At 46.3% G+C, this 143616-nt stretch overlaps 3 protein-coding genes, 1 long non-coding RNA gene and 1 pseudogene across 5 annotated transcripts; 4 read left to right on the forward strand and 1 right to left on the reverse strand.

Annotated features, from left to right (window-relative positions):
• Window positions 1-10864: 10864 nt before the first annotated feature.
• On the forward strand, window positions 10865-34634 carry PRCC (proline rich mitotic checkpoint control factor). The gene is made up of 7 exons (XM_060758226.2): window positions 10865-11272; window positions 16884-16931; window positions 18144-18722; window positions 20914-21048; window positions 25198-25341; window positions 28417-28482; window positions 33396-34634. Exons 1-7 carry the CDS (start codon window positions 11018-11020, stop codon window positions 33480-33482), a joined length of 1314 nt encoding a protein of 437 aa, XP_060614209.2. The 5' UTR covers window positions 10865-11017; the 3' UTR covers window positions 33483-34634.
• LOC137097717 (transmembrane protein 14C pseudogene) lies at window positions 31916-32646 on the forward strand (annotated as a pseudogene).
• Window positions 34635-43108: 8474 nt separating the features above from the next.
• LOC132764295 (death-associated protein kinase 2-like) lies at window positions 43109-72668 on the forward strand. Of its 2 annotated transcripts, XM_067472433.1 has the most exons (14): window positions 43109-43231; window positions 51080-51113; window positions 56820-56891; window positions 57031-57185; window positions 58737-58958; window positions 60130-60268; window positions 60544-60673; window positions 62591-62639; window positions 62865-62891; window positions 66583-66735; window positions 66879-66924; window positions 68391-68480; window positions 69165-69251; window positions 72166-72668. In XM_067472433.1, the coding sequence occupies exons 3-14, from the start codon at window positions 56823-56825 to the stop codon at window positions 72244-72246; spliced, it is 1248 nt and encodes a 415-aa protein (XP_067328534.1). In that variant the 5' UTR covers window positions 43109-43231; window positions 51080-51113; window positions 56820-56822; the 3' UTR covers window positions 72247-72668. The 2 variants fall into 2 exon arrangements, with proteins under 2 accessions (XP_067328534.1, XP_060614211.2); XM_060758228.2 differs by lacking the exon at window positions 51080-51113.
• Window positions 72669-84455: 11787 nt separating this feature from the next.
• LOC137097735 (uncharacterized) lies at window positions 84456-86508 on the reverse strand. The gene is made up of 3 exons (XR_010910410.1): window positions 86255-86508; window positions 84757-84780; window positions 84456-84592 (listed from the first exon to the last, which is right to left on the reverse strand). It is a non-coding gene; the product is annotated as an uncharacterized lncRNA (long non-coding RNA).
• Window positions 86509-94748: 8240 nt separating this feature from the next.
• On the forward strand, window positions 94749-133025 carry ETV3 (ETS variant transcription factor 3). The gene is made up of 5 exons (XM_060758232.2): window positions 94749-94951; window positions 113391-113449; window positions 116217-116454; window positions 118830-118945; window positions 129868-133025. The coding sequence occupies exons 2-5, from the start codon at window positions 113404-113406 to the stop codon at window positions 131076-131078; spliced, it is 1611 nt and encodes a 536-aa protein (XP_060614215.2). The 5' UTR covers window positions 94749-94951; window positions 113391-113403; the 3' UTR covers window positions 131079-133025.
• The last annotated feature ends 10591 nt before the right edge of the window (window positions 133026-143616 follow it).

Below are 143616 nucleotides of genomic sequence, written 5' to 3' on the forward strand. Positions count from 1 at the left end.
TTCCTTTCTTTCTCCTCTTTCCTTCCCCTTCTCTCCCTTTTCTCTTTCTCCCTTGCTCTTCCACTCCCCTTCTCCCCCTCTTTTTCTATCCCTTTCTCTCTCTCTTCCTTCCTTTCTCCTCTCCTCTTTCCTTCCCCTTCTCTCCCTTTTCTCTTTCTCTGTTGCTCTTCCTCTCCTTTTCTCACCCTTTTTCTATCCCTTTTCTTTCTCCCTTCCTCCCCCCCCTTTTCTCTTCTTTTCTTTCTCCCCTTTCCTTCTCTTTCTCTCTTGCTCCTTTTCTCTTCCCTTTCCTTCACTCTCTTGTTATTTCTCTCTTCCTCCCCCTCTTTTTCTATCCCTTTCTTTTCTTTCTCTCTTCCTCCCCTCCTTTTCTCTTCCTTCCTTTCTCCTCTTTCCTTCTTTCTTTCTCTCCCCTTCTTTTTCTATCCTCCTCTTTCTCCCCCCTCCTTTTCTCTTCTTTTCTCCTTTCCTTCTCTTTGTCTCGTTTCTTTCTCTCTTGCTGTTTCTCTCCCTTTCTCCCTTTTTCTCTCCCTTTTCTTTTTCTCTTCTCTTCTTTTCTCTCCCTTCCTTTCCCCTCTTTCCTTCTCTCTTTTCTTTCTCTCTTGCTATTTCTCTCCCTTTTTCTATCCCTTTTTCTTTCTCTTCCTCCCCTCCTTTTCTCTTCCTTCCTTTCTCCTCTTTCCTTCTCTTTCTCTCCTTTTTCTCTTTCTCTCTTGCTTCTTTTCTCTTCCCTTTCCTTCGCTCTCTTGTTATTTTTCTCTCTTTCTCCCCCCTTTTTCTATCCCATTCTTTTCTTTCTCTCTTCCCTCCTTTTCTCTTCCTTTCTCCTCGTGCCTTCCCCTTCTCTCCATTTTCTTTCTCTCTTGCTCTTTCTCTGCCTTTCTCCCCCTCTTTTTCTATCCTTTTCTCTTCCTTCCCTCCTTTTCTCTTCCTTTCTCCTCTTACCTTCCCCTTCTCTCCATTTTACCTTTCTCTGTTGCTCTTCCTCTCCTTTTCTCCCCGTCTTTTTCTATCCCTTTTCTTTCTCTCTTCCCTCCTTTTCTCTTCCTTCCTTTCTCCCTTCCTTCTTTTTCTCTTGCCCCTTTTCTCTTCCCTTTCTTTCGCTCTCTTGTTATTTCTCTCCCTTTCTCCTTTTTTCTATCCCCCTCTTCCCTTCTTTCTCCCCTCTCTTTCTTTCTTCCTCTCCCCCTTTTTCTATCCCTTTTCTTTCTCTCTTCCTCCCATCCTTTTCTCTTCCTTTCTTTCTCCTCTTTCCTTCTTTCTTTCTCTCGCTTTTCTCTTTCTCTCTTGCTCTTCCTCTTCCTTTCTCCCCTTCTTTTTCTATCCTTCTCTCTTCCCTCTCCTTTTCCTTTCTCCTCTTTCTCTTTTCTTTCTCTCTTGCTCTTTCTCTCCCTTTCTCCCTCTTTTTCTCTTCCTCCCACTCCTTTTCTCTCCCCTCCTTTCTCCCCATTTCCTTCTTTCTCTCTTGTTTTTCTCTTTCTCCTCCTTTTTCTCTCCCTCTCTTCCCTTTCTCATCTTTTCTTCTTTTTATCCCTCTTCCCCTTTTTCTTTTCCTTCTCTCTTTTCCTTCCCCTTTTTTCTTCCCTTCTTTCTTTCCCTTCTCTCTCTAGCTCTTTCTCTACCTTTCTTCCCCTCTTTTACTATCTCTTTTCTTTCTCTCTTCCTCCCTTCCTTTTCTTCCTTCTTTTCTCCTCTTTCCTTCTCTTTCTCTTTCTCTCTTTCTCCCCGTTTTTCTATCCCTTTCTTTTCTTTCTCTCCTCACCCTGCCCCTTTCCCTTTTTCTCCCTTTCCTTCTCTTTCTCTTGTTCTCTCCCTCTCTTCCCTTCTTTCTCCCCTCTTCTTTCTTTCTCTCCCTCTCCCCCTTTTTCTGTCTTTTCCTTGTCTCTTTTCCTTCCCCTCCTTTTTTCTTCCCTTCTTTCTCTCCCTTTTCTCCCTCTAGCTTTTCCTCTACCTTTCTTGGCCTCTTTTTCTATCTTTCTTTCTACCTCCCCCTCCTTTTCTCTTCCTTCCTTTCTCCTCTTTCCTTCTCTTTCCCGCCCTTTCTCTTTCTCCCCATTTTTCTATCCCTTTCTTTTCTCTCTCTCCCTTGCTCCTTTTTTCTTCCCTTTCTTCCCCTTTCCTTCTCTCTCTCTCTGTTCTTTCTCTCCCTTTTTCTATCCCTCTTCCCTTCTTTCTCCCCTCCTTCTTTCATCCTCTCCCTTCCTCTCCCTCTTTTTCTATCCCTTTCTTTACCTTCTCTCTTTTCCTCCCCTCCTTTTCTATTCTCTACTTTCTCCACCCTTTCCTTCTCTTTCTCTCCCTTTTATTTCTCTCTTGCTTTCTCCCTTTTCTATCCCTCTCTTCCATTCTTTCTCCCTCTCCTTTCGTTCTCTCTTCCACTTTTTCTATACTTTTCTCTCTTCCTCCTCTCCTTTTTTTTCTTCCCCTTTCACCCTTCTCTTTCTCTCCCACTTTTCTCTTTCTCCTTTTTTATCCTTCTTTTCCTTCTCTCTCCCTTCCTCCCCTCCATCCCTCTTCCCTTCTTTCTCCACCCTTTCCTTATCTTTCCTTCTTGCTCTTTCTCTTCCTTTCTCATCCTTTTCTGTCTTCCTCCCCATCCTTCCTTCTTTTCCCTTTCTCCCCCTTTCTCTCCCCCTTCCTTTTTCTTGCCTCCCTTTCTAACCCCTTTTCTTTCTTTTTCCTCCCTTCCTTCCTTCTCTTCCTTTATTTCTACATTCGCTCCCTTTCGCCTGCTTTTTCTCCTTCTATCTCCCTCCCTTTCCCCCTTATCAGTCCCCTTTTATGTTATCCTCTCTTTCTCCCTCCTTCTCTTTCTTTCCCCTTTTTCTGTCCCTTTTTTTCTCTTGTGCCTTCTTTTCTCCCTTCCCTCCGTCTTTCCTTCTTTCGTCTCATTGCCTTCCTTTTCTATCTTATGTCCCTCTTTCTCTTTACCTCCCTTCTCTTTTTATCTTCTTCCTTCCTCTCCTTCTCGTTTTTTCTTTCCTTCACTTTCTTCCTGTCCTTCTTTTTCTCTTGTGTCCCTTTCTTTCTTCCCTCTTTCTCTCCTTCTTTCTTCCTCTTCCTAGCTCTTTCTCCATTGTGCGTCACTCCTTTCTTCCCTCTCCTTCTCTTTTCATTTCTTTTTTCTTTCCTTCTTTCTTCATCTTCTTTCTCCTGTGACCCTCGGCCTTCCTTCTTTTTCTCCCTCTCTCCCTCCCTTCCCCTCTTGCATTCTTTTTCTCTTTCCCCCCCTTTCTCCTCCCCCCCTTTTCCTCCCCTATCTTTCTTTCTCATGGTGATAACACAACCTGGCCAAGAATCATAGAATCATAGAGTTGGAAGAGACCTCATGGGCCATCCAGTCCAACCCCCTGCCAAGAAGCAGGAATATTGCATTCAAATCACCCCTGACAGATGGCCATCCAGCCTCTGTTTAAAAGCTTCCAAAGAAGGAGCCTCTAACACACTCCGGGGCAGAGAGTTCCACTGCTGAACGGCTCTCACAGTCAGGAAGTTCTTCCTCATGTTCAGATGGAATCTCGTCTCTTGTAGTTTGAAGCCATTGTTCCGCGTCCTAGTCTCCAAGGAAGCAGAAAACAAGCTTGCTCCCTCCTCCCTGTGGCTTCCTCTCACATATTTATACATGGCTATCATATCTCCTCTCAGCCTTCTCTTCTTCAGGCTAAACATGCCCAGTTCCCTAAGCCGCTCCTCATAGGGCTTGTTCTCCAGACCCTTGATCATTTGAGTCGCCCTCCTCTGGACACATTCCAGCTTGTCAATATCTCTCTTGAATTGTGGTGCCCAGAATTGGACACAATATTCCAGGTGTGGTCTAACCAAAGCAGAATGGAGCATGGGGAGCATGACTTCCCTAGATCTAGACACTATGCTCCTCTTGATGCAGGCCAAAATCCCATTGGCTTTTTTTGCCGCCACATGACATTGTTGGCTCATGTTTAACTTGTTGTCCACGAGGACTCCAAGATCTTTTTCACACATACTGCTCTCGAGCCTGATAACTTTGGCTAAGATTTCCAAAAGCCAGGTTTGTTTTGAAGTCACATCAGAGCAGCCGGTCTGACTTGCGGCCTCCCTTTAAAGGAGAGTCCACCTCATCCACATCCTTGTTTAGGGCTTTGTGAACTCATCCCTCCTCTTAAGCATATAAGGTTGTCCCAAAGTTACAAACAAGATCAGTTCTGTAGGCTTGTTTTTAAATTGATCTTGTATGTGAGTTGGAACAGGTACATTTCTGTACTCCAACCAGAGACAGATAGCTTTAGACAGCATAAGAACGGGTTCACATACCCTGAGATGTTTATGTTGCTGTCTGTGTCCCTGTTCATAAAATCATAGAATCAAAGAGTTGGAAGAGACCTCATGGGCCATCCAGTCCAACCCCCTGCCAAGAAGCAGGAACATTGCATTCAAATCACCCCTGACAGATGGCCATCCAGCCTCTGTTTAAAAGCTTCCTGGTTCACCGGGGAGCTGGCTGTGATGAAGCATACGAGAAGGGGGCTAGAGCGCAAATGGAGGAAATCTCGGGACGTATCTGATCAAGCACGGGCTAAAGCCTCTCTTCGGGCATATTCCGTGGCTATACGGGTGGCCAGGAAATCTTTCACGACCACCCGTATAGCGTCTGCAGCAAATAGATCATCGGAGCTGTTCCGGGTTGTGGGAGAGCTTCTTCATCCACCTGTGGTGGAGGAGATCTCTGACGACCCAGCAGCTCGGTGTCGCGATTTTGCACACCATTTTGCAGGCAAAGTTGCTCAGATACGCCTTGAGCTTGACTCCAATTTCATCACAGTGCCAGAGGAGGTGACAGAGGCATCTGCTTGTCCAATTTTGTGGGATTCTTTTAGGCTTGTTCTTCCTGAAACCGTAGAAGAGGTCCTTGGGGCTGTGAGGGCGACCACCTCGTCTCTAGACCCGTGCCCATCTTGGCTCATTAAATCGGCCAAGTAGGGGCTGGTTGATTGGTTTGTGTTGATCATTAATGCATCGTTGGAACAAGGGACTTTTCCATCTAATCTGAAGCAGGCTGTGGTTCGGCCACTCCTTAAGAAGGCTTCCCTTGACTCCACGGTGCTGAGCAATTACAGGCCAATCTCCAACCTCCCTTTCTTGGGTAAGGTGCTGGAGCGGGTGGTCGCCTCGCAACTCCAGGGCTTTTTGGATGATATCGACTACCTAGATCAGTCACAGTCTGGTTTCAGGCCTGGTCACGGCACCGAGACAGCCTTGGTCGCCTTGGTGGATGACCTCCGTAGAGAGCTGGACAGGGGGAGTGTGACTCTCTTGGTCCTCTTGGACATCTCAGCGGCTTTCGATACCATCGATCATGGTATCCTTCTGGGTCGTCTCTCTGGGATGGGCCTTGGGGGCACGGTTCTGTCATGGCTTCAGTCCTTCCTGGAGGGACGAACCCAGATGGTGAAGCTGGGAGACACCTGCTCGGACCCCTGGCCTTTGACCTGTGGGGACCCGCAAAGTTCTATTTTGTCTCCCATGCTCTTTAACATCTACATGAAACCGCTGGGAGAGGTCATCCAGAGTTTTGGAGTTGGGTGCCATCTCTACGCAGATGACGCACAACTCTACTACTCCTTTCCATCTAATTCCAAGGAGGCCTCTCAGGTGTTAGACGAGTGCCTGGCCGCTGTGTCCATCTGGATGAGGAGGAACAAGCTGAAAATCAATCCTGACAAGACAGAGGTCCTCCTGGTTGATCGCAAACCGGATCGGGGTATAGGGTGGCTACCTGTGTTGGACGGGGTTACACTCCCCCTGAAGCCACAGGTCCGCAGCTTGGGAGTCCTCTTGGATTCTTCGCTCACGCTTGAGGCTCAGGTGTCGGCGGTGTCCGGGAGGGCTTTTGCACAACTGAGACTTGTGCGCCAGCTGCGACCGTACCTCGCGAAGGCTGATCTGGCCAGGGTGGTCCATGCCTTGGTCACCTCCAGATTGGATTACTGCAATGCGCTCTACGTGGGGCTGCCCTTGAAAACGGCTCGGAAACTCCAACTGCTTCAGCGGACTGCAGCCAGGATGCTGACTGGGGCTCATTACAGAGAGAGGTCGACCCCTCTGTTTAAGGAGCTCCACTGGCTGCCATTTATTTTCCGAGCCCAATTTAAGGTGCAGGTGCTCACCTACAAAGCCCTGAACGGTTTGGGACCACCCTACCTGCGTGACCGCATCACCATCTATGAACCCACACGCTCTCTTCGGTCATCTGGAGAGGCCCTGCTCGTGATCCCACCCGCGTCGCAAGCGCGGCTGGTGGTGGCCCCCCGTCTTTGGAACGCCCTCCCAAAAGATCTTAGACAGGCCCCTACATTGGCTGTCTTCAGAAAGAATTTAAAAACCTGGCTATTCCGATGTGCCTTCTCAGAGTAGGAATCCCCATCACCAAGTCCCAGAAGCACTTTAGTTGTATTAAGATCGCTGCACACCGCATTTTATAATCCTACATTCCTCCTGCCACTTCAGCACTTTTTAATTCTGTACCCACTGCTCTGGCCAGCCCAGTTTTAAAATGTCCTGATATTGTTATTGTTGTTTATTTTGCTTACTGTTTTTGATTTGCTTGGTATTGCTGCTGTATTATGTTTTATTGTATTGTGTTTTGTGGCTTCGGCCTATGTGAGCCGCATCGAGTCCTACGGGAGATGCTAGCGGGGTACAAATAAAGTTAACAAATAAATAATAAATAAATAATAATAATAAGAGCCTCACCACACTCCGGGGCAGAGAGTTCCATTCCTGAACGGCAACAGCAACTGCATTGTCTGTAGCCTCCAACAATTCCTCCTCTGCACATGAGGCAGGGCACAGTGGACAAGCATACAGATGCAGAGTTGTCTGTTCTGCTCCACAGTCACACAAGGTGGGGGATTCTTTTAGCTAGTGCCATTTTGCCAGATTGTCTTTTGATCTGCCCACTCCGCTTCTGAGTTTGTTCAGGGACTTCCAGGTTGCCCATTCTTGGTTTGTCCCTGGAGGAAGACCCTCTCTTGTGAGGGGCCATCCAGTTGGGGTTTCCTGGTTCAGCTGCCCAGAGGGATACCCTTGCTGTTGCTGGGGGGACACCAAGAGGAGTGGTATTTCCCATAAAGCTTTTCCTTAGGTTCTTGTGGGTTTTTTCGGGCTATAGAGCCATGTTCTAGAGGCATTTCTCCTGACGTTTCGCCTGCATCTATGGCAAGCATCCTCAGTGCATCCTCACTACCTCTGAGGATGCTTGCCATAGATGCAAGCGAAACGTCAGGAGAAATGCCTCTAGAACATGGCTCTATAGCCCGAAAAAACCCACAAGAACCTAGTGATTCCAGCCATGAAAACCTTCGACAATACAAGCTTTTCCTTGATTTGAGAGGCTGGTAGCCATGCAGTGGATGGCTTTCAGTGTTCAACCTTATTTCTCTCACATTTAGCAGCAACTTCCCGTCGCACATCCGGGGGGGGGGGGGGGGGGGCAATGCCAGCTAGCTTGTAGAGTTTATCAACAGGTGTTGGTTTAAGACATCCTGTGATTATTCTGCATGTTTCATTCAATGCTATGTTCACCTGCTTTACATGGGCAGACCTATGCCAAACACGGCAGGCATACTTGGCAGTTAAGGCCAGGGCTGATGTTCTTATTAATTTTGGGTCTGCACCCCATGTGCTGCCAGTAAGTTTTTGCAGGATATTATCACAAGGGATAAAGAAATCTCTATAATGGATTTATTTATCAGGGCGGCCTAACAAAAGCATCATTCAATGGTAGCATCATTTTTTTAAAAAACCCCACAGTACAATCAAATCTTAAACTTCATGATGGCTCATGCCAGGGGACACATCCAGAACCGTTTAAAGGTTAAAATCACCACTTTGAATTGTGCTCGGAAGCTGATCGGTAGCCAGTGGAGTTGGCGTAACAAAGGAGTTGTATGTTCCCTGTACGTCACTCCAGTGAGCAACCTGGCTGCAGATCGTTGGGAGTAGTTGAAGCTTCCGTGCAGTCTTCAAAGGCAGCCCCACGTACAGTGTGTTGCAGTAGTCTATTCGGGATGTAACAAGAGTATGGACCACTGTGGCCAAGGCAGACTTCTCAAGGAACGAGCGCAGCTAGCGCACAAATTTTAATTGTGCAAAAGTTCTCCCGGTTCCCGCCGAGACTTTGGGTTCCAGGCTCAGCAATGAGTCCAGGATCACACCCAAACTGATTTGGTTCTGGCTACGGACTAAATGTAGTTTGGCTATTGGATCCCAATTGGTTGGTTGGTTCCAATTTTGACCACGCACTTTACTACTGTTGTATCCAAAACTAGAAAGGATCCTTCATATATTGCTCTTATACTTAACGTTACTATACAACTCTGTGCACAACGAAGGATTCCCCCAGGCAGGAAGCAACCAGGCTTTGAAGCTTCTTAAATAATATGCTGTATCTGGGTTGGTTCCTCTGGCGCCTTGATAACACCTCCAAACAAAGGCTTCCCCAGGCTGGAAGCAGCCAGGCTTTGAAGCTGCTAGGCTTCTCAAATAATATGCTGTATCTGGGTTGGTACCTCTGGTGCTTTGTTGGGAGGCAACAAAGGCTTCCCCCAGGCAGGAAGCAGACACACTTTTAACTGCTAGGCATCTCAAATAATATGCTGTGTCTGGGTTGGTTCATCAAGTGCTCAGCTATGGCTGGCTTCTCTGGTGCAGCTGTGGACAAGTCTGCATATGGTTAAATGGACAAACCCTGAGGGTGATTCTCCCCAATGCTTCCTCTCCATCCTGGAAAGAAGTGACGAGCGGAGTGCCATCAGCAGGGTTCCGTCCTGGGCCCGGTCCTGCTCAGGATCTCTATTAATGACTTAGATGAAGGGCTAGAAGGCATGATCATCAAGTTTGCAGACAAATTAAATTGGGAGGGAGAGCCAATACCCCAGAGGACAGGAGCAGGATTCAAACTGATCTTGACAGATTAGAGAGATGGGCCAAAACTAACAAAATGAAGTTCAACAGTGACAAATGCAAGATACTCCACTTTGGCAGAAAAAAAACAAAATGCAAAGATATAGAATGGGGGACGAGGCCTGGCTTGAGAGCAGGACGTGTGAAAAAGATCTTGGAATCCTCGTGGACAAAAAGTTAAACATGAACCAGGAATGTGATGCAGCGGCAAAAAAAGCCAATGGGATTTTGGCCTGCATCAATAGGAGCATAGTGTCTAGATCTAAGGAAGTAATGCTACCCCTCTATTCTGCTTTGGTTAGACCACACCTGGAATATTGTGTCCAATTCTGGGCACCACAATTCAAGAGAGATATTGACAAGCTGGAATGTGTCCAGAGGAGGGCGACTCAAATGATCAAGGGTCTGGAGAACAAGCCCTATGAGGAGTGGCATAAAGAGCTGGGCATGTTTAGGCTGAAGAAGAGAAGGCTGAGAGGAGACATGATAGCCATGTAAAAATATGTGAGAGGAAGCCACAGGGAGGAGGGAGCAAGCTTGTTTTCTGCTTCCTTGGAGACTAGGACGTGAAACAATGGCTTCAAACTACAAGAGAGGAGATTCCATCTGAACATGAGGAAGAACTTCCTGACTGTGAGAGCCGTTCAGGAGTGGAACTCTCTGCCCCGGAATGTGGTGGAGGCTCCTTCTTTGGAAGCTTTTAAGCAGAGGCTGGATGGCCATTTGTCAGGGGTGATTTGAATGCAATATTCCTGCTTCTTGGCAGAATGGGGTTGGACTGGATGGCCCATGAGGTCTCTTCCAACTCTTTGATTCTATGATACAGACTAAATGTAGTTTGGCTATTGGATCCCAATTGGTTGGTTGGTTCCAATTTTGACCACGCACTTTACTACTGTTGTATCCAAAACTAGAAAGGATCCTTCTTATATTGCTCTTATACTTAACGTTACTATACAACTCTGTGCACAACAAAGGATTCCCCCAGGCAGGAAGCAACCAGGCTTTGAAGCTTCTTAAATAATATGCTGTATCTGGGTTGGTTCCTCTGGCGCCTTGATAACACCTCCAAACAAAGGCTTCCCCGGGCTGGAAGCAGCCAGGCTTTGAAGCTGCTAGGCTTCTCATTTGTCAGGGGTGATTTGAATGCAATATTCCTGCTTCTTGGCAGAAAGGGTTGGACTGGATGGCCCATGAGGTCTCTTCCAACTCTATGATTCTATATGCTGTGTCCAGGTTCCTCTGGTGCTTTGATAAAACCTCCCAACAAAGGATTCCCCGAGGCAGGAAGCAGCCAGGCTTTGAAGCTGCTAGGCATCTCAAATCATATGCTGTGTCTGGGTTGGTTCCTCTGGTGCTTTGATAAAACCTCCCAACAAAGGATTCCCCCAGGCTGGAAGCAGCCAGGCTTTGAAGCTGCTAGGCATCTCAAATCATATGCTGTGTCTGGGTTGGTTCCTCTGGTGCTTTGATAAAACCTCCCAACAAAGGATTCCCCCAGGCAGGAAGCAGCCAGGCTTTGAAGCTGCTAGGCGTCTCAAATCATGCTGTGTCTGGGTTGGTTCCTCTGGTGCTTTGATAAAACCTCCCAACAAAGGATTCCCCCAGGCAGGAAGCAGCCAGGCTTTGAGGCTGCTAGGCATCTCAAATAATATGCTGTGTCCAGGTTGGTTCATCAAGTGCTCAGCTATGGCTGGCTTCTCTGGTGCAGCTGTGGACAAGTCTGCATATGGGTCTGCTACGACTAGCCAGGCTTAGTAGCCGAGAGTGAGCTAGGCCTTGAAGCCGCCCCGCCCACAACAGTCTCGCCGCCATTTTGCGAGGCTGGGCCTTTCTCATTCCTGCCCGCCAAAGCGCGCGCAAGGGCCGACGGGAGCGCTGACGTTCTGAGGTGAAAGGCGGAAGGAGGGCCACTTCCGGCGCGGTGCCTCCTGGGGGATCTGGTTGAGGGGGAGAGAGAGAGGGAGAGAGAGACGGCGGCCATTACCCGCGTCCGAGGGAGCCCGGCGGTGGGCCTCCCTCGCGTTGCCATGGCGACGGGTGCGGCCTAGTGCTGCAGCCCCGCGGCCGGAGGGAGATGTCTCTGGTGGCCTACGCCAGCAGCGAGGAGGACGAGGCCGAGGACAGCGAGGAGGAGGAGGAGGCAGACGAGGAAGAGGAGCCCGAGGGAGGCCCGAGCAAAGGCCTCTTCTCGGCCCTGCCGCCGCCCAAGGGCTCCCGGCCTCTCCCGCCCTCGCCCCCGCCTCCTTCCTCGGAGCCGGGCCTCCCCTCCAGACCCAGGAAGAGGACGCAGCCCGTCCGCATCGCCGCGCCTCAGCTGGGCTCCGGTGACGTGAGTGGCGCTTTGGGGAAAAAATGGCATTCATTCCCTTTTTGGACATCATAACGGTTTAGAATACGAATAATCCTTCTGGGTCGCCTCTCTGGGATGGGTCTCGGGGGCTCGGTTTTGTCGTGGCTCCGGTCCTTCCTGGAGGGTCGATCCCAGATGGTGAAGCTGGGAGACGCCTGCTCGGACCCCTGGCCTGTGGGGTCCCGCAAGGTTCCATTCTGTCTCCCATGCTCATTAACATCTACATGAAACCGCTGGGAGAGGTCATCCGGAGTTTTGGAGTTGGGTGCCATCTCTACGCAGATGACGCACAACTCTACTACTCTTTTCCACCCAATTCCAAGAAGGCCTCTCCAGTGCTAGACGAGTGCCCGGCCGCTGTGTCCATCTGGATGAGGAGGAACAAGCTGAAGATCAATCCCGACAAGACAGAGGTCCTCCTGGTCGATCGCAAACCAGATCGGGGTATAGGGTGGGAGCCTGTGTTGGACGGGGTTACACTCCCCCTGAAGCCACAGGTCTGCAGTCTGGGAGTCCTCTTGGATTCATCGCTTACGCTTGAGGCTCAGGCGTTGGCGGTGTCCAGGAGGGCTTTTGCACAACTGAGACTTGTGCGCCAGCTGCGTCCGTACCTCGCGAAGGCTGATCTGGCCAGGGTGGTCCATGCCTTGGTCAACTCTAGACTGGATTACTGCAACACACTCTACGTGGGGCTGCCCTTGAAAACGGCTCGGAAATTCCAGCTGGTCCAACGGGCAGCAGCCAGGATGTTAACCGGGGCTCATTACAGAGAGAGGTCAACCCTCCTGTTTAAGGAGCTCCACTGGCTGCCGTTTATTTTCCGAGCCCCAATTTAAGGTGCAGGTGCTTACCTACAAAGCCCTGAATGGTTTGGGACCACCCTACCTGCGTGACCGTATCGCTGTCTATGAACCCACACGCTCACTCCGGTCATCTAGAGAGGCCCTGCTCGTGATCCCGCCCGCGTCGCAAGCGCGCTTGCTGGGGACACGAGACAGGGCCTTTTCTGTGGTGCCCCCCCCCCCCCCCCCCGACTCTGGAACGCCCTCCCGAAAGATCTCAGACAAGCCCCTACATTGGCAGTCTTCAGGAAGGAATTGAAAACCTGGCTGTTCCGATGTGCCTTTTCAGATTAGGAACCTCCAGCACCAAATCCTAGAAGCACCTTAGTAGAACCAAGAGTATATTTAATCCCACATCCCTCCTGCCACATCAGCACTTTTAACCCTGTACCCCTACTCCGGCCGGCCCAGTTTTAATAGTGTCTTGTTGTATTGTTACTGTTATTGTTTTCCTGCTTAACTGTTTTAATTTGCTTGGGTATTGTATTGTTGTATTGTGTTTTTGGGGCTTTGGCCTGTGTAAGCCGCATCGAATCCCTTGGGAGATGCTAGCGGGGTACAAATAAAGTTATAATAATAATAATAATACTTTGTTTGTATACCGCCCTGTCTCCCCATGAAGTCTCAGGGCGGCTTCCAACATAAACAAAGCAGGTAGGCAGGTAGGGTTTAGAAAAGGCAGAGGAACAAGAGACCAAATGGCCAATAGCTGGATGCTAGAGAATTGAGAGAGGCAGGGAGTTTCAGAAAAACATCTATTTCTGTTCTATTGACTATTTTAAAGCCTTTGACTGTGTGGATCATAATAAATGGTGGCTAGTTCTTGGTGGTGTGGGCATACCAAATCACCTTGTCTCTCTCCTGTGGAATAATAATAATAATATTTATTTATTGTCGAAGGCTTTCATGGCCGGAATCACTGGGTTGTTGTAGGTTTTTCCAGGCTATATGGCCATGTTCTGGAGGCAATTTTTCTCCTGACGTTTCGCCTGCATCTATGGCAAGCATCCTCAGAGGTAGTGAGATGCTTGCCATAGATGGAGGCGAAACGTCAGGAGAAAAATTGCCTCCAGAACATGGCCATATAGCCCGTAAAAACCTACAACAATTATTTATTTATTTATTTATTTCACAGTTTTCTATACCGAGCTTCTCAACCTCATTGAGGGACTCAGCCCGGTTTCCAGCCATAAAAACATATACACTCATTAAAATATCATATATCACAATTACAAAAACAACTTTAAAAACACTATATAAAACTACAGTGGTCAGTCGTCCTATTAAGATGGATCTACATCAACTTCCATCCATGGTCCTATGGTGTTATCTCATTCATCGAAGGCCTGACTCCACAGCCACGTCTTCACCCGTTTCCTAAATGTTAGGATGGATGGGGCGGTTCTGGCCTCCAGAGGGAGAGAGTTCCAGAGTCGCGGGGCCACCACCGAGAAGGCCCTGTCCCTCGTCCCCTCCAGGCGCGCTTGCGAGGCCAGTGGGACCGAGAGCAGGGCCTCTCCAGATGATCTTAATAATCTTGATGGTTCGTAGGGGAGAATACGTTCGGAGAGGTAAACGGCCGGAGTCGTTTAGGGCTTTATGGGTCAACACCAGCACTTTGAATTGTGCTCGGAAGCTAATTGGCAACCAGTGGAGCTGGTGTAACAGCGGAGTGGTGTGCTCCCTGTACCCAGCCCCCGTTAGTAATCTGGCTGCCGCGCATTGGACTTGCTGCAGCTTCCGGGCAGTCTTCAAAGGCAACCCCACGTAGAGAGCGTTGCAGTAGTCTAAGCGGGATGTAACCAAAGCGTGTACTACCGTGGCCAAGTCAGCCCTCCCAAGGTACGGACGCAGCTGGCGCACAAGTTTTAATTACAACAACCCAATATTTATTTATTTATTTGTTATTCGAACTTATATGCCGCCACTCCCCTGGGGCTCGGAGCGGCTTACAAGAATGTCTAAAATACTTCGCACTTTAACAACACAACCGTTCAATGCGAACGCTTCCTGCCAAAATGGAACTGTAGAGGAGAATCTACTGAACAAGCCAGTACCTGCCACATACCAGTACTGCCATTTGTTGAGTTATGAAGGTGGAGGCATTCCTTTTCATTCAATCCTCATATATCATATATCTGTGGAATTATTTATTTATTTATTATTCAAACTTATATGCTGCCACTCCCCTGGGGCTCGGACCGGCTTACAAGAATGGCCAAAATCTAACACAGTTTAAAAACAATTTAAAAACAGCAATATCAGAAATCAAAGGCCTGTCGAAACAGGTGTGTCTTACATGCCCTGCAGAAAGCTGATAAGTCCCGCAAGGCATGGACTTCAGGTAGCAGAGTATTCCAGAGCGATGGTGCCACTACTGTAAAGGCTCTGCGTCTGTTTGCTGTTAGACGCAAGGTCTTGACACTGGGAATTTCCAATAGATCTTGGTCCTCAGAACGGAGGGATCTCTGGGGTTGGTAGGGGGTGAGGCGGTCCCTCAGGTAAATTGGCCCCAGACCATGCAAGGCCTTAAAGGTGAATACCATCACTTTGAAAGTGATCCGGCGCTCAATTGGTAACCAATGCAGCTGTAGTAAGATTGGGGTAAAAACAGTTAACAAACTATAATGAGATAAAATAGGAGCAGGACGTTTATAAGGAACTCATAAAACAGAGTTGTGAGGCTGAACATCCAATTTGGAGGGCACGAACTCCATTAGCAGAAAGCGTTGAGGGGGTGTAAAATATTCTGTGCACATACTCACCAAAGGCGCAGCGGAAAAGCCGGGTTTTGAGGTTTTTTTTAAATGTTTCTAGTGAAGGGAATCTATATAAGGACCAAGTAGCAACGGTCAGAACTGGTCATGGAACAACAGACTAGTTCAAGACTGGGAAAGGCGTACGGCAGGCTTGTATACTCACCCCCAACCTATTCAACTTGTATGCAGAACACATCATGTGATGTGCGGGGCTTGAGGAATGCAAGGCTGGGGTGAAAATTGCTGGAAGAAACATTAACAACCTTAGATATGCAGATGACACCACTTTGATGGCCGAAAGCGAGGAGGAGCTTTCTAATCAAGGTGAAAGAAGAAAGCACAAAAGCTGGGTTGCAGTTAAACATTAAAAAAACCAAGATTATGGCAACAAGAATGATTGACAACTGGGAAATAGAGGGAGAAAATGTGGAGGCAGTGACACTTTGTATTTCTAGGTGCAAAGATTACTGCAGATGTGGACTGCAACCAGGAAATCAGGAGACGCTTACTTCTTGGGAGGAGAGCAATGACTAATCTTGATAAAATAGTGAAGAGTAGAGACATCACACTGACAACCAAGATCCGCATAGTCAAAGCAATGGTATTCCCCATAGTCACCTACGGATGTGAGAGCTGGACCTTAGGGAAGGCTGAGCGAAGGAAGAGAGATGCTTTTGAGCTGTGGTGTTGGAGGAAAGTGCTGAGAGTGCCTTGGACAGCGAGAAGATCCAACCAGTCCATACTTCAAGAAATAAAGCCTGACTGCTCATTGGAGGGAAGAATAGTAGAGGCCAAGATGAAGTACTTTGGCCACATCATGAGAAGAAAGGAAAGCTTAGAGAAGACAACGATGCTGGGGAAAATGGAAGGAAAAAGGAAGAGGGGCCGACCAAGGGCAAGATGGATGGGTGGTATCCTTGAAGTGACTGGATTGACCTTGAAGGAGCTGGGGGTGGTGACGACCGACAGGGAGCTCTGGCGTGGACTCGTCCATGAAGGACTCAGGGCAGCTCACAAAAGCACTCCGGAGTGCCGCACATAAAGTAAACAATGCATAAACAATTAAACAGTGACATCATAAGTTTACAACAACGAACGCACATAAAACATTACATAATAAAATTTTAAAATCCATAAAATGCAATAATGCCTGCGGATAAAACTGGCTGTCTTCACTTAACAATCCAAAGTGCCGGAGTGAAACAATCACTAAGTAAGATGAACACTGCGAAAGGATGCTAACATCACAATCTCAGAGGTTTGTGTCTCCTGTGCCCCTCTCTAAGAGTTTTCTGTGGAAACTACCCAGCTGCATTGGGGCTTTGTGCAACTTGGACCTTTGCTGTTCCTTTGGAAATGCAACCTAAGGCGCTTTGGCTTCCTGCTCTGGCAAGCAAGTTTTGTATCTTGTGGCCTCTTCCCTAAACCCGTAGTGCTTCAAGGAGTTATGGGGAGAGAATGGGTGGACTGGGCAGAGCAGGAAGTGGTTGAGGGGACAATGAGCCCCAGTTGGTGGTGGAGCTTGTGGGCTTCTCTATGCGCCTGACAGTTGTGCCGTTATGACTGTTATACTTATCATTGAGTTGCAGTGGGAGGAAGCAGAAGGGGCAATGAGGAAGTCTTGGAATGGAGGTGCCATATGGAGGCTAGCTAGGATTAGGGACCAGGGAGAGGATGGTTCAGCATCAAGTACTGAATTGGCCTTCTCTTCCAGCTTCTCTGAGCCTCCAAGTGGTTTGACTTCTTCAACCCACCTGGTTTGCCCATTGCTTCAGGTACCTTTCTTGCAGGGAGGTACCTGAAGTCTGTCTCAAATGTGTGTCTATGACTATGTATTTGGGTATGAGTTTTGCCTGACTGAAGTCACCAATTGAACCTATAGATAACCCCAGCTGTTGTTTGGAAAAGGCTTCTGCAGAAAACTCTTGAACAATTCAACCCTCTTCTGGCATTGCATTCAGCACTTTCTCTCTTTCTCCTTTTTTTCAGTCAGATTCAGAGGAAGATGAACCGGCTAAAAAGCAGCCCACCTCCCAGGTGAGGACTTGTTTGCATGGCCCTCACCCCATAAGAGATGAAGGCTGTCCTATGTCTGTGTGTGTTTCTGTATTGAGGAAATGGTTGAATGATCTGAGTTCATGTGGTGGAGATTCCAAGTCCCCAAAATGTTTTTTCTGCTTTTGTCAATTCACCTCATTAAACCAATGGATGACAATTCCCTTCACTATCCCGGAAGTAACTATTGTTCATGATTTTTTCTGCGTGTCTCCCTGGTCTTCCTTACTTCCCTCTTTTGGTTTATTGTTTATTGCTATCTATGGTCTATTGCTATATTACTTTCTGTATATATTGATTGTTGTAAGCCTCCCGAGTCCCTTTGAGGAGAGGGGCGGGGTATAAATAAAACTTATCGTTGTTGTTTTAAATTTATTTATTTAGAACTTTTATATCCCGTTCTTCTCTACCTCCGTGGAGGGACTCAGAATGGCTAACAGCAAAAAATCAATGCAAGACAATAAATAACAGTTTAAAAACACATACAAATACAATAAGTTAAAATACATATAAGTTAAAAATACGTATAAACCAATTCGCCAAGTTTAAACATCATCCAACTCAGTCCGCACATTGTGGTTCAATAGCTCTTAGTCTGTACCAATACCAGCCATCACTCTGTGAATGCCTGATTCCAAAGCCAATATTTCACTTGCTTCCTAAAGGTCAGGAGGGAGGGGGCAGATCTAACTTTATTTGGGGTAGAGTTCCAAAGCCGGGGGGCCACCACAGATAAGGCCCTGTCTCCCATCTCACCAAATGCGAAGGTGAAGGTGGTGGCCCCCCGGCTGTGAAGGTGGTGGGACTGAGAGCAGGGCCTCTCCAAAAGATCTTAAATCTCTTGATGGTTTATAGGGGAAAATACATTCAGAGAGGTAAACTGGGCCGGAACTGTGAAGGGTTTTGTAAGTTAAAACCAGCACTTTGAATTATTATTGGTTAGCAGCATTCACTCTTCCAGGCTGCTGTGTTCGGTCCCTTTTGCAAGTCTTACCTCTCTTCTAGGATCTTTCCTTTCACTGGTAGTTTGCTTTGGGCAGAAGACGCCCATTTCATCCCTGCAGTCTTGGCTGGATGGTGGAACTGCTTATCTCCTGCCTGTGATACAAGACAATTCTCATCCAACTTTGAGAGCATCTGAAGCAGCCAAGGAGTCACACGTCCTCACCTTTGTGCCTCATATCTTTCCTGTAGGGCCGTGGTGAGGGCTCCGGCTTGTCTGCTCTGCTTCCACAGCCCAAAAACCTGACAGTCAAGGAGACCAACCGGCCACTCTTGCCCTATGTCTTCTCTAGAAAAGCGGCTGAGAAATCCTCGGAAGAAGCCAAGGGCTCGGCCTCAACAGTGGCCCCCTCCAAGCCCAAGGCCAAACCCTCACTCCAGACGGCCGCCTCAGCCATCACCACTACGCCCTCCCCTTCGGCCATCAAGGCGGCCGCCAAAAGCGCCACCCTCCAGGTGACCAAGCAGATCACCCAGGAGGAGAATGAGAGTGATGAAGAGGTGGCCCCTGAGAACTACTTTTCCTTGCCTGAGCGGAGGGAGCCACCTGCCCCCCTGGGCCCCGAACCCTTCCTTTTCACGGCTACAGTAGTCCCAGATGACCTTCCTCCCGGAACGGAACCTGAGGACCAGGATGTCTCGACAGCTGCCAATGCTCCTTTGGAGTTCAAGACGGCGTCAGGTTCAAGCGCTGCTTCCCATGGCTGGGCACCCAAGCCGGGCGAAGAGTACGGCGGTCAGCCTTACTCACCTTACCCCGGCTACAGTGAGGTAAGGACTACCAATATTTACTATTGGGTAGGAGAGCCACCTGTTGGGCAAGTGGACTTAGTAATAAAAGACCCTCCTCAAATGCACAGCAGCGTAACTGTATCAGTAGCAGTAGACCCAGCACCAGTAGCCCAAAGTGAGAAAAGGAACAAAAACACGCAAACCAATGTTATTTCTTCCATAGGAGGCTTTTCTTTATAGCAAAATAATATGGTTACACTATTTACAAGAACAAGGTTTCCATGACACAAATCAAATTCTTTATACTTCCTTCTTTGCTTCCATTCTGGGCTTCTTTCTCATGCAATTAACAGAGTCTTGTCTCACACCAAACTTACACAGGAGCTTCACACAGTAGCTTTTTACACACAGCGGCCTTCACACTCTGAAGCTTCATGCATGTAGCTTTACATACAAGGCCTTCAACCTGGGGCTTCCTCACACCGAAGCTTCTCACATCAGGCCTTCTCAAACTGAGGCCTAGTAACACACTGAGGCTTACCTCACACTGAGACCTTTCTCCCACTGAGGGTTCTCTCAGACTGAGGCCTTTCTCCCATTGAGATAAACTAACACAGAGGCCTTCTCATGCTGAGGCCTACTAACACACTTAGGCCCTTCTACCACAGAGACCTACGACAGACTGAGGCTCACTTGCTTACATAGGAGCCCCCGGTGACGCAGTGGATTAAACCCCTGTGCCGGCAGGACTGAAGACCGACAGGTCGCAGGTTCGAATCCGGGGAGAGGCGGATGAGCTCCCTCTCTCCGCTCCAGCTCTTCATGCGGGGACATGAGAGAAGCCTCCCACAAGGATGATAAAAAACATCAAATCATCCAGGCGTCCCCTGGGCAACGTCCTTGCAGACGGCCAATTCTCTCACACCAGAAGCGACTTGCTCCTGACACGACAAAAAAAACAACCATGCTTACATAGAACTACAGTTTTTGTGGAGTCATTGCACCCATTTAACGCTTTCAGTGCTTGGCTCACATTTTTGTAATTGAAAATACGTACTGTATATACCCGGGTACTAGATGACTTTTTAGGCATGTAAAACCTTATAAAAAGTTGGGGGTCGTCTAGTACGCCAGGTATAGCATTATAATAATAATAAAATTAAAAACTATGGCTCCCAGAATGCCCCAGCAAGCCCATCCCAGGCATGCCACAGCCGTTGGGGGTCTCTCTCTCCTCCTCCTCACCGGTAGAGCCTCTTGGTGTGGAGGGCCTTGGCTTCAGACTCCCATCCTCCTCCACCTCCTCCTTCTCTTTTGCTGCCTTGGCTCATGGCGGCCTCTTGGGTGGGCTCTCCATCCTTCCTTCCTGGCTGCCTCCCTTGCTCAGGCCCAGGCCTCTCCCTTGTTGGTGCCTGGTCCCCTGGGCTGCTTCCCGCGCTGCCTCCGGAGGGGCCTCCCGCGCTACTCAAGCCGCTCTCCTTCCTGGCCCCACTCCACCACCATCGCGCCTCTGCCTCCGTGCTCTGCCAAGCCTCGCGAGAAGCACCTCTTCTCCCGCGAGACGTCGTCTCGCGGGAGAAGAGGCGCTTCTCGCAAGGCCTGGCCAGGAAAAGAAACCGCCATTGCTCAGGCCGCTCTCCTTCTTCCTGGCCAGGCCTCATGAGAAGCGTGGTGGGGTGCTTCTCACGAGGCTTGGCGGGGCTGGGAGACAGAGGCGCGATGGCGTTGGAGTGGAGCCAGGAAGAAGGAGAGCAGCCTGAGCACCGCGGGAGGCCCTTCCGGAGGAGGGGCAGAAAGCAGCCCAGAGGCCCAGGGGCAACCACACACCAGGTGTAGAGGAGAGGGGAAAAAAACCACCTGGCTGGAATGGGGAGTCGTCTTAAACGGCGAGTATATCCCTAACTCTCTATTTTGTGTTAAAAACTTGGGGGGGAGGTCGTCTTATAGCCCTAGTCGTCTAGTACCCCGGAATATACGGTAATTAAGTTTTTAATATTTCTGACACCACCTTCCCTGGCTCCATGAGTCATTGGGGGCAGGGAAACCTGAGGAGATGACAGGCCAGGCTTCTGCCATAGGGAGGGTAAAATGTGGGTTTGTCTGGGTGTTTATAAGTGAAGAGAAGGGGTGTGAGAGGAACCACCAACCCTGTCAGGCAGAGAGATTTGCCCCATCTGTGTGGATTCTCTCCTACTGAGGAAGTCCTTTCCTCCTTTTCTCTTTGCATCAGGGTTTCTATGGGAGTGGCTACTACCAGGAGACCGACCCTGCGCCAGGACCGCAGCAGGAGGCTGGCAGCGACACTGCTTCTGCTACCACTGCTACTTCCTCTTCCTCCTCCTCCTCCTTCATGGATGACGAAGCGGTGAGCAGCTGCCTTGGGTTCCAGCATGCAAGGGACAGTGCAATGGTGGGCCGGAGCCAATGGGATTCTATACTTACATGCCTGCAGCCAGAAAGGATTCTGATTTAGCTGCTGGGAGGGGGATTTCTGGGTTGAGGTGTGAGACTTTTGCAAAGAGGGATGGTGTGTTGGCTTCTGGGCTGGGGCAATTGGCAGCGAAGGGCCCAGGGGAGCCCCTCTGATGGCCTTTGCTTTCTTTTGAGCCACTCACACACCATGCCCTGGGACCCTTCTAGAAAAACACAGAAAGAACTTTGACTTTGGAGGCGTGCTGGAAGATCTGTATGTTCTCATTCAAGGTATAGTTGTAGGGCTTCTAGATCTTTATGCTGCAGCCTGACCCAATGAAAGTGAGATTATTTATTTATCTTTTATTTATTTACAGCTTTTATATTCCACTCTTCTCGCCCCACAGGGGACTCAGGGCGGATTACAGTGTACACATATATGGCAAACATTCAATGCCAATTTTTGACATAAAAACATATACAGACATAGACAGAGGCTATTTAACTTTTTCTGGCCGCCAGGGGAGCTGTTGCTTTCATCGTCCATCTGCTACACTGATGAAGTACTTCCGCATTCCCCGCATGCTTCCCCGCTGAAATGCCTTGCTGGAGTCTTTTTTATGGCCTCATGAATTAGTTAATTTAGCTTCCCCACACTTTAAGGTGGTACCTAATTTTCCTACTTGACAGATGCAACTGTCTTTCGGGTTGCAAAGGTCGACAACAGGCTACACACAATTGGTTGGAAACCCACTCCAACCCAGGCCGGCTTCGAACTCATGACCTTTTGGTCAGAGTGATCTTTAATGCAGCTGACACTCAGCCAGCTGTGCCACAATCCCTGGCATTAGGAAGATCCTGGCATCCTCGCACTAGCCTTTCCTGTTTTCTGCTCCATTGTAGGATGGATTCTTTGCAGAAGACAGGAATTTATTTATTTATTTATTTTTACCCCGCCAAGGTAAAATCATGTTCAACTCAGTCCGCATATGTGGTCACTCACTTTGGTCTGTAACCAGTCTCAGCCATTATTCTGGGAATGCTTCATTCCATAACCCGGATTTCACTAGCCTCCTGAAGGACAAGAGGGAAGGGGCAGATGTAATCTCTCTCAGGAGAGAGTTCCATAGCCGAGGGGCCACCACAGAGAAGGCCCTGTCTCTCGTTCTCACCAAACGCGCTTGCAAAGGTGGTGGGACCGAGAGCAGGATCTCTCCAGAAGAGAGATCCTGCTCATAGGGGATGGTTCATAGGGGAGAATACGTTCGGACAGGTAAACTGGGGGTCTTTCCAGAGTGGTGAAAAGGGCTGCACTTAGATAGCAATTCTGCGCAGGGCCAATCCTCTTTGGGTTGCCAGTGTTGGTCTTCCTTACACAGAGAGAGCCTTCCATGATTGTGTAAAAAAGTTTTGGGGGGCCTCATGGGGAACGAGTCCAACATGAGCTAGCAATGTTATGCAGCAGCTCAAAAAACCAATGGGATTTTGGCCTGCATCAAGAGGAGTCTAGTGTCTAGATCCAGGGAAGTCATGCTCCTGCTCTATTCTGCCTCGGTGAGACCAAACCTGGAATCACACTGTGTTCAATTCTGGGCACAACAATTGAGGGGAGATGTTGGATCTAAGCTGGAATGTGTCCAGATGAGGGCAACTCAAATTGTCAAGGGTCAGGAGAACAAACCCTGTGAGAAGTGGCTGAAAGAGCTTGGCAGGTTTAGCCTGAAGAAGAGAAGGCTGAGAGGAGACATGATGAGGGCCATGTATAAATATGTAAGGGGAAGTCATAGGGAGGAGGGAGCAAGCTTGTTTTCTGCTGCTCTGGAGACTAGAGCACATTGGGACAATTATTTCAATTATTATTTCAATTACTTCTACCCCGCCCTTCTCACCCCGAGGGGGGACTCAGGGCGGCTTACAGACAAAGGCACAATTCGATGCCTAAATCAATTAACAAACAATACAGAAAAGCAATTCAAACACTTAACAAGTTAAAATCATCAAAACATAATGAAATAGCAAAACAATCTCATGCTCAGTGTTCAGAGTTCCGTATATCCATTCCATTCCATCTGTCCTTGTTTATCGTCAGATCTTTTCTTTAGCTGCCAGAATGTCCAAAAGCTTGGTCCCATATCCAGGTGAGGGGCCACCTCTGAGAAGGCCCTGCTCCTCGTCCCCGCCAACCTCACTTGTGATAGTGTCGGGGTCGAGAGCAGGGCCTCCCCAGATGATCTTAAACTTCGAGATGGGATGTAGAGGGAGATCCGTTCGGACAAATACACTGGGCCAGAACCGTATAGGGTTTTGTAGGTCAAAACCAGCACTTTGAATTGTGCTCGGAATTGGATTTTGGAACATTTTGTAAACAGATAAACTCAGTGTTTTGAACAAATATGGAATGGCTTAATGATGCAAATGGACGTGGATTTAAACCAGGAAGTCATTGATTTTTATAGGTTTAAATTGTTTTTTTATATGAATTTTATTATGTGATTTATAATATTATAATGTAATACTATATAATACTAGTAATAATGCGGTATTATAATTATATATTTACATTACATGTAATATTACTAATAATATTACAATATAATGGTATAGTGCAATATAGTAATATATAATACTGATACTGTACTATGCTAATAATATAATATATTGTATGAAAATATAGTAAGTCACTCTGAGTCCCCTTCGGGCTGTGAAGGACGGCATATAAATACCGTAAATAAATAAATAAACCTGAACGATGGGTAACAACGGAAAAATTTGTTTCTAAACTCGTTTCGTTTTTAGGGGGTCCATTGCGTTTCGTTTTTTTAAAGAATTCCGAATTTTTTTCTTTAAAAATTTTTGAAATTTATGAAATTTCATAAATTTCGAATTGATTCGTTAATGGCGGACGCGATTGCGCAATATGCTTAAAAAAACCTCCAAATGGGACAGGGGGAACTCCTGAGCTTCCCTCTCCCTCTGTTGTTGACTGTTGGTGTGATAAAACAAACAACAACTATATTATATTATATTATATTATATTATATTATATTATATCATATTATTATATATTATATTATATTATATCATATTATTATATATTATATTATATATATTATATTATATATATTATATTATATATTATTATTATATTATAATATTATTATATTATATTATTGTATATTACATTATTATAATATATTATATTCTATATATTATATTATATATTATTATATTATATTATTATAATATATTGTATTATATATTATATATTATTATATTATATTACGAAAATAATTACAAAATAATTACGAAAATTGGAAAAATTGTTTCGATTCTTAATTACTCCTCACACTATTCCTGCATGGCTCAATATCGGATCGTAAGCTAATATAAATACGAATTAATAACGAATTACGAAATTAACGAACGAAACCGCCCAAGCCTAGTATTTATGTGTGTTTGGCATCTAGTTGTTGCCAGTCTGTACCCCGCCCTGAGTCGCCTTCGGGCTGAAAAGGGTGGGATAAAAGTGAGGTAAATAAAATAAACTACAGAAGAGGAGATTCCACCTGAACATGAGGAAGAACTTCCTAACTGTGACAGAGAACTGTTCAGTAGTGGAACTCTCTGCCCCAGAGTATGGTGGAGGCTCCTTCTTTGGAGGCTTTTAAACAGAGTCTGGATGGCCATTTGTCAGGGGTGCTTTGAATGTTATTTTCCCGCTTCTTGGCTGGGGATTGGACTAGATGGCCCATGAGGTCTCTACCAGCTGTATGATTCTATGAGGTAGCAATTCAGCGCAGGACCAAGCCTGTTCGGGTTGCCAGTGTTGGCCTTCCTTGTGCAAAGAGAGCCATCCATGATCTTTCTCTGAAACTGAAAACAACCAGGACTCGAGGTAGAAATGCAGAGTTCTGGAAACTTGTAGGGAAACTACAGATGTAGGAGCAACAAGGAGACATCAAGCATCTTCATTTTTCCCATGTTTGACTTCTGAAACATCGCAAGGACTCCTACTAGAACTTCCTTACAGTCAAAGGGGTGCTCCAGACTGAAGAGTCAGGGACAAGTCCCCTGATGTCACCCCTTTTGTCCCCTTGTGCAGTTCAAGCGCCTGCAAGGCAAACGCAACCGTGGGCGGGAGGAGATCAACTTTGTGGAGATCAAGGGAGACGACCAGCTGAGCGGCGCCCAGCAATGGCTGACCAAGTCCCTGACGGAGGAGCAAAACATGAAATCCTTCAGCAAGGTGAGGGCAGGCGGAGGTGGGCAGGGTGGCCTCTGGTGATTCTGAGGGAGCTGTAACTTCACTTAGCTTATCTATATAAATAAAAATGTAATGTTCGTTTGTGGGATTAACAGAACTCAAAAACCACTGGACGAATTGACACCAAATTAGGACACAAGACACCTAACAACCCAACGTGTGTCCTTCACTAAAAAAATGATTTTGTCATTTGGGAGTTGTAGTTGCTGGGATTTATAGTTCACCTACAATCAAAGAGCATTCTGAACCCCACCAACGATGGAATTGAACCAAACTTGGCACACAGTTCTCCCATGACCAACAGAAAATACTGGAAGGGTTTGGTGGACAGTGTCCTTTGGTTTTGGAGTTGTAGTTCACCTACATCCAGAGATCACTGTGGACTCAAACAATGATGGATCTGGACCAAACTCTACACGAATACTCAATATGCCCAAACATGAACACTGGTGGAGTTTCAGGAAAATAGAATCTTGACATTTGGGAGTTGTAGTTGCTGGGATTTATAGTTCACCTATAATCACAGAGCATTCTGAACCCCACCAACGATACTATTGGGCCAAACCTTCCACACAACCCCCATGTGGGCCACAGCAATGCGTGGCAGGGGACGGCTAGTCTACATAAATAAAAATGCAATGTTCGCTTGTGGGATTAACATAACTCAAAAATCAGTGGACGAATTGACACCAAATTTGGACACAATACACCTATCAGGCCAACGAGTGACCATCACTCATTAAAACATTGAAAAACAAAAAACCCATTACAACACATGCGCAAAACCACACATATATACAAACACACATATGCATATATAAACACACAAAACACATATACAAAGAAAGGGGGAAGGAAGGAGGGATAGAAAGGGAAAGAAGGAAGGAAGGAAAGAAAGGTAGTGAAGGAAGGAAGGAGAGAAGAAAATTAAAAAGTGAAAAAAGAAAAGAGAGGGAAGGAAGGCAAGAAGGAATAAAAGAGAGGGAAGGAAGGAAAGAGAGAAGGAAGGATAGAACCAAAGAGCAAAGGAAGGGAGGTAAGAAACAGGTAGAGAAGGAAGGAAGAAAAAGGGAAAGAAGAAGGTAAATAAAAAGAGGGAAGGAAGGAAAGAGGGAGGGAAGGTTTGGCCACAGTCACTCATAAAAACACAGCGGAAGAGACTTAAAAAGCAAAAAAAAATACATTACAATGCATGCGCATAGCCACATAAATACACATATACGCAAATATATAAATATACACATATACACACACAAAACACATATATACAGACTGGGCCACAGCAACGCGTGGCAGGGGACAGCTAGTTCTTTCATAAAGAGCTTCAAATGCTTCTGGCCAGATTATTTTTGTCACAGCGGGACTTCCTTTGCAGGAATTTATTTTGCACAATCCCAGTGTGTTTGGGGCCTGTGAAAAGATTGCAGAAATAAGTTCTAAATCTCAGGAGTGCTGTAGTGAGTGCGCTTGCTTTGTAACCTTACAGGGAAATGCTGCCCCTCTATTTATTTATTTATTTATTAGTCGTCCCTTGCTACGCATTGCTGTGGCCCAGTCTGTGTATATGTGTTTTGTGTGTGCCTTTGATCTCTGATATTGCTGTTTTTAAATTGTTTTAAATTGGTTTTAAATTGTGTTTGATTTTAGCCTGTTCTTGTAAGCCGCTCCGAGCCCCAGAGGAGTGGTGGCATATAAGTTCGAATAATTAATAAACAAACAAACAAATAAATAAGTGTGTGTGTGTGTGTGTATTTGTGTATATATGTGGTTATGCGCATCTGTGGCAATGTATTTTCTCTTTTCTTTTTTTTTTTTTTTTTTTTTGGTTTTTTACGTCTCTTCCGCTGTGTTTTCCAGTGTTTTTATGAGTGATGGTCACTTGTTGGCCTGATAGGTGTATTGTGTCCATATTTGGTGTCAATTCGTCCAGTAGTTTTTGAGTTATGTTAATCCCATAAATGAACATTGCATTTTTATTTAAATAGACTAGCTGTCCTCTGCCACACATTGTTGTGTCCCAGTCTGTGTAAATGTGTTTTGTGTGTGTGTATATATGTCTATATATATGTGTATATATTTGATTTTGTGCATGTATTGTAATTTTTTTTTTGGCTTTTTAAGTCTCTTCCACCGTGTTTTCCAGTGTTTTTATGAGTGATGGTCACTTGTTGGCCTGATAGGTGTATTGTATCGAAATTTGGTGTCAATTCGTCCACTGATTTTTGAGTTATGTTAATCCCACAAACAAACATTGCATTTTTATTTATACAGACTAGCCGTCCCCTGCCACGCATTGCTGTGGCTCACATGGGGGTTCTGTGTGGAAGGTTTGGCCCAATTCTATCGTTGGTGGGGTTCGGGATGCTCTGTGATTGTAGGTGAACTATAAATCCCAGCAACTACAACTCACAAATGTCAAGATTCTATTTCCCCCAAACTCCACCAGTGTTCACATTTGGGCATATTGAGTATTCGCGTAGAGTTTGGTCCAGATCCATCATTGTTTGAGTCCACAGTGATATCTGGATGTAGGTGAACTACAACTCCCAAACTCAAGGTCAATGCCCACCAAACCCTTCTAGTGTTTTCTGTTGGCCATGCGCCTCGTTTGTGCGCCTCGTTTGATTAAATTCCACCATTTATATTCCACCTTTCTCACACAAACAATCAATGCTGTTAGACAGGACAGACAACAAATAGAAGTATTCTGTCAGTATTTTTTCTCAACCGGTGTTTTGGAGGTTGTGCTCAATTCTGGCCACAGGGGGGCGATGTCGCTGCATCTTCTATAATGAAGAGCCCTTGAACACAGACCTCCTCATTCTTTGATTGCCAGCATTTTTCTGGTGGTTCCTTTATGGTGCCATAAAATACCTCCCTGTTTTCAAACTGCTTAGGTGGACAGTGAGCTGGACTGAAGGTCGGGTGCTCACCCCGACCTGGGCTTTGAACTGGCACCCTTTCAATTGGTGAGATCTATTGCTGCTGGTGTTTAACCAGCTGTGCTAAAGCCCGACCTTTCTGCCTTTCAAATGAATGTCTTTTGTTTCACTCCAGAAAAAAGGAGAGCAGCCCACAGGACAGCAGCGGCGGAAGCACCAGATCACATACCTGATTCACCAGGTGAGAAGCGCTCACGTTTTCTGTGTCTACATGGCACTTTTCTCCAATTCTTCCTGTTTCAGGCCTGCTTTTAGCTTCTTTCCTGCGGAATTCCCCTGCCTTGGTTCCCATTCCTTTCCCTTTGCCCTTGGCTCTTGCAAGTCCATGCTCTGCCTCATCCCTTCTTTAATCTGAGGGGAAGGGGATATTGTTGGGCGGTGAGCTTACAAACAAAAGACCCTCCCCATAAACGTACAGCAGAGTAACTTATTAGCAGCAGCGTGACTCAGTACCAGTAGCCCAAAGTGATAAAAAGAACGAAAACACACAGTCCAATGTTATTCCTAGAGCCTCACTTAAGGCCTATACCGTGGCTATTCGGGTAGCCAGGGAGACCTTCCCAGAATAAGGAAACTCCCAGCAATATGTCCCTAAATGCACTTTATTAGTGATCTAGGATTGTCTGCATGCCCCATCCCTCTCCGAAAATTCTATCCTAGTTATATTTCACCTTTCAGGCTCAGCATTATTTTTAAATTTTTAATTATTATATCTGGCCCAGCCATAGGTTTTTAAACGTTGTTGTGTTATTGTTAATGTTTATTGCTTATTTTCTGCTTATGAGTTTTATTTATTGTTTTGTATTACTATTGTTATTGTTTATATTGTTGTATTGTGGGCTCGGCCTCATGTAAGCCGCACCGAGTCCCTTGGGGAGATGGTAGCGGGGTACAAATAAAGTTTTTTATTTTTATTATTATTATTATTATTATTATTATTATTATGGAGGCTGGCGATCCTGTCGATGCCCTGGTTGATCTAGTGATCAACCAGGGCGTCGACAGGATCGCCAGCCTCAATAATAATAATAATAATAATAATAATAATAATAATAAAACTTTATTTGTTCCCCGCTACCATCTCCCCAAGGGACTCGGTGCGGCTTACAGCGAGATGGCCAGGGTGATAGACACGATCTCTCCTGAACGTCCCCTCTCACTGCGCAGAGTCACGCCATCTCCTTGGTTCTCTGAGGAGTTGGCGGAGATGAAGCAGGTGAGAAGGAGACTGGAGTGCATCTGGAGGAAATCTCGGGGTGTCTCCGACCAAGCGCGGGCTGGAGCCTCAATTAGGGCCTATACCGTGGCTATACGGGCAGCCAAGGAGACCTTCTTGACCAGGGGTCCACAACCTTTTTAAACAGAGGGCCAGGTCACAGTCCCTCAAACTGTTGGAGGGCTGAATTATAATTTGAAAAAAACATGAATGAATTCCTATGCACACTGCACATCTTATTTGTAGTGCAAAAACCACTTTAAAACAATACAATAATTAAAATGAGGAGCAATCTTAACAAATATAAACTTATTAGTATTTCAATGGGAAGTGTGGGCCTGCTTTTGGCTGATGAGATAGGATTGTTGTTGTTGTGTGCTTTCAAGTCATTACAGACTTAGGTTGACCCTAAGCAAGGGCCGGGGTAACTGACCTTGGAGGGCCGCATTCGGCCCCGGGCCTTTGAGGACCCCTGTTCTTGACTGTCCGCATAGCGTCTGTTCAATAGACCTTCTGAGCTGTTTTGGCTCGTTGGGGAGCTCCTCCATCCTCCTGACAGTCTGACAGTCCGGTGCTACGATTTTGCACACCATTTTATTTATTTATTTATTTATCAAGGCTCGGAGCAGTTTACAATATACATATGCGATACATTACATTTAAAATCAAAGAAAATTTTCAATCAGCAAGATTCAAATTTTGCGGATAAAGTTGCTCGGATAAGCCTCGAGTTAGACACCAGCTTAAATACAGTACCAGAGGAAGTGACTGAGGCATCTGCCTGTCTGGTTTTGTAGGATTATTTCCGGCTTGTTCATCCTGAAGACATGGAAGAGGTCCTTGGGGCTGTGAGGGTGGCCACGGCGCCTCTGGACCCCTGCCCGTCTTGGCTAATTAAATCGGCCAAAGGTGGTTTGATTGATTGGTTTATGTTGATCATTAATGTATCATTGGAGCAAGGGATTTTTCCATCTGGACTAAAACAGGCCGTGGTCAGACCACTCCTGAAAAAGACCTCCCTTGACTTTGAACAATTATAGACCAATCGCCAACCTCCATTTCTTGGGCAAGGTGTTGGAGCAAGTGGTCACCTCTCAGCTCCTGGGTTTCCTGGATGACATCAACTATCTGGATCAGCCACAGTCTGGTTTCGGGCCTGGCCACGGCACCAAGACGGCTTTGGTCGCCTTGGTGGATGACCTCCACAGGGACCTGGACAGGGGAGTGTGACCCTGTTGGTTCTCTTGGACATCTCAGCGGCTTTCGATACCATCGATCATGGTATCCTTCTGGGACGTCTCTCTGGGATGGGCCTTGGAGGCATGGCTCTGTCATGGCTCCGGTCCTTACTGGAGGGTCGTTCCCAGATGGTCTTAGTTTTATTTATTTGTTTGTTTGTTTGTTTGTTTCAAACATTTGTACCCTGCTCAGGGCGGCTTACATCCGGCACAATTCAATGCCATTACATATAAATAATACATACAGTAATTACATATAAAAACACAGTAAATTAATTTTAAAATTAGTTATAAAATAAAAAGTGTATTAATAAAAAGTGCAATAATACTGGCTGTCTAGCCTTATGTAGAAACGAATTCAGCGAGTACAACACAATTGGAAGCCTGTCCATTGTCCATTTTCCATAACATTATCGTCATTAACATTGTCAATTATCTGCCAGCTACCCAAAGGCCTGGTCCCATAACCACATTTTCAATTTCCTCCTGAAGGTGAGGAAGGATGTTGTATTTATTTATTTATTTATTTATTTATTTATTTATTATTCGAACTTATATGCCACCACTCCACTGGGGCTCAGAGCGGCTTACAAGAATGACTAAAATCTAACACAATTTTAAAACAATTTAAAACAGCAATATCAACAATCAAAGACCTGTCGAAACAGGTGTGTCTTACATGCCCTGCGGAAAGCTGATAAGTCCCTGTTGACCTGATTTTGCTGGGGAGCAAGTTCCACAGGGTGGGGGGCCACCACCGAGAAGGCCCTGTCCCTCGTCCCCTCCAAGCATGTTTGCGCCAGAGACTGGGCCAAGAGCAGGGCCTCCTCAGAAGATCTTAATTGATTTATTTATTGAAAGCCTTTATATTCCACCCTTCTCACCCCAAAGGGGACTCAGGGTGGAGCACAACATATAAACGGCAAACATTCAATGCTGAAACATATTAGACAAGGGGTCCTCAAACTTTTTAAACAGAGGGCCAGGTCACAGTCCCTCAAACTGTTGGAGGGCCATATTATAATTTGAAAAAAATAGGAATGAATTCCTGTGCACACTACACATATCTAATTTGTAGTGCAAAAAACACTTAAGAACAATACAATTAAAATGAACAATTTTAACAAATATAAACTTATTAGTATTTCAGTGGGGGATCACCTTTGGTAGCAATTGGGGGCGGGAGCCTTGGCAGCTGAGGCTGCAACTTTGCGGAAAGGATGAGTATGGACTGGCTTGGCTACGGTTACGCAGCACTGGTTGCGTCAGGTGGAATAGTTGGCTATGCAAAAGCAGGTAGTGTTCCTTCTCTAGCTGCTGGTCTCCTCTTTGGTGGTTTAGCAGGACTGGGTGCATATCAGCAGTCCCAAGATCCAAAGAATGTTTGGCTTTCTCTGATTGCTTCTGGAACTCTGACTGGTGTGATGGGAACGAGATTCTATAACTCCAGGAAATTCATGCCTGCAGGACTAATTGCTGGTGCCATCTTACTAATGGTGGGGAAACTGGGACTACAGATGAAGGAGAAGCCCCTTCAGCCATAATTGTGCAGCGGATAAGAAGCAGATGATTTTCTGAAGAGACAGCTTTCGAAATGCTTACTTGAACTGAGCAGTGAAAACAATCACAATTCTTGACTCCCTCCCCCCTCCCCCTCAATAGTACAATACAGAAATGGGCAGAGGCTAGTGAGGGCGCAAATGAGTCCCAGGCATTATCTTAGAAAGCAGGCCCTCAGCATACACGCATTTTGAGTCAATTCCTTTCCTCATTGGTCCCAGCCTGTGGAAACTTTTTATAAATTTTACAGACTTTTCTCATTTATGGCATGGCATGACCAAGGATATTAAACTACAAGAGTATTTCAGTGGGAAGTGCGGGCCTGTTTTGGCTGATAAGATAGGGTTGTTGTGGTTGTTGTTGTTGTTGTGTGCTTTCAAGTCGGGCTGTATCCGGCCCCTGGGCCTTAGTTTGAGGACCCCTGTATTAGACCATACACATAGCATTAAAAGCATTAAACTTAATGGTGGGACATAGAGGGAGATACGTTCGGACAGGTAAGCTGGGCCGGAGCCGTATAGGGCATGGATCTGAAAGCGAATGCCCCTGTCTGACCGCCTCTCGGCCTATGAGCCCACGAGGACTTTGAGATATTCCGGGGAGGCCCTGCTCTCGATCCCGCCTGTGTCACAGGCATGGCTGGTGGGGACGAGAGATAGGGCCTTCTCGGTGGTGGCTCCTCGGCTGTGGAACACCCTTCCCGTGGACATCAGGTTAGCCCCCTCCCTGTTGATATTCTGCAGGAAGTTAAAGACCTGGCTGTTTCAGAAGGCATTTGATCAAGAAGTGCAATAACTGGTAATTTGACCATAGGAATGGAACAACGGACATGATATCGGATTGTGGGTTGACGATGAGACGATTCGGAATGGCTTTTGTAGTAATGTTGATGTTTTGATAAGATGTTTTTCTGATAATGATGAATTGTGGATTATTTTACACTATGTTTTGTAATTTGCTCTTGTTTTTCCATGTTGTACACCGCAATGAGTCGCCCTCGGGCTGAGTATTGCGGTATATAAGCGCAGTAAATAAATAAATAAATAAATTTAACTCCCCCCTCTTCCTTGGCTCTTCCAGGCAAAAGAACGGGAGCTGGAGCTGAAGAACACATGGGCGGAAAACAAGCTGAGCAGGCGGCAGACGCAGGCCAAGTATGGCTTTTAGAACCTCTCCTCCTGGCTTGTGCCGGCCGGCCAGGGAGCCAGGCCGCAGCCTCTGACACTCCTGCGCAGCGGGTGACCAGAGAGGATGATCGCAGAGGCACTCAGGGGCCGGCAACCAGCTTGCTTACATCCTGAAGGCGCAGCTCAGCTCTGGTATCTTGGCAGAGTTCCTCGAGAGCAGGAGGATAGGTGGATCCTCCCTAAGGTCTGGAACCTTCAGCCACAGGACCCACAGGATGGATGGCTTTCCCTTCTGACCTCTCTCTCTTTCCTTTCCGGTTGCCATCGGGATATGGAGACTGGCCTGTTGGCCTCCTTTCCTGGGGGAGTGTGCCAGTTGAGAGGAGCGAGGTGGTTGCTTCCTGGGCCTCTTGCTTGTGGGTGGGTGGTGGGGGGAGGGCGGAATGGGTCTGAGAACCCTTTGTGTGGCCTGGCTGAGAACTCGCCCTCTTCCTGGGGCGTGTTGGTGTGGATTTGCGTTCCAGGCCCCAGCTTCCCATCTCCGCTTTGTGGATTAGGGACAGCAGCTCTATCCCCGTTCCTGCTTGAGAACCGTTCCCAAAGCAGCCCTGCCCTCTGTTCCTAAGCGAGAGTGGTTCCGAGTGCCACGGGAGGTGGCTGCGTGTCCCATCCCCGTCCACGAGCCATAAAGACACAGCACTTTGCTACCCTTATTTGCCTGCGGGGCTGGGGGAGTCGTGGCACCCTCAGACTTCAGCCCAGCGTCCCACCCCTCCGAGCAAAAGCCAGCTCCACTAATGGGAAGGGCTGTGTGGTGACCTCTCCAACCCCAGATTGGAGCCCCTCTGGAAAATATGCATTCTTTGCCCCCATCCCAGATTTCCTATCTGAAAACGAGTGGGACGAGTGAGTTCCTATCCCCACTCTTCATCACAGCCCCCCGGCTCTCTTGCGTGCTCTCCCTCTTGGGTTGCCTCGTTCTTTGTTCTCGTTGTCACCACCATCGTCCAGATTGCAGCCCGCCTCCATTTCCGAAGAGGCGCCGTCTTCGCTGCAAGAGTCGTTGAACAAATTGTATTTTTACTCAAGGAAAATCTAGTTTATTTCCCTGGACTCTTTAGTACTTAGGAAAACTCTTTTTTTCCCCCCTCTCCTTTTGAATATTCCAGAATAAAAACTTCTCGTTCAGAAATTTTACTTTGCATGTCATGTCTGGAAAGAGGTCTGATGAAAGGTTTAGAGCCATGATGGCGAACCTATGACACGTGTGTCAGCACTGACACGCGTAGCCATTTTCAATGACACATAGCCGCATGCGGCCGCATACAGAGAATATGGGGCCACATCCCAAGAAGGACATTTCATCCTCGGCTTTTACACCAGTATTTTTCTACAATGCCGAGATATATGGCATTATGACCTTGAAAAAGCAGGTAAGTTAAATAATTAGTATTTGGTTTATTAAATACAGTTATAAGGCATGGCCCGACTTACCGGGCCAAAGAAGTTGCGGTGCAGGGCTTCCCCACCGCCATTCTTGCCTTAGGGGGGGCTTCTTCCTCCAATATTTCAGTAATATATTTTTGTCATAAAACTATAAATATCATGAAATTACGGTTTTTTTCTCAAAGTGACACCCCACCCGAGTTATGCTCGGTTTTTCGGCGAGTATTGACACACCAAACTCAAAAGGTTGCCCATCACTGGTTTAGAGGCATCTCTCGCCTCCAAACCTAGGACGCCCCAGTTCAACCCCGAAATTCTTTGTTAGGCCTCGTTGTTTCCCTCCTTACTATTATTTATTCATTTATTAATTTTATATACCGCCACTCCCCAAAGGCTCGGAGCAGTTTACAATATACATATGTGAATCATCTATATATATAAAAATGCTCTGTGCATAATGAGTACCTTAGAAACAAAAGAACCAATGAACGAAATCACACCAAATTTGGTAACAAAACATCTCACAACACAAAGGAGTGACCATCACCTCAAAAATTATGATTTTGTCGTTTGAGAGTTGTAGTTGCTGGTATTTATAGTTCACCTACAATCAAAGAGCATTCTGAACTCCATCAACGATGGAATTGAACCAAACTTGGCACACAGAACTCCCATGACCAATGGAAAATACTGGAAGGGTTTGGTGGCCATTGACCTTGAGTTTGGGAGTTGTTGTTCACCTACATTCAGAGAGCACTGTGGACTCAAACAATGATGGATCAGGACCAAACTTGGCACAAGCTCTCAATACGGCCAAATATGAACACAGATGGAGTTTGGGGGAAATAGACCTTGACATTTGGGAGTTGTAGTCACTGGGATTCACAGTTCACCTACAATCAAAGAGCATTATGAACCCCACAAATGACAGAATTGGGGCAAACTTCCCACACAGAACTCCCATGACCAACAGAAAATACTTAAGGCCATCCAATCAAACTCCCTTCATCAGGGCAAGAAAACGTAATCAAAGCCCTCCTGACAAAGAGCCATCCAGCCATAGATAGAGATAGATAGATAGATAGATAGATAGATAGATAGATAGATAGATAGATAGATATGATTCACACACAGAGAGATATAGAATCATAGATTTAAAAGGGACCCCTAAAGAAGGATAACTATATGTTGCCTGTTCCAAGAGTGGGCAAACCAGACAATCAACACTTGACAAAGAAACACCAAGAAATGCTGTTTACCCACCAGCATAAAGACATTACATATATTAGAAACCAACACTTTAACATTATTTTCCAGATCAACAGACTGGGCCACAGCAACGTGTGGCAGGGGACAGCTAGTTACATTTAAAATCAAAGAAAAAATTCAATCAGCAAGATTCAAATGCCAGCCTAAATAAATAAGTTTTACAAGCTCTACGAAAAGATAGTAAGTCTCTGAGAGCTCGTGTTTCCGCTGGCAAGGCATTCCACAGGTAAGGAGTCACCACCGTGAATGCTCTACGCCTAGTAGGCATCAGGTGAAAGGTCCTAAAATTGGGAACTTCAAGGAGATTCTGATCGTCTGAATGGAGTGATCTTGGGGGGTTGGTAGGGGGTGAGGTGGTCCCTCAGGTACTCCGGCCCCAGCCCATATAAGGCCTTAAAGGTAAGAATCAGCACTTTGAAGGTAATCTGGTGCTTGATCGGCAACCAGTGCTGTTGCTGCAAGATTGGAGTGATATGACACCTCGCTGGGACCCCTACGAGAAGCCAGGTGGCAGCATTTTGCACTAGTTTTAAGTTTCCGGATCACTGATAAAGGCAGGCCTATGTAGGGGGCGTTACAGTAGTCCAACCTTGAGATGACCGTAGCCTGGATCACCGTGGCCAGGTTGTCCCTGGACAGATAGGGAGCCAGACGCCTAACCTGACGCAGATGGAAAAACGCGACTCTGCTTGCGGCGGAGGCCTGGGCCTCCATCGTCAGCAGAGGGTCTAAAAGGACTCCAAGACTCTTTACCAAAGATGACGGGCATAATGTCACGCCATCCAGGGTAGGCAACCAGATCACTCCTCCGTCCGGGCGACCCAACCGAAGGATCTCCGTCTTTGCTGGATTCACCCTCAACCTGCTGGCACGCAACCATCCAGTAACGGCCTCAAGGCGTTACAGTAGTCCAACCTTGAGATCACCGTAGCCTGGATCACCATGGCCAGGTTGTCCCTGGACAGATAGGGAGCCAGACACCTAACCTGACGCAGATGGAAAAATGCGACTCTGCTTGCGACGGAGGCCTGGGCCTCGGTCTCCATCGTCAGCAGAGGGTCTAAAAGGACTCCCAAACTCTTTACCAAAGATGACGGGCATAATGTCACGCCATCCAGGGTAGGCAACCGGATCACTCCTCCGTCCGGGCGACCCAACCAAAGGATCTCCGTCTTCGCTGGATTCACCCTCAACCTGCTGGCACGCAACCATCCAGTAACGGCCTCAAGGAAATTATCGGGTATGGAGTCAGGTCGGCCTTCTATCCTCAGAATATGGGCATGCATACTCTGCTGCTGAGTATGCATGCCCAATGTGAAACACATCTCACCACACTAAAACAGTAGATGTGGCTCTTAATGAGACATGCCGCATTATCACAGGGTGTCTGCGCCCCACACCACTGGAGAAATTACACTGCTTAGCCAGTATTGCACCACCTGACATCCGCCGGGAAGTAGCAGCCAATAGTGAAAGGACCAAGGCAGAGACATCTCCAGCTCATCCCCTGTTTGGGTATCAGCCAGCACGTCAACGACTTAAATCAAGACATAGTTTTCTTAGATCTACAGAGACACTTGCTGGAACACCTCAGCAAGCAAGAGTCCAAAAGTGGCAGGCCCAAACCCAGCACCTCAATCCATGGGTGATACCAGATGAGAGACTCCCCCCTGGGCACACAGAGGACTGGGCGACTTGGAAGGTGCTGAACAGACTGCGCTGTGGCACCACAAGATGCAGAGCCAATCTTAAGAAATGGGGCTACAGGGTGGAATCCACGGCATGCGAGTGCGGAGAAGAGCAAACCACTGACCACCTGCTGCAATGCAACCTGAGCCCTGCCACATGCACGATGGAGGACCTTCTTGCGGCAACACCAGAGGCACTCCCAAGTGGCCAGATACTGGTCAAAGGACATTTAACCAGCTACCAAATTTGCAAAATCTGTGTGTGTTTTTTTCTTTTCTTTTTCTTTTTAATCTGTGTGTTTGTTTTGCTCTGTTAGAATTGTAATATAATGGTATGGTTGCTGATGACACGATAATTAAATAAATAGTTGAGTGTCATCAGCATACTGATAGCACTCAAGCCCAAAGCCTCGCACAAGCTGGGCAAGTGGTCGCATATAGATGTTAAACAACAGGGGGGGGGGGAATGATAGCCCCCTGAGGGACCCCACATTCAAGAGGGGCCCTCTTAGAGAACAACCCTTCCCTCTCCACATGTTGGCCCCGCTTTTGAAGGAAAGAGGACAGCCATTTAAGGGCCATCCCCCTAATTCCAGCCATGGCTAAGTGGTGAATCAAAAGATTGTGGTCGACCATGAGGTCCAATGACACGAGTCCACAGTGCTCATCCTCCTTGATTCATCTGGCAGCGGAGCTGATCTGTAATGGAGACCAACATAGTCTCCGTCCCATGCCCCTTACAGAAGACACTAGGCATGTGCAGTCCATTTTAAAAAATGGTTCTAAATTGTGTTCAAAAGTAGGGGGCGCTTGCGCTTCATTTCTGAAATTCTTTCCGAATTTCTGGAGTAAAAAATTCGGAACTTTAATGAAACTTACGAATTTTCGTAAGTACTTCATTAACAGCAATCGCGATTGCGCGATACTGAAAACCTCACTGGCAGTCGGGGAAAATTCAGGGGCTCCTTTCTCCCTCACGTACTGGCTCGAGAGCAGTACGTGTGAAAAAGATCTTGGAGTCCTCGTGGACAACAAGTTAAACATGAGCCAGGAATGTGATGTGGCGGCAAAAAAAGCCAATGGGATTTTGGCCTGCATCAATAGGAGCATAGTGTCTAGATCTAGGGAAGTCATGCTACCCCTCTATTCTGCTTTGGTTAGACCACACCTGGAATATTGTGTCCAATTCTGGGCACCACAATTCAAGAGAGATATTGACAAGCTGGAATGTGTCCAGAGGAGGGCGACTAAAATGATCAAGGGTCTGGAGAACAAGCCCTATGAGGAGCGGCTTAGGGAACTGGGCATGTTTAGCCTGAAGAAGAGAAGGCTGAGAGGAGATATGATAGCCATGTATAAATATGTGAGAGGAAGCCACAGGGAGGAGGGAGCAAGCTTGTTTTCTGCTTCCTTGGAGACTAGGACGCGGAACAATGGCTTCAAACTACAAGAGAGGAGATTCCATCTGAACATTAGGAAGAACTTCCTGACTGTGAGAGCCGTTCAGCAGTGGAACTCTCTGCCCCGGAGTGTGGTGGAGGCTCCTTCTTTGGAAGCTTTTAAGCAGAGGCTGGATGGCCATCTGTCAGGGGTGATTTGAATGCAATATTCCTGCTTCTTGGCAGGGGGTTGGACTGGATGGCCTATGAGGTCTCTTCCAACTCTTTGATTCTATGATTCTATGATTCTATCCTGATGAAACTTGCTACAAGGGTAGAACACATTTACCACTGTTAGCCTGCAAAATTTCAAAATGTTTCACTTACCCACTGATTTTTGGGGGATTTTCAAAGTATTTATAAACATTTTTAAAAAGCAAAACTACAAGATTCTTGTGGGTTTTTTCGGGCTATAGGGCCATGTTCTAGAGGCATTTCTCCTGACGTTTCGCCTGCATCTATGGCAAGCATCCTCAGAGGTTGTGAGGTCTACAAGAGCTATCTCATTGAATTTTCAAGATAACCAGGGAGTACTGCCATCTGTTGAGGAGTTACGAAGGTGGAGGCATTACTTTTATTTAACCCTCATACTTCGCACTTTAACAACACAACTGTTCAATGCTAAGGCTTCCCGCCAAAATGGAACTGTAGAGGAGAGTCTACTGAACAAGCCAGTACCTGCTTACCAGTACTGCCATTTGTTGAGTTATGAAGGTGGAAACATTACTTTTCATTCAACCCTCATATATCTGTGGAATAATGCCCAGGGTGGGAGAAAAAACTCTTGTCTTTTGGGGGTATTTATTTATTTATTTACAGTTTTTATATTCCGCCCTTCTCACCCCGCAGGGGACTCACGGCGGATTACAGTGTACACATATATGGCAAACATTCAATGCCAATTTTTGACATACAAACATATACAGACATACACAGAGGCTATTTAACTTTTTCTGGCCGCCAGGGGAGCTGTCACTTTCATCATCCATCTGCGACACTGATGAAGCACTTCCGCATTCCCCGCATGCTTCCCCGCTGGAATGCTTTGCTGGAGTCTTCTTTATAGCCTCATAAATCAGTTAATTTAGCCTCCCCACACTTAGAATGATAGAATCAAAGAGTTGGAAGAGACCTCATGGGCCATCCAGTCCAACCCCCTGCCAAGAAGCAGGAATATTGCATTCAAATCACCCCTGACAGATGGCCATCCAGCCTCTGCTTAAAAGCTTCCAAAGAAGGAACCTCCACCACACTCCGGGGCAGAGAGTTCCACTGCTGAACGGCTCTCACAGTCAGGAAGTTCTTCCTCATGTTCAGATGGAATCTCCTCTCTTGTAGTTTGAAGCCATTGTTCCGAGTCCTAGTCTCCAAGGAAGCAGAAAACAAGCTTGCTCCCTCCTCCCTGTGGCTTCCTCTCACATATTTATACATGGCTATCATATCTCCTCTCAGCCTTCTCTTCTTCAGGCTAAACATGCCCAGTTCCCTAAGCCGCTCCTCATAGGGCTTGTTCTCCAGACCCTTGATCATTCTAGTCACCCTCCTCTGGACACATTCCAGCTTGTCAATATCTCTCTTGAACTGTGGTGCCCAGAATTGGACACAATATTCCAGATGTGATCTAACCAAAGCAGAATAGAGGGGTAGCATTACTTCCCTGGACCTAGACACTATGCTCCTCTTGATTTAGGCCAAAATCCCATTGGCTTTTTTTGCCGCCACATCACATTGTTGGCTCATGTTTAACTTGTTGTCCACGAGGACTCCAAGATCTTTTTCACACGTACTGCTCTCGAGCCAGGCATTGTCCCCCATTCTGTATCTTTGCATTTCATTTTTTCTGCCTAAGTGGAGTATCTTGCATTTGTCACTGTTGAACTTCATTTTGTTCTTGTGGGTTTTTTCGGGCTATAGAGCCATGTTCTAGAGGCATTTCTCCTGACGTTTCGCCTGCATCTATGGCAAGCATCCTCAGAGGTAGCTGAGGATGCTACCTCTGAGGATGCTTGTCATAGATGCAGGCGAAACGTCAGGAGAAATGCCTCTAGAACATGGCTCTATAGCCCGAAACAACCCACAAGAACCTAGTGATTCCAGCCATGAAAGCCTTCAACAATACATTGAACTTCATTTTGTTAGTTTTGGCCATTCATCTCTCTTTTTTTAAAGGTGGTACCTAATTTTCCTACTTGACAGATGCAACTGTCTTTCGGGTTGCAAAGGTCGACAACAGGCTACACACAATTGGTTGGAAACCCACTCCAACCTGGGCTGGCTTCAAACTCATGACCTTTTGGTCAGAGTGATCTTAATGCAGCTGACACTCACAATCCTGGTAGATGTGAATGTTTTAATTTGCCACCTTGATTAGCCTTTAATGGGCTAGCAGTTTCAAGTTGTGGCTTCTTACTGCCTGGGGGAATCCTTTGTTGAGAGGTGACTAGCTGTCCTTGATTGTTTCTTGTCTGGAGTTCCCCTGTTTTGGCTAGGGTTATGTTATGGGTGGAGGTCACCACAACATGAGGAACACTACAAAGGTTGAGGAACACTGGTTCCCCCCTGGGCCCGGTCCTGTTCAACATCTTTATTAATGACTTAGATGAAGGGCTAGAAGGCAGGATCATCAAGTTTGCAGACGACACCAAATTGGGAGGGATAGCCAATAGTCCAGAGGACAGGAGCAGAATTCAAAACGATCTTGACAGATTAGAGAGATGATTGGCCAAAACTAACAAAATGAAGTTCAACAGTGACAAATGCAAGATACTCCACTTTGGCAGAAAAAATGAAATGCAAAGATACAGAATGGGGGACAATGCCTGGCTCGAGAGCAGTACGTGTGAAAAAGATCTTGGAGTCCTCGTGGACAACAAGTTAAACATGAGCCAACAATGTGATGTGGCGGCAAAAAAAGCCAATGGGATTTTGGCCTGCATCAAGAGGAGCCTAGTGTCTAGATCTAAGGAAGTAATGCTACCCCTCTATTCTGCTTTGGTTAGACCACATCTGGAATACTGTGTCCAATTCTGGGCACCACAATTCAAGAGAGATATTGACAAGCTGGAATGTGTCCAGAGGAGGGCGACTAAAATGATCAAGGGTCTGGAGAACAAGCCCTATGAGGAGCGGCTTAGGGAACTGGGCATGTTTAGCCTGAAGAAGAGAAGGCTGAGAGGAGATATGATAGCCATGTATAAATATGTGAGAGGAAGCCACAGGGAGGAGGGAGCAAGCTTGTTTTCTGCTTCCTTGGAGACTAGGACGCAGTGGAACAATGGCTTCAAACTACAAGAGAGGAGATTCCATCTGAACATGAGGAAGAACTTCCTGACTGTGGGAGCCGTTCAGCAGTGGAACTCTCTGCCCCGGAGTGTGGTGGAGGCTCCTTCTTTGGAAGCTTTTAAGCAGAGGCTGGATGGCCATCTGTCAGGGGTGATTTGAATGCAATATTCCTGCTTCTTGGCAGAATGGGGTTGGACTGGATGGCCCAGGAGGTCTCTTCCAACTCTTTGATTCTATGATTCTATGCTCTAAAGTTGTGAGCCTTTGGGCCACCTCATGGGAGTGAAGAGAGGGATGTGGAAGCTCTGGCTTGGCGAGAAGATCCAAGCTCCCTTTTGAATGTCTCCCTTCTGGCCAATCTTCAGGGATTGCTTGGACCCTTTGGAGAGATCAGCAGCGAGACAAGCCTCAAGGGCATGGGATGGGGTGAGGGTTGGTTTCCAAGCGGCAGGGAGTTCCGCAGATCCGGCTTTCCACTCTCGGGAGGGGTGGGGACAAAGGGGAGGCTCCTAAGACAACCCATCCTCTTTTGGGCAGTGGCTTAGGAAGGAGGGAGGCGCCCAGCCAGAGCAAAACCGAGGCAGACGACACTCAGCAGGAGCCTTTCCTTCCTCCTTCCCTTTCCTCTGGACCAGCCAGATCTTCCCTCCCGCCTTCCCTGCAAGGTAGGCTCACTCTTTGACTCGACTCATTGTACACAGAGCCTGATTAGCCATCTGTTTACAACGAGGGCTTGAATTGGATCCCCCTCCTTGGCAGAATGGATGGCCTTTGGGGGTCCCTTCCCTTTCCAGGATTCAGAGACTGGGTGGCTATCTGTCAGGAGGGCTTTGATGGTGCAGTATTTCCCTTCCTAGCAGGACAGGGTGAGACTGGATGGCCCTTGGGGGTCCCTTCCCATTCCAGGATTCAGAGACTAGATGGCTATCTGTCGGGAGGGCTTTGGTGGTGAAGTATTTCCCTCCCTGGCAGGACAGGGTGAGACTGGATGACCCTGGGGGGGGGGGGGGTCCATTCCCATTCCAGGACTCAGAGACTGATTGGCTGTCTGTCGGGAGGGCTTTGATGGTGAAGTATTTCCCTTTCTGGCAGGACAGGGTGAGCCAGGATGGCCCTTGGGAATCCCTTCCCATTCCAGGATTCAGATACTAGATGGCTATCTGTCGGGAGGGCTTTGATGGCAAAGTATTTCCCTTCCTATTAGGACAGGGTGAGACAGGATGGCCTTTGGGGATCCCTTCCAATTCCAGGATTCAGATACTAGATGGCTATCTTTCGGGAGGGGTTTGGTGGCGAAGTATTTCCCTTCCTGGCAGGACAGGGTGAGACAGGATGGCCCTTGGGGGGGTCCCTTCCCATTCCAGGACTCAGAGACTGGGTGGCTATCTGTCGGGAGGGCTTTGGTGGCGAAGTATTTCCCTTCCTATCAGGACAGGGTGAGACTGCATGGGCTTTAGGGGTCCCTTCCCATTCCAGGGCTCAGATACTAGATGGCTGTCCGGAGGGCTTTGACTGTGAAGTATTTCCCTTTCTGACGGGACAGGGTGAGACAGGATGGATGTTGGGGGTCCCTTCCCATTCCAGGACTCAGAGACTGGACGGCCTTCTGTCGGGAGGACTTTGATGGTGCAGTATTTCCTTCCTGGCAGCACAGGGTGCGACTGGATGGGCTTTAGGGGTCCCTTCCCATTCCAGGACTCAGAGACTGGACGGCCTTCTGTCGGGAGGACTTTGATGGTGCAGTATTTCCTTCCTGGCAGGACAGGGTGCGACTGGATGGGCTTTAGGGGTCCCTTCCCATTCCAGGACTCAGAGACTGGACGGCCTTCTGTCGGGAGGGCTTTGATGGTGCAGTATTTCCTTTACTGGCAGGACAGGGGTGCGACAGGATGGCCCTTGGGGATCCCTTCCCATTCCAGGACTCAGAGACTGGGTGGCTATCTATCGGGAGGGCTTTGATGGTGCAGTATTTCCCTTCCTGGATGGGCTTTAGGGGTCCTTTCCTATTCCAGGGCTCAGCGAGACTGGACGGCCTTCTGTCGGGAGGGCTTTGATGGTGCAGTATTTCCTTTACTGGCAGGACGGGGGTGTGATAGGATGGCCCTTGGGGATCCTTTCCCATTCCAGGATTCAGAAACTGGGTGGCTATCTGTCGGGAGGGCTTTGATGGTGCAATATTTCCCTTCCTATCAGGACAGGGTGAGACTGGATGGGCTTTAGGGGTCCCTTCCCAATCTAGGATCCTAGGACAAGGCTTCCTGGGTCTCTCCATGTGTTTTGTCCCAAGCTGCAGAGCTTCTCCTTTCTATGGGGGCCAAAGGGGACCCTTTTTTCTCGCCCTCCCTTCTTCCCAATCTATGGTTGGGAGCCTCTTTGGCGTGAAATGCCAGAAAAACATGACTCAGGCATACAAAAATGCGTTGCGTCCCCCCCCCTTTCCCAGTCCCCTCCCATCTATGTGGGACGAGCTGGAAGGCAGTCAAGATGCTCCCAGGCGTGGGACCCCTTGTTTACGCCAGAAGCAAACCTTTCCAGAAAGGCTCTTCTTCTCATCCCAACGAAGCCAACCAACCCTGGAGTCCTTCCTGGGCTTCTTGGGATTCCGTATTGGGTGCCAAGGTCCTCAGCCCCCCTCCCTTCACCCTCCTCGTTTTGGCTGGAAGGAGGCAAGTCAGACATCAGGAATCCATCAAGTCTTCTTGCAACAGCCTCCCTTGGGGAGCATCTGGGGTCAGCTCTCCTCCTTTTGTCAGGAATGTCAGGCTCTTTCTCTGCCTTTAGCCAGTGGTTCCCAACCTTTTTTTGACCAGGGACCATTTGACTAGGGACCAATTTGACCAGGGACCAATTTGATCAGGGACTACTTTGACCAGGGACTACCTTCACCATGGACCCCTTCACCAGGGACTTCTTTGACCAGGGACAACTTCACCAGGGACGACTTGACCAGGGACCTATTTGACCAGGGACTATTTTAACCAGGGTCTAACTTGACCAGGGACCACTTTGACCAGGGACCACTTTGACCAGGGACCACTTGACCAGGGACCACTTGATCAGGGACACTTGACTAGGAACCACCAGACCAGGGACCACTTGACCAGGGACTACTTGATCAGGGACCACTTAACCAGGGACCACCAGACCAGGGACCACTTGACCAGGGACCACTTTGACCAGGGACCACTTTGACCAGGGACTACTTTGACCAGGGACCACTTTGACCAGAGACCACTTTGACCAGGGACCATTGACCAGGAACCACTCGACCAGGGACTACTTTGACTAGGGACTACCTTGACCAGGGACTACTTTGACCAGGGACTTCTTTGAACAGGGACAACTTGATCAGGGACCACTTGACCAGGGACCAATTTGACCAGGGACTACTTGACCTGGGACCACTTTGACCGGGGACCACTTTGACCAGAGACCAATGTGACCAGGGACCACTTTGACCAGGGACCACTTGACCAGGGACTACTTTGATCAGGGACCAATTTGACCAGGGACCACTTTGACCAGGGACCACTTTGACCAGGGACCACTTTGACCAGGGACCACTTGACCAGGGACCATTGACCAGGGACTACTTTGACCAGGGACTACTTTGACCAGGGACTACTTTGACTAGGGACTACCTTGACCAGGGACTTCCTTGACCAGGGACAACGTGACCAGGGATCACTTGACCAGGGACGACTTTGACCAGGGGCTACTTTGACCAGGGACCACTTTGACCAGGGACTACTTTGATCAGGGACCACTTTGACCAGGGACCAATGTGACCAGGGACAAATTTGACCAGGGACCACTTTGACCAGGGACCACTTGACCAGGGACCACTTTGATCAGGGACCAATTTGACCAGGGACCACTTTGACCAGGGACCACTTTGACCAGGGACCACTTGACCAGGGACCATTGACCAGGGACTACTTTGACCAGGGACTACTTTGACCAGGGACTACTTTGACTAGGGACTACCTTGACCAGGGACTTCCTTGACCAGGGACAACGTGACCAGGGATCACTTGACCAGGGACGACTTTGACCAGGGGCTACTTTGACCAGGGACCACTTTGACCAGGGACTACTTTGATCAGGGACCACTTTGACCAGGGACCAATGTGACCAGGGACAAATTTGACCAGGGACCACTTTGACCAGGGACCACTTGACCAGGGACCACTTTGACCAGGGGCTACTTTGACCAGGGACCACTTTGACCAGGGACTACTTTGACAACGGACCACTTTGACCAGGGACCATTGACCAGGGGCTACTTTGACTAGGGACCACTTTGACCAGGGACCACTTGATCAGGGCCCACTTGACCAGGGACCACTTGATCAGGGACCATTTTGACTAGGGACCACTTTGACCAGGGACTTCTTTGACCAGGGACTACTTTGACCAGGGACTACTTTGACAACAGACCACTTTGACCAGGGACCACTTTGACCAGGGACTGCTTTGACCAAGGACCACTTTGACCAGGGACCACTTTGACCAGGGACCACTTTGACCAGGGACCACTTTGACCAGGGACCACTTTGACCAGGGACCACTTTGACCAGGGACCACTTTGACCAGGGACCACTTTGACCAGGGACCATTGACCAGGGGCTACTTTGACCAGGGACCACTTTGACCAGGGACCACTTGACCAGGGACCACTTGACCAGGGACCACTTTGACCAGGGACCATTGACCAGGGACCACTTTGACCAGGGACCACTTGACCAGGGACCACTTTGACCAGGGACCACTTGATCAGGGCCAACTTGACCAGGGACCACTTGATCGGGGACCATTTTGACCAGGGACCACTTTGACCAGGGACCACTTTGACCAGGGACCACTTTGACCAGGGACCACTTTGACCAGGGACCACTTTGACCAGGGACCACTTGATCAGGCACTACTTTAACCAGGGACCACTTGGCCAGGGACCACTTTGACCAGGGACCTCTTGACCAGGGACCACTTGATCAGGGCCCACTTGACCAGGGACCACTTGATCAGGGACCATTTTGACTAGGGACCACTTTGACCAGGGACTTCTTTGACCAGGGACTACTTTGACCAGGGACTACTTTGACAACAGACCACTTTGACCAGGGACCACTTTGACCAGGGACTGCTTTGACCAAGGACCACTTTGACCAGGGACCACTTTGACCAGGGACCACTTTGACCAGGGACCACTTTGACCAGGGACTACTTTGACAACGGGCCACTTTGACCAGGGACCACTTTGACCAGGGACCACTTTGACCAGGAACCACTTGACCAGGGACCATTGACCAGGGGCTACTTTGACCAGGGACCACTTTGACCAGGGACCACTTTGACCAGGGACCACTTTGACCAGGGACCACTTTGACCAGGGACCACTTTGACCAGGGACTACTTTGACAACGGGCCACTTTGACCAGGGACCACTTTGACCAGGGACCACTTTGACCAGGAACCACTTGACCAGGGACCATTGACCAGGGGCTACTTTGACCAGGGACCACTTTGACCAGGGACCACTTTGACCAGGGACCACTTTGACCAGGGACCACTTTGACCAGGGACCACTTTGACCAGGAACCACTTGACCAGGGACCATTGACCAGGGGCTACTTTGACCAGGGACCACTTTGACCAGGGACCACTTTGACCAGGGACCACTTTGACCAGGGACCACTTTGACCAGGGACTACTTTGACAACGGGCCACTTTGACCAGGGACCACTTTGACCAGGGACCACTTTGACCAGGAACCACTTGACCAGGGACCATTGACCAGGGGCTACTTTGACCAGGGACCACTTTGACCAGGGACCACTTTGACCAGGGACCACTTTGACCAGGAACCACTTTGACCAGGAACCACTTGACCAGGGACCATTGACCAGGGGCTACTTTGACCAGGGACCACTTTGACCAGGGACCACTTTGATCAGGGACCACTTGACCAGTGACTACTTGACTAGAGACCACTTTGACCAGGGACCACTCTCCAAAATCAAATCAACTTTAGATTGATATTATTATTATTATTATTATTATTATTATTATTATTATTATGAGAAACACAACAAACTAGTACACAGCAAACAAGGTCACCATGCTGGCTGTTGTACTGTATCACACTCTGGACACTTTCCAAGTGTCTAGGACTATGTGATGTATCGGCAAATAATGTGTGCAGATCCGACTGGCAACTGGCAGATGGTGATTTTGTCAGCGCCGATTGTGTTTAAGTGCAGGCCACCACTGCGACCCCCTTGACTGGCTTGTGCCAGAGTCTTTGCAGTTCAATCCTTGTATTGTTTTAGCTTTTCCATTTGTTTCTCTTCAATTCTGCTGTCGCCTGGGATTGCAACATCGACAATCCATGCTTTGGGTTGTTGTAGGTTTTTTTCAGAATATATGGCCATGTTCTAGAGGCTTTTTCTCCTGATGTTTCACCTGCATCTATGGCAAGTATCCTCAGAGATTTTGAGGATGCTTGCCATAGATGCAGGCGAAATGTTAGGAGAAAATACCTCTAGAACATGGCCATATATCCCGAAAAAAACCTACAACAACCCAGTGATTCCAGCCATGAAATCCTTCAGCAATAAATTGTGAGGTCAGGAGTCTTGTGCTCCAAAGTTTGGTTCAATTCCATCGTTGGTGAAGTTCAGAATCTTCTTTGATTGTAGGTGAACTATAAATCCCAGCAACTACAACTCCCAAATGACAAAATCAATATCCCCCCAACCCCACCAGTATTTAAATTTGGGTGCATCAGGTATTTGTGCCAAATTTGGTCCAGTGAATGAAAATACATCCTGAATATCAGATATTTTACATAGAATCATAGAATCAAAGAGTTGGAAGAGACCTCATGGGCCATCCAGTCCAACCCCCTGCCAAGAAGCAGGAATATTGCATTCAAAGCACCCCTGACAGATGGCCATCCAGCCTCTGCTTAAAAGCTTCCAAAGAAGGAGCCTCCACCACACTCCGGGGCAGAGAGTTCCACTGCTGAACGGCTCTCACAGTCAGGAAGTTCTTCCTCATGTTCAGATGGAATCTCCTCTCTTGTAGTTTGAAGCCATTGTTCCGCGTCCTAGTCTCCAAGGAAGCAGAAAACAAGCTTGCTCCCTCCTCCCTGTGGCTTCCTCTCACATATTTATACATAGCTATCATATCTCCTCTCAGCCTTCTCTTCTTCAGGCTAAACATGCCCAGTTCCCTAAGCCGCTCCTCATAGGGCTTGTTCTCCAGACCCTTGATCATTTTAGTCGCCCTCCTCTGGACACATTCCAGCTTGTCAATATCTCTCTTGAATTGTGGTGCCCAGAATTGGACACAATATTCCAGATGTGGTCTAACCAAAGCAGAATAGAGGGGTAGCATTACTTCCTTAGATCTAGACACTATGCTCCTATTGATGCAGGCCAAAATCCCATTGGCTTTTTTTGCCGTCACATCACATTGTTGGCTCATATTTAACTTGTTGTCCACGAGGACTCCAAGATCTTTTTCACACGTCCTGCTCTCGAGCCAGGCGTCCCCCATTCTGTATCTTTGCATTTCATTTTTTCTGCCAAAGTGGAGTATCTTGCATTTGTCCCTGTTGAACTTCATTTTGTTAGTTTTGGCCCATCATCTCTCTAATCTGTCAAGATCATTTTGAATCCTGCTCCTGTCCTCTGGACTATTGGCTATCCCTCCCAATTTGGTGTCGTCTGCAAACTTGATGATCCTGCCTTCTAGCCCTTCATCTAAGTCATTAATAAAGATGTTGAACAGGACCGGGCCCAGGACGGAACCCTGCGGCACTCCACTCGTCACTTCTTTCCAAGATGAAGAGGAAGCATTAGTGAGCACTCTCTGTGTTCGTCCACTTAACCAATTCCAGATATGATAACATGATAACAGTAGCAAAATTACAGTTATGAAGTAGCAACAAAAAATAATTTTATGGTTGGGGGTCACCACACCATGAAGAACTGTATTAAGGGGTCTCGGCATTAGGAAGGTTGAGAAACACTGCGCTAAAGGGACTCAGGGCGGCTCACAAAAGCACTCCGGAGTGCCACACTTAAAATAAACAATGCATGACTGGACTTACCTTTACCTTTACCTTTTACCCCTATAGAAGTGACATTGCAAAAGGACATGCTCTCTCCATTTCACATGGACTTCCTTACAACTCTTCCTTCCCGAAAACGGCATCACCCTTTTCCACCTTCCCTTTTTGCCTAGGCTTTGAGGATGCTTTGTGTGTTTTGGGGGGGGGGGGGGGGGGCAACAGAGTAGGAATGTTGTCCAACCTGCTCTCCTATTGCCAGCTCTTCTTTCCCTCTCCACCTTTTCAGGTGTGCCAATATTCCTCCTCTGTGTGTACATGTGTTTGTAAGGGGAGGTGCCTTCCTTTGGGTCTCCTGGGGAGGAGGAAGTGACCGGAGAGGCAGAGGGAACTTCTGACACCGCCCTCTCCATATTTACCTTCTCCTCCCCTTTAGGTGCCCCTTAGGGAAGCAGGGCTCCGGTGGACAGGTAAGCCGGCCTTGGGCGATCGATAGGAGACCCCTTATTCCTCCCCTGGAAACACACCACCCCCTAAGTCCACACTCAATGGAGGGCTGCAAAGGGAGTGGGAGGAAATGTCGTGGTGTTTTTGCAGTGGAGCCCCACTTCCTGGAAAAGGGGTGGTTGTAAGATTGGCTGGCTCCCCGCATTCTTATGGAGAGTAGTTGGCCCGAGGGCCTCCCCAAAAGAGGAAGTGGCTTCCTTCGCACTGGTGGAACAGCTAGAACTGGTTCGAGCCTAAGCCGGAGTTTTATTTATTTATTTGTCATGTCCGAAGCGAATTGAGACTACTGTTATAATGGACAGAAAATCCACAAACAAAGTTAAAAACTTGGCATTGTACTAAATGTCCTTTGACCAGAAGCTGGCCACTTGGAGTGCCTTTGGTGTCGCTGTGAGAAGGTCCACCACTGTGCATGTGGCAGGGCTCAGGCTGCATTGTAGTAAGTGGTCTCTGAGTTGGTCTTCTCCACACTCGCATGTCGTAGACTCTACTTTATAGCCTCATTTCTTAAGATTAGCTTTGAATCTAGTGGTACCAGTTTGTTCATAGAATCATAGAATCAAAGAGTTGGAAGAGACCTCATGGACCATCCAGTCCAACCCCATTCTGCCAAGAAGCAGGAATATTGCATTCAAATCACCCCTGACAGATGGCCATCCAGCCTCTGTTTAAAAGCTTCCAAAGTAGGAGCCTCCACCACACTCCAGGGCAGAGAGTTCCACTGCTGAACGGCTCTCACAGTCAGGAAGTTCTTCCTCATGTTCAGATGGAATCTCCTCTCTTGTAGTTTGAAGCCATTGTTCCACGTCCTAGTCTCCAAGGAAGCAGAAAACAAGCTTGCTCCCTCCTCCCTGTGGCTTCCTCTCACATATTTATACATGGCTATCATATCTCCTCTCAGCCTTCTCTTCTTCAGGCTAAACATGCCCAGTTCCCTAAGCCGCTCCTCATAGGGCTTGTTCTCCAGACCCTTGATCATTTTAGTCGCCCTCCTCTGGACACATTCCAGCTTGTCAATATCTCTCTTGAATTGTGGTGCCCAGAATTGGACACAATATTCCAGATTGTTCAGCACCTTCCAAGTCACCTGGTCTTCTGTGTGCCCAGGAGGGAGTTTCTTACCCGGTAGAATCATAGAATCCTAGAGTTGGAAGAGACCTCATGCGCCATCCAGTCCAATCCCCTGTCAATTTATTTATTTGTCGTATCAGGGCAACCAGTCAATTATATTACAATAGCTGTCCCCTGCCACGCGTTGCTGTGGCCCAGTTGATCTGGAAAATAAAGTAATGAGAAAGTGTTGGTTTCTAATATATGTGATTTCTTTCTGCTTGTGGGTAAACAGTATTCCTTGCCGTTTCTTTGTCAGTGTTGCTGTGGAGAGTGTCTGGTTTGCCCACCCTGGAACATGCAAGATATCCTTGTTCTTCTTTAAGGGTCCCTTTCCAATCTATGATCTGTGTGTGTGTGAATCATATCTATCTATCTATCTATCTATCTATCTATCTATCAATCTATCTGGATGGCTCTTTGTCAGGAGGACTTTGATTACATTTTCTTGCTCTGTTGAAGGGAGTTGGACTGGATGGCCTTAAGTATTTTCTTTTGGTCATGGGGGTTCTGTGTGGGAAGTTTGCCCCAATTCTGTCGTTCGTGGGGTTCAGAATGCTCTTTGATTGTAGGTGAACTGTGAATCCCAGTGACTACAACTCCCAAATGTCAAGGTCTGTTTTCCCCAAACTCCATCTATGTTCATATTTGGGCATATTGAGAGCTTGTGCCAAGTTTGGTCCAGATCCATCATTGTTTGAGTTCACAGTGCTCTCTGGATGTAGGTGAACTACAACTCCCAAACTCAAGGTCAATGCCTATCAAACCCTTCCAGTATTTTCTGTTGGTCACGGGAGTCCTGTGTGCCAAGTTTGGTTCAATTCCATCATTGGTGAAGTTCAGAATACTCTTTGATTGTAGGTAAACTATAAATCCCAGCAACTGCAACTCCCAAATGACAAAATCATAATTTTTGAGTTATGGTCACTCCTTGCGTTGTGAGACATTTTGTTGCCAAATTTGGTGTGATTTCGTTCATTGGTTCTTTTGTTTTTAAGGTACTCATTATGCTCAGAGCATTTTATATATATATAGATTTCTAACAGAACAAAGCAAACAAACAGACAAAATACAAAATGTGTGAGTTTAGTAGTTGATTAAATGTCCTTTGACCAGTAGCTGGCCACTTGGAGTGCCTCTGGTGTTGCTGCAAAAAGGTCCTCCATTGTGCATGTGGCAGGGCTCAGGGTGTATTGCAGCAGGTGGTCAGTGGTTTGTTCCTCTCCCCTGCCAAGAAGCAGGAATATAGCATTCAAATCACCCCTGACAGATGGCCATCCAGGCTCTGTTTAAAAGCTTCCAAAGAAGGAGCCTCCACCACACTCCGGGGCAGAGAGTTCCACTGCTGAACAGCTCTCACAGTCAGGAAGTTCTTCCTCATGTTCAGATGGAATCTCCTCTCTTGTAGTTTGAAGCCATTGTTCCATTGCGTCCTAGTCTCCAGGGAGGCAGAAAACAAGCTTGCTCCCTCCTCCCTGTGACTTCCTCTCACATATTTATACGTGGCTCCTCTCAGCCTTCTCTTCTTCAGGCTAAACATGCCCACTCTTTAAGCCACTCTTCATAGGGCTCGTTCTCCAGACCCTTGATCATTTCAGTCGCCCTTCTCTGGACACATTCCAGCTTGTCAATTATCAGTTGTGGTGCCCAGAATTGGACACAATATTCCAGATGTGGTGTAACCAACGCGGAATAGAGCATGGGGAGCAGGACTTCCCTAGATCTAGACACTAGGCTCCTCTTGATGCAGGCCAAAATCCCATTGGCTTTTTTTGCCGGTGCATCACATTGTTGGCTCATGTTTAACTTGTTGTCCACAAGGACCCCACGATCTTTTCCACACGTACTGCTCTCGAGCCAGGCATTGTCCCCCATTCTGTATCTTTGCATTTCGTTTTTTCTGCCTAATTGGAGTATCTTGCATTTGTCACTGTTGAACTTTGTTTTGTTAGTTTTGGCCCATCATCTCTCTAATCGTTTTGAATTCTGCTCCTGACTTCTGCAATCTTGTCTATCCCTCCCAATTTGGTGTCGTCTGCAAACTAGATGATCCTGCCTTCAAAAAAAGAGATCAGATGAGTCTGGCATGACTTGTTTTTGATAAATCCATGTTGACTATTAGCGATGACTGCATTTGTTTCTAAGTGTTTGCAGACTGCTTCCTTAACAATCTTTTCCAGAATCTTGCCCGGTATCGACGTGAGGCTGACCGGACAGTAATTGTTTGGGTCATTTGTTTGGGTCATCCTTTTTTCCCTTCTTGACGATTGGGACCACATTGGCCCTCCTCCAATCTGCTGGAACTTCTCCCGTTCTCCGAGAACTCTCAAAGATGATTGCCAATGGTTCCAAGATGACTTCTGCTAGTTCCTTCAGTACTCTTGGGTGTAGTTGATCTGGCCCTGAAAGGGGGACTTGAACTCATTTAGAGCAGCCAGGTATTCCTGGACGACTTGTTTCCCAATTTGGGGTGGGATGTCCTCTAATCCCTCACCCACTCCATCTTGCTGAGATTGAAGATGACTTTTTTTTTTTAGAAGACTGAGGCAAAGAAGGCATTATGTAGTTCTGCCTTTTCTCTATCCCCTGTCAGCATTGAATCATAGAATCATAGAATCAAAGAGTTGGAAGAGACCTCATGGGCCATCCAGTCCAACCCCATTCTGCCAAGAAGCAGGAATATTGCATTCAAATCACCCCTGACAAATGGCCATCCAGCCTCTGCTTAAAAGCTTCCAAAGAAGGAGCCTCCACCACACTCCGGGGCAGAGAGTTCCACTGCTGAACGGCTCTCACAATCAGGAAGTTCTTCCTCATGTTCAGATGGAATCTCCTCTCTTGCATTCCCACATCTTCTCCTCGGCCCTATCGCCTCCTTGTTCTTCCTTTTTCTACTGACATAAGAAAAGAAGCCCTTTTAATTGTTTTTAATATCCCTGGCAAGCCTGAGGTCATTTTGTGCTTTAGCTTTGCAGACCTTTTTCCTACAGGTGTTGGCTATTTGTTTGAATTCTTCTTTGGTGATTTCTCCCTTTTTCCACTTCTTGTGCATGTCTCTTTTGAGTCTTAGCACAGTTAGAAGTTCTTTGGACATCCATTCTGGCTTCTTTGCACTTGTCCTATTTTTTCTCTTTATTGGTACTGTTTGCAGTTGCAATTGGTATCAGTCACTGATTGAGGTTCTGGGTTTTAGCCTGTCACTTTTGGACTCTAGCTTGCTGAGGTGTTCCTGCAAGCATCTCTGTAGATATTAGGAAGCTATTTCTTAATTTAAGACTTGTTGGTTGATATCCCAAACAGAGGATGGGCCGGAGATGTCACTCCCTTGGTCCTTTCATTACTGGCTGCTACTTCCCAACGGATGTCAGGTGGTGCAGTACCAGCTAAACAGAATAATTTATCCAGCAGTGTAGGGCGTAGACATATTGTGATAGTGCAGCATGTCTCATTAAGAGCTGCATACACTGTTTTAATGTAGTGAGATGTGTTCCACACTGGGCATGCGTATTCAGCAGCAGAGTAGCAAAGCACAAGGGCAGATGCCTTCACTGTGTCTGGTAGTGATCCCCAGGTTGTGCCAATTGGTTTTCCTATGGTATTATTTCTAACACCCACTTTTTGCTTGATATTCAAGCAGTGCTTCTTATAAGTCAGAGCACAGTCCAGAGTGACTCCCAGATATTTGGGTTTGCTGCAATGCTCCAGTGGGATTCCTTCCCAGGCCTTCCTCAGCGCTCGAGATGCTTGTCTGTTCTTAAGATGGAAAGCACACATTTGCATTTTAGATGGATTAGGAATCAGCTGGTTTCCCCTGTAATAGGCAGTAAGATCACCTAAAGCTTCAGAGAGCTTCTGTTCAACCATTTCAAAGCTTCCTGTTTGAGTGGTGATGGCATGATCGTCAGCACAGATGAGACTCTTTGTCCCTTCTGGTTTTCCCTATAATAGGCAGTAAGAGCACCTAAAGCTTTGGAGAGCCCCCGTTCAACCATTTCAAAGCTCCCTGCTTGAGCAGTGATGGCACAATCGTCAGCATAAATGAAACTCTCTGTGCCTTCTGGTTTTCCCTGTAATAGGCAGTAAGAGCACCTGAAGCTTTGGAGAGCTTCTGTTCAACCATTTCAAAGCTCCCTGCTTGAGCGGTGATGGCACAATCGTCAGTATAGAGGAAAATGTCTGTCCTTTTCAGCAGTGGCTGATCATTTGTGTAAATGTTAAACATTGATGGAACATGCATGTTCCAACATAAGCCATAATTAGCCATGAAAGAACCCCCTCCCACCGTATCAAATAGTGCATGATTTGAATTGTGTTGGTAGTTGCGGGGTAGTTGCGGGGTAGTTGCGGGGCTACAAGGAGAAGAGGATGTGCCCTGTCCAAACGGGGCAAACAGCTCTTCCTACCCACCACAATAGGGTCCCTCCTGTTGCTTCATGGACTTAGATTGACTTGGAAAAATTCACAGAAAGGAATCCTTTTTAGCCCCCTTATTTTGGGTGTGGAGACAGGGAGATAACTCACCATGGAACTGAAGGGTCCTGTGGACTTGTTTTTGGCAGCTGATGGCCAAGGATGGCGAGGTGGAGGTTCTCACCTGCAGCGAGACCGGGAGCCCAAACAGAGGAAGCAAGGTGAGATGGGCTTTGGGAAGGGGAAGCTTCCATGATGATGGACTACAGGGAGGGGGAAAGTTCTTGCCAAGGTGAGCGTGACTCACCAGACAGAGGTGCCACCATCCTCACTCCGTCCCCTCTTCCTTCTCTTCCTAAGGAGACCCCTCCTACCCTGCAGGGCGATAAGGAGGATGGAGGCGATGACGACGAAGTCTTTGAGACCACAGATGGCCCAACGCCCAGCTCCAGCCCCAGTATCTTCCGGCATGGCAGTGTGGAGGAGTTGTACGAGCTGCTGGAAAAGTTGGGCAGGTGAGGAACTAGAGGGCCAGCTGGTTGGGTGGTTGGCTTCCCAATGGAACCCATAGCAGGTGGGATGTGTGGGGAATCCACACTCCTCTTGGTCAGGATGAAAGAAAGAGCACCTCCCATTCCAGGATTAGAAGGACCCTCTCAAAGTCTCTCCAACCAGAAAAGGAGCTCTTTCCCCATCATATCTCAGGAGCTGTCCTTTCATGATTGACGCCAAGCAGTGGTTTTTAGTTCCACACCATCAGCTTCTCTTGCCTTGTGTAGAGGAAGCCTTCCATTCTTTGGTTTCCTTGGAGAGCTCTTGGGGCCAGGATGAAAGAGAACACCTCCCATTCCAAGACTAGAAGGACCCTTTCAAAGCCTCTCCAACCAGATCCCACCCTATCCAGTAGCTGTCCTTCCATGATTGGCTCCAAGCAGTGGTTCTCCATTCCACATCATCACCTTCTCTTGCCTTGTGTAGAGAAAGCCTTCCATCCTTTGGTTTCTTTGGAGAGCTCTTGGGGCAAGGATGAAAGAGAGCAACCCCCATTCCATGACTAGAAGGACCTTCTAAAGCTTTTCCAACCAGACCCTACCCTATCCAGTAGCTGTCATTCTATGGTTGGCTCCAAGCAATGGTTCTCCGTTCCAAACAATCAGTTTCTCTTGCCTTGTGTAGAGAAAGCTTTCCATCCTTTGGTTTCCTTGGAGAGCTCTTGGGGCCAGGATGAAAGAGAACACCTCCCATTCCAAGACTAGAAGGACCCTCTCAAAGCCTCTCCAACCAGATCCCACCCTATCCAGTAGCTGTCCTTCTATGATTGGCACCTAGCAGTGGTTCTCTGTTCCACATCATCACCTTCTCTTGCCTTGTGTAGAGAAACTCTTCCATCCTTTGGTTACTTTGGAGAGATCTTGGAGCCGGGATGAAAGAGAGCACTTCCCATTCCATGACTAGAAGGACCCTCTAAAGCTTCTCCAACCAGATCCCACCCTATCCAGTAGCTGTCCTTCCATGATTGGCTCCAAGCAGTGGTTCTCCGTTCCACATCATCACCTTCTCTTGCCTTGTGTAAAGAAAGCCTTCCATCCTTTGGTTTCTTTGGAGAGCTCTTGGGGCAAGGATGAAAGAGAGCACCTCCCATTCTATGACTAGAAGGACCTTCTAAAGCTTCTCCAACCAGACCCTACCCTATCCAGTAGCTGTCCTTCTATGGTTGGCTCCAAGCAGTGGTTCTCCGTTCCACATCATCACCTTCTCTTGCCTTTTGTAGAGAAAGCCTTCCATCCTTTGGTTTCTTTGGAGAGCTCTTGGGGCCAGGATGAAAGAGAACACCTCCCATGACTAGAAGGACCCTCTAAAGCTTCTCCAACCAGATCCCACCCTATCCAGTAGCTGTCCTTCCATGATTGGTTCCAGCAGTGGTTCTCTGTTCCATCAACTTCTCTTGCCTTTTGTAGAGAAAGCCTTCCATCCTTTGGTTTTCTTAGAGAGATGTTGGGGCACCAACGGGGTGGGAAGTCCCTCGTCATGCACTTTCTTCCCTTGTGATTCTGGTTTTCCTCCAGCGGTCACTTCGGGGTGGTGAGGCGCTGCCGGGAGCGGGAGACGGACGCCTTCTTTGCAGCCAAGTCGGTCAAGATCCGGAAGCGGAAGGGGAGCCGGCTGGGCCTGGACCGCGAGCAGGTGTCGCGGGAGGTGAACATCCTGCGCCAGCTGCAGCACCCTAACATCATGCGCCTCCATGACGTCTTTGCCAGCAAAGCTGAGATGGTCCTGATCCTGGAGCTGTAAGTCTGATCGGTGATTGGGTATTCGGACAACATGACATTCAGTCCAGTGGAGTCGATAGCGTAAGAGCATCACTTCAATGCTAGTGATCTTTGCTTCTTCCAGCAAGCTGATATTTGTCTGTCTTCCCAAGAGATTTGCAGGATTTTTCAAGGGAAAGCCAATGGAGTTGACTGTGACATCTGTAGACAGTCCACGTTTCACAAGCATAGAACAGGGTTGGGAGGACAATGACTTTATAAACAATCTCCTTGGTCTCCCTATGGATGTCCCGGTCCTCAAACACTCTCAGCTTCATTTGGAAGAATGCTACACTCGCAGAACTCAGGCAGTGTTGCATTTCAGTGTCAATGTTGATGTCTGTAGACAGTCCATGTTTCACAGGCATATAACAGGGTTGGGAGAACAATAGCTTTATAAACAAGCACCTTGGTCTCCCTATGGATTTCCTGGTCTCAAACACTCTCTGCTTCAATCAGAAAAATGCCGCACTCGCAAAGCTCAGGTGGTGTTGTATTTCAGTGTCAATGTTGACATCTGTAGACAGTCCACATTTCACAGGCATATAACAGGGTTGGAAGGACAATGACTTTATAAACAATCTCCTTGGTCTCCCTATGGATGTCCCGGTCCTCAAACACTCTCAGCTTCATTTGGAAGAATGCTGCACTTGCAGAACTCAGGCAGTGTTGCATTTCAGTGTCAATGTTGATGTCTGTAGACAGTCCATGTTTCACAGGCATATAACAGGGTTGGGAGAACAATAGCTTTATAAACAAGCACCTTGACCTCCCTACACATTTCCTGGTCTCAAACACTCTCTGCTTCATTTGGAAGAATGCTGCACTTGTAGAGCTCAGACAGTGTTGTATTTCAGTGTCAGTGTTGACTTCTGTGGAAAGGTGGCTGCCAAGGGAGTGGATATAGTCAACATTTTCACCATTAAGCTGTATTCCTGGCATTGCGGAGGGATTGGCTGGAAGAGTACTTTGGCTTTCTCAATGTTCGATGAAAGGTCGATCTTGTCTGCTTCTTCAACGGCTTTTAGAGTGGCTTGTAGGTTTTCTTTTGAATGTGCATAGATTACACTATCATCCGCATATTGGAGTTGTCCTTGGAAGTCCATGCAGGACCAACTACCTCCATCTTTCTTTCCCTCTCTCCTCTCAGCATCCATGGGGGAGAGCTTTTTGACTTCATTGCTGAGAAGGAGATGCTGACGGAGGAGGCGGCCATTGAGTTCATGGAGCAGATCCTCCGTGGAGTGGCCTACATGCATTCATGCCACATCGCCCACTTTGACCTCAAGGTACCCATCCCGTGAGGGCCATCTTGGCTTGTTCTGGAGGCAGCCGTTTAGCAAGCATCCGTGGACCTTGGTGGCTCCCTGGTTTGGATGGTGGTGCATCATTCCTTTGTTGTGGTCCCTTTGAGATGGCTGTCCACAAACTGGGCATCAAAGGGAGGGAGGGGTGTCTGTAGGGAAACCGTCTCTGTCTCTTTTGCCCTGCTGAGGATGGGCCATTTGGGCATCCTCTCCACTGGCCCTCGCATCCCATGTGGGCTCCTTGGTCCCTCCTGCAGCCGGAGAACATCATGCTCTTCCAGAAGGACGTCCCCAACCCCGCCATCAAGATCATCGACTTTGGTTTGGCCCAAAAGCTGGAGGAAGGTGTGCCCTTCAAAAGTCTTTGTGGGACCCCCCAGTACATCGGTGAGTGGGGAGCCAAAGGAGGGTCTTGTCCTCAAAGAGGGGCCAGTCTAACAACGCTGGTTTAGGTATTGCTCCTCCAGAGTTGCTGTGCGGCTGGGAAGGGAGCGGGCCCCCTTTTCTAAGGTTGTGCTTGCCCTAGACCAGGCATGGGCAAACTTTCTAGCTTGGGGGCCACATACGAGCATTCCCTGCAAGGAGGATATGATGGTAGGAAGAGAAGGAGGAAGGAAAGAGAGAAGGGAGGAAGGGCAAAAGGGAAGGAAGGAAGGATGAGATGGTGGAAGGGAAAGGAGGGAGGGAGGGGAGGACAAAGAGAAGGAAAGAAGGACAAAAGGGAGGAAGGGAATGATCAAGGGTCTGGAGAACAAGCCCTATGAGGAGCGGCTTAGGGAACTGGGCATGTTTAGCCTGAAGAAGAGAAGGCTGAGAGGAGATATGATAGCCATGTATAAATATGTGAGAGGAAGCCACAGGGAGGAGGGAGCAAGCTTGTTTTCTGCTTCCTTGGAGACTAGGACGCAATGGAACAATGGCTTCAAACTACAAGAGAGGAGATTCCATCTGAACATGAGGAAGAACTTCCTGACTGTGAGAGCCGTTCAGCAGTGGAACTCTCTGCCCCGGAGTGTGGTGGAGGCTCCTTCTTTGGAAGCTTTTAAGCAGAGGCTGGATGGCCATTTGTCAGGGGTGATTTGAATGCAATATTCCTGCTTCTTGGCAGAATGGGGTTGGACTGGATGGCCCATGAGGTCTCTTCCAACTCTTTGATTCTATGATTCTATGATGAAAGGAGAAAGAGGGTGAGAGGGAAGGAGGGAGGAAAGAGAGAGGGAAGAAAAGATAAAAGAGAAGGAAAGATGGAAGGAAAGAAGGGAAGGAGGAAGGACAAAGAGAAGGAAGGAAGGATGAAAAGGAGGATGGAAGGAGAAAGGGAGAGAGGGGAGGAAAGAGGGAAGGAAGGAAAGACAAAAGGGAAGGAAGGGATGAAAGGGTGGAAGGGAATGATGGATGGATAGAAGGAGGGGAGGGAAGGAAGGAAGGAAGGGCAAAAGGGATGAAGGGATGGATGGATGGAAGGAGAAAGAGGGAGAGAGGGAAGGAGGGAGGAAAGAAGGAAGGAAAGACAAAAGGGAATGAAGGAAGGAAGGACAGATTAAAGGGTGGATGGAAAGATGGAAGGAAGGGAAGGAGAAAGGATTAAAGTGTGGAAGGGAAGGAGGGAAGGAGAAAGAGGGAGAGAGGGAAGGAGGGAGAAAAGAGGGATGGGAGAAAAGACAAGAAGGAAGGAAGGAAGGAAGGAAGGAAGGAAGGAAGGAAGGAAGGAAGGAAGAAGAAAGAGGGAGAGAAGGAGGAAAGAGGGAAGGAAAGGAGGAAGGATAAAGGAAGAAAGGGAGGAAAAGAATCAAGGAAGGGAAGGATAAAGGAAAGAGAAAAAAGGAAAGACAAAAGGGAAGGAAGGAGAAAGAGGAAGGGAAGGAGGAAAGAGGGAAGGAAGGATGAAAAGGGTGGAAGGAAAGGCTGGGAGGAGAAAGAGGGAGGGGGGAGGAAAGGAGGAAGGAAAGACAAAAGGGAGGGAAGGGTGGAAGGGAAGGAACGATGGATGGAAGGATGAAAGGAAGGAGGAAGGGAAGAGAGAAGGAAGGAAAGACAAAAGGGACGAAGGGAAGGAGAAATGAGAAAGGGAAGGAAGGAAGGACAAAAGGGTGGAAGGGAAGGAAGGAGGGATGGAGAAAGAGGGAGGTAAGGAAGGAAGGAAGGAAGGATAGAACGGTGAGAGAGAGGAGGCCCAGAGGAAAGAGCCCAAGGAGCCACACCTGGTTTCCCCATACCTGCCCTAGACCCTTCTCCTGAGTAGCCACTTTGCCCCAGAGGCAGCTCAAGCCTTTCCTTCTCCTCTCTTCCTCTTCTCTTCCTCAGCTCCTGAAGTGATCAACTATGAGGCTTTGAGCACAGCCACAGACATGTGGTAAGTCTCCCTTTCCCTTTTTCACTGACTCCTGGGCAGGAAGGGAGCCAAGGCCCCCAGGAAGTGGTTGCAAACCAGACATGCACAGATGCACTCTTCCTCTGTCTTCCTCTTCCTTTGATCCCTCTGTCCCTCTTTGCCACCCGCAAAGCAGATCTGGCAAACGTCTTCTTGGCATTTCTTCAGCCTCCACTTCACTCTTCCTCTCCCTCTTTTTTTTTGCAGGAGCATCGGCGTCATCACATACATCTTGTAAGTCACTCAAAGTCTCTTTATGTTTACCTGTGGGGATTTCGGAGTTTATGACACTTGGCCTCCCAGTGACATTAGGAATCACTGGTTTGCTATGAGTTTTCCAACCTGCCTGGCCATATTCCAGAAGCACTCTCTCCTGACGTTTCGCCCACATCTACGGCAGGCATCCTCAGAGGTTGTGAGATCTGTTGGAAACTTGGCAAGTGGGATTTATATATTTATTTCTTATTTATTTATTTGCGGCATTTATATGCCGCTCTTCTCACCCCAAAGGGGACTCAGAGCGGCTTACAATATATATTTTCATACAATATATTATATTATTAGCATAGTCCAATATCAGTATATATTACTATATTGCACTATACCATTATATTGTAATATTATTAGTAATATATTAGTAATATATCTGGGGAATAATGTCCAGAATGGGAGAAAGAACTCTTGTCTGCTGGGGGCAGGTGGGAATGTTGCAATTGGCCAGCTTGATTAGCATTGAATAACCTTGCAGCTTCAAAGCCTGGCTGCTTCCTGCCTGGGGAACTCCTTTGTCGGAAGGTGTTCGCAGGCCCTGATTGTTTCATGTCTGGATTTCCCCCCCTTTTTTAGTGTTACTCTTTATTTACTATCCTGATTTTAGAGTTTTTTTAATACTGGTAGCCAGATATTGTTCATTTTCATGGTCTCCTCCTTTCTGTTGAAATTGCCCAAATGCTTGTGGATTTCTATGGCTTCTCTGTGTAGCCTGACATGGTGGTTGTCGGAGTAGTCCAGCATTTCTGTGTTCTCAAATAATTTGCTGTGTCCAGGTTGGTTCATCAAGCGCTCTGCTATGACTGACTTCGCTGAATGGCCTTGCAGCTTCAAAGCCTGGCTGCTTCCTGCGTAGGGGAATCCTTTGTTGGGAGGTGTTTGCTGGCCCTGGTTGTTTCATGTCAGGAATTCCCCTGTTTTGTTAGTGTTCCTCTTTAAAATCAGGACTGTAAATTAAGAGCAACACTCAAAAAAGAGAAGACTTCTAGACAGGGCCAGCTTATTTATTTATTTTATGACATTTACTGTATATACTCGAGTATAAGCCGACCTGAATATAAGCCGAAGCGTCTAATTTTACCACAATAAACTGGGGAAATGTATTGACTCGAGTATAAGCCAAGGGTGAGAAATGCAAAATAAAAATAGATACCAATAAAATTACATTAATTGAGGCTTCAGTAGGTTAAATGCTTTTGGATATTTATATAAAACTGTAAAACTGTAATTTAAGATAAAACTCCGATTAAACCATGATTCTCACATTCTTCCATGTAAATGTGCTCACCTATCTTTCCCATAATAATGAAGAGAGTAAAATAATATATGTAATAATAATAATAATAATAATAATAAATAGAGAAAAATAATAAATGCAACAATAATAAATAGAGTAAAATATTAAAGGTAATAAAATAATACCAATAACAGAATAAAATAATAAATAATCTTGAGTATAAACCGAGGGGAGCTTTTTCAGCCGAAAAAGGGGGCTGAAAAATTAGGCTTATACTCGAGTATAAACAGTATATGCCGCCCTTCACACCCTTAAAGGGACTCAGAGTGGCTTACAAGATATATATACATACAATATATTATATTATTAGCATAGTACAATATCAGTATTCTATATTACTATATTGTACTATATCATTATATTGTAATATTATTAGTAATATTATGTGTAAAATAAAATATATAATTATAATAGTATTATTATGATATATTACATTATAATATTATAAATATTATATGTATATACAATATACTATATGTATATTATATATTATATTATATTATATTATATTATATTATTAGCATAGCACAGGAGACAAGGTGGAACTGTCCCCTGGCCCCCACTCTCTTCACTCTGGCCCAGAGCCACAGTTGGTGCTGGTTGGAGGGGTCCCCAACTGACGACATATGCAAGAGACAAGATGGAACTGTCCCCTGGCCCCCTCTCTCTTCACTCTGGCCCAGAGCAGCAGTTGGTGGTGGGGAGAGGGGTCCCCAACTGATTACATATGTAGGAGACAAGATGGAACTGTCCCCTGGCCCCCACTCTCTTCACTCTGGCCCAGAGCCACAGTTGGTGGCGGGGAGAGGGGTCCCCAACTGATTACATATGTAGGAGACAAGATGGAACTGTCCCCTGGCCCCCTCTCTCTTCACTCTGGCCCAGAGCAGCAGTTGGTGGTGGGGAGAGGGGTCCCCAACTGATTACATATGTAGGAGACAAGATGGAACTGTCCCCTGGCCCCCACTCTCTTCACTCTGGCCCAGAGCCACAGTTGGTGGCGGGGAGAGGGGTCCCCAACTGATTACATATGTAGGAGACAAGATGGAACTGTCCCCTGGCCCCCACTCTCTTCACTCTGGCCCAGAGCCACAGTTGGTGGCGGGGAGAGGGGTCCCCAACTGATTACATATGTAGGAGACAAGATGGAACTGTCCCCTGGCCCCCTCTCTCTTCACTCTGGCCCAGAGCAGCAGTTGGTGGTGGGGAGAGGGGTCCCCAACTGATTACATATGTAGGAGACAAGATGGAACTGTCCCCTGGCCCCCACTCTCTTCACTCTGGCCCAGAGCCACAGTTGGTGGCGGGGAGAGGGGTCCCCAACTGATTACATATGTAGGAGACAAGATGGAACTGTCCCCTGGCCCCCACTCTCTTCACTCTGGCCCAGAGCCACAGTTGGTGGCGGGGAGAGGGGTCCCCAACTGATTACATATGTAGGAGACAAGATGGAACTGTCCCCTGGCCCCCTCTCTCTTCACTCTGGCCCAGAGCAGCAGTTGGTGGTGGGGAGAGGGGTCCCCAACTGATTACATATGTAGGAGACAAGATGGAACTGTCCCCTGGCCCCCTCTCTCTTCACTCTGGCCCAGAGCAGCAGTTGGTGGCGGGGAGAGGGGTCCCCAACTGATTACATATGTAGGAGACAAGATGGAACTGTCCCCTGGCCCCCTCTCTCTTCACTCTGGCCCAGAGCCGCAGTTGGTGGCGGGGAGAGGGGTCCCCAACTGATGACATGCAGGGGACAAGGTGGAACTGTCCCTGGACTCCTCTCTCTTCACTCTGGCCCAGAGTAGCAGTTGGTGGCGGGGAGAGGGTTCCCCAACTGATGACATATGCAGGAGACAAGATGGAACTGTCCCCTGGACCCCTCCCCCTTCACTCTGGCCCGGAGCCGCAGTTGGTGCTGGTTGGAGGGGTCCCCAACTGACGACATATGCAAGAGACAAGATGGAACTGTCCCCTGGCCCCCTCTCTTTTCACTCTGGCCCAGAGAAGCAGTTGGTGCTGGGGAGAGGGGTCCCCAACTGATGACATATGCAGGAGACAAGGTGGAACTGTCCCCTGGACCCCTCTCTCTTCACTCTGGCCCAGAGCAGCAGTTGGTGGTGGAGAGAGGGGTTCCCAACTGATGACAAATGCAGGAGACAAGGTGAAACTGTCCCTTGGACCCCTCTCTCTTCACTCTGGCCCAAAGTCGCAGTTTGTGCTGTGTGGAGGGTTTCCCAACTGATGACATATGCAGGAGACAAGATGGAACTGTCCCCTGGCCCCCCTCTCTCCTCCAGGCGAGTCACCATTGAAAGCAGTCTTACCTGCTGAACTTCCTCCAAGCCCGTTGTCCCCTTCCTCTCCCAGGCTGAGCGGCATGTCCCCGTTCCAGGGCGAGACGGACCCAGAAACCCTCTCCAACGTGGTCGCCGGCAACTATGAGTTTGAGGAGAAGTACTTCAGCCAGACCTCGGAGATGGCCAAGGACTTCATCCAGCAGCTTCTGGTCAAGGAGCCTGGGTAATGCCCCACAGGGGAATCCCTGTCCTTCCTAGGAGCCAGCAAGTTCCTTATAGTTGGGGTGGAGGGAAGGCAAGAGACCTGTCTGCAGAGAGGAGAGGTTGGAATACACGAATGTGGGAAGCTTTCCTTGTGTCTTTCAGAAACCGGATGACGGCCAGCGAGTGCCTCAGGCACCCATGGATTAAGGTGAGAAAGCTGGACATGGGAGGCAAATAGTACATGTCTAAGGAGTAGATGATCCTGGGCAATTGGTTCTTTGTAGGATGAGACCCATGAGACCCAAGTGTAGGGTCAGTAGAAGCGGGGAGGCAAGCCTAGTTCATGGTCCTACTACCTGTTGGGAGAGGAGTGTGTTGGGCAATTGGGCTTATTAAAAAATGACTCTCCCCATAAATGTGCAGCAGAGTCAATTATTAGTAGCACCAGTAATCCAAAATGATAAAGGAACAAAAACACAGAGACCAATGTTATCTCTTCCTTGGGAAGCTTTTCTCTATAGCAAAATAATATGGTTGCAGTATTTACAAGAACAAGGTTTCCATAACACAAATACTTCCTTCTTTGCTTCCATGTTGGGCTTCTTTCTTATCCAGATAAACAGCTTCGCTCTCACAGAGCCTCTTCTCACACCGAACTTACACAGGAGATTTACACACAGAAGCCTTCGCACTCAAGCTTCACGTACAAGGCATTCTCATTCTGAGGCCTGCCTCACACACTGAGGCATTCTCTCACACTGTCATCTTCTGATACTGAGGCCTGTCTCACACACTGAGGCGTTCTCTCACACTGATGCCTTCTCATACTGAGGCCCACCTCACTATGGCATTCTCTCACACTGACACATTCTCATACTGAAGCCTACCTCACACACTGAAGCATCCTCTCATACTGAGGCCTATTTCACACACTGAAGCATTTTCTCACACTGATGCCTTCTCATACTGAGGCCTATCTCACACACTGAGGCATTCACTCACACTGACACCTTCTCATACTGAGGCCTACCTCACACACTGAGGCATTCTCTCACATTGACGCCTTCTCATACTGAGGCCTATCTCACACACTGAAGCATTTTCTCACACTGACACCTTCTCATACTGAGGCCTACCTTACACACTGAGGCATTCTCTCACACTGACATCTTCTGATACTGAGGCCTAGCCCACACACTGAGGCGTTTTGTCACACTGACACCTTCTCATACTGAGGCCTACCTCACACACTGAGGCATTCTCTCACACTGACACTTTCTCATACTGAGGCCTACCTCACACTGAGGCCCTTGTCCCACTAAAGTCTCTTTCAGACTGAGGCCTCTCTCACACTGAGGAGAACTAACACTGAGGCCAACTAAGCTACAGGCACATATAACTACAGCTTTTGTTGAGTCATTGCATCGATTTAACCCTTTCGCTTGACTCACATTTTTGTAATTAAAAATACCTATTATTTTTACTAGGTATGTGTGTCCCTCCAGATGCTGGACTGCAGCATCATCCCTGTTGGCCAGGCCAGAACTGTTGGCTTGGCCAACAGTGAGGAATGATGGGAGCTGCTGGATCGTCTCTTCGCTCCCTCTTTCCAAAAGTGCAGGGAGCAAGAACCCTGGAATCATGAATGCTTACTTCTCCCCTTTCCAATTCCAGCCCTTAAACCGGAAGCAAGCCATGAACCGGAGCCGGTCCTCCATCAACATGAAGAACTTCCGCAAATTCAATGCTCGTCGGAAGTGGAAGGTAAACAGAGAGGCTGGGCCTTGGAGTCACCAGAGCTGGTACCACAAACACACTTTGGGCCTGTTTGTCTGTGGCTTCATGTCTGGAGGCCCCAAGGGTCAGGCAACAGTGTCCAAAGGATTTTGAACTGCGGGGAGGCATGGCTCTTGGGGGCAGCCTTCCTTTCTGCTCAGTACTATGGGTAGAAAGGAAGGTGTGTGTAAAGGGCTGGGCTTTAATCACCAGCAGCCATAAGATCACACCAATTGTAAGGTTGGCAGTTTGAAGCCCAGGTCAGAGTGAGCACCCGACCTTCAGCCCAGCTTACTGTCCACCTAAGCTGTTCGAAAACAGCTGTGAGTAGAGAAATTATGTTCCGCTTAAGCGGGGAGGTATTTTACGCCACCACAAAAAGGAAGCGCCAGAAAATGCCGGTGATCAAAAGAATGGAGGAAAGTCTGTGATCAAGTAGTCGTCATCATAGAGGATGGAACGATAGCACCCCCTGTGGCCAAAATCGAGCTCAACCTCCAGGACGCTGAAAGTGGGGAAAATACCTCTATCTGTTGTCTGTCCTGTCTGTCTAACGGCATTGAATATTTGCAGAGCATATGTTTTGTGAACTACCCTGAGTCCCCTTTGGGGTGAGAGGGGCGGAATATAAATGCTGTAAATGAATTCTTCCCTTGCCATCCCTCTTGGCAGCTCTCCTACAACATGGTGTCTGCCTGCAACCGCCTGTGCCGCATGGGTCTCCTGTGCCAGCAGCGGAGGGAAGAGGAAGAGATATTGGTGGGTGATGCATTCGAGAGGGTGCCTGGCAGAGGGGGGGATCCATTTTGTCTTAAGCTTGTTTGATTGGCAGGAAGGGTATAGCCTGGAGCAGTGTTTCCCAAACTGGGGGTTGGGACCCCTGGAGGGGTCACGAGGGGGGTGTCAGAGGGATCGCCAAAGACCATCAGAAAACACAGTTGATTGTGAGGGTTCTGTGTGGGAAGTTTGGCCCAATTCTATCATTAGTGGGATTTAGAATGCTCTTTGATTGTAGGTGAACTATAAATCCCTGCAACTACAACTCCCAAATGTCAAGGTCTATTTTCCCCAAACCACCATATTTGGGCATATTGAGTATTCATGCCAAGTTTGGTCCAGACCTATCATTGTTTGAGTCCATAGTGCTCTCTGAATGTAGATGAACTACAACTCCAAAACCCAAGGTCAGTACCCACCAAACCCTTCCAATATTTTCTATTGATCACAGGAGTTCTGTGTGCCAAGTTTGGTCCAATTCCATCATTGGTGGAGTTCAGAGTGCTCTTTGATTGTACGAGTGGTATTTTTTAAGTAAGGTCCGTTTGAACATAAGTACACAACGAAAGTTTATTTCAAAAAAGTAAATTTATTTTCAGAAAGTACATACTTCACTCTATTTTTCGACATAGTTGCCAAGTTTGTTCAAACACTTATCATACCTCTGAACCAATTTTAAAATACCCTCTTCATAAAAACTTGCCGCCTGCTCCGATAACCAAGAGTTCACTGTAATCAAAGAAGGGCGACTGGAGTGGTCCTCATCATGGATGTTGTCACTGCCATCGTTGAATTGTCGTACCCACTTACGCACTTTGCTTTCACTCATCACAGTATCACCATACACTTCACAAATCTGTCGCTGAATTTCTGCAGCAGGCAGGTTCCTTGTTGACCAAAAACCGTATCACTGGGCGAACCTCACATGCGGAGGGTGAGTTGATAGTCTTAAACATTTTTAAAGCACAGAACAGAACCGTACAGGTTAGCTACAGAGTGGAAACTGAGCACAGTTGTTCCCAAGGCATGCCGGTACACAACACATGCGCTCGTTGCGGTATGCGCGCGAACTACTAGTGTCTACAACAAAACGGACCTTACTTAAAAAATACCCCTCGTAGATGAACTATAAATCCCAGCAACTACAACTCCCAAATGTCAAGGTCTATTTTCCCTAAATACCACCAGTTTTCACATTTGGGCATATTGAGTATTCGTGCCAAGTTTGGTCCAGATCCATCATTGTTTGTGTCCACAGTGCTCTCTGGATGTAGGAGAACTATAACTCCCAAACGCAAGGTCAATGCCCACCAAACCCTTCTAGTATTTTCCATTGATCGTGGGAGTTCTGTATGCCAAGTTGATGGAGTTCAGAACGCTCTTTGATTGTAGGTGAACTATAAATCTCAGCAACCTCAACTCCCAAATGTCAAGGTCTATATTCCCTAAACACCACCAGTGTTCACAATTGGCCATATTGAGTGTCCATGCCAAGTTTGGTCTAGATCCATCATTATTGGGTCCACAGTGCTCTCTGGATGTAGGTGAACTATAACTCTCAAGATCAATGCCCACCAAACCTTTCCAGTATTTTCTGTTGGTCACGGGAGTTCTGTGTGCCAAGTTTGGTTCAATTCCATTATTGGTGGGGTTCAGAATGCTCTTTGATTGTAGGTGAACTATAAATCCCAGTATAAAAAAGATCAACGTAATCTTTGGGCAGAGGGAACAAGCAATCCTACCTGCTGCCCACCAGTGTGAAGCGTTAACGTTCAGCTGGACACTACTTTAACAAGGATATCTGGCTGTGACAAAGGGGGAAAGACTCTCTTATCCCACCTCAGTTAATATTGCTGAGTGACCAACTGTATTAACGATGTTAATGACCGATGTACTAGGTAGATTCGCCGCCGCCACCTCAATTAATGTCTGAGGAAAACATAAGTGTGAATGTGAAATAGGTAAAATATGTTCAAGCCCTTAGTTCTTCTTTAACAACTGCTTCTTTTGCTGACTGGACTGAAATCAAGTTGTCTTTAGGCTAGCTGAGATCTAAGGAGTGTGATAGACCGAGGCAGACACCAGTTGAAGATGAAATTAGAAACAGGTTTATTTAAAACTTAGTGAACAAATCAACTCTTAATAAGAGTGGTACAAAAGCGTAATGTGGTTACTGAGGCTTAGCTGGTTAGACAAACAGTCTTTCTTTAACTTTTGTTCCCTGTGAGTTCCTTGCTTCACACTGTTCACTAACTCTGACTCAGTGTGTCCCTGAGAACAGGCCACTGACTGCCTCACAGAGCAAACATGCTTTCCTTCACTGACCCTTCTAAGTACAGTGACACAGGAACCTTTGCCTTCCCTATGCCTTCCCTATGCTCTAATCCCAAGGCTCACTTCAAAAGTTTTCCCTCCCTGTCTAAATTCTTCACAGCTCCCTCTTCCAAACTATCCTTCTACACTCTTCGATGTTTAAGGCTCTTCTCCCCCAGCTTGTCAAAAAGACGCAGCCTTTTTCCCCTCTAAAAGCTAACTCCTCCCCTGACTGCTCTAGCCAATCAGGAGTCTGCTGACTCCTCCCTCTTGCCTCTTGGCTCCCTGCCTATCTCTGAACATGTCAGCTACTGACTTCCAGGCCTCGGCCTTCCTGGCAAAAGGTTAGATTCATCACACCCAGCAACTACAATTCCCAAATGACAAAATCAATCCCCACCAACTCCATGAAAATAATGTTATGGTTAGGGGTCACCACAACATGAGGAACTGCATTAAGGGATCACGGCATTAGGAAGGTGGAGAAACACTGGGATCCATAGAGATCCCTCCAGGAGCCCCCTCCCCAACCAACCCTGAGCCTGGCTGCTCCCTCATTCTGCCTTTCTTGCCTCCCTTGCAGCGTGACTGTGAGAGCGACCAGGAGGATGTGACCACCAGCCCCGTGGCCGTGCTCCGCAGGCGGAGAAGCATCTGCTCCTGAAATCAAGGCATACTAAACAATGTCGGACCTTCCCAGCCGGATCCCATTCCAGCTGCAAAGGAGGGATGGGGGAATGTATTGCCGAAGGCTTTCATGGCTGGAATCACTAGTTCGTTGTGTGTTTTCCGGTTTGTCTGGCCATGTTCCAGAAGCATTATCTCCTGACGTTTCGCCTGCATCTATGGCAGGCATCCCTACAGCAGGGATGGTGAGCCCAAAGGACTCTGGAGAAGACACCAAAGGAACCAAAGCAAGATGTCTCCTCTCCTTTGCAATTCCTTGACACTCAATGCAACGAGGTTGGTAGGCGATTCGTTATGTGCCAACAAAACTAATGTGAAACGTGTTCCAGTTGGAGGTCAAGAGCCAGGTATTGGGGGACCTTTTTGAGGCACTCCTTGCCAAACCGGAGCGTCAGTCTCATCCCAGCTGACATTTCAACAAGGCATCCCTGTTTCATCCTATGGGAGACCACTAACTACTTACCCCTCTTTTCCCATCACATGAGGACCACTTCTCAGAACCTTTCCTTCCAGAGAGAAGGCTCAAGACATGCCATGCCTTCCACATTTGTGTTTGTGTGTGTGTCAGAGTGTATTTTTATATATCCAAGGTTTGAATAAAAAGTAATGCCTCCACCTCCGTTACTTAGGTTTGGATGGGAATATTTTAATAAATCAAACGCAAAAATAATCCTTAGAATGTGCTCTTTAACTAAAACTATTCACTTTTCCACATAATCACCTGACAATTGGATACATTTCTGCCAACGATACATTTCTGAAGCCGTTGTGGAAGAAGTCAACACTCTGTTTCCACAACCAGCATCTCACAGTTCTCTCATCCTGAGTACCCATTGTGCACAGATCTTCCAATAACCAAGCAAAGCAATAATCACCAGACAATTGGATATATTTCTGCCAACAATGAACAAGTTTTCTGAAGCTGTCGTGGAAGAAGTCGACACTCTGTTTTTGCAACCAGCATCTCACAGTTCTCTTATCCTGGGTATCCATTGTGCACAGATCTTCCAATAGCCAAGCAAAGCAATAATGTGACCCACACATAATCACCAGACAATTGGATACATTTCTGCCAACGATGAACAAGTTTTCTGAAGCTGTCGTGGAAGAAGTCGACACTCTGTTTTCGCAACCAGCGTCTCACAGTTCTCTCATCCTGGGTACCCATTGTGCACAGATCTTCCAATAACCAAGCAAAGCAATAATGTGACCCACACATAATCACCAGACAATTGGATACATTTCTGCCAATGATGAACAAGTTTTCTGAAGCCGTCACGGAAGAAGTCGACACTCTGTTTTCGCAACCAGCGTCTCACAGTTCTCTCATCCTGGGTACCCATTGTGCACAGATCTTCCAATAGCCAAGCAAAGCAATAATGTGACCCACACATAATCACCAGACAATTGGATACATTTCTGCCAATGATGAACACGTTTTCTGAAGCCGTCACGGAAGAAGTCGACACTCTCTTTCCACAATCAGCGTCTCACAGTTCTCTCATCCTGGGTACCCATTGTGCACAGATCTTCCAATAGCCAAGCAAAGCAATAATCACCAGTCAATTGGATACATTTCTGCCAATGATGAACAAGTTTTCTGAAGCCGTCATGGAAGAAGTCAACACACATAATCACCAGACAATTGGATACATTTCTGCCAACGATGAACAAGTTTTTTGAAGCTGTCACGGAATAAGTTTGTTTCCACAACCAGTGTCTCACCATTCTCCCATCCTGGGTACCCATTCTGCATAGATCTTCCAATAGCCAAGCAAAGCAAAATGAAGTTCAAAAAAATGAAGTTCAACAGTGACAAATGCAAGATACTCCACTTTGGCAGAAAAAATGAAATGCAAAGATACAGAATGGGTGATGCCTGGCTCGAGAGCAGTACGTGTGAAAAAGATCTTGGAGTCCTCGTGGACAACAAGTTAAACATGAGCCAACAATGTGATGTGGCGGCAAAAAAAGCCAGTGGGATTTTGGCCTGCATCAAGAGGAGCATAGTGTCTAGATCTAAGGAAGTAATGCTACCCCTCTATTCTGCTTTGGTTAGACCACATCTGGAATATTGTGTCCAATTCTGGGCACCACAATTCAAGAGAGATATTGACAAGCTGGAATGTGTCCAGAGGAGGGCGACTAAAATGATCAAGGGTCTGGAGAACAAGCCCTATGAGGAGCGGCTTAGGGAACTGGGCATGTTTAGCCTGAAGAAGAGAAGGCTGAGAGGAGATATGATAGCCATGTATAAATATGTGAGAGGAAGCCCCAGGGAGGAGGGAGCAAGCTTGTTTTCTGCTTCCTTGGAGACTAGGACGCGGAACAATGGCTTCAAACTACAAGAGAGGAGATTCCATCTGAACATGAGGAAGAACTTCCTGACTGTGAGAGCCATTCAGCAGTGGAACTCTCTGCCCCGGAGTGTGGTGGAGGCTCCTTCTTTGGAAGCTTTTAAGCAGAGGCTGGATGGCCATTTGTCAGGGGTGATTTGAATGCAATATTCCTGCTTCTTGGCAGAATGGGGTTGGACTGGATGGCCCATGAGGTCTCTTCCAACTCTTTGATTCTATGATTCTATGATTCTATGACATATAATCACCAGACAATTGGATACATTTCTGCCAATGATGAACAAGTTTTCTGAAGCTGTCACAGAAGAAGTCGACACTCTGCTTCCACAACCAGTATCTCACAGTTCTCTCATCCTGGGTACCCATTGTGCACAGATCCTCCAATAGCCGAGCAAAGCAATAATGTGACCCACACATTGTTATGAAATGCTGATTATGCTTGAAATTTCTCTCTGAGTGATACGACGATCATCCTGAATCAATCTGTCAACCTTTTGTTTGTGAAACTTGGTGGTTGCTGTCACAGGACGTCCAACTCTTTCCTTGTCACACAAATCACCCAAACCTCAACATCTTTAAAATTACTCGCTCAACGAAGCACAGTATTCACATCAACACAATCACCATGAATCTCCTTTGGGGTGACACCTTCTGCTGTCAAGAATTCAATGACTGCACGTTGCTTAAATCGCATTGACTGACCGTCTGCGCAGGGTTCCATACTTGGCACTTTAACAACACAACCGTTCAACGCCAAGGCTTCCCACCAAAATGAAACTGTAGAGGAGAGTCTACTGAACAAGCCAGTACCTGCCACATACCAGTACTGCCATCTGTTGAGGAGTAACAAAGATGGAGGCATTACTTTTCATTCAACCCTCATACTTTCCAACAAATAACATTGATTATTAAACTTTTTTCTTATATTCTATTGGTTTCATTTCTGACTCTCATAACTAACCCACAATGGACACACAGTGGTCAGGCGTCCACGTTAGGAGACCAAGACCTTCTTCTCCAGTTTTGTTTACTAATTTAATCCCTTCCTTGTTCATATAGGAGTGAGTGGCCCATAAGATGTTGCTAGGCTATAGTGCTCAACAGATCCTTCAACTAGGGTGAGAGATGATGGGAAGTGTAGTCCTTAGCTGCCTCTATCCCTATCCTCTCGGGTGAGAGATGATGGGAGGTGTAGTCTTTAGCTACCTCTATCCCTATCCTCTCGGGTGAGAGATGATGGGAAGTGTAGTCTTTAGCTACCTCTATCCCTATCCTCTAGGGTGAGAGATGATGGGAGGTGTAGTCTTTAGCTATTCGCACTCTGGGATCATAAAAATAGTAATAGCTGCAGAGGCTGCAGAGCACAAGAGTAGCCACTAGAGGGGGCTACAGTACTAATACATTTAGTTATGTGAAAAGGTGTTGTTTGCTGTGTTGCTGTGAGTTTGTGGATTTGAAGTGCTGAGCAATTTCCACTTTATTTACATAATAATAATAATAATAATCATCATCATCATCTTTATTTATATCCCGCCACCACCTCCCCAAAAGGGACTCGGGGCGGCTTACATGAGGCCCATCAATACAGAAACACAATATAATAATAATAATAATCATCATCATCATTATCATCATAGAATCATAGAATCAAAGAGTTGGAAGAGACCTCCTGGGCCATCCAGTCCAACCCCATTCTGCCAAGAAGCAGGAATATTGCATTCAAATCACCCCTGACAAATGGCCATCCAGCCTCTGCTTAAAAGCTTCCAAAGAAGGAGCCTCCACCACACTCCGGGGCAGAGAGTTCCACTGCTGAACGGCTCTCACAGTCAAGAAGTTCTTCCTAATGTTCAGATGGAATCTCCTCTCTTGTAGTTTGAAGCCATTGTTCCGCGTCCTAGTCTCCAAGGAAGCAGAAAACAAGCTTGCTCCCTCCTCCCTGTGGCTTCCTCTCACATATTTATACATGGCTATCATAGTGTCTAGATCTAAGGAAGTAATGCTACCCCTCTATTCTGCTTTGGTTAGACCACACCTGGAATATTGTGTCCAATTCTGGGCGCCACAATTCAAGAGAGATATTGACAAGCTGGAATGTGTCCAGAGGAGGGCGACTAAAATGATCAAGGGTCTGGAGAACAAGCCCTATGAGGAGCGGCTTAGGGAACTGGGCATGTTTAGCCTGAAGAAGAGAAGGCTGAGAGGAGATATGATAGCCATGTATAAATATGTGAGAGGAAGCCACAGGGAGGAGGGAGCAAGCTTGTTTTCTGCTTTCCTGGAGACTAGGACGCGGAACAATGGCTTCAAACTACAAGAGAGGAGATTCCATCTGAACATGAGGAAGAACTTCCTGACTGTGAGAGCCGTTCAGCAGTGGAACTCTCTGCCCCGGAGTGTGGTGGAGGCTCCTTCTTTGGAAGCTTTTAAACAGAGGCTGGATGGCCATTTGTCAGGGGTGATTTGAATGCAATATTCCTGCTTCTTGGCAGAATGGGGTTGGACTGGATGGCCCATGAGGTCTCTTCCAACTCTTTGATTCTATGATTCTATGATTCTATGATTCTATCTCCTCTCAGCCTTCTCTTCTTCAGGCTAAACATGCCCAGTTCCCTAAGCCGCTCCTCATAGGGCTTGTTCTCCAGACCCTTGATCATTTTAGTCGCCCTCCTCTGGACACATTCCAGCTTGTCAATATCTCTCTTGAATTGTGGTGCCCAGAATTGGACACAGTATTCCAGATGTGGTCTAACCAAAGCAGAATAGAGGGGTAACAACAACAACAACAACAACAACAACAACAACAATAATAATTAGATAAAATAATAATAATAATAACAACAATAATAATAATAATTAGATAAAATCGCTATCAACTGCCAAGGAGATTCTAAGGGTTAACTGGATCCTCTCCTAAAATGTATTTTAGCTATTATTAACTTCCATTGTTTTTGTTGTGGGAGCAAATTATGGTTCTGTTTAGTATCTTTGGTGCCTGTACTCTGAGGGTACTATTGTGTGTGTGTGGTGCTTTTTGTCATGGCCTTGGGCCCATACAATAAACTATTTTTGAAAGTTGAAAATAATAATAATAATAATAATCCTTTATTTATACCCTGCCACTACCTCCCGCAGGACTCGGTGCGGCTTACAAGAGGCCGAGCCCAAAATATATCAAAACACAAAACACAATCACAGCAACACAATACAACAATAAATAACTCATAGCAAAGCAAAAACAAGAACAAAACACGACGCAATTTAAAAACCTGGCAGGGCCAAATGTAAAGATTCCATCTGAACATGAGGAAGAACTTCCTGACTGTGAGAGCCGTTCAGCAGTGGAACTCTCTGCCCCGGAGTGTGGTGGAGGCTCCTTCTTTGGAGGCTTTTAAGCAGAGGCTGGATGGCCATTTGTCAGGGGTGATTTGAATGCAATATTCCTGCTTCTTGGCAGAATGGGGTTGGACTGGATGGCCCATGAGGTCTCTTCCAACTCTTTGATTCTATTCTATTCTATGATTAAAATTATTTTAAAAATGCTGGGTATGGTATGACCAGGTGAAAAGGATGGAAATTTTGGGGGGTAAGTGGGTGTGCAGACAGTTCTCTTGTAAAGTGCACGTGGGACATATTGCTTGGGATTCCTTAATCTGGGAAGGCACACTGGAACATCCGTGTTTTCAGGCTCCTTCTGAAGACATATAACACAAAAACACAACAGAAAATCAGAAAATAAAATAACATAAAATACAAAATGTAAATATACAGCACAACAATATAAAATCGAAACATTAAACCAATAAAAAAGAACACAGTGGGCAGGACTAGCTTGGGTACCTGGGTCTCTGGAGGTAGAACTACAACTCCCCCAAATCAAGGTGAATTTCCCCCAAAGACCTCCAGTATTTTTTGCTGGTCATGGGGATTCTGTATGCCAAATATGGTCCAATTTCCTCTTTGGTGGAGTTCAGAGCGCTCATTGATTTTGATATCGAGCTAGAATTTAGAGGCTCCCACCCAGGAGAGAGGAGCCCTCAGACCCACCAACGAGGATCTGGAGAGCAAAGAAAAGAGCCAATAGAATGTTCCCAGATTTTCCCAATAAATCTCACCAAAGTTGAAGAAAAGCCACCGAGTTGTATTTATTTATTTATTTATTTACTTTATTTATATACGGCTTTTCTCAGTCCTCAGGCGACTCAAAGTGGTGAGCGACTCAGTAACTATAACTCCCAAATGACAAAATCCATTTTTGGGGGTGATGGTCACTTCTTGGGTCTTGTGGCCAAATGTGGTGTCCATTCATCCAGTGGTTTCTGAGTTATGTTAATCCCACAAATGAACACTACATTTTTATTTATATAGACTAGCCATCCCCTGCCATGCGTTGCTATGGCCCAGTCTGGGTATATGTGTTTTGTGTGTGTATATATATGTATATGTGTGTATTTATATATTTGTGTATATGTGTATTTATGTGGTTATGCGCATGCATTGTAATGTTGTTGTTTTTTGCTTCTGCTGTCTCTTCCGCTGTGTTTTCCAGTGTTTTTATGAGTTACTGTGGCCAAACCTTCGCTCCCTCTTTCTTTCCTTTCTTTCTCTCCTTCCTTCCCTTCCTCTTTCCTTCCTTCCTTTTTTCTTTTCCTTCTTCTTTCCCCTTTTTTTTCTTCCTTCTCTACCTGTTTCTTCCCTCCCTCTTTCTTTCCTTTCTTTCTCTCCTTCCTTCCCTCCCTCTTTCCTTCCTTCCTTTTTTCTTTTCCTTCCTCTACCTGTTTCTTTCCTCCCTTCCTTTGATCTTTGGTTCCATCCTTCCTTCTCTCCTTCCTTCCCTCTCTCTTTCCTTCTTTCACTTTTTTATTTACTTCTCTCCTTCCCTTCTTTCCCTTCTTTCCCTCTTTCTATCCCTTCTTCTCTCCCTCCTTCCCCCTTTCTGTGTATATGTGTTTTGTGTGTGTATATATGCATATATGTGTGTATATATATATGTGTATGTGTTAGTGTATATATGTGGTTTTGTGCATGTATTGTAATGGGGTTTTTTTGGGGGGGGGTTGCTTTTTAAGTCTCTTCTGCTGTGTTTTTCAATGTTTTATGAGTGATGAACACTAATTGGCCTGATAGGTGTCTTGTGTCCAAATTTGGTGTCAATTCGTTCAGTGGTTTTTGAGTTCTATTAACCCCACAAACGAACATTACATTTTTATTTATATAGATATATTAGCTTTATTGCAATGCTGTGCATTCCTCCTACACAATGCCATTTGTGAAGCAACCGACAAACAAATTGATGATGACCCTCTCCATTGCTCCACCCAACCAGATGGTCCTTCCTAAGGCCTTCACAATTCAGACCTCTTACAATAGGATGGGGCCATGAGGAGAACTCCAACTGAGAGGTGTTGTGCATGGTGCACCATTGGCAATGTCTCCATCGTCCTCTACCCACCCCATCTCACAATTGATCTGTCCATAGGATCTTTTGTCCAGTTCTCATCCTAGCGATGGGGCACCAAGAGACCCTTCTCCTTCCAGTTCCTCTTCTTCTTCCCCCTGGGGAGGAACTCGAAGGCCCAGCTTGGCTTCCACTTGCCAGAGACGGCTCTGGATGGCCTGCACGTTGTCTCGCATGGCCTTCATGGACTTGAGGCACTCCTGGCAGCTGCGGAGGTCCTTTCTGCCTGCAGAAGAATGGAGGAGGCATGAAAGCGGAGGGAGAAGTTGCAGGACCAGTAGGGATCAATAACACTAGCTGGCGTTGTTATGCATCATCCTATGGCAGTATTTTTCAACCTGGGGTTGGGACCCCTGGGAGGTCATGAGGGGTCCCAACCCCAGGTTGAACATATATTTCTGATGGTCTTAGGAACCCCTTTGGCAGAGAAGGCTGCAGATCTCTCCTCCTGTCCTTCTCTTCCTTTTTGGAAACAGAAAGGAGAATCCTCCCACCAAAAGCCCTCTTACACTGTGATTGACTGGCATCTCAGCCAAGGGGAGGGTTGTTTCTGAGACTCCAAGTGGGGAAGGGAGAACAGGTGTGCTTGGCGCATGGCAGAGTAGTGTGCATGTGCGGGCGAAGAAGAGTGTGCAAGGCTGGAGGGAGACTCACGCCAGCGAGTCCAATCAAAACATGGGGGTTCAGTGCAGGGAAATATGGCCCAATTTTATCATTGGTAGGGTTCAGGATGCTCTTTGATTGTAGGTGAACTATAAATCCCAGCAACTACAACTCCCAAATGTCTATTTTCCAAAACCTCACCAGTGTTCCCATTTGGGCATACTGAGTATCTGTTCCAAGTGTAGTCTAGATCCATCATTGCTTGAGTCCACAGGGCTCTTTGGATGTAGGTGAACTACAACTCCAAAACTCAAGGTCAATGCCTACTAAACCCTTCCAGTATTTTCTGTTGGTTGTGAGGGTTCTATGTGCCAAATTTGGCCCTATTCCATCGTTGCTAGAGTTCAGAATCTCTTAGATTGTAGGTGAACTATAAATCCCAGCAACTACAATTCCCAAATGTCAAGGTCTATTTTCCCCAAATCCCACCAGTGTTCCTATTTGAGCATATTAAGTATCTGTGCCAAGTGTGGTCCAGATCCATGGATGGCCCATGAGTTCTCTTCCAACTCTAGGATTCTATGATGTTGGTTTTGGTTGCTACCAAACCCATGTCCCTACAGTGGTTGCCTGCCATCATAAAGCTTGTGAGCCTGCTCTCCTTGGAGAAGAGAAGGCAGAAGCTCCATTGAAAGGTTCAATCTCTCTGCTCCAGCTCCCAACCCAGAAAGAGGAGTGGGCAATGGGATGCTCTGTCCTACTCACGCTCCTGCTGGTGGGACGCCTGGAACTCCCGCACAGCCTCCAGCTCTCCCACAAGGGCTAGGATCTTGTCATCGGGGTCAAGGTGGGTTGGCGCAGGAATAGGAGACTGGACATCTTCTGGAGGTATCTCCTGGGAAGGGAGCGGGGCAGGAGTCATGGAGGATGTAAGAGTCTTGCTGGGGACCTTTGGAGCACCTGCGAGAAGAAGGAAGAGAAGGCTCAGAAAGAGAGATGGGAACCATCATCCCTTGTGCATTGCCTCCGCTCTCAACTGTTCACAGCTTCCGAGACTCAGGAGACAGGGTCTCAGCTAGAGCGCTTGGACATACAAATAGAAGAGAGTGAAGAGAGAGGGAGCCAGGAAGACAGTTCCATCTTGTCTCATGCCTATGTCATTGGTTGGGACCCCCCCCCCCCCCCAGCCTAGGCTTGAGGGAAGGAATGAAGGAGGGGTAGTAATGCTACCCCTCTATTCTGCTTTGGTTAGACCACATCTGGAATACTGTGTCCAATTCTGGGCACCACAATTCAAGAGAGATATTGACAAGCTGGAATGTGTCCAGAGGAGGGCGACTCAAATGATCAAGGGTCTGGAGAACAAGTCCTATGAGGAGCGGCTTAGGGAACTGGGCATGTTTAGCCTGAAGAAGAGAAGGCTGAGAGGAGATATGATAGCCATGTATAAATATGTGAGAGGAAGCCACAAGGAGGAGGGAGCAAGCTTGTTTTCTGCTTCCTTGGAGACTAGGACGCGGAACAATGGCTTCAAACTACAAGAGAGGAGATTCCATCTGAACATTAGGAAGAACTTCCTGACTGTGAGAGCCGTTCAGCAGTGGAACTCTCTGCCCCGGAGTGTGGTGGAGGCTCCTTCTTTGGAAGCTTTTAAGCAGAGGCTGGATGGCCATCTGTCAGGGGTGATTTGAATGCAATATTCCTGCTTCTTGGCAGAATGGGGTTGGACTGGATGGCCCATGAGGTCTCTTCCAACTCTTTGATTCTATGATTCTATGATTCTATGAGGGAAAGGGGGAAAGGAAAAAAGCAGAGAAGGAAGGAAGGAAGGAAGGAAGGAAGGAAGGAAGGAAGGAAGGAAGGAAGGAAGGAAAGAGGTAGAGAAGGAAGGAAGGAAGGAGAGAATGGGGAGGGCAAGTAAAAGGGGAGCCCCCGGTGGTGCAGTGGGTTAAAGCACTGAGCTGCTGAGCTTGTTGATCAAAAGGTTGCAGGTTCGATTCTGGGGAGCGGCGTGAGCTTCCGCTGTCAGCCCTAGCTTCTGCCAACCTAGCAGTTCGAAAACATGCGAGTAGATCAATAGGTACCGCTCCGGCGGGAAGGTAATGGCGTTCCATGCAGTCATGCCGGCCACATGACCTTGGAGGTGTCTAAGGACAACGCTGGCTCTTCGGCTTAGAAATGGAGATGAGCACCACACCCCAGAGTCAGACATGACTGGACTTAATGTCAGGGGACTACCTTTACCTTTTATGCAGGAAAGAGGTAGAGAAGGAAGGAGAGAAGGAAAGATAAAAAAGAGAAGAAAGGAAAGAGATAGAGGAGGAAGGAGAGAAAGACAGAAGGAGAAAAAGAAGGAGGGCGGGAAGGACAGAAGGAAAGAGAGAAGGAAGAAAGGAGAGAAAGGAGAAGGGAAAGAAAAAGGGGAGAAGGAAGGAGAGAAAGAAAGAAGGAAAGAAAGAAAGAGGGAGGGAAGGTTGGCCACAGCAACATGTGGCGGGTAGTAACAACAAACAACAACAACAACAACAACAACAACAACAACAACAACAGTTTATTTATATTCAGCCCTATCTTCCCAAGAGGACTCAGGGCAGATCACAGTACACATACATGGCAAACATTCAGTGGCATTTGGACAGACAGGACAGAACAGACAGAAAGGAGGTATGTTGTGTTGACGTCCAAGTTTCAGTGCCTTTGGAGATTGTGCTCGAATCTAGCCACAGGGGGTGCTGTCGCTCCATCCTCTATGACAGTGGTTCTCAACCTTCCTAATGCCGCAACCCCTTAATACAGTTCCTCATGTTGTGGTGACCCCCAACCAGAACCCTAACATTATGAATCGCCATGTAAATAATGATCTGCAGGATGTACTTTCATTCACTGGAGCAAATTTGGCAAAAATACCCGGTATGCCCAAATTTGAATACTGGTGGGGTTGGCGGGGGGATAGATTTTGCCATTTGGGAGTTGTAGTTGCTGGGATTTATAGTTAACGTGTAAACAAAGAGCATTCTAAACCCCACCAACTGTGGAATTGAACCAAAGTTGGCACAGAGAACTCCCATGATCAACAGAAAATACTGGAAGGGTTTAGTGGGCATTGACCTTGAGTTTCGGAGTTGTAGTTCACCTACATCCAGAGAACACTGTGGGCTTAAATAATGATGGATCTGGACCAAACTTGGCACGGATACTCAATATGCCCAAATGTGAACACTGATGGGGTTTGGGGAAAATAGACTTTGACATTTGGGAGTTGTAGATACTGGGATTTATAGTTCACCTACAATCAAGGAGTGTTCTGAACCCCACCAATGATAGAATTGGGCCAAACTTCCCACACAGAACCCCCATGACCAACAGAAAATACTGTGTTTTCTGATGGTCTTTGGCGACCCCTCTGACACCCCTTCACGACCCCCTCAGGGGTCCCGACCCCCAGGTTGAGAAACACTGCTCTATGATGAAGAGTCATCAGGACTTCCTCCTTACTTTTAGTCGCAGGCATTTTTTTTATGGTGTCGTAAAATACCTCCCCCATTTTTTTCAGCCAACAGGGAGCTCTGGCATGGACTGGTCCATGAGGTCACAAAGCATCAGAAGCGACTGAACGAATAAAGTGCAAAATTTCTCAACTTACAGCTCTAAGCTTTTTTTTTTTAACTCCTTAGGTAAATAGTGAGCTGGGTTGATAGTCAGGTGCTCACCCTGACCCAGGCTTCAAACTGGCAACCTTTCACTTGGTAGATCTTATTGCTGCTGGTGCTGATTTCCCAGCTGTGCTATAGCCCGTCCCACTTCCCCAACACCTGGATTCCTGCTTGCCTTCCGCCATGGCTGCTTCTGTCCCACGTTGCTTCTCCTCTGCTTCACTTTCTCCTCCCTCTCCATTTTCTTCCAGCCTGGAAACAGCAGCAAAGACATCAATCGTCCACATTGCCAGGGAAGCCCTTCCAGCTCTCAAGAGGATCAGAGGGTAGCTGGCCCAAAGACTCCCCATATTTGAGCTCCCGCAGAACACAAATAAACCCCAATTCCTTTCTTGAGCCAAAATCCCAATCCTCACCTTGAGTGTTTCTCGTTGATGGATCTGGAAAGGGAAAGAAGAGGTAGGGGTCATGCAAGCAAAGTGACAACCACATCAGCCTCTGGCTGCCAAATTGGGTGCTTGGAAGTCCAACATAGGCTGGGTTGGGGTGGCTATTAGGGAGCTCGACAACCAGGAAGCCAACTGAGCTGTGCTGGGAATGGAGATGTCCTATTTTTTATTTATTTATTTATTTACTGCATTTGTAGACCGCCGTTCTCAGCCCTAGGGTGACTCATGGCGGTGTACAACATATAAAAACAAATTACAATATAAGCAATATCACAGACAACAATAACAACATCACAGTCAATAATACAATTACCCTAAATCATTTGCGACGTCTCATCATAGAATCACAATCCGATCTCGTTATCCATGTTCTGTTCCAAACGTCATTGCCAATTGATGTAGCACTAGTCAAACGCCTTCTCACACAACGTCTTTAGCCTCTTGCGGAATGTTATCAGGGAGGGCGCCTGTCTGATGTCTACAGGGAGAGTGTTCCACAGCCGGGGGGCCACCACTGAGAAGGCCCTATCCCTCGTCCCCACCAGGCATGCCTGTGAGGCAGGTGGGATCGAGAGAAGGGCCTCCCCAGACGATCTCAAAGTCCTCGTGGGCTCATAGGCCGAGATGCGGTCAGACAGGTATTTTGGGCCGGAACCGTTTAGGGCTTTGTAGGCACCAGCACCTTGAATTGGGCCCGGTAGCAGATCGGCAGCCAGTGGAGCTGGGACAACAAGGGCGTTGTATGCTCCCTGCGTCCTGCTCCCGTTAGTAACATGGCTGCCGCACGCTGGACTAGCTGGAGCTTCCGGGCCGTCTTCAAGGGCAGCCCCACATAGAGAGCGTTGCAGTAGTCAAGGCAGGATGTGACCAGAGCGTGTACTACCGTGGCCAAGTCAGACTTCCCGAGGTACGGGCGCAGCTGGCGCACGAGCCTGAGCTGTGCAAATGCTCCCCTGGTCACCGCTGAAACCTGGGGATCCAGGCTCAACGATGAATCCAGGGTCACACCCAAGCTGCGAACCTGTGCCTACTTGGTGGAGGTAGGATCAGAGGCGGCCCTAGGCAATTTTCAATGGTAAGCAAACAGTATTTTGGCGTCCCGTCCCCCCCAACCAATTATTGATATGGAGCAGGAACGAGAGGGGCTAGGTGAGGCCGTTCGGGAAGAGGATCGCCCGGCAGTGAAGCAAGGAAGCCGAGGCTTCCCCCGGACTGCTAGGGTTGCTAGGGCTCCTCAAGTGGCAGTCGAGGGGCATTTACAGAGGCGCCTCTGCGCCCCTGGCAAAAAAAGTATACCGCAACCGCTTACTTTGCATAATGGACGAGCCGCCCCTGGGTAGGATGTAAAACATGAAGAATCCTCCACCATAGCTGTTGTTCTGCCAGCCTTTGGTGCTTTCAAGGGACTCCTAGGACCCTAAAGTGTAAGCATTGGCCCCCTTTCCTCCCCTCTGGCCTTGCTCACCTGTGGCGCTTGGACGAGAACCAGGCCCGCATGGTGTAACTAAAAAGGCGACAGCAATGGGAGCGCCAGCCTTGCAGCCCAACGAAGCCAATTCTGCTCAGAATCCTCGCAGAGCTCTGGGTTCCACTGCTGGTTGTGAGGTCACCAAAGCCTGTTCAGCTCTGTCACAGTCTATCTGGAATTTAGTCATGGATTTCCCCTTGGAGAACACGAGCAATTTGTCCATCTTGGCTAATTTAAACATCTTCATGTGTCAGTGTCAAACATCAAGCAAAAAGTGGGTGCTAGGAACAATATCAAACGAAAGCTGACTGGCACAACCTGGGGATCACAACCAGATACAGTGAAGACTTCTGCCCTTGCGCTGTGCTACTCTGCTGCTGAGTATGTATGCCCAGTGTGGAACACATCTCACCACACTAAAACAGTGGATGTGGCTCTTAATGAGACATGCCGCATTATCACGGGGTGTCTGCGCCCTACACCACTGGAGAAATTACACTGCTTAGCCGATATTGCACCACCTGACATCCGCCGGGAAGTAGCAGCCAATAGTGAAAGGACCAAGGCAGAGGCATCTCCAGCTCATCCCTTGTTTGGGTATCAGCCAGCACGCCAACGACTTAAATCTAGACATAGTTTTCTAAGATCTACAGAGACACTCGCTGGAACACCTCAGCAAGCGAGAGTCCAAAAGTGGCAGGCCCAAACCCAGCACCTCAACCAATGGCTAATACCCAATGAGAGACTCCCTCCTGGGCACACAGAAGACTGGGCGACTTGGAAGGCACTGAACAGACTGCGCTCTGCCACGAGATGCAGAGCCAACCTTCAGAAATGGGGCTACAAAGTGGAATCCTCGGCTTGCGAGTGTGGAGAAAAGCAAACCACTGACCACCTGCTGCAATGCAACCTGAGCCCTGCCACATGCACCATGGAGGACCTTCTTGCAGCAACACCGGAAGCACTCCAAGTGTCCAGATACTGGTCAAAGGACATTTAACCAACTACCAAACTCACAAGATGTGTTTTTTTCTGTCTGTTTGCTTTGTTCTGTTAGAAATGTAATATATAATGGACTGGTTGCTCTGACACGACAAATGATATGTGTCGGTGTATATGGTTCTTTCCATCTCTGGTCATAGAGCAGTGTTTCTCAACTTGAGGGTCGGGACCCCGGAGGGGGTCGCAAGGGGGTTTCAGAGAGGTTGCCAAAGACCATGAGAAAACATATATTTCTGATGGTGTTCTGGTACTGCTGTACCAGGAGCTCCAATTTTGTTTGCTTTACATTAAATGTTTGTTTGCAGTCCTAGGTTTCAGGGACTCTGCAGATAGGTGGCTTCTTTTGGTTGCAGTTATAGAGCAAGCCACCTGTCCATCATCATTAAGTTTTGGTGCCACCCCTTGCTCAGGGCAATTGAGAAGGGAAAGGAGCCATTTTTTAGTTAGTCTCAGCTAGGTTAGCCAATGTACAGGACGTGTGTAAACGTACCCTGTACAAAAGCTTCACCCTTTAAGAATTTCCAGTGTTACAGAAATTCCAACAGAAACAGAAGGAAAAGAGTCTCCAAAAACTTTCCAGGGAAACAGCCCTAAAGATCAAAGAACTCCAGCTGAAGAGACTACAAGCCTTGCTGGTAGGCCCACTCGGTGCTTTGAGGCGCAGTTCAACCCAGTAGTGGTGCCCACATCAGTTAGGTTTAAGTTTACAGTCAACCTGGGAGAAGTTAAAAAGGGGATTTTCCTTTAAAGAAGAAGTTATTGAAGATAGTTGCCTGTCCTTCGTGGGCAAGTTTAGGAATTCACCAGTTGCCCAAAAGCTTGGAATCATTTACTTAACTTTACTGAAGACAAGAGAAGTTTCTGTTTGATTGTTCATTAATAAAGGACTTTGTTGTACTTCTCAAACCATCTAAAGACTGTTTGTGGTGGAAACCTCTGAGAACTTCTCTTTAGGCCCCCTGGCTTCCCGTTGGGCAAAGGTTGCACGTCCTGTTTTAAAGACAACTATTTACAGGCCCAATGGACGACAGAACAGATGGTCTTAGGACCCCCTTTGGCAGAGAAGGCCAAAGATCTCGCTGCCTATCCTTCTCATCCTTTTTGGAACTTGGTGAGCATTATTTTGTTGGATTGGGCTTCCTTATGCTCGCCAAGTGCATGGATCCACAGGCTGGCTGAGCTCCGGGGCCACTCAACGCTTAACAGGCTTGGCTCTCAGTCTCGGGTTCTAGCTATCCGTAACAGATACTATCTATTCTATTGGGAATGTAAGGAGACACAAAAGTTCTGAAATCAAATCTTCATGAAAACTGAATTATATACAAAAATAAAAAAATGATTTAAATATGGAGATTCCCTCAAAAGGGATTTGCGGGGACAGTAAAATAAAAGCACATGAACAAAAATTAGCTTTGATGATGTTTAGAGCAGCACATGCTGTGACTGCCTGGGGGTAGAAAGAAAAAAGGCTTGTGCGCCAGCTGCGCCCGTACCTTGGGAAGTCTGACTTGGCCACGGTAGTCCATGCTCTGGTTACATCCCGCTTAGACTACTGCAACGCTCTCTACGTGGGGTTGCCTTTGAAGACTGCTCGGAAGCTTCAACTAGTCCAACACTCGGCAGCCATGATACTAACAGAAGCGGCACTCAGGGAGCACACAACTCCTCTGTTGCGCCAGCTCCACTGGCTGCCAATTTGCTACCGGGCACAATTCAAAGTGCTGCTGTTGGCCTATAAAGCCTTAAACGGTTCTGGCCCACGGTATCTATCCGAACGCATCTCTGCCTATAGAATCATAGAATCATAGAATCAAAGAGTTGGAAGAGACCTCATGGGCCATCCAGTCCAACCTCATTCTGTCAAGAAGCAGGAATATTGCATTCAAACCACCCCTGACAAATGGCCATCCAGCCTCTGCTTAAAAGCTTCCAAAGAAGGAGCCTCCACCACACTCCAGGGCAGAGAGTCCCACTGCTGAACGGCTCTCACAGTCAGGAAGTTCTTCCTCATGTTCAGATGGAATCTCCTCTCTTGTAGTTTGAAGCCATTGTTCCCTTGCGTCCTAGTCTCCAAGGAAGCAGAAAACAAGCTTGCTCCCTCCTCCCTGTGGCTTCCTCTCACATATTTATACATGGCTATCATATCCCCTCTCAGCCTTCTCTTCTTCAGGCTAAACATGCCCAGCTCCTTAAGCCGCTCCTCATAGGGCTTGTTCTCCAGACCCTTGATCATTTTAGTCGCCCTCCTCTGGACACATTCCAGCTTGTCAATATCTCTCTTGAATTGTGGTGCCCAGAATTGGACACAATATTCCAGATGTGGTCTAACCAAAGCAGAATAGAGGGGTAGCATTACTTCCTTAGATCTAGACACTATGCTCCTCTTGATGCAGGCCAAAATCCCATTGGCTTTTTTTGCCACCACATCACATTGTTGGCTCATGTTTAACTTGTTGTCCACGAATCTTTTTCACACGTAGTGCTCTCGAGCCAGGTATTGTCCCCCATTCTGTATCTTTGCATTTCATTTTTTATGCCAAAGTGGAGTATCTTGCATTTGTCACTGTTGAACTTCATTTTGTTAGTTTTGGCCCATCTCTCTAATCTGTCAAGATTGTTTTGAATTCTGCTCCTGTCCTCTGGAGTATTGGCTATCCCTCCCAATTTGGTGTCGTCTGCAAACTTGATGATCATGCCTTCTATGAACCCACGAGGGCTCTAAGATCTTCTGGGGAGGCCCTGCTCTCAATCCCGCCTACAACTCAGGCACGGTTGGCAGGGACGAGGGACAGGGCCTTCTCGGTAGTGGCCCCTCGGCTGTGGAACGCCCTACCCACAGACATCAGATTAGCTCCCTCATTAATGGCATTTCGGAAGAAAGTAAAAACCTGGTTATTCGAACAGGCGTTTGAATAGGCAGTGCAATGAATTACAATGAATTATAGGAAATCGGTACAACGGATGACGAGCTTGGATTATGACTTTAGTTATGAGATGCCAGTGTGTTGCTTATTGATGTTATTGATGGTTATTGAAGTTAATTGCTATTGTATTATTGTGTTAACTGTTTTCTAAATGGCTGTACGATGTTTGTATTGAATTTTTTGCCGCTACTTGTTGTTAACCGCTCTGAGTCGCCTAATTGGCTGAGAAGAGCGGTATACAAATAAAGGAAAGAAAGAAAGAAAGAAAGAAAGAAAGAAAGAAAGAAATGGACCCTGGGAAAATGGTATGAATATGGGAACAAGTACAATTGGAAATTATGGACATTATAAGAAATGAAAAACTATGGACAGAAAAGCAGAAGGAAATCAAAGAAACATGGTCACCCTTTAAAAATTGGATACAAGAAGCAAAACCAAAAGACGATCATTGGAAAAAAAAACTAGATAGAATGCAATGATGGCTTGAACAAATGAAGAAGGACTAACTTGTCAACGGGGGGAGGGTTAAGGGGTAGAAAGAAAAATGTATTGAAACCAAAGCAATGTAAAGTAAAGATAAATGTATTACAATAGTTGTTAACAATACAATATTTTTTAAAAGATACTATCTATTCTATTATAACAATTTGTATGTGTGTATTTATGTTATGGAACAGCGCCATATAATATTAGATATAATTGTAATTACGAATAATTACAAGATTTATGTCATACGTAAAGGTAAGGTTTTCCCTTGACATTAAGTCCAATCGTGTCCGACTCTGGGGATTGGCGCTCATCTCCATTTCTAAGCCAAAGAGCCGGTGTTGTCCACAGACACCTCCAAGGTCATGTGGTCAGCATGACTACATGGAGTGCCGTTACCTTCCCGACAGAGCAGTACCTATTGATCTACAAAATGATAAAAGGTCTGGAGAACAAGCCCTATGAGGAGCGGCTTAAGGAGCTGGGCATGTTTAGCCTGAAGAAGAGAAGGCTGAGAGGGGATATGATAGCCATGTATAAATATGTGAGAGGAAGCCACAGGGAGGAGGGAGCAAGCTTGTTTTCTGCTTCCTTGGAGACTAGGACGCGGAACAATGGCTTCAAACTACAAGAGAGGAGATTCCATCTGAACATGAGGAAGAACTTCCTGACTGTGAGAGCTGTTCAGCAGTGGAACTCTCTGCCCCGGAGTGTGGTGGAGGCTCCTTCTCTGGAAGCTTTTAAACAGAGGCTGGATGGCCATCTGTCAGGGGTGATTTGAATGCAATATTCCTGCTTCTTGGCAGGGGGTTGGACTGGATGGCCCATGAGGTCTCTTCCAACTCTTTGATTCTATGATTCTACTCACATTTGCATGTTTTTGAACTGTTAGGTTGGCAGAAGCTGGGGCTGAAAGTGGAAGCTCATGCCGCTCCCCGGATTTGAACCTGCAACCTTTCAGTCAACATGTTTAGCAGCTCACTAGTTTAACCCACTGCACCACGGGGGTTTTATGTCATATATAAATAAATACGGTGTACAAATAGAGTAAATAAACAAACAAATAAACTAATTGCTTTTTTCATGTCAGAAGTTATGTCTGATTTCCTGGCTGCAGTCTGCGTCTGCAGTCATCTTTGCACCTAGAAATACAAAGTCTGTCACTGCCTCCACGTTTTCTCCCTCTATTTGCCAGTTATCAATCAGTCTGGTTGCCATAATCTTGTTTTTTACGTTTAACTGCAATCCAGCTTTTTCACGTTCTTCTTTCACCTTGGTGAGAAGGCTCCTCAGCTCCTCCTCGCTTTCGGCCATCAAAGTGGTATCATCTGCATATCTAAGGTTGTTAATGTTTTTTCCAGCAATTTTCACCCCAGCCTTGCATTCATCAAGCCTTGCACATTGCATGGTGTGTTCTGCATACAAGTTGAATAGGTTGGGTGAGAGGAGACAACCCTGCCGTACGCCTTTCCCAATCTTGAACCAGTCTGTTGTTCCATGGTCAGTTCTGACTGTTGCGACTTGGTCCTTGTACAGATTCCTCAGGAGAGAGACAAGGTGGCTTGGTATGCCCAGACCACCAAGAACTTGCCACAATTTATTATGATCGACACAGTCAAAGGTTTTAGAATAGTCAATAAAACAGAAATAGATGTTTTTCTGAAACTCCCTGCCTTTCTCCATTCTCCAGCATCCAGATATTGGCAGTGTGGTCTCTGGTTCCTCTGCCTTTTCTAAACCCAGCTTGTACTTCTGGCAATTCTCTCTTCATGTCTGGCTGGAGTCTTTCTTGCAGGATCTTGAGCATTCCCTTCCTGGCATGAGAAATAAGAGGAGCCCCCGGTGGCGCAGTGGGTTAAACCAGCAGGACTGAAGACCGACAGGTCGCAGGTTCGAATCCGGGGAGAGGCGGATGAGCTCCCTCTATCAGCTCCAGCTCCTCATGCGGGGACATGAGAGAAGCCTCCCACAGGGATGATAAAACATCAAAAATCATCCAGGCGTCCCCTGGGCCACTGTACGGAAGGGCCACTGTACGGAAGTTTGAGCAGTCTTTAGCATTTCCCTTTTTTGGTATGGGGATATAAGTGGATTTTTTCCAGTCTGATGGCCATTCTTGTGCTTTCCATATTTGCTGGCATATGGCATGCATCACCTTGACAGCATCATCTTTTAAGATTTTAAACAGTTCAGCTGGGATCCTGTTGTCTCCTTAAAGTAATATAAGTATATAATCTCTTATAATAATTATATACTTTACAGATATATATATAATTGCCATAAAATATTATATATAATTGTAATTATGTATAATTAAAATAATTAGGCAATATATAATTACTAATCTTTTATTACAATAGTAAGAATACTATCAGTGATTGTTTGTTTGTCGTGTCAGGACAACCAGTCAAATTATATTACATTACTAACAGACCAAAGCAAACAAACAGACAAAATACAAAATTTGTGAGTTTGGTAGTTGATTAAATGTCCTTTGACCAATATCTGGCCACTTGGAGTGCTTCCGGTGTTGCTGCAAGGAGGTCCTCCATTGTGCATGTGGCAGGGCTCAGGTTGCATTGCAGCAGGTGGTCAGTGGTTTGCTCTTCTCCACACTTGCATGTCGAGGATTCCACTTTGTAGCCCCATTTCTTAAGGTTGGCTCTGCATCTCGTGGTGCCAGAGCGCAGTCTGTTCAGCGCCTTCCAAGTCGCCCAGTCCTCTGTGTGCCCAGGAGGGAGTCTCTCATCTCGGTTCAGCCATTAGTTGAGGTTCTGGGTTTGAGCCTGCCACTTTTGGACTCTCGCTTGCTGAGGCGTTCCAGTGAGTGTCTCTGTAGATCTTAGAAAACTATGTCTGGATTTAAGTCGTTGACGTGCTGGCTGATACTCAAACAGGGGATGAGCTGGAGATGTCTCTGCCTTGGTCCTTTCACTATTGGCTGCCACTTCCCGGCGGATACTGGCTGGTGCGATTCCGGCTAGACAGTGTAATTTCTCCAGTGGTGTGTGGCGCAGACACCCCGTGATAATGCGGCATGCCTCATTAAGAGCCACATCTACTGTTTTAGTGTGGTGAGATGTGTTCCACACTGGGCATGCATACTCAGCAGCAGAGTAGCACAGCGCAAGGGCGGATGTCTTCACCGTGTCTGGTTGTGATCCCCAGGTTCAAGTGCAAGTCGCTTCTGGTATGAGAGAATTGACCGTCTGCAAGGGCGTTGCCCAGGGGACGCCAGGATGATTAGATGTTTTTATCATCCTTGTGGGAGGCTTCTCTCATGTCCCCACATGAGGAGCTGGAGCTGATAGAGGGAGCTCATCCGCCTCTCCCCGGATTCGAACCTGTGACCTGTCGGTCTTCAGTCCTGCCGGCACAGGGGTTTAACCCACTGCGCCACTGGGGGCTCCATTACCATAACTATTATGCAATATATATTTACTAGTATATGATTACAATATAATTATTAGGTAATATATAATTACTTATCTATTATGACAATAGTAAGAATGTTATATCAGTATTAATAACAATAACAACTGTTTATATAATAATAATAATAATAATAATAATAAATGCTTGGAAGCATTCCTTCAAACTCTCAATATTATATATAATTATTACCATAATTATATGGTAATAATTATACAAATTACAACTCCAAAATTCAAGGTACAAATAAAGTTTAATAATAATAATTAATAATAATTATTATGCAATATGTAATTATTAGTATATTATAACAACAATAGTAATAATACTATCAGTAATACTAATAATGATGATAACTGCTTATGCAATAATAATAATGACAATAACACCAAATGCCCGGAAGCATTCCTTTAAACTCTCAACAAAAGGAAGGGAGGAACCCAAAGCCTGCCTCCTCCTCCCCGGAAGTGACGTCCAAGCCTGGGCCTGCTGCTTCTCTTCTGCGCACGCGCCTTTTCCCGGCCCAGGGAGTGACGTAAGTTCCTTTCCTCCAATCACCGCCCGACCGACAACGCCAGCCCTCCCAAAAGGGGGCGGGAGACAGGAAGTGACGTCACTCACTTGGCCTCCTCCTCCTAATCCCGGAAGTGACGCTCGGGGTGAGTCAGGGCCAGTGGGTGGCCGAGGAGAGGCGTTTCCGTTTCCGGAGGCTGCGAGCTGGGGGTGGGAGAGGGACTCCGAAAGGGAAGAAAGAAAGGAAAGAGAGAAAGGAACGAGGAGGAGGCGGCGAGGGAAGGGACCGAGAGGCAGGACGGACGGAGGGAGCCAGCCCGCTGCTGCCGGGGCTCAGGTGAGCGAGGGAGGGAGGAGGCGGCGGGCCTAGCAGGGTTGCGGCCTGGAGGCCGGGAAGGAGCCACAGAGAGGGTGGCCAGTGGGAATTCAGGGGCCGTGGGCAGCCTGGAAGGGTTTAAACAGAGGGTGGACGTGCATCTGTCGGGAGGGATTGCAATTGCCAGAATGGGGTTGGACTGGATGGCCCTTGGAGTCTCTTCGAACTCTAGGATTCTGTGATTCAGAGGCTGGATGGACATCTGTCGAGAGGGATTTGATTGGCAGAATGGGGTTGGACTGGATGGCCCTTGGGGTCTCTTCCAACTCTAGGATTCTGTGATTCTGAGGCTGGGTGGACATCTGTCGGGAGGGATTGCAATTGCCAGAATGGGGTTGGACTGGATGGCCTTTGGGGTCTCTTCTAACTCTAGGATTCTATGATTCAGAGGCTGGATGGACATCTGTCGGGAGGGGTTTGATTGGCCTAAGGGGGTTGGACTGGATGGCCCTTGGGGTCTCTTCCAACTCTATGATTCTATGATTCTGAGTCTGGGTGGACATCTGTCGGGAGGGGTTTGATTGGCCTAAGGGTGTTGGACTGGATGGCCCTTGGAGCTTCTTCTAACTCTAGAATTCTGTGATTCAGAGGCTGGATGGACATCTGTCGGGACTGGATTGGACTGGGTTGCCCTTGGGGTCTCTTCCAACTCTAGAATTCTATGATTCTGAGGCTGGATGGACATCTGTCGGGAGGGGTTTGATTGGCCTAAGGGGGTTGGACTTGATGGCCCTTGAAGTCTCTTCTAACTCTAAAATTCTGTGATTTAGAGGCTGGATGGACATCTGTCGGGATTGGATTGGACTGGGTTGCCCTTGGGGTCTCTTCCAACTCTAGGATTCTGTTGTTCAGAGACGGGATGATCATCTGTTGTGAGGATTGGCAGAATGGGGTTGGACTTAATGGCATTTGCGGTCTCTTCCAACTCTTGGATTGTGTGATTTAGAGACAGGATGGGCATCTGTCAGGCGGGCTGGGATTGGCAGAATGAGGTTAACTGGATTGCCCTTGGGGTCTCTTCCAACTCTATGATTCTATGATTCAGAAGCTGGATGGACATCTGTCGGGACTGGATTGGACTGGGTTGCCCTTGGGGTCTCTTCCAACTCTAGGATTCTATTATTCAGAGGCCGGATGGACATCTGTCGGGAGGGGTTTGATTGGCCTAAGGGTGTTGGACTGGATGGCCCTTGGAGTCTCTTCTAACTCTAGAATTCTGTGATTCAGAGGCTGGGTGGACATCTGTCGGGATTGGATTGGACTGGGTTGCCCATGGGGTTTCTTCCAACTCTAGGATTCTATGATTCAGAGGCTGGATGGACATTTGTCGGGAGGGATTTCATTGGCCTAAGGGGATTGGACTGGATGGCCCTTGGGGTCTCTATTCTAACAAATTCTGTGATTCAGAGGCTGGATGGACATCTGTCGAGAGGGATTGGATTGGCAGAAGGGGGTTTACTGGTTTGCCCTTGGGGTCTCTTCCAACTCTAGGTTTCTATTATTCAGGGACTGGATGGGCATCTTGGGAGGGATTGGATTGGCAGAATGGGGTTGGGCTGGATGGTCCTTGAGGCCTCTTCCAACTGTGTGATTCTGTGATTCAGATTCCTTTTGATGCAGCCCAAAATCCCATTGGCTTTGTTAGCTGCTGCATCACACTGTTGGCTCATGGTCAACTTATTGTCCATGAAGATTCCTACCTGAACTGGGCTCGGTTGTAGACCTTGTTGTGGCCTCACAAGTCTATATTCCAGTCTTGATATAGAGACAGCTCAAAAAGACATGAAGAATACCAACTGTAGGTGCATAATACTAGAGTTAGAAGAGATCCCAAGGGCCATCCAGTCCTACCCTTTTTCCATGTAGGATGACACTATCAAAGCCCCCCTGACAGCTGAATATCCTAGCTTTCTCCCTCCTCAATGAGACTTCCTTTCAAATTCTTAAACATGGCTACAAAATGTTCCCTTTTAACCTTTTCTTACAAACAGAGGGCATGATTAATGAGACCCCCACCTCTTTAGGGATTCTGGGAGTTGTGTCTCCCCCAAACAGTGGCTGTACTCACTTATGACTGGGAAGAAAGGAAGATTTGGGCTGGGAAAGGCTTCGGTGCCTCTTGATCCATGTGTGTTTTGCTTTGAGGACAGTTTTAAGAACTCCGAAGTTGCAGAATATTTCCTGTGCCTTTTCATATTGTCAGCCTTGAAAATGAGTTCCCGAGGTGCATTTCCACTATAGAATAGTGTTTTTCAACCTGGGGTCGCAAAGGGATGTCAGATATGTTGCTAAAGACCATCAGAAAACACAATATTTTCTGTGGGTCATGAGGGTTCTGTGTGGGAAGTTTGGCCCAATTGGTAGGGTTCAGAATGCTCTTTGATTGTTGGTGAACTATAAATCTCAGTAACTACAACTCCCAAATATCAAGGTCTATTTCCCCCAAACTTCACCAGTATTCATATTTGGGCATATTGGGTATTTGTGCCAAGTTTGGTCCACTTCCATCAAGTTTGGTCCACCGTGCTCTCTGGATGTAGGTGAACTACAACTCCAAAATTCACCAAATTGTTCCAGTATTTTCTGTTACTCTTGGGAGTTCTGTAGACAAAGTTTCGTTCGATTCCATCGTTGGTGGGGTTCAGAATGTTCTTTGATTGTAGGTGAACTATAAATCCCAGTAACCACAACTCCCAAATGACAAAATCAATCCCCCTCCCAAGTCTCCCAACTCCCACCAGTATTCTAACGTGGGTGTATTTGGTATTTGTGCCAAATTTGGTCCAGTGAATGAAAATACATCCTGTATATCAGATATTTACATGACGATTCATAACAGTTGCAAAATTACAGTTATGAAGTAGCAACGAAAATAATGTCATGGTTGGGGGTCACCACAACATGAGGAACTGTATTAAGGGGTCACGGCATTAGGAAGACTGAGAAACACTGCTGTAGAATTAATACAATTTGACACCACTTTTAACTTCCATGCATCATGACTGTTGTAGTTTCATAAGGTATTTAGCTTTATCTGTTGAAGAGTGCTGATTACTTACTGGACTCCAACTCCCAAGTTCTATAACATTGAGTCATGGCACTTAAAGTGTCCAACTATATTAATTCTACCGCCTGTGTGCATCTTCAGTATTGGCAAGATGCTGGGTAGGTAGGCCCGAGCCAGAAGGAAAGAGAACAGCTTTCCCAAGGGCCATGATTTGAGCTTATTTATTTATTTACAACATTTATATGCCGCCCTTCTCACCACGAAAGGGATTCAGAGCAGCTTACGAGATATTTATATACACACACACACACACACACACACACACACACACATACACACATACATACATATAAAATATAGTATTACCATAGTATAATATCAGTATAATAGTATAATATTAGTATTAAATATTACTATATTGTACTATACCATTATATTGTAATACTAGCTGTACCCACCACATGTTGCTGTGGCCAACCTTCCCTCCCTCTTTCTCTCCACCTTTCTTTCTCTCATTCATTTCTTCACCTTTTTCTTTCTTCCTTCCTTCTCTTCCCTTCCTTCCCCCCCTTTTTTTCCCTTCCTCTTTCTCTCCTTTCTTCCTTCTCAACCTATTCTTGGGCTGCAACTCCCAGCAGTCCTCCTGATCGATTTATCTATTTCTCTATCTAATCTATCTGGAGGATTGCTGAGAGTTGCAGTAGGAAATTGGGAATATGCAGGGATTGGGATGCTCTCAAAGAAATCCAAATAAAAGCAAGTTTGCAGCTTGGAAGCAGGGCATTTGGAACAACCTCCTCTCCTAATGGGCCTGGTCTAGGGGATGCTGGGAGCTATAGTCTGAAAGAGAGTGTGGATATACTTTTGTGTGTTTTGTTTGCCGGGGGAGTCGTTTTTGTACATGCATTGTAGCATCTTTTTGCTTTTTTGGTTTTTGAAGTCCCTTTTGTTGTGTTTATCAGTGTTTTTTTGAGTGATGGTCACTCGTTGGCCTGATAGGTGTATTGTATCCAAATTTGGTGTCAATTCGTCCAGTGGTTTTTGAGTTATGTTAATCACACAAACAAACATTACATTGTATTGTCGAAGGCTTTCATGGCTGGAATCACTAGGTTCTTGTGGGTTTTTTTCGGGCTATATGGCCATGTTCTAGAGGCATTTCTCCTAACGTTTCGCCTGCATCTATGGCAAGCATCCTCAGAGGTAGTGAGGTCTGTTGGAATAAGGACAATGGCTGTGGAATGGCTGGGGTGGGGCAAAGAGCTCTTCTCTGCTGGAGCTAGGTGTGAATGTTTCAACTGACCACCTTCATTAGCATTTGAAGGCCTGGCTGATCCTGGGAAAATCTTTTGCTGAGAGTTGTTAAGATGTTCCTGGTTGTTTCCTCTCTGCTGTTTTGCTGTTGTAATTTTAGAGTTTTTTAATACTGGTAGCCAGATTTTGTTCATTTTCATGGTCTCTTCCTTTCTGTTGAAATTGTCCACATGCTTGTGGATTTCAATGGCTTCTCTGTGTAGTCTGACATTACATTTTTATTTATATAAATTATTGATAATATTACATGCAATATAAATATATAATTATAATATATTATTATTGGTATTGGTATTATATTGCATTATATTATAATATTATAACTGTTATATGTATATACAATATATTATATCTCTCAGTTCTTGTGGGTTTTTTCGGGCTATATGGCCATGTTCTAGAGGCATTTCTCCTGACGTTTTGCCTGCATCTATGGCAGGCATCCTCAGAGGTGAGGTCTGCTGGAGCTGGGAAAAAAGGGGTTTATATATCTGTGGAATGGCCAGGGTGAGACAAAGGGCTTTTGTAAGTTGGGCTAGGTGTGGATCTTTCAACTGCCCACTTTGATTAGCATACAGTGGGCTGACTGTGCCTGGGGCAAACTCTTCTTGAAGGGTGATTAGATGTCCCTGCCTGTTTTTCTCTCTGCTGTTTTTGCTGTTGCAGTTTTAGAGTTTTTTAATACTGGTAGCCAGATTTTGTTCATTTTCATGGTTTCTTCCTTTCTGTTGAAATTGTCCACATGTTTGTGGATTTCAGTGGCTTCTCTGTGTAGCCTGACATGGTGGTTGTGAGAGTGGTCCAGCATTTATGTGTTCTCAAATAAAATGCTGTGTCCAGGTTGGTTCATTATAATATATTATATTATAATATTAGCATAGGACAGGAGACAAGGTGGAACGGTCTTCTGCCCCCCTCTCTCTTCAATCTGGCCCAGAGTTTATGGCAGAGACCAATCTCAAACTGGATGTTGCCTCATTCGTGGTTTGGTTTCTTGACCAGTTTGGTCCACGGGATCTCTTATGTGCATGTGTGCACAAGAGAGGGATTGAGAGAGTGCACATGCAAGTGGGAGTGACAAGCTTAAATGGCTTTAGAAGGGGATTATAGAAATCAATGGCTCGATGAACTCTCCAGCCTCAGAGGCAGGGTGTCACTGACTCTCCTTGATGAACAGAGATGGAGTTAAAGGGCAATTGCCTTCTTACTTTCACAGTAGGGCTGTTGTTGGAAAATATGCCTATGCTGGACGGGCTGGGAGACATCCAACGAAACCTGATGCCAAGGAGAAACAGACTCTTGGGATGTGTTTGTGAAAAAGTTATTAAAACTATAAATCTCACTGCCTGGAATGGGAAGTGCCATATCCTACTCTTCTTCCATGCTGAGCAGCCTTGATTCTGTGGATGAATTCTCAACTTTATAGAATTGCTGTTGGACTTTGGACTTGGGGAAAGCAAGCCAGATCCTTGGGGTGGCATTCTCCGTCTAAAATACTAAGTAATAAAAGTAATGTGTTGTCGAAGGCTTTCATGGCTGGGATCACTGGGTTGTTTTTCGGGCTGTATGGCCGTGTTCCAGAAGCATTATGTACTGACGTTTCACCTACATCTATGGCAGGCTTCCTCACAGGTCGTGAGGTCTGTTGTTGAAGACTTTCATGGCCGGAATCACTGGGTTGCTGTGAGTTTTCCGGGCTATATGGCCATGTTCCAGAAACATCTCCCACATCTATGGCAGGCATCCTCAGAGGTTGTGGGATCTGTTGGGAACCAGAAGAGTGAGATTTATATATCTGTGGAATACTGTCCAGGTTGGGAGAAGGAACTCTTCTCTATTTGATGCAGGTGTGAATGTTGCAATTGGTCACCTTGATTAGCATTGAATGGCCTTTCAGCTTTACGGTCTGGCTGCTTACTGCCTAGGGGACAGAGACAGGGCCTTCTCAGCAGTGCCCCCCTGCCTATGCAATGCCCTCCCTAGAGATATCAGATTGGCCACCTCCTTCTTGTCTTTTAGAAGAAAAATCAAGACCTGGTTATGGGACCAAGCATTTGATCAGTGAGCAGCAAGTAGAAGAAGATCACACAACTTATGGCAATAAATTGACCCAGATTTCAATTTTAATGGACGTGTCTTAATTAATTGTTTTAATTATTGTTTTAATTTTTAATATTTTGATTGTACTGTGGTTGTTTTTATGATGTTAGCATCCTATGATGCAATTGTTAGGCTGCCCAGAGTCCCCCTTAGGGGAATCCTTTGTTGGGAGGTGGTTTTTGAACATTCCACAAATATATAAACCCCCCTTGCCTAGTTTGTCGGTTGGAGACAAGTGTTGATGTTGCAATTGGCCACCTGGCTGCTTCCTGCCTAAAGGAATCCTTTGCTTGGAGGTATTAGCTGGCCCTGATTGATTCTTGTCTGGAATTCTCCTGCTTTTTGAATGTTTCTCTTTATTTCCTGGCCTGATTTGGGATTTTAAAAAAAACTAGCCAGATTGTGTTCATTTTCATGGTTTCCTTCTTTCTGTTGAAATAGTCTACTTGTATTGTTGAAGGCTTTCGTAGCCAAAATCACTGGTTGCTCTGAGTTTTCTGGGCTGTATGGCCATGTTCCAGAAGCATTCTCTCCTGACATTTCACCTGCACCTATGGCAGGCATCCTCAGAGGTTGTGAGGTCTGTTGGAAACTAGGAAAAATAGACTTTACAGTGTTCCCTTGCTATTTCGCGGTTTGCTTCACGTAGACTCACTGTATCCCGTTTTAAAAATAAATATTAATAATAAATGAATCTATATAAATAAAAATGTATATATTGTCTACATGCTTATGGATTTCAATGGCTTCTCTGTTGTCTGACATGGTGGTTAATAGAGAAAGCTTCAGCATTTCCGTGTTCTCTAATATGCTGGGTCCAGGTTGGTTCATCAGGTACTCGGCTATGGCTGACTTCTCTGGTTGAATTAGTCTGTAGTGCCTTCCCAGTTCCTTGATTCATGTTTGGGCAATGCCACTGTGTTTGGTGGTCACATTCAGCAAAGCTCAAGATGGCTTCTCTCACCTCTGCAGGAATCTACTGTATACAATGGAGCTGTGGACAAGTGTACATGGGGACCTCCAAACACAGAGCCCAAATACAAATCAGGAGAGAATGCTTCTGCAACAGCGTTTCTCAATCTGGGGGTGGGGGCCCTGGGGGGGGTCACAAGAAGGTGTCAGAGGGGTCGCAAAAGATTATAAGAAAACACAGTATTTTTTGTTGGTCATGGGGGTTCTTTGTGGGAAGTTTGTCCCAATTCTGTCGTTGGTGGTGTTCAGAATACGCTTTGTTTGTAGGTGAACTATAAATCCCAGTAACTACCAAATGTCAGGATCTATCATCCCCAAACTCCATCAGTGTTCACATTTGTGCATATTGAGTATTCATGCCAAGTTTGGTCCAGATTCATAATTGTTTGAGTCCACAGTGCTCTCTTGATGTGGGTGAACTACAACTCCAAAACTCACCGTCAATGCCCACCAAACCCTTCTGGTGTTTTCTGTTGGTCATGAGGTTTCTGTGTACCAAGATTGGTTCAATTCCATCATTGGTGGAGTTTAGAATGCTCTTTGATTGCAGGTGAACTATAAATCCCAGCAACTGCAACCCCCAAATGTCAAGAGATATTGTATTGTCGAAGGCTTTCATGGCTGGAATCACTCAGTTCTTGTGGGTTTTTTCGGGCTATATGGCCATGTTCTAGAGGCATTTCTCCTGACGTTTCGCCTGCATCTATGGCAAGCTTCCTCAGAGGTGAGGTCCCACAAGAAAAAACCCACAAGAACTCAAGAGATATTGTCCTCAAACTCCACCAGTGTTTGATCTTAATCCAGATTTTGATCTTAATATATAGGACTCAACATCCAGAATTTGATTGCAATATATAGGACTCAACATCCAGACTTCTATCCCATTATATAGGACTCAGTATCCAAACTTGTATTTCAATATATAGGACTCAGTATTGAGTATTCATGCAAGTTTGGTCCAGATCCATCATTGTTTGAGTCCACAGTGCTCTCTCGGTGTAGGTGAACTATAACTCCAAAACTCAAGGTCAATGTCCACCACACCCTTCCAGTGTTTTCCGTTGGTCATGGGAGTTCTGTGTTCCAAGATTGGTTCAGTTTCATCATTGGTGGGGTTCAGAATGCTCTTTGATTGTAGCTGAACTATAAATCCCAGCAACCACAACTGAGAAAATCAATCCCCCTCCCAACCTAACCATTATTCTAAAGCGGCCGTATTGGGTATTTGTGCCAAATTTGGTCCAGTGAATGAAAATATATCCTGCATGTCAGATATTTACATTATGATTCATAACAGTAGCAAAATTACAGTCATGAAGTAGCAACAAAAATGGTTTTATGGTCGGGGGTCACCTACATGAGGAACTGTATTAAGGGGTCACGGCATTAGAAAGGTTGAAAAACGCTGTTCTAAAACATGGCTAAACAGCCAGGAAAACTCACAGCAACCTAATTAATCAGAAGTTCCTGAGAAGAGTCCATGCAAGTAGTACTCTCTTCCCCAGAGTGTGGTGGAGGCTGGATGGCCATCTGTTAGGGGTACTCTGAATGTGATTTTCCTGCTTCTTGGCAGAATGGGGTTGGACTAGATGGCCCATGAGGTCTCTTCTAAATCCATGATTATATGATTCTGTGCGAAACTGCTGGGATGAGTCCTTGATCCGTCTGGCGTCCGTCTCCCCTAGATCACCTTCTTGTATTTCCCCATCACCTCTGCCCTAGTTCGTCTTCCGAAGAACTGGATAAGGATGCGTGGTTGTTTCCCATTCTTGAAGTGTGTTATCTTTACAACCTTCTAATGATATAGGATGGGCTGGGACAGAATGCGGGGCACGCTATGCAGTAAGCAAGTGGGGATTTGAATGTATTTATTTACGATATTTATATGCCACCCTTCTCTTCCCGAAGGGGACTCAGAGCAGCTTACAAGATATATATCCATCCATACAAAATATTATATTATTAGCATAGTACAATAATAATAAGAATAATAATAGTAATAGTAATAAAACTTTATTTATACCCCACCACCATCTCCCCCAACGGGGACTCGGAGCAGCTTACATGGGGCCAAGCCCGAGCAACAAATTACAATACAAAAATACAAATTGCAGTGAAATAAACAACATAACAATAAAGTATAAAACATCAAAGCATATAAATAATGTACACAAAACATAGAAACCAAATATTATATATTACTATATTGTACTATATTGTTATATTATTAGTAATATTACATCTGATATAAAATATTATAATATTATATTATTAGTAGTAGTATTATTATATTGCATTAGTACTTTACTTACGTAGGTGTTACTTGGACATATTACTGAGTCTGGCTCTTTAAAAGCTAATAGAATCATAGAATCAAAGAGTTGGAAGAGACCTCATGGGCCATCCAGTCCAACCCCATTCTGCCAAGAAGCAGGAATATTGCATTCAAATCACCCCTGACAAATGGCCATCCAGCCTCTGTTTAAAAGCTTCCAAAGAAGGAGCCTCCACCACACTCCGGGGCAGAGAGTTCCACTGCTGAATGGCTCTCACAGTCAGGAAGTTCTTCCTCATGTTCAGATGGAATCTCCTCTCTTGTAGTTTGAAGCCATTGTTCCGCGTCCTAGTCTCCAAGGACGCAGAAAACAGGCTTGCTCCCTCCTCCCTGTCTGGGTTCCGTCACTCGTTGTCCCAGTAGGATTGTCTTCCAAGATCGGTGTCCTGGCGGTGGGTCCATAGGTGACTGTGGAGCCCTATTCTTGATCTGCGTCGTCTCCTGCAGTGAGGGCATTAGTTTCCAGGTGGAAGGCGGTCCCAGTCAGGGTTGGCTTGACGTGCCTTCCTCTTGGCACGTTTCTCTCTTTCACCCTCCATTCATGCCTCTTCAAATTCTACAGCACTGCTAGTCACAGCTGACCTCCAGCTGGAGCACTCAAGGGCCAGGGCTTCCCAGTTCTCAGTGTCTATGCCAGAGTTTTTAAGGTTGGCTTTGAGCCCATCTTTACATCTCTTTTCCTACCCACCAACATTCCGTTTTCTGTTCTTGAGTTTGGGGTGGAGCAACTGCTTTGGGAGACGGTGGTCAGGCATCCGGACAACGTGGGCAGTCCAGCAGAGTTGATGGCGGAGGACCATCGCTTCAGTGCTGGTGGTCTTTGCATCTTCCATCATGCTGACATATGTCCGCCTGTCTTCCCAAGAGATTTGCAAGATTTTTCGGAGGCAGCACTGATGGAATCGTTCCAGGAGTTGCATGTAACGTCTGTAGATAGTCAACGTCTCGCAGACATATAGCAGGGTTGGGTGGACAATAGCTTTATAAACAAGCACCTTAGTATCCCTACAGATGTCCAGGTCCTCAAACACTCTGTGCTTCATTCGGAAAAATGCTGCACTCGCAGAGCTCAGGCGGTGTTATATTTCAGTGTCATTGTTGACTTTTGTGGAGAGGAGAGGTGCCAAGGTAGCAGAAATGGCCAGCATTTTCTAAATTACACCATTAAGAAGTATTTTTGGCATTGGAGAGGGATTGGTTGGTGACTGCTGGAAGAGCACTTTGGTTTTCTCGATGTTCAATGACAGGCTGATAATAATACTAATAATAATAATAATAATAATAATAATAATAACTTTATTTATACCCCACCATCATCTCCCCAAGGGACTCAGAGCGGCTTACATGAGGCCAAGCCCAACAACACATCAATAAAACAAGGAAGCAATAAACAAAAACAATACAATTAGTATAAATCACATATAAACAATAACACACAAAGATTTAAAAACCTATGGTGGGGCCAAATGTAATAACTTAAAAATTAAAAATAAATGCTGGGCATGAACAAGGTAGGATATATCTGGTAGGAGGATTTTAAAAGAAGTGAGGGGAGCGCAATCCAACGAATAGTTAAAGTGCATTCTGAAGACATTTTGTTGGGAATTATTTCCTTATTCCGGGAAGACACACTAGAACACCCACGTTTTCAGGCTCCTCCTAAAGACTCCCAATGTTGGGGCATGTCTGATATCCCTGGGAAGTGAGTTCCAGTGTTGGGGGGGGGGGGCACCACCAAGAAGGCCCTCTCCCTCGTCCCCACCAACTGCGCCTGCAAGGGAGGCGGGAGCAAGAGCAGGGCCAGATGATCGAAGAGATCGTGTGGGTTTGTACACAGAGGCTGAGCTTCTCGTATGCTTCTGCGAAGGTGTTTAGAGAGGCTTTTGGGAGGGATAGCCAATACTCCAGAGGACAGGAGCAGAATTCAAAACGATCTTGACAGATTGGAGAGATGGGCCAAAACTAACAAAATGAAGTTCAACAGTGACAAATGCAAGATACTCCACTTTGGCAGGAAAAACGAAATGCAAAGATACAGAATGGGGGACAATGCCTGGCTCGAGAGCAGTACGTGTAGAGTCCTCATGTACAACAAGTTAAACATGAGCCAACGATGTGATGTGACGGCAAAAAAAGCCAATGGGATTTTGGCCTGCATCAATAGGAGCCTAGTGTCTAGATCTAGGGAAGTCATGCTACACCTCTATTCCGCTTTGGCTAGACCACAGCTGGAATATTGTGTCCAATTCTGGACACCACAATTCAAGAGGGATATTGACAAGCTGGAATGTGTTCAGAGGAGGGCGACTCAAATGATCAAGGGTCTGGAAAACAAGCCCTATGAGGAGCGGCTTAAGGAGCTGGGCATGTTTAGCCTGAAGAAGAGAAGGCTGAGAGGAGACATGATAGCCATGTATAAATATGTGAGAGGAAGCCACAGGGAGGAGGGAGCAAGCTTGTTTTCTGCTTCCTTGGAGACTAGGACGCGGAACAATGGCTTCAAACTACAAGAGAGGAGATTCCATCTGAACATGAGGAAGAACTTCCTGACTGTGAGAGCCGTTCAGCAGTGGAACTCTCTCCCCCGGAGTGTGGTGGAGGCTCCTTCTTTGGAAGCTTTTAAACAGAGGCTGGATGTCCATCTGTCAGGGGTGATTTGAATGCAATATTCCTGCTTCTTGGCAGAATGGGGTTGGACTGGATGGCCCATGAGGTCTCTTCCAACTTTTGATTCTATGATTCTATGAATGTGCACAGACGACGTTGTCATCAGCATATTAGAGTTCTATAACAGATTTATTTTTTTTATTTATTTACTTACTTTACTTGTATACCGCAGTTTCTCAGCCTAACAGGCGACTCAACGCGGTTTACAACAAAGGTACAACAGTCAACAATATACAATTTAAAACCATAAAAGCATAATACACAATATTGACACAACAATAACAACCCAATGCATCTCAAGACTAAAATCGTGATCCAGTTTCGTCGTCCATATTACCATTCCTGTAATCATCACATTCATTGCACCGATTAACCAAATACCTGTTCAAACATCCAGGTTTTTAATCTTCTTCGGAACACCATCAGCGAGGGGGCTGATCTTACCTCCATGGGAAGGGCGTTCCATAGCCGAGGGGCCACCACAGAAAAGGCCCTGTCTCTCATCCCCGCCAGCCGCACCTGTGAAGCAGGCGGGATAGATGTTGTTATAACCTTGGTTTTGGCTTTTAATCTGTCTGGATGAGGGCGAACAAACTGAAACTAAATCCAGACAAGACAGAGGTACTCCTGGTCAGTCGCAAGGCCGAACGGGATATAGGGTTACAGCCTGTGCTGGACGGGGTCGCACTCCCCTTGAAGGCGCAGGTTCGCAGCTTGGGTGTGATCCTGGACTCATCGTTGAGCCTGGACCCCCAGGTTTCAGCGGTGACCAGGGGAGCATTTGCACAGCTTAGGCTCGTGCGCCAGCTGCGCCCGTATCTCGGGAAGTCTGACGGCCACGGTGGTACACGCTTTTGTCACATCCCGCCTGGACTACTGCAACGCTCTCTACGTGGGGCTGCCCTTGAAGACGGCCCGGAAGCTTCAGCTGGTTCAGCGCGCGGCAGCCATGTTACTAACTGGAGCAGGTGGCAGGGAGCACACAACGCCCTTGTTGTCCCAGCTCCACTGGCTGCCGATTTGCTACCGGACCCAATTCAAGGTGCTGGTTTTGGCCTACAAAGCCCTAAACGGTTCCGGCCCAAAATACCTTTCTGACCGCATCTTGGCCTACGAGCCCACGAGGACCTTGAGATCGTCTGGGGAGACCCTTCTCTCGATCCCGCCTGCATCACAGGCACGGCTGGCGGGGACGAGGGAGAGGGCCTTCTCGGTGGTGGCCCCCCGGCTGTGGAACACTCTCCCGGCACACATTAGACAGGCGCCCTCCCTCATGTCCTTTCGAAAAAGCCTTAAGACCTGGCTGTTCGAGAGGGCATTTAATTAAGTGCTAAGCAACAAACAATTACGGTAATGAGAACTGGAATGGTACAAGGAAGATGAGACTGGCTATGATTCCACTAAGAGACGAAGCGGATTTTTGTGTAGTCTGTATTTGTTGTATAGTTATATGTTGTTGATACTGGCCTTTGTAACTGTCTTTTATGTGTACTGTACACCGCCATGAGTCGCCCGTATGGGCTGAGAATGGCGGTTAATAAGTGCATCAAATAAATAAATAAATAAATAAATAAATAAATAAAATGCCATTATATTAGTATTGTTATATTATATTATATCAGCTCTGAATCAGGTTGAACTTTCACCAACTCCACTTACAGCCCGTGGAGTGGTTTCCTGAGGTTGGTTTGGCCAGCTTTGCTCTCATTGTCAAGAGGGTGGCGGCCTACCTTTCATGACCGGCAGGCAAAGGGTGCGCACGGGAGGGAGCTATGCTGGCCAAGGAGTGCCGCCTGTTATGAAGGACAGTGAAGCATGGCGAGCACAGGGTGCAATCCCTTTATTGCTCCCTTATCAATCCTTGTCTCTTTCTCCAGCCTGGGAGCCGTGGGGGTGGAATCTGCGGATCTGCAATCCCGGTGGTTGGACTCTGGGGGTTTCTCTGGGCTTAAAATAGTCTCCGAGTGACTTCACTGTTTAAACATGGGTGTGGTGGAGGGGAAGGAAGCCAGCAAGGAAACTCTCCCTGCCTTTCAGACTTTGTCGGGGCCTGGCTGGCTGACAACTCCAAGGCACCACTGTGAACCTTGCCAGACATCTGGGTTCCCACAAGCAGATGTGCTGTCCCTGGCAGGCAGAGCAACCTGTATGGGAGATGAGGGTAGTGATGCCATCACATGCTCGCACGTGCAGCACTTTCCTTGACACTGGCTATTGCTCCTGGCAGGTCTTCTTCTTTCTCCTATTTCCGTAGCTTTGCCATTTCAAAATTAAAAACACACTCTGGAACAGCCCATCCTCGCATCCCCTCTATTGTGGCATGAAGGTCATGTTGGTTTCTGGGCATAGAATCATAGAATCCAAGAGTTGGAAGAGACCTCATGGGCCATATCGTCAGCAAAGGCTCTAGTTTTGAAGGTATATTTCTTAGCTTTGAGTCCTTTCAGTTCATTATTTGTAGATATTCTCTGTAGTAAGACTTCTAGTGTTGTGATGAAAAGTATTGGAGATAGGGGGCATCCCTGCCTAGTACCTTTCTGGTTTGATATGTATTCTGATTGCTGTCCATTTATTGTTATTGTAGCCTGTTGTTGGGTGTAAATAGCGCTGATTGCGTTTAAATATTGGTGGCCTATGTCCATTTCTCTTAATAAATCTGTGATGAAATTCCAGTTAACATTGTCGAATGCCTTCTCGGCATCCAAAAACATCAGGGCAGCTTCTTTCTGATTATTTTTTTTCGTAATAGTCGATCACATTGATTACAGTTCTGATGTTATCACTCAGTTGTCTCCCTGGAAGGAATCCCACCTGGTAGAATCATAGAATCAAAGAGTTGGAAGAGACCTCATGGGCCATCCAGTCCAACCCCCTGCCAAGAAGCAGGGATATTGCATTCAAATCACCCCTGACAAATGGCCATCCAGCCTCTGTTTAAAAGCTTCCAAAGAAGGAGCCTCCACCACACTCCGGGGCAGAGAGTTCCACTGCTGAACGGCTCTCACAGACAGGAAGTTCTTCCTAATGTTCAGATGGAATCTCCTCTCTTGTAGTTTGAAGCCATTCTTCCGCGTCCTAGTCTCCAAGGAAGCAGAAAACAAGCTTGCTCCCTCCTCCCTGTGGCTTCCTCTCACATATTTATACATGGCTATCATATCTCCTCTCAGCCTTCTCTTCTTCAGGCTAAACATGCCCAGTTCCCTAAGCCGCTCCTCATTGGGGTTGTTCTCCAGACCCTTGATCATTTTAGTCGCCCTCCTCTGGACACATTCCAGCTTGTCAATATCTCTCTTGAATTGTGGTGCCCAGAATTGGACACAATATTCCAGATGTGGTCTAACCAAAGCAGAATAGAGGGCTAGCATTACTTCCTTAGATCTAGACACTATGCTCCTATTGATGCAGGCCAAAATCCCATTGGCTTATTTTGCCGCCACATCACATTGTTGGCTCATGTTTAACTTGTTGTCCACGAGGACTCCAAGATCTTTTTCACACGTACTGCTCTCGAGCCAGGCATCGTCCCCCATTCTGTATCTTTGCATTTCATTTTTTCTGCCAAAGTGAAGTATCTTGCGTTTGTCACTGTTGAACTTCATTTTGTTAGTTTTGGCCCATCTCTCTAATCTGTCAAGATCGTTTTGAATTCTGCTCCTGTCCTCTGGACTATTGGCTATCCCTCCCAATTTGGTGTCGTCTGCAGGACATAGAGCGGGGGACATCTCTGTTATGAATCATACAGATCAGTGTGGCTGAGGACTATGCACAAATGCCACACAGGGATGATTGGGCATTTCAAAGACAAGAGTTGTGCACCTTTTGCTTCAAGAAATGCAGTTAACAGCGAAACTGGTGTGGGTTGCCACTAACGTTAACTGGTAAAACTGTTGTATTCCTGGAGGAATCCAACAATGGAAGCAGGAAGCAGCCAAGCCTTGAAGTTGCAAGGCTATTCAACATTAATCAAGTAGTCCATGCTCTGGTTACATCCCAGATAGACTACTGTGTGTTCCGGTGTATCCGTGTCTGCACTGCTGTCTATCTCAGCTGCTTCGCCTTACCCAAACTCTTTTTAGTTGCATCCTGAATAGACTACTGCAATGCGCTCTACATGGCGTTGCCTTTGAAGACTGTTCGGAAGCTACAAATGGTGCAACAGGTGGCAGCCAGATTGCTCACCGGAGTGGCATGCAGGGAGCATGCCTGTTACATCAGCTCCACTGGCTGCCAATCTGCAACCGAGCAAAATTCAAAGTTCCGGCTTTAGCCTATAAAGCCCTAAACGGTTCTGGCCCAGCTTACCTGTCCAAACGTATTGTGAAGATGTATAAAAATGCCACCAATTTGTGAAGAAGCCACCACCTGTTTGTAACTGTTTTGTAAAGGAGCCACTACTTTATAAGGGCTTATTAAATTGATAGTGTAGCTAATAGCTAGTAATATTGATATGATCTTTCTTTAATGTGTAGCGTGACTTAACTTGGAAAGGATTTGTAACAGAGACCGAGCTTTAGAAGAGACTGTAACAAGTTTATTGAAATGTAGAAGGAGCTTGATGGTTTCAATGTTTCTTAACTCTTAGAGGCACTTATCTTTAGAGGTTACATTTATAACATTCCTTAAAACAACTCTGGAAAGGACTCTTCCTTCCACAAAACAGGTTTCAAACTTATTTTTCTTCAAACTGTGTTTTTTTCCTTAATAGATTACTTCAGATACAAGCTTATTCTTTCTTTGTGATATTTCTGTTGCAATAAAGATTCTCACTGGGTTTCTCTTACCCTTTCTACTCATACACTAACTACTACTATAAATAAGTCAACTCGAATTATCTAAACTACCCAGGCTAAAAGCCAAAACCTTCCTGATTCTTCCTACAGTAGTTTTTGAACTACAGACTACCTTCCTGGTTCTCACTACTACAGAACCAGCCTCTCCTGTAGTTCGCTGACTACAGACTGACCATTCTAAAATGGCTGCCCTGCCAAGTGGCAGTTGGCTCCACCCCTATTTCCATGGTAACCCAGCTCAAAGTGAGTTGAACGGGCTACCATTCCCCCAGTTATGCAACTTTAAATACTTACCCTTTTAAACATCAATCGACAATTATACATAACTGCAGGTTAAAATTCACACTTCACCACACGTATCTCCCTCTATGAACCACCGCATAGTTTAAGATCATCTGGGAAGGCCCTGATCTTGGCCGTGCCTCCATCGCAGGCGCAGTTGGTGTAGACAAGAGATAGGTCCTTCTCAGTGGTGGCCCCTCAGCTGTGGAACTCCCTCCCCAGGGATAGATCAGCCCCCTTCCTCCTGACCTTCCAGAAGAGAGTGAAAACGTGGCTTTGTGACCAAGCCTTTACAGAACTTGTGCAATATATAGACTTGGAACAATGTGCAGTGACCATTGGAATGGCCCATATTATGCTCATAGATTATGTATTTGACTCTAAATATATTGTGTTTAAATGTTTTTATTGTTTTTATGTACTTTTATAATCTATTTTAATACTTATTTAAGTGTACATTGTGTTTTAAGGCATTGAATTGTAGCCTGTATGTAATGCCGCCTTGAGTCCCTTCCAGGGTGAGGAAGGCGGAGTAGAAATGTCGTAAATAAGTAAATCAATAATCAAGGTGATTGATTGCAGCATTCATACTTGCTTCAAACAGACAGTTTTTTCTCCCACCTTGGACATTATTTCATAGATATATAAACCCCACTTGCCTAGTCTCCCACAGACCTCACAACGTCTGAGGATGCCTGCCATTGATGTGGGTGAAATGTCAGGAGAGAATGCTTCTGAAACATGACCATAAAGCCCGGAAAACTCATAGCAATCCAGTGATTCTGGCCACAAAAGCCTTCGACAACTCAAATGTTAATTTTGTTAATCCATCGTCAGATATTGTATGTCTTCAAAGGAAAAGTGGGGAAGATTCCTCTTCCCTGCCAAACATGTATATGAAGGTGAAAGTGTGCTTTCTCTTTTGTCACTCTCCAGGAGGACCAGAAAAATGAAGGCAGGTTGTCCCATTGTGGAGAAGCCGGAAGCTGGCGGAGGTAAGACGTCACCAATGCAACTGTCAACTGATTTTGAGCATTGTTGGAAGTATGCTTGATGATAAGGATGCTGGATAGTACATGCATAATTCAATGACACACATACTTGGAACTAGCTGTTAAATAGAGTAAAATAATAAATGTAATAATAATAATAATAATAATAGATAGATAGAAAGATAGAGTATAATAATAAATGTAATAATAATAACAATAATAAATAGAGTAAAATAATACATGTCATTATAGTAGAGTAAAATAATATAAATGTAATAGAGTAAAATAATACATGTAATCTATATAAATATAAATGCAATGTTCGTTTGTGGGATTAACATAACTCAAAAACCACTGGACGAATTGACGCCAAATTTGGACACAATACACCTTTCAGGCCAATGAGTGACCATCTCATAAAAACACCGAAAAGCACAGCAGAAGAGACTTAAAAAGCCAAAAAAACACAAAAATTACATTACAACGCATGTGCAAAACCACATATATACACATATACACAAATATATACACACACATATACACACAAAACAAATACACAGACTGGGCCACAGCAATGCATGGCAGGGGACAGCTAGGTATAAATAAAATGTAATATTTGTTTGTGGGATTAACATAACTCAAAGATCACTGGACAAATTGACACCAAATTTAGACAGAATACATGTATCAGGCCTACAAGTGACCATCACTCATAAAAACACTGAAAAACACACCAGAAAAGACTTAAAAGCCAAACAAAAACATTACAATGCTTTCCAAAACCACACACACACACACACACACATGCAAACACACATATATACACATATACACAAAAATATACACACACAAAACACATATACACAGACTGGACCACAACAACGCATGGCAGGGGATGGCTAGTAATAATAATAATAATAATCATAATAATAATAGATAAGAGTATAATAATAAATGTAATAATAATAACAATAATAGAGTAAAATAATACATGTCATTATAATAGAGTAAAATAATGTAAATGTAATAATAATAGAGTAAAATAATACATGTAATAATAATATAAAATAATACATCTATATAAATAAAAATGTAATGTTCGTTTGTGGGATTAACATAACTCAAAAACCACTGAATTGACACCAGATTTGGACACAATACATCTGTCAGGTCAGCAAATGACCATCACTCAGAAAAACACTGAAAAACACAGCGGAAGAGACTTAAACAGCAAAAAAACCCAAACATTACAATGCACCTGCAAAACCATATATATATATATATATATATATATATATACACACACACACACACACACACACACACACACACACACATACACACACACACGTAAACACACACATATACACAAATATACTCACACACAAAGCACTTATACACAGACGGGGCCACAGTAACGCATGGCAGGGGATGGCTAGTATAATGATAAATAGAGTAAAATAATACATGTAATAAAATAATAATAAAGTAAAATAATGTAAATGCCATAATAATAAATAGAATAAAATAATAAATGTAATAGGTAAAGGTTTTCCCTTGACATTAAGTCCAGTCGTGTCCAACTCTGGGGGTTGGTGCTCATCTCCATTTCTAAGCCGAAGAGCCGGCGTTGTCCATAGACACCTCCAAGGTCTTGTGGCCAGCATGACTGCATGGAGCGCTGTTACCTTCCCGCCTGAGCAGTACCTATTTAATAATGATATTGTGCCATGCTAATAGTATAATCTATTGTATGTATACATATCTTGTAAGCCGCTCTGAGTCCCCTTCAGGGTGAGAAGGGTGGCATATAAATGCCGTAAATAAATATATAAATACCGATCTACTCGCATTTGCATGTTTTTCTTTTTTTAAAGTTTTTTTTATTGTGTAATACATAGAAACATACCATCTTTGAAATTAACATTCAAAATACCAGTATTTTCCCCAATCCCACCACCACCACAACCCCCCCCCCCCTCCCATGTCCTTCTGACATTTGCATGTTTTCCAACTGCTAGGTTGGCAGTGGCTGGGGTTAACAGCGGGAGCTCACGCCCCTCCTGGATTCGAACCTGCGACATTTCAGTCAGCAAGTTCAGCAGCTCAGTGCTTTAACCCACTGCGCCACCGGGGGCTCCTTAATAAATGTAATAATAATAATAATAATAATAATAATAATAATAAATAAAGTAATACATGTAATAAAATAATAATAGAGTAAAATAATGAAAATGTCATAATAATGAAAAGAGTAAAATAATAATATAATAATAAATAGAGTAAAATAATATGTAATAAAAATAATAATAGAGAAAATAATGTAAATGAAATAATAATAAATAGAGTAAAATAATAAGTGTAAAGGGGAAGCAGGAGATGGGAAGAAGTGTCTCAGGCAAGGCTGTGATTTCCCCACGCGGTGTGTCCCGTGCACACAACCCACGTTGTGGGAAGGTGCTTGGCTTGCCTCCCCCCACATCCCCATTGCTTCCATTATCACTATGGGGGACAACAAGCGTCACGTCTATGCAAGGCTCTTACATACAGAACACCTCCCACCTTGATCCAATCCTCCACTTTTTTGGTTTTTGGCTTTGTGCTCAAGGATACATTTTTGTGGCTGAAAATGAACAGATGGTGGGTAGGTTATTTCCACGGCTCTTGCGTCATTAGTTCTTATTATGGGATGCATTTCTGTTATAGGAATGTTCAGAACGTGTTTCTCAGCAACATCTAATTTTTTTTTCTGTTGCCTTTGGCTCTTCAGGCTATCACTTCCCGGACTGGGCCTACAAGACTGAATCCAGCCCAGGCTCCCGGCAAATCCAGCTCTGGCACTTCATCCTGGAGCTGCTGCAGAAGGAGGAGTTCCGGCACGTCATTGCCTGGCAACAGGGCGAATACGGGGAGTTTGTCATCAAAGACCCCGACGAAGTGGCCCGGCTGTGGGGCCGGCGGAAATGCAAGCCCCAAATGAACTACGACAAGCTGAGTCGGGCCCTCAGGTGATGATAATAACAGTAATAATAGAGTAAAATAATAAATGTAATAATAATGATAAATAGAGTAAAATAATACATGTAATAAAAAGGAAAATTGAGTAAAATAATTTGTAAGCCTTTGTAAGCCACATCGAGTCCTTCGGGAGATGCTAGCGGGGTACAAATAAAGTTAATAATAATAATAATAAATAGAATAAAACAATACATGTAATAAAAAATAATAGAGTAAAATAATAAATGTAATAATAATGATAGAGTAAAGTAATAAATGTAATAAAAATAATAATAGAGTAAAATAATGTAAATGTTATAATCTATATAAATAGAAATGTAATGAACTCAAAAACCACTGGACGAATTGACACCAAATTTGGACACAATACACCTATCACGTCAACGAGTGACCATCACTCATAAGAACACTGAAAAACACAGCGGAAGAGACTTAAAAAGCCAAAAATGAAAAAATACATTTAAATGCATGTGCAAAACCACATATATACACATATACGCAAATATATACAAACATATATATACGCACACAAAACACATATACACAGACTGAGCCACAGCAATGCGTGGCAGGGGGCGGCTAGTAATATTAATAAATATAGTAATATAATCTATATAAATAAAAATGTAATGTTCGTTTGTGGTATTCACAGAACTCAAAAACTCCTGGATGAATTGGCACCAAATTTGGACACGATACACCTAACAACCCAATGTATGTCCTTCACTCAAAAAAAATGATTTTGTCATTTGGGAGTTATAGTTGCTGGGATTTATAGTTCACCTACAATCAAAGAGCATTCTGAACCCCACCAACGATTGATTTGAACCAAACTTGGCACACAGAACTCCCATGACCAACAGAAAATACTGGAAGGGTTTGGTGGGCAGTGTCCTTTGGTTTTGGAGTTGTAGTTCACCTACATCCAGAGAGCACTGTGGACTCAAACAATGATGGATCTGGACAAAACTCTCCACGAATACTCAATATGCCCAAATGTGAACACTGGTGGAGTTTGGGGGAAATAGAATCTTGACATTTGGGAGTTGTTGTTGCTGGGATTTATAATTCACCTACAATCGAAAAGCATTCTGAACTCCACCAACGTTAGAATTGGGCCAAACCTCCCACACAGAACCCCCATGAGGGCCACGGCAACACGGCAAATAATGATAGAGTAAAATAATGTAAATTTCAGGAGGTTCGAATCCGGGGAGAGGCGGATGAGCTCCCTCTATCAGTTCTAGCTCCTCATGCGGAGACATGAGAGATGCCTCCCACAAGGATGATAAAACATCAAATCATCCAGGCATCCCCTGGGCAATGTCCTTGCAGCCGGCCAATTATCTCACACCAGAAGCGACTTGCAGTTTCTCAGGTCACTCCTGACACGACAAAGTCATAATAAATAGTCAAAAATAATAATAATAATAATAATAATAATAATAATAATAACAAGAACAACAGAGTAATAATCATAGGTGGGTCCAATGGTAATTGGCACACTGGGTGCCATTCTAAAAGATCTCAGCCGGCATTTGGAAACAGCAAACATTGACAAAATCACGATCTGTCAACTGCAAAAGGTCACCTGACTTGGATCTGTGTGCGTCTTTCGAAAATACATCACACAGTCCCTGATGCTTGGGAAATGTTCGACTTTTTGTGATAGAAATCCAGCATATATATCTCATTTGCTGTGGCATACTGTGTTTGTGTATCAGTAAAATAACAGAGTAAAATAATAAATAACTTTGACTCAAGTATAAGCCGAGGGGAGCTTTTTCAGCCTCAAAAAGGACCTGAAAAACTCGACTTATACTCGAGTATGTACGGTACTTGGATTACTAAGAGGCAATCTGCAATGCCAGTAGGATAGGTGTTGTAACATGGCCTCCAGGCTCAACATTAGGAGCTTGCTTGCTGTCATTATTCACCTGACCCATGTTGCACAACTCTGGGCAGCTGTCATATTCTTCAATGTCGCTTAGCCTTCCACTCTTCCAACAGGGCCACGAGGGCCACCTTCCTTGACTTTGACTTTTGGGAAACTGTGTCTGGCAGGCGGTTGCCCTCTGATCCTTCTGTGGCGGCAGAGAGTGAAACAAACAAGGAAGCAAGGGCCAAGATTTGCATAAGGAAGGAAGGAAGCCAGGAAATCATTTCTGCAGAGGCCTTAATTGAACCCAAGGTTCTTCCCTGGGATTCCACCATTGTCCTGGAGAGGCAAATGGTATATCTGGTCTGACCGGCCAGGAGGAAGATGGTGTCTACATACATCACTCTCAGACTCAGTGTGGGCTGTTTTAGATGTTCTGTGTCAAATAAGGGTGTGTATTCACTTCCTTTTCCATTCTTTTGGCAGATACTATTACAACAAGAGAATCCTCCACAAGACAAAAGGGAAGAGGTTCACCTACAAGTTCAACTTCAATAAGCTGGTGATGCCCAATTACCCCTTCATTAATATCCGGCCTACCGGTGAGCAGGAAGCGGGTTCTCTCTGGTTTGATGTTTTGGGGCAGTTGGGGGCAGGAGGGACTGGGACACCTGCACTGCCATTGTTTATATCAGGGGTCCACAAACTTTTTAAACAGAGGGCCAGGTCACAGTCCCTCAAACTGTTGGAGGGCCGGATTATAATTTGAAAAAAAACGAATGAATTCCTATGCACAATGCACATATATTATTTGTAGTGCAAAAAAACCTCTTTAGAACAATACAATAATTAAAATGAAGAACAATTTTAACAAATATAAATGTATTAGTATTTCATTGGGAAGTGTGGGCCTGCTTTTGGCTGATGAGATAGGATTGTTGTTGTTGTGTGCTTTCAAGTCATTTGAGACGTAAGTTGACCCTGAGTGAGGGCCAGGTAAATAACCTTGGAGGGCCGTATTTGGCCCCCGGGCCGTAGTTTAAGGACCCCTGGTTTATATGCTTGTCATGGAGAAATCATAGTGGTGCAGTGGGTTAAACCAATGAGCTTGTTGACCGAAAGGTCACCGGTTCAAATCCGGGGAGCGGCGTGAGCTTCTGCCAACCTAGCAGTTTGAAAACATGCAAATGTGAGTAGATCAATAGGTACTGTTCCAGTGGGAAGGTAAGGGTGCTTCATGCAGTCATGCCAGCCACATGACGTTGGAGGTGTCTACGGACAACGCCGGTCTTTAAAAAAACACAATACAGCGAGTCCGCGTAAAGCGAACCGCGAAATAGCAAGGGAACACTTGAATGGCCTTGCAGCTTCAAAACCTGTCTGCTTCCTGCCTGGGAAAATACATTGTTGGGAGTTGTCCTCTGGCTCTGATTGATGTCTGGAATTCCCCTGTTTAGTGTTGCTCTTCATTTACTGTCCCGATTTTAGAGTTGTTTAATACAGTAGAGTCTCGCTTATCCAACCCTGGACATCATTCCACAGATAGATAAACCTCACTTGCCTAGTTTCCAACAGACCTCACAACCTCTGAGGATGCTTACAATAGATGTGGGTGAAATGTCAGGAGAGAATGATTCTAGAACATGGCCATACAGCTACAACAACCCATTTAACAATAATTATTTATTTATTTACTTTGCTTATATACCGCTGTATCTCAAGCCCGAAGGCGACTCACGGCGGTTCACAAACAGTAAAAACAGTAGAAACAGCAGTGGTTCCATGCAACATATAACAATTGACTTAACACATTATCCATAAATTACCAATAAGCAATTACAGTGCACAATTATTACGAAAAACAACCGTACCCAATCTTCTCATCATCCAAGCGTAGTCCAGGTTCGTCGTCCATTGTTCCATTCCTATGTTCCATTACCAGATTGCACTAAATTACTCAAAAGCCTGCACAAACATCCAGGTCTTCACCTTTTTGCGGAATACCATTAGATATGGTGCTAGTCTAATGTCCGTAGGAAGGGCGTTCCACAGCCGAGGAGCCACCACAATAAGCCTCCACAGACCCGGCAGAGCGGTGGCAAAGCGGTGGTCAGAGGCATGGTGGGGAAGGCCTGCCTCCCTGGCCTCCAAAGACCCTGGAAGTGCAGAGGGCAGAGGCGTGGGAGGCATGGGTAATAGGCTTGGTTGATCAAGAAAAAAATTGGTTCTAAACTCATTTTGTATCTAGGAGGCGCCCGCATTTCTAATCTGAGAGGATTTCCGAAATTTCAAAATTTCGATATTTACAAAATTTCGTAATGGCGGACGCGATTGCGCAATATGTGAAAAAAACCTCCATACGGGACAGGGGGAACTTCTGAAGCTTCCCTCTCCCTCTGTTGTTGACTTTTGGTGTGATAAAACTAACAACAACTATATATATTATATTATATTATCAAAAAACTGTCCCAATCCCATAGCACGTCCAAGCATGAGGAAAGCAGCAGAGCAAAGGTGGCCGGCAGGAAGGGAGAGAGAAAGAGGAAATTCATCGCTTAAGCTGGGGTAAATGCGCAGCTTGCTACCGGGGAGGGAAGAGAAACTGCGAGATTGTAAAACTTGCACCAGACATATGAAAATAATTACGAAAATTGGAAAAATTGTTTCGATTCTTAGTTACTCCTCCCGCTATTCCTGCATGGCTCGATATTGGATCGAAAGCTAATTTAAATACGAATTCATAACGAGTTTAGAAACTAATGAACACGATCAACCAAGCCTAATGGGTAAAGAAGCGCAGGTTTAAAAAAATCAGCACTGTTGTTGTTGTTCATTCGTTCAGTCGTCTCCGACTCTTCGTGACCTCATGGATCAGCCCACGCCAGAGCTCCCTGTCGGCCGTCACCACCCCCAGCTCCTTCAAGGTCAGTCCAGTCACTTCAAGGATGCCATCCATCCATCTTGCCCTTGGTCGGCCCCTCTTCCTTTTGCCTTCCACTTTCCCCAGCATCATTCCCTTCTCTAGGCTTTGCTGTCTTCTCATGATGTGGCCAAAGGACTTCCACTTTGTCTCTAGTCTCCTTCCCTCCAGTGAGCAGTCGGGCTTTATTTCCTGGAGGATGGACTGGTTGGATCTTCTCGCAGTCCAAGGCACTCTCAGCACTTTCCTCCAACACCACAGCTCAAAAACATCTCTCTTCCTTCGCTCAGCCTTCCCGAAGGTCCAGCTCTCACATCCGTAGGTGACTACAGGGAAGACCATGGCTTTGACTAGGCAATGGATCTTTGTTGCCAGTCTGATGTCTCTGCTCTTTACTATTTTATCAAGACTGGACATTGCTCTCCTCCCAAGAAGGAAGCGTCTTCTGATTTCCTGGCCACAGTCTGCATCTGCAGTCATCTTTGCGCCTAGAAATACAAAGTCTGTCACGGCCTCCACATTTTCTCCCTCTATTTCCCAGTTGCCAATCATTCTTGTTGCCATAATCTTGGTTTTTTTGACGTTTAGCTGCAACCTGGCTTTTGCGCTTTCTTCTTTCACCTTGATTAGAAGGCTCCTCAGCTCCTCCTCGCTTTCGGCCATCAGAGTGGTGTCATCTGCATATCTGAGGTTGTTAATGTTTCTTCCAGCAATTTTCACCCCAGTTTTGCATTCCTCAAGCCCCGCACATCCTCGCATGATGTGTTCTGCATACAAGTTAAAGAGGTTGGGTGAGAGGATGCAGCCTTGCCGGACGCCTTTCCCAATCTTGAACCAGTCTGTTGTTCCGTGGTCAATTCTGGCTGTTGCTCCTTGGTCCTTGTACAGATTCCTCAGGAGAGAGGGAAGGGGGCTTGGGATGCCCATCCCACCAAGAACTTGCCACCATTTATTATGATCCACGCAGTGAAAGGCTTTAGAATAGTCAATGAAGCAGAAGTAGATGTTTTTCTGAAACTCCCTGCCTTTCTCCATTCTCCAGCATCGGGTTATTGGCAATCTGGTCTCTGGTTCCTCTGCCTTTTCTAAACCCAGCTTGAACGTCTGGCAACTCTCGCTCCATGTCTTGCTGGAGTCTTCCTTGCAGGATCTTGAGCATTCCCTTCCTGGCATGAGAAATAAGGGCCACTGTATGGAAGTTTGAGCAGTCTTTCGCATTTCCCTTTTTTGGTATGGGGATATAAGTTGATTTTTTCCAGTCTGATGGCCAGTCTTGTGTTTTCCATATTTGCTGGCAAATGGCATGCATCACCTTGACAGCATCATCTTTTAAGATTTTAAACAGTTCAGCTGGGATCCCGTCGTCTCCTGCTGCCTTGTTGTTAGCAATGCTAACAACAAGGGCACAGCACAGTAGGGACGCTATATTAATTTTAATATTTATACATTATGCTAAAATAATGTATAAACATTAAAATTAGTATAGCGTCCCTATTTTGCGGATTTTCACCTGTTGCGGGTGGTCCTGGAACGCAACACCTGCGATAAGTGAGGGAACACTGTATATATGTGTGGAATGCCCAGGGTGGGAGAAAGAACTCTTTTCTGTTTGAGGTACGTATGAATGTTTCCATTGGCCACCTTGATCAACATTTAATGCCCTGGCCGTTTCAGGTGTTGCCTGCTCCTCTTTGGGCTCCTCTTGTAGCTGTCATGAAGCCCCCTGTTTTTGCACCTCCCTGAGCGTTCCTTGTTGGGTTTTTAATCCCATTTCTTAGCCTGTTTGTCTGGGGATTGCTTTTCTTCCTTATCAAGAAGGGTCCCTTTGACAGGCAGCTGTATTCCTCATGGACAACCGGCCTTTGTGGCTTGGTTGCATCCACTTTGGACTTGTGGGTTGAAGTGGAACACAAAAGGAAGTTCAACAGTGACAAATGCAAGATACTCCACTTTGGCAGAAAAAATGAAATGCAAAGATACAGAATGGGGGACGCCTGGCTCGAGAGCAGTACGTGTGAAAAAGAATGTGGCGCAGCTGGCTGGCTGTCAGCTGCATTAAGATCACTCTGACCAAAAGGTCATGAGTTTGAAGCCAGCCCGGGTTGGAGTGGGTTTCCAACCAATTGTGTGTAGCCTGTTGTTGACCCTTGCAGACGACACCAAATTGGGAGGGATAGCCAATAGTCCAGAGGACAGGAGCAGAATTCAAAACGATCTTGACTGATTAGAGAGATGGGCCAAAACTAACAAAATGAAGTTCAACAGTGACAAATGCAAGATACTCCACTTTGGCAGAAAAAATGAAATGCAAAGATACAGAATGGGGGACAATGCCTGGCTCGAGAGCAGTATGTGTGAAAAAGATTGTGGCGCAGCTGGCTGGCTGTCAGCTGCATTAAGATCACTCTGACCAAAAGGTCATGAGTTCGAAGCCAGCCCGGGTTGGAGTGGGTTTCCAACCAATTGTGTGTAGACTGTTGTCGACCCTTGCAGACGACACCAAATTGGGAGGGATAGCCAATAGTCCAGAGGACAGGAGCAGAATTCAAAACGATCTTGACAGATTAGAGAGATGGGCCAAAACTAACAAAATGAAGTTCAACAGTGACAAATGCAAGATACTCCACTTTGGCAGAAAAAATGAAATGCAAAGATACAGAATGGGGGACGCCTGGCTCGAGAGCAGTACGTGTGAAAAAGATCTTGGAGTCCTCGTGGACAACAAGTTAAACATGAGCCAACAATGTGATGTGGCGGCAAAAAAAGCCAATGGGATTTTGGCCTGCATCAATAGGAGCAGAGTGTCTAGATCTAGGGAAGTCATGCCACCCCTTTATTCTGCTTTGGTTAGACCACATCTGGAATATTGTGTCCAATTCTGGGCACCACAATTCAAGAGAGATATTCAGGACTGACCTTGACGGAGCTGGGGGTGGTAACGGCCGACAGGGAGCTCTGGCGTAGGCTGGTCCATGAGGTCACGAAGAGTCGGAGACGACTGAACGAATGAACAACAACAACATTGACAAGCTGGAATGTGTCCAGAGGAGGGCGACTAAAATGATCAAGGGTCTGGAGAACAAGCCCTATGAGGAGCGGCTTAGGGAACTGGGCATGTTTAGCCTGAAGAAGAGAAGGCTGAGAGGAGATATGATAGCCATGTATAAATATGTGAGAGGAAGCCACAGGCAGGAGGGAGCAAGCTTGTTTTCTGCTTCCTTGGAGACTAGGACGCAGAACAATGGCTTCAAACTACAAGAGAGGAGATTCCATCTGAACATGAGGAAGAACTTCCTGACTGTGAGAGCCGTTCAGCAGTGGAACTCTCTGCCCCGGAGTGTGGTGGAGGCTCCTTCTTTGGAAGCTTTTAAACAGAGGCTGGATGGCCATTTGTCAGGGGTGATTTGAATGCAATATTCCTGCTTCTTGGCAGAATGGGGTTAGACTGGATGGCCCATGAGGTCTCTTCCAACTCTTTGATTCTACAACAGAGCTAGGGCTTCTGCCAGGGACGGGATGTCTCGGAGGAACAAGTCTGGGCAATGCCTGCCTGCCGTTGCTCACCCAGGTGGCTTTCTTCCTCTCGGACACACCCTGCCTTCCCAGAGGCTGCCTTTGAACGGAGGTGCTGGTGGAAACTGCAGAGTCCTGAGAGGCGGCTCTAAGGCACCTTCTCTTTCCTCTCACCTGGGGAGGGCGAGGGAGACTTGACGTATCCAAACAATAGTCAGGCTGGCAAGGACGAGAGAGCCAGAAACAAACCGGTTTTTCAAAGGTGGAGGTGGAAGGAGCCGGAGTGGCATTTCCTCTTCAGGTGCCATGTGCCGCTTGCCCTTTGTGGCACGCAATGTGGGTGGGAAGCCAGTGGACCTTTCACACACAGCCTCATACAGAAACTGGCTCCGTCGTGCTTTGTCCTGTATCTGAGAATCTCCTGATACTTGTTTGTTTGTTTTGTGTATGCTTGTTTATTTATTTACCACTAGCCGTCCCCTGCCACTCGTTGTTGTGGCCCACATCGGGGTTCTTTTTTGAGTGAAGGACATACATTGGGTTGTTAGGTATCTTGTGTCCAAATTTGGTGTCAATTCGTCCAGTGGTTTTTGAGTTCTGTTAATCCCACAAACGAACATTACATTTTTATTTATATACACTAGCCATCCCATGCCATGTGTTGCTGTGGCCCACATGGGGGTTCAGTGTGGGAGGTTTGGCCCAATTCTATTGTTGGTGGAGTTCAGAATACTCTGTGATTGTAGGTGAACTATAAATCCCAGTAACTACAACTCCCACATGTCAAGATTATACTTTTCCCCAAACTCCACCAGTGTCCACATTTGGGCATATTGAGTATTCATGTAGAATTTGGTCCAGATCCATCATTGTTTGGGTCCACAGTGATCTCTGGATGTAGGTGAACTACAACTCCCAAGCCAAAGGTCACTGCCCACCAAGCCCTTCCAGTATTTTCTGTTGGTCATGGGAGAACTGTGTGCCAAGTTTGGTTCCATTCCATTGTTGGTGGGGTTCAGAATGCTCTTCGATTGTAGGTGAACTAAAAATCCCAGCAACTACAACTCCCAAATAACAAAATCAAATTTTTTGAGTGAAGGACATACATTGGGTTGTTAGTTGTCTTGTGTCCAGATTTGGTGTCAATTCATCCAGTGGTTTTTGAGTTCTGTGAATAGCACAAACAAACATTACATTTTAATTTATATAGATTCTAGTCCGATTCCACATGCCTACAGTCCAAAAGCCTGGCCCCAGAACCATGATTTCAATTTCTTCAGGAGGGATGAAGCCAGTCTTATCTCGCTGGGAAGCAAGTTCCACATGCGGGGGGCTGTCACCAAGAAGGCCCTGTCTCTCACCGTGCTAAATGCATTTGCGAAGCTGGTAGGACTGAGAGTAGGGCCTCCCCGGATGATCTTAAACTGCGAGGCGGGACATAGAGGGAGATAGTTTCGGACAAGTAAGCTGGGCCAGAAACGTATATATATATTGTCCCTACTTTATGGATAATAATAATAATAATAATAATAATAATAATAATAATACTTTATATATACCCCATCACCGCAAGGGACTCGGAGCAGCTTACATGAGGCCAAGCCCAACAACACATCAATAATATTGTGTCCAATTCTGGGCACCATAATTCAAGAGAGATATTGACAAGCTGGAATGTGTCCAGAGGAGGGCGACTAAAATGATCAAGGGTCTGGAGAACAAGCCCTATGAGGAGAGGCTTAAAGAGCTGGGCATGTTTAGCCTGAAGAAGAGAAGGCTGAGAGGAGACACGATGAGGGTCATGTATAAATATGTGAGAGGAAGCCACAGGGAGGAGGGAGCAAGCTTGTTTTGCTGGAGGGAGTCTCACGCCAGCAAGTCCCTTCAAGGGCCAGACTACCTGTCTGAACTTATCTTCTGCCACGAACCATCACAAAGTTTAAGATCTTCAGGAGAGGCCCTGCTCTCGATCCCACTACTATCCCACTACTATAGGGCTTGTTCTCCAGACCCTTGATCATTTTAGTATCCAGAGGAGGGCGACTAAAATGATCAAGGGTCTGGAGAACAAGCCCTATGAGGAGCGACTCAGGGAACTGGGCATGTTTAGCCTGAAGAAGAGAAGGCTGAGAGGAGACATGATAGCCATGTATAAATATGTGAGAGGAAGCCACAGGGAGGAGGAGGGAGCAAGCTTGTTTTCTGCTTCCTTGGAGACTAGGACGCAAGAGAACAATGGCTTCAAACTACAAGAGAGGAGATTCCATCTGAACATGAGGAAGAACTTCCTGACTGTGAGAGCTGTTCAACAGTGGAACTCTCTGCCCCGGAGTGTGGTGGAGGCTCCTTCTTTGGAAGCTTTTAAACAGAGGCTGGATGGCCATCTGTCAGGGGTGATTTGAATGCAATATTCCTGCTTCTTGGCAGGGGGTTGGACTGGATGGCCCATGAGGTCTCTTCCAACTCTTTGATTCTATTATTCTATGATTCTATGAGAGGAGATTCCATCTGAACACGAGGAAGAACTTCCTGACTGTGAGAGCCGTTCAGCAGTGGAACTCTCTGCCCTGGAGTGTGGTGGAGGCTCCTTCTTTGGAAGCTTTTAAACAGAGGCTGGATGGCCATCTATCACGGGTGATTTGAATGCAATATTCCTGCTTCTTGGCAGAATGGGGTTGGAATGGATGGCCCATGAGATCTCTTCCAACTCTTTGATTCTATGATTCTATAAAAACAACAAGCAATAAGCAAATAAACAATACAATTAATATAACTCACATATAGACAAAACACGTAGAGATTAAAAAACCTATGGCCAGGCCAAATGTAGTAGTTAAAACTTTAAAAATAAATGCTGGACGTGAACAGAGGTGTATCTAGTAGGAGGGTTTTAAACGAGAAGTAGGGGTAGCAACCCAACGGGTAATTAAAGTGCTACTCAGGATATTTTGCGGGGGATTGTGTCCTTTATTCAGGGAAGGCACACTTTTTGCGGGTGGTCCTGGAACGTAACACCCGCGATAAGTGAGGGAACACTGTACATAGAATCATAGAATCAAAGAGTTGGAAGAGACCTCATGGGCCATCCAGTCCAACCCCATTCTGCCAAGAAGCAGGAATATTGCATTCAAATCACCCCTGACAAATGGCCATCCAGCCTCTGCTTAAAAGCTTCCAAAGAAGGAGCCTCCACCACACTCCGGGGCAGAGAGTTCCACTGCTGAACGGCTCTCACAGTCAGGAAGTTTGTTTATTTATTTATTTATTTACTTTATTTGTATATCGCACTCTCTCAGCCTGTAGGCGACTCAGTGCGGTTTACAACCAAACCAATATAAAAAGTGAACAACATTAGCAATTAAAACAGTAACTAAGGCAACTACATCAATATAACAATACATCAATATAACATCAATACATCCATATAACTAATCCATCACGTCTCATCAGTAAAATCATAATCCGATCTCCTCGTCCATTGTTCCAAGTTCCAAGATCAATCAATTAATTGCACTACTTAATTAAACGCCTGTTCAAAGAGCCAGGTCTTCACTCTTCTCCTGAATGTCAGCAGGGAGGGGGCCAATCTAATATCTGCGGGAAGGGCGTTCCACAGCCGAGTGGCCACCACTGAGAAGTTCTTCCTCATGTTCAGATGGAATCTCCTCTCTTGTAGTTTGAAGCCATTGTTTCGCATCCTAGTCTCCATGGAAGCAGAAAACAAGCTTGCTCCCTCCTCCCTGTGGCTTCCTCTCACATATTTATACATGGCTATCATATCCCCTCTCAGCCTTCTCTTCTTCAGGCTAAACATGCCCAGCTCCTTAAGCCGCTCCTCATAGGGCTTGTTCTCCAGACCCTTGATCATTTTAGTCACCCTCCTCTGGACACATTCCAGCTCGTCAATATCCCCCTTGAATTGTGGTGCCCAGAATTGGACACAATATTCCAGCTGTGGTCTAGCCAAAGCAGAATAGAGGGGTAGCATTACTTCCCTAGATCTAGACACTAGGCTCCTATTGATGCAGGCCAAAATCCCATTGGCTTTTTTTGCCGCCGCATCACATTGTTGGCTCATGTTTAACTTGTTGTCCATGAGGATTCCAAGATCTTTTTCACATGTACTGCTCTCTTCTTCAGGCTAAACATGCCCAGCTCCTTTAGCCGCTCCTCATAGGGCTTGTTCTCCAGACCCTTGATCATTTTAGTCACCCTCCTCTGGACACATTCCAGCTTGTCAATATCCCTCTTGAATTGTGGTGTCCAGAATTGGACACAATATTCCAGCTGTGGTCTAGCCAAAGCAGAATAGATCCGCCTAGTCAAAGCCATGGTCTTCCCTGTAGTCACCTACGGATGTGAGAGCTGGACCTTAGGGAAGGCTGAGCGAAGGAAGAGAGATGCTTTTGAGCTGTGGTGTTGGAGGAAAGTTCTGAGAGTGCCTTGGGCTGCGAGAAGATCCAACCAGTCCATCCTCCAGGAAATAAAGCCCGACTGCTCACTGGAGGAAAAGATACTAGAGACAAAGTTGAAGTACTTTGGCCACATCATGAGGAGACAGGAAAGCCTAGAGAAGACAATTATGCTGGGGAAGGTGGAAGGCAAAAGGAAGAGGGGCCGAACAAGGGCAAGATGGATGGATGACATCCTTGAAGTGACTGGACTGACCTTGAGGGAGCTGGGGGTGGTGACGGCCGACAGGGAGCTCTGGCGTGGGCTCGTCCATGAGGTCACGAAGAGTCGGAGACGACTGAACGATTGAACAACAACAACAATTACTTCCCTAGATCTAGACACTAGGCTCCTATTGATGCAGGCCAAAATCCCATTGGCTTTTTTTGCCGCCACATCACATTGTTGGCTCATGTTTAACTTGTTGTCCATGAGGATTCCAAGATCTTTTTCACATGTACTGCTCTCTTCTTCAGGCTAAAGATGCCCAGTTCCCTAAGCCGCTCCTCATAGGGCTTGTTCTCCAGACCTTTTATCATTTTAGTCGCTCTCCTCTGGACACATTCCAGCTTGTCAATATCTTTCTTGAGTTGTGGTTTGATTTGATTTGTTGTTCTTTTTCTTCCTCCTCGTTCCCAGGGGTCGTCCCGCAGAGCGCTCCTCCTGTCCCCACGGCGTCTTCCCGCTTCCACTTCCCTCCTCTGGACAGCCACTCTCCCACTGAAGAGTCCCACCACGGCCGTTTCCCCGGCAGGCCCCTGGTGCCCCCGCCTGGCACGGAAGGTCTCAATAACGGCGCCCTCGGCGAGAAGTCATCCCCGGTGCCCGAACTGGATAGCGGCTCCCCGGACTGGCGTCACGGCGTGGACCCGCTGGCCTCTCGCAACTCCTCCTCTGCTGCTGCCGCCGCCGCCTTGGGTGGTGTTGCCCCCCAGAAGCGTAAGCCGGACTTGGTGCTTCCTCTCTTTGGCCGGTCGGGGATGTACCCCGACCCGCACAGCCCGTTCGCCGTCTCCCCGCTCCCGTCGCGCGGAGGGATCCTGAACGTCCCGATCTCGCCCGCCTTGTCCCTGACGCCCACCTTCTTCTCCTACAGCCCCTCCCCCGGCATGAGCCCCTTTGCGCCCGCTGGGGGCAGCTGCTTCTCCTTCAACCCCGAGGAGATGAAGCACTACCTCCACTCCCAGGCTTGCTCGGTGTTCAACTACCACCTGAGCCCCAGGACCTTCCCTCGCTACCCGGGCTTGTTTATGCCGCCCTTCCCATGCCCCCCGGCACCTCCGGAGGATCAGGCCCCCTTTCCCATCAAGCTGCAGCCTCCGCCGGTCGGGCGCAAGAACCGCGAGAGGCCGGAGAGCGGGCCCAGGGCTTCTCAGCCTCCTCCGGCATCACCCCCGCAGATTAAGACGGAGCCTGTCTCTGACCCGGAGCTGGAGAGCAGAGAGTCCCCAAAGAGAGACCAAGTGGGGCGGGAGGAAAGCGACAATGCAGCCAAGACCCCCAATTATCAGGAACGGGAGAAAGAGGCTCTCTTTGCCAGGCCGGTGACCCCGACGTGGGTTGCAGTGTCGCCATCCCCTAGTCAGGCCATCACCCCGGCTGTTGAAAAGCCGAAGCAAGAGGAAGGGGTGGGTGACAGAGCAGGACCCCCGGAATCCGTGGGGGAGGCACCGGCCCCGGAAAAGAGGGAGGATGCCCTGATGCCCCCCAAGCTGCGCCTGAAGCGCCGCTGGAATGGTGACCGGCAGGCAGAGGTCTCCGAGGAGGGTCCCGGCAGGCACCCCATCTGGGGCAGCCGCCTGGACACCCCTCATATCCTCCTGGCCCCCAAAGCTGCCATGGATACTTAGACTTGTGGGGTCCCGTCACAAGGTTGGCCTGGGCTGGGGTCCGGATGGTGACGACAACAATGAGGGCTGGAATGGTTTGCTGAATTCTAGGCATTTTTTTTTTTTTACGGGAAGGGGTTTGCTTTGTGCGTGTGTGTGTATGCGTGTGCGCATGTTAATTGCAGGTAAAATGCAGTCCGCCATGTTTTGGGGGTACTGGGGCGGGAAGTTACAAAAGTCCGAAACACCCCCACACTTCCACCCTATCCCCATTTTTTTTTCCTATAGCATTTTATAGAAGCAAGAATCTGCCTGAATGTATATAAATTGTGTTGTTGGAAGGCTTTCGTGGCTGGAATCACTGGGTTGCTGTGAGTTTTCTGGGCTGTATGGGTGTGTTCCAGAAGCATTCTCTCCTGACGTTTCACCTACATCTATAGCAGGCATCCTCAGAGGTTGGGAGGTCTGTTGGAAACTAGGCAAGTGGGGTTTATAGACCTGGAATAATGTCCAGGGTGGGAGAAAGAACTCTTGTCTGTTGGCCACCTTGATTAGCATTGAAGGTGAATCCAGACCCTAAAATGATCAAGGGTCTGGAGAACAAGCCCTATGAGGAGCGGCTTAGGGAACTGGGCATGTTTAGCCTGAAGAAGAGAAGGCTGAGAGGAGATATGATAGCCATGTATCACCTTCGAATTGAATTCACCTTCGAATTGAATTCACCTTCGAAGCCCAGCTGATTCCAGCCTGGGGGAATCCTTTGTTGGGAGGTGTTAGCTGGCCCTGACTGTTTCATGTCAGAAATTCCCCTGCTGTATGAGTGTTCCTTTTTATTTACTGTCCTAATTTTAGACTTTTTAAATACTGATAAAAGTCTAAAAAGTTCTGTGTGCCAAGTTTGGTTCAATTCCATCGTTGGTGGAGTTGAGAATACTCTTTGATTGTAGGTAAACTATAAATCCCAGCAACTTGGGCGTATCAGGTGTTTGTGGGATTTATATATCTGTGGAATGTTCAGGAAACACCTCAAGACTGACAGGTTGCAGGTTCGAATCCGGGGAGAGGTGGATGAGCTCCCTCTATCAGCTCCAGCTCCTCATGCGGGGACATGAGAGAAGCCTCCCACAAGGATGATAAAAATATCAAAAATGTCCTTGCAGACGGCCAATTCTTTCACACCAGAAGCGACTTGCAGTTTCTCAGGTTGCTCCTGACACGACAAAAAACAAACAAACAAACCTCCCAACAAAGGATTCTCCCAGGCAGTAAGCAGCCAGACAGGCTATTCAATGCTAATCAAGGTGGCCAATTCCAACAATCACACTTGCCTAAAGCAGGCAAGAGTTCTTTCTCCCACCCAGAACATTCCAGAGATATAGTTTCCAGCAGATCTCACAACCGCAGAGGATACCACCTTGATTAGCATTCAATAGCAAAGCCTGGCTGCTTCCTGCTTGGAGGGAATCCTTTATTGGGAAGTGTTAGCTGGCACTGATTGTGTCATATCAGGATTTCCCCTGTTTTGTTAGTGTTCCTCTTTAAAATCAGGACTGTAAATAAAGAGCAACACTCAAAAAACAAGGCACTTCCAGACATGAAACAATCACTTCCTGTTTTTGTTTTTTGTCGTGTCAGGAGCAACTTGAGAAACTGCAACTCGCTTCTGGTGTGAGAGAATTGGCCGACTGCAAGGACTTTGCCCAGGGGATGCCTGGATGATTTGATTTTTTTTTTATCCTTGTGGGAGGCATCTCTCATGTCATAGAATCATAGAATCAAAGAGTTGGAAGAGACCTCATGGGCCATCCAGTCCAACCCCATTCTGCCAAGAAGCAGGAATATTGCATTCAAATCACCCCTGACAAATGGCCATCCAGCCTCTGCTTAAAAGCTTCCAAAGAAGGAGCCTCCCCCACACTCCGGGGCAGAGAGTTCCACTGCTGAACGGCTCTCACAGTCAGGAAGTTCTTCCTAATGTTCAGATGGAATCTCCTCTCTTGTAGTTTGAAGCCATTGTTCCGCGTGTTAGTCTCCAGGGCAGCAGAAAACAAGCTTGCTCCCTCCTCCCTGTGGCTTCCTCTCACATATTTATACATGGCTATCATATCTCCTCTCAGCCTTCTCTTCTTCAGGCTAAACATGCCCAGTTCCCTAAGCCGCTCCTCATAGGGCTTGTTCTCCAGACCCTTGATCATTTTAGTCGCCCTCCTCTGGACACATTCCAGCTTGTCAATATCTCCCCGCATGAGGAGCTGGAGCTGATAGAGGGAGCTCATCCGCCTCTCCCCGGATTCGAAACTGTGCCCCCAGGGGCTCCTCCTGCTAACACCTCCTAACAAAAGGACCCCCAGGCATCAATCAGCCAGGCTTTGAAGCTACAAGGCCACTGTATAAATATGTGAGAGGAAGCCACAGGGAGGAGGGAGCAAGCTTGTTTTCTGCTTCCTTGGAGACTAGGACGCGGAACAATGGCTTCAAACTACAAGAGAGGAGATTCCATCTGAACATGAGGAAGAACTTCCTGACTGTGAGAGCCGTTCAGCAGTGGAACTCTCTGCCCCGGAGTGTGGTGGAGGCTCCTTCTTTGGAAGCTTTTAAGCAGAAGCTGGATGGCCATCTGTCAGGGGTGATTTGAATGCAATATTCCTGCTTCTTGGCAGGGGGTTGGACTGGATGGCCCATGAGGTCTCTTCCAACTCTTTGATTCTATGATTCTATGATTCAGTGCTAATGAACCTGGGCATTTTGCAACATTCACACTTGCCTCCAATAGACAAGAGTTCTTTCTCCCACTCTGGACATTATTCCACAGATATATAAACACCAGTTGCCTAGTTCCCAACCTCTGAGGATGCCTGCCATAGATGTGGGCGAAATGTCAGGAGAGAATGCTTCTCAAACATGGCAAGACAAACCCAGAAAAATCTTACAACAACCTCAGGAGAGAATGCTTCTGGAACATGGCCAGACAGCCCGGGAAACTCACAGCAACCCTGTACATAATAAATTCCTTTTTCTAGGGGGGCTGGTCATGCAATTGAGGAAGACTTTGTATCTGTTCAGAACTGGAATGTGTCTTGTATTGGAACAAGAATAATTTTTTTACTCGGGGATTGGGGAGCGGGGATGGAACCTTGCACTGTCTTTTACATGCCGCATTTTGCAGGAAGCGATGACGTAAACACAAAGGTGGGAGCCCCAAAGGGCTGGTGCGATGGAGGCCTTGTACCTCTATTAAGTGTTACTTGGGGAGGGGTTGGGGAGGGGAAGGGAAACCTTTTTTTCCAAAATATTGACGTAGCCATGACGGGGAATCACGTTGAGGTCTTTTCAGGGAACGGGAGAGGAATGTGGACGTAAAATGTATATCTATATCTCTATATAACAAAACAAAAAAAACCCAAATGCCTTTAATAAGCTACGCTTCTTGCTTTCCCTTTTGTGGTTGCTGTAGGCGAGGAGGTGTCTGCTTAGGACAGGCATGGGCAAACTTCGGCCCTCCAGGTGTTTTGGACTTCAACTCCCACAATCCCTAACAGCCTGCAAAACGTCAGGAGAGACAAAAAGGAAAAAACCATAAAAATGAGCAAAATCTGGCTACCAGTACTAAAAAAACTCTAAAATCATAGCAGTAAATAAAGAACAGCATTCAAAAACAGGGGAACTCCAGACAAGAAGCGATCTGGGACAGTTAACCACCTCTCAACAAAGGATTCCCTCAGGCTGTAAGAAGCCACACCTTGAAAACCACAAGGCCATTTAATGCTCATCAAAAACAGGGGAATTCCAGACAAAAAACTATCAGGGACAGCTAACCACCTCTCAACAAAGGATTCCCCCAGGCAGTAAGAAGTTACACCTTGAAAACCGTAAGGCCATTTAATGCTAATCAAGGTGCATTTAATGCAAATCAAAAAGAGGGGAACTCCAGACAAGACAGCTAACCACCTCTCAACAAAGGATTCCCCCAGGCAGTATGAAGGACACCTTGAAAATTGCAAGGCCATTTAATGCTGATCAGGGTGCATTTAATGCTAATCAAAAACAGGGGAACTCCAGACAAGAAATAATCAAGGACAGCTAATGACCTCTCAACAAAGAATTCACCCAGGCAGTAACAAGCTACACCTTGAAAACTGCTTTGTCATTTAATGGTGATCAAGGTGCATTTAATGCTAATCAAAAACAGGGGAACTCCAGACAAGAAACAATTAGGGACAGCTAATAATCTCTCAACAAAGGTTTCCCCCAGTCAGTAACAAGCCACAAGGTACATTTAATGCTAATCAAAAACAAGGGAACTCCAGACAAGAAACAATTAGGGACAGCTAATAATCTCTCAACAAAGGATTCCCCCAGGCAGTAAGAAGCAACACCTTGAAAACTGCTTTGCCATTTAATGCTCATCAAGGCTGTTAGAGATTGTGGGAATTGAAGTCCAAAACACCTGGAGGGCCCAAGTTTGCCCATGCCTGGCTTAGGAGCAACCCAAGAAAGAGGTTGTGGGAGCTTTTGTGTCTTGCCTTAACGCTGCTCTTGTGTGAACCTAGCATCAGGGAAAGGAGGAAACGTCCATACGGTTGAAGTCGTGGCAAGACCAGGGTCTCCCGGTGGTCTTGGGTGCCTGCCTTGGTTTGCCCAGAAGGCCAGCGAAGGGACCAGGCACTGCTCAGGGTGTCAAAGCAGCCTGGTAGTGTGGAAGGGGATCCTTGTGAGGCATGTGTGTTGGTGACAGTGCTGTGGAGTCTGGGAGAAGAACGATGGGTGGATGGAAGGAAGGAAGGCAAGCTGGAGTGTGGGCAGGTGGGTCAACCCAGGCTGTCGGGAGCTCTGTTGTTTCCTAGGGAAATAGGGTGACCTCCAAGACTTCCACGTTGCAAATGGAGCCTTCTCTGCAGGGGAGTGCCAGTGGTCTCCTTTGTGCATAAGGATACTTTAAGCATGGTTCTGCTCACATGCTGGAGTCCTTGCTTCAAAGGGGAAGACTTCCAGTCCTGCAAAGACTGTTATAGTAATACAAAATTGTATTTGAATGTCATTAAACATACCGTATATAGACCCGAACATAAGCCAAGGAACCTATTTTAAGCACAAAAAACTGGGAAAACGTATTGACTCGACTATAAGCCGAGGGTGGGAAATGCAGCAACTACTGGTCAATTTCAAAATAAAAATAGACTTAATAATATAGGCATCAGGAAGTTAAATGTTTTTGAATATTTACATAAAATTGTAGTTTAAGATAAGACTGTCCAACTGAGTAAATCTTTATTCTAACCTTCAATGTAAATGTGCTTATGTATCCTTCTAATAGTCACCATAGTTTATTTTATCTACATTTTGGGAGAAATACTGTGTGTATATGAATTAGGAAAAGTGGGAAAGACTGCACCGAGAGAGGAAGGCACACACTGCACCGAGGGAGGAGGAGAGAAAGGCGCATGATACACCAAGAGAGGAGAGGAAGGCGCACGCTGCAATAGGAGAGGAAAGTGTGCTCTGCATCAGGAGAGGAGGAGAGGAAGGTGTGTGCTGCGCCGAGAGGAAGGCGTGCGTTGCACCAAGCGAGGAAAGGAAGGCACACACTGCACCAAGACAGGAGGAGAGGAAGGTGCACGCTGCGCCAAGAAAGGAGAGGAAGGCGCACACTGCACCAAGAAAGGAGAGGAAGGTGCGCGCTGTGCTGAGAGAGGAAAGTGCACGCTACACCAAGAAAGGAGAGGAAGGCGCATGCTGCACCAAGACAGGAGGAGAGGAAGGTGCACGCTGCACGGAGAGAGGAAGGTGCACGCTGCGCCAAGAAAGGAGAGGAAGGCGCACACTGCACCAAGAGAGGAGGAGAGGAAGGTGCGCACTGTGCCGAGAGAGGAAAGTGCACGCTACACCAAGAGAGGAGAGGAAGGCGCACACTGCACCAAGAGAGGAGGAGAGGAAGGTGCTCGCTGCACCGAGTGGAGAGGAATGTGCGTGCTGCACCAAGAGAGGAAGGTGCGCATTGCACCAAGCGAAAGGAAGACACATTGCACCAAAAGAGGAGAGGAAGGCGCACACTGCACCAAGAGAGGAGAAGAAGGTGCACACTGCGCCAAGAGAGGAAGGTGCGCGCTACACCAAGAGAGGAGGAGAGGAAGGCGCACACTGCACCAAGAGGAGGAGAGGAAGGTGCACACTGTGCCGAGAGAGGAAGGTGCGTGCTGCACCAAGAGAGGAGGAGAGGAAGGTGCACACTGCGCCGAGAGAGGAAGGTGCGCACTACACCAAGAGAGGAGAGGAAGGCGCACACTGCACCAAGAGAGGAGGAGAGGAAGGTGCTCGCTGCACCGAGTGGAGAGGAATGTGCGTGCTGCACCAAGAGAGGAAGGTGCGCATTGCACCAAGCGAAAGGAAGACACATTGCACCAAAAGAGGAGAGGAAGGCGCACACTGCACCAAGAGAGGAGAAGAAGGTGCACACTGCGCCAAGAGAGGAAGGTGCGCGCTACACCAAGAGAGGAGGAGAGGAAGGCGCACACTGCACCAAGAGGAGGAGAGGAAGGTGCACACTGTGCCGAGAGAGGAAGGTGCGTGCTGCACCAAGAGAGGAGGAGAGGAAGGTGCACACTGCGCCGAGAGAGGAAGGTGCGCACTACACCAAGAGAGGAGAGAACGCGCACACTGCACCAAGAGAGGAGGAGAGGAAGGTGCACACTGCGCAAAAACAGGAAGGACAGCTGTGTTGTGCGGATAGGTGAGGGTCCTGGCAGGAAACCATTCTTTCAGCCACACACCTTCCCACCAGGACCCTCACCCGAGTATAACCCGAGGGATGAAAAACTAGACTTATATTCAAGTATATACAGTATTTAGTTCAATGCGTCAATATGAATATGAATAAAGCCATTGTGTTACATTCACAGTAAACGGAGAATATGTTTAATGACATTCAAAAATAATTTTTGTATTACTGTAACAGTGGGTACTTGTCTTTGTAGTTCCAGGGAACCCATTTTCCTTTGTAAGGCTTCCAGTCCTCCCATGAGCTCCCCTGAGGGGTTGGTTGGAGGGACATTGCTCTGCTCGCTGCTCTTCTTTGAATGTTTGTTGTGTGCTGCAACTTGGTTGAATAAACCCAACGGGCTTGGATGTCAGTTTGGGGTAGGATTCCCTTGGTAAAGGATTTCAGGAAAGCTGTTGGGTGGCCTATTTGGAGACCGCTGGTCAGTGGAAATCCAAGGCAAAGACTCTGGTTGTTGGAAGTGCATGCTTCATAGCCAGCAGGTTGCTCACTCCTATGTGTGTATGTATGTGGGCCTTTTTCTATATCCAAGAGAGCATGCTGTCGTGGTTGCCTGGCTCTTCTGTCCCCTGGCCAGAGCTCACCCCCTTCCCCGCCACTGACTAGGGACCACCAGCCTGTTACAGCCATGCCCACGCCTCTGTTTGGAGCAGAAGTATCCCCAAGGTATCCCCAAAGTGGAAGGGACTGGCAGAAGGCCCGCCTTCAGAACTCAGGAAATGAAACACAGGGCCTTTTCTTGGATCAGGACATGCAAATCATCAGTACCCAGTGGTACCCAAGTGCCGAAATTGATGTGGGGCTAGCGGGGGGCTTGTTCCATTGTGGGAAGGGAACGTGGTCTTGCAGTCGAGATGAGACGCCGTGTCGCCATTCTCTCTTGGCTCTTGCTGCCTCCTCCCTCAGCAGCCACCACATCTTCTTCGGAGACTCTCAGGGTCTTGGGGCATCAGTGGACCGGAGAAGAAGTTGGTGCTTAATGGAGGAGGCAACAGGGGCCGCCCAGCTCCTTCTGCCACTGGCTCCCTCTTCCTCCACTGGTTCAAGGAGCTGCTGCTGTGCTTTTGGGAGGAGGCTGGCAGCATGGTAGACAAGCGCTCCCCTCTCCTGACTTTTGCAAGCCTATTTTTTTTTTAAATTAGGAGCTACAGCAATGCAGGGAAACGGGAATGGCTCTTTCTTGTGCCAAACACCGAGTTTGGGGATGGAGTGTGGGTGAGTGGAACACCACCCCGTGCCTCATCAAGGATGCATTAATATATATATATATACAGATATATTTTTTAGAAACAGTTTTGATTTCTTAGCCAGAGAAAACTTGGGATTGTAGAGAGAACAACACTAGATGCTACAACTTGCCATCTCTGGAGGAGGATGCTTTGAGGGTTGCGGGTGAGGGACTAACATGGTTGCTGCTCCTTTTCTTTACCACCTCAGTTCTCAGGAACTCGGTGGTGAAGGAGCTGGCTCTGTCCCCATGTGGGAGTTCTGGCTCCCCCTCTGAAAAAGCTGCCACATACAGTAGAGTCTTGCTTATCCGACATAAATGGGCCGGCAGATCGTCAGATAAATGAAAATGTTGGATAATACAGAGTCTCCTGGTGTTACCCATCCAACGAAGCACTAGGCACCTAGAATACTACAGTAGAGTCTCACTTATCCGATGTAAACGGACCAGCAGAACATCGGATAAATGAAAATGTTGGATAATACGGAGTCTCCTAGTGTTATCCATCCAACGAAGTGCTAGTCACCTAGAATACTATAGTAGCATTTCGTTTATCCAACATAAATTGGTCAGCAGAACGTTGGATAAATGAAAATGTTGGATAATACGGAGTCTCCTGGTGTTACCCGTCCAACGAAGCACTAGGCACCTAGAATACTACAGCAGAGTCTCACTTATCCGATGTAAACGGACCAGCAGAACATCAGATAAATGAAAATGTCTGATAATATGGAGTCTCCTAGTGTTACCCATCTAACGAAGTGCTAGGCACCTAGAATACTATAGTAGCATCTCGTTTATCCAACATAAATTGGTCAGCAGAACGTCGGATAAATGAAAATGTTGGATAATACGGAGTCTCCTACTGTTATCCGTCCAACACGCCCCTAGACACGCTTATCCAATGTAAAGAGACTGGCAGAACGTCAGAAAAATGAAAATGTTGGATAATATGGAGTCTCTTAGTGTCACCTGTCCGACAAAGTGCTAGTCACATTGAATACTACAGTAGAGTCTCGCTTATCCGATGTAAATGGGCTGGCAGAACATCAGATAAATGAAAACATCAGATAATACTGTATTTTACTGTTACCCGTCCGACACAGCGCTAGGCACCTAGAATACTACAGTAGGAGACTCCGTATTATCTGATATTTTCGCTTATCCAACATAAATGGGATGGCAGAACGTCGGATAAACGAAAATGTCAGATAATATGGAGTCTCCTACTGTTACCTGTCCGACACGATGCTAGGCACCTAGAATACTACAGTAGGAGTAATAGTAGGAGACTCCGTATTATCTGACATGTTCGCTTATCCAACATAAATGGGCTGGCAGAACATCAGATAAACGAAAATGTCAGATAGTCTACTACTGTTACTCGTCCGATGCAGGACTAGATATCTAGAATACTAACAACAGGGACTCAAAGGGTTAAGGCAAGGTAAGACCTCGGAGCTAGAGCAGCCCAGCAGGAAGTGCCCGGATGCAGAAGAGGAGCGTGGAAATCACAGAGGGAAGGAGGGAGGACACTTCCACTTCTGGTCCTGTCTCTTTTCCCTCTTTCCTCCCTCCTCCTCCTCTTTTCACTTGTTGGGAATGCGAACGCTCCTTTAATTGAAGGGGAAATGCTGGAGGAAAGGGGGGTGTCAGATAAGACAGAATGTTGGATAAGCAAAGGTCGGATAAGCGAGACTCTACTGTAGTATTGAATTCCCTGGGTAGCACAGAGGTGAGAGACCAGACTGCCTCATGCTTGAGAGCACCTTGCCATGGAGCTTTTCCCGCGGATGGAAACCCATAAGAGATCCAGCTTTCCTGGGTCGGTTTCTGTTGTACTTTGGGAAAGCACGTCCTTCCTCATCCCACGTGAGGAGCCAAGGAATGGACCCATTCTGTCCTAGGATGTGACTGTTTGGGTGGCAACTCTGCAGAGGCACACCTAGATGTTCTGCTTTTCCAGAAAAGTATAATGAGCTCAGCCTTCCTGGTTCAGTTTCTGTTGAACTTTGGGGAAGTACTTCCTTCCTCATCCCAAGCGAGGAGCCAAGGAATGGACCCATTCTGTCCTAGGATGAGGCTGCTTGGGTGGCAACTCGGTGGAGGCAACACCTAGATGTTCTCCTTTTCCAGAAAAGTATTATGAGGTCATGTCCTTCCCAGGAGAAAGAGGTACAGAGAGGATCTACCTTCCCGTACGGTTTGCTTTGTTTACCTGGCTCTCCCTTCAATTCCAACTTTGTTTTGCTTTTCAATAATTTTTGATGCTCTTTTTTTTTTTTTGGTTTCATGGATCGTGGTGGGTTTTTAGCAAGAGAGATTCCTTTGCTTTGAAATATTTCTGATTAGATTTTCTAAAAAAAAATCTGTTAAAGTGTTAAGGTGACAAAGTATTTACTGATAACTTTTTTAATGGTATTTTTTTCCACGAGACACGGTCCTGTCTTTATGACGCTTTCGATTCAGCAGGGACTAAAACGCATTTGGAGCAGCCGCTCTCTTAGCTTGAGGTATTTCGTCCGTGTAAAGCAGGATTAAAATTGTGTGTACAAAAAAGAAAACTATAATAAAATGTAAGTAGTCCTCATGCTTTTGTGCAGTGCCTTTAGACGTTCCACTTTCTATAAAAAAAAGTCTTCAAAAAACAAAGTTTGCATATATATTATATATATGATGTAATGTTATAGAAATATATGTATAATATACATATTTTTTTCCAGGGGTATCCGATAGCTCTGTATTTTGTTATGGAAGTTGATATGAAAAGTATTTTACCTCAAATTTTAAAAAAAGTTAAATAAACCTTTTAAGTAAGCTGTCTTGGATTTCTTCCATTCTTTCGTGCTTGTGTAGGTTTACAGCAGTCCCAATGGGGCGGTAGTGCGATCTGGGACCTCCGCTTTGGAGGAAGGATGTAAGGGGAATCGGGTTAGTTCACATGTGGAACAAGTTCCTTGTGGAAAGATACAGACTGCACTGCCAGATCTGAAGCTCTCAAGGAAGGGAAACTGGTTTCCTTAGGACAGCGTTTCTCAAACTGGGGGTTGGGACCCCTGAGGGGGTCACGAGGGGTTTCAGAGGGGTCACCAAAGATCATCAGAAAACATATATTTCTGATTATTGGGAACCGAGGGAAAAATAGATTTGGTTTTAGAAAATAAAATATGGATTGGAAAATTAAGATTTACTGTAATAATGTAAATGGTCTAAATTTCCCCAATAAAAGGAAAAAAAAATTGGCATCACTTTAAAAAAGGTGGCTATGATCTGATTTTATTACAGGAAACACACATGCAAAAACACACAGCACACTTAAAACAAAAATAACTTGGGAAGATGTTCTACGCATCAGGTCCGGAAAAAAAATGGTCTAGTGATATATGTTAAAGAAAAATTTAAAACAGAGCTAGCCTTTAAGGACCAAGAAGGAAGATCAATGGGGATTAAATTAGAACTTGAAGGTAAGGTTATATTAATGTGTAATATATATGTTCCAAACGAAACAAAAGGCAAATTTGTGGATAAACTAAAAAGATTAATAGAAGACCAAGAATATGATGACTTGATCATTATGGGAGACTTCAATGGAGTATTAGATCCAATCAAAGATAAATCAATAGCAAATAAGAAAAGAAATCCAAGACCGTCAAGACCTCTTCCTAAAAAAATTATGAATCTAAAAGAAGACTTAGGATTATATGACGTTTGGAGACACCAACACGAAAAAGAAAAAGATTTTACCTTTTTTTCAAATAGACACAGTACTTGGTTCCAAATCGATATGATTTGGGGGACTAAAACAATTATGACAAATATAACAAAAACATCAATACTACCAATGCTCCACTCCGATCACTCACCATTAGAAATTATAATATGTAATAAACAGGACAAAAAAAGTTCCTTTAATTGGAGATTGATTATTGTTATTCTTTTTTAAAATATATATATTTTTATTCAGAATATGTTGCTCTTAGAGGAGCTGATAGAAAGAGAAAGAAGTGATACATAAAGACAAACAAACAAACCCACAAACCATAGCTGGATGTGACACTACAACACAACAACAACAACCATTCCGACACCAGTAACCATACCCCAAAGTGCCCTTAAAATACTTCCAGGAGTTCCTGGGCAGACAACCAAAGTGGAAAATCAACTAAAGCGAAATCCGAAAGATAAGAAAGCATTTCACCAATTAGAAATATTAAGGAAAAACATGAACACACTACAGTTAGAAGAGATAGAAAAAAAGCTGAAGTATACCAAGCAATACTACTTTGAGAATGCGAATAAAATAGGGAAAGCATTAGCAAGAAAGATTGCAGCTAAAAAGCAAAACAGGCAGATAACAAAAATAGTAGACAGAGGAAAATGTTTTTATAAAACAAAGGAAATTATAAACCAATTCGCGAGCTACTATAAAAACCTGTACAAAGATGAAAAGATCCCCAGAGAAAAAATAATGTAGGGAAACAGAATATACAAAGATTGTCAGATGATCAAAGAGAGAAATTGAATAAACCAATTTCTCAAGAAGAAATTGGCAAGAT

This window comes from Anolis sagrei, chromosome 12 (assembly GCF_037176765.1).
Source record: "Anolis sagrei isolate rAnoSag1 chromosome 12, rAnoSag1.mat, whole genome shotgun sequence".
Lineage (NCBI taxonomy): Eukaryota > Metazoa > Chordata > Lepidosauria > Squamata > Dactyloidae > Anolis > Anolis sagrei.

What these genes read in the sequence shown, in the direction of transcription:
- ETV3 (XM_060758232.2), top strand. Translation starts at nt 113,404, where the DNA reads ATGAAGGCAGGTTGTCCCATTGTGGAGAAGCCGGAAGCTGGCGGAG. An exon ending in GAAGCCGGAAGCTGGCGGAG is followed by an intron (nt 113,450 to 116,216) that starts GTAAGACGTCAC and finishes TTGGCTCTTCAG; the next exon opens with GCTATCACTTCCCGGACTGG. An exon ending in CATTAATATCCGGCCTACCG is followed by an intron (nt 118,946 to 129,867) that starts GTGAGCAGGAAG and finishes CCTCGTTCCCAG; the next exon opens with GGGTCGTCCCGCAGAGCGCT.
- PRCC (XM_060758226.2), top strand. Translation starts at nt 11,018, where the DNA reads ATGTCTCTGGTGGCCTACGCCAGCAGCGAGGAGGACGAGGCCGAGGAC. An exon ending in ACATGAAATCCTTCAGCAAG is followed by an intron (nt 25,342 to 28,416) that starts GTGAGGGCAGGC and finishes GTTTCACTCCAG; the next exon opens with AAAAAAGGAGAGCAGCCCAC. An exon ending in TCACATACCTGATTCACCAG is followed by an intron (nt 28,483 to 33,395) that starts GTGAGAAGCGCT and finishes TGGCTCTTCCAG; the next exon opens with GCAAAAGAACGGGAGCTGGA.
- LOC132764295 (XM_067472433.1), top strand. Translation starts at nt 56,823, where the DNA reads ATGGCCAAGGATGGCGAGGTGGAGGTTCTCACCTGCAGCGAGACCGGG. An exon ending in AGCACAGCCACAGACATGTG is followed by an intron (nt 62,640 to 62,864) that starts GTAAGTCTCCCT and finishes TTTTTTTTGCAG; the next exon opens with GAGCATCGGCGTCATCACAT. An exon ending in ATGCTCGTCGGAAGTGGAAG is followed by an intron (nt 68,481 to 69,164) that starts GTAAACAGAGAG and finishes CCCTCTTGGCAG; the next exon opens with CTCTCCTACAACATGGTGTC.